A 143,729-nucleotide genomic window follows, 5' to 3' on the forward strand; every position below is an offset into this window, starting at 1 on the left:
ATTTATATACTCATCCCTGGTCATTTGTCCAATCTTCCACTTCTTGTAAGCCTCTTTTTTGTGTTTAAGATCAGCAAGGATTTCACTGTTAAGCCAAGCTGGTCTCCTGCCATATTTACTATTCTTTCTACACATTGGGATGGTTTGTCCCTGTAACCTCAATAAGGATTCTTTAAAATATTGCCAGCTCTCCTGGACTCCTTTCCCCCTCATGTTATTCTCCCAGGGGATCTTGCCCATCAGTTCCCTGAGGGAGTCAAAGTCTGCTTTTCTGAAGTCCAGGGTCCATATTCTGCTGCTTTCCTTTCTTCCTTCCTTCATCAGTGCACTGCAGTCAGGATCTAGAGAGGGCCCACCTCTAATGATGAGAAAGGAAGTTCAATGCTCTATGACAATTGGTCCTGGTCTATTATCAGTGACTAATGGTGGCGTTTGAGATGTGGAGAAGTGGAATACGATAACATTATTATTTCCTTTTGATCAAGAGAATTGGCTTTTAGCATTTCTTTGGTATTCACACACAAGTGAATAGCCCCATTGCTCTAATCTGAGCTGGTCTGTCAGCATCAGAGAGCTAGTAACCAGTCAGACACAATCACAGAAACAACCAACCAACCCAACTTCACTTGTAAATTAAGCCCAGTTGGTGTATAAGTCAGATAGACATATTAAACAGGGAGCCCCGCAATGCCACAATCTCTTTTCAGAGTTTAAAGTCATATTTTAAAACATGCGGGACAAATTCTGTTTCCAGTTGCCACAGTTGACTTCGATGGGGATGTACCAGTGAGCAGAAGGCAGTTCATTGTGTGAAAGTCCTGTCCTTGATTTCTGTACGTGTTCATACAGGACAAGTTATATTCAGTTTGGTCGAGCAAAATCAAACCACCGCAAGTGCCAAAACACAAGTCAAAGCCACCAGTTCATTGACATCATTCTAAGTCTGAACCCATTTGTCAATTAGATGTTTATATCATTTGTGAATTAAGTTGCATCATACAATGTGGCTGGTGCATAATTCTTAAAAAACAAAAAAACAAAACAAAATCAACACAGCACTCTTTATACTCAATTCAATAAGGCATAAAATAATTGATACAGTAGCTGTTCATTTTGAGATGTGTCACATGAGTCATCCACCAGAAGGACACAGAAGACTAATTGTATCACCTTACTACTAATGTTGATGGCCATTGATTGCAGCCTTTGAGGTCTGTCAGATACATTAAAAATATCAACAGGAAGCAAAACAACAAAAAGCAAAGAGATGCAGAGTTAATCAGAAAAAAGACCACACATCTTTGACTATTTTAGGTGCATTGACAGTCGTTAACATGAAGCTCTTCTCTGCCTACCCATAATATAGTGCATTTCCTGCTTAACCACACTGACTTGCATTCGTTAGCTCAGACAACACGCACATTTATGTAGTGCAGTTTGTTGTGTCTTATTTTTTAAAACATTTATTGAAGAGCTTTGGGGAAAATTGTGTCTGCACTTTTAGGGCCAGTCTGATCATGATAGAAATCTACAAGAAACTGGGTAAGTTAAAAGGAGACACTGACACCAAATTCACAATCTACTGCAGCCTTAATTTAAAAAAAACAAAACCAAAACAAATTAATTAACCAACCACCCTCCCCCAACCATCTGCCTGAAAATTCTGTTATTTGTACAGGTAACACCTATGATTACTATAACTGTTTGTTTACTTTGCTCTAGATTCTGCCTTCCTGATTCCCACTGAGTCGTACCTTATTCTTCAATGTACCACAGCTAAGTCAGTTTCCCTCATTTTGAGAACCACTTTCTCCACCCCACCACCCACTCCCACAACAGAAAAGAGGAAAACTTTTGTAAAAATAGGAAAAAATGACTGTAATTTGCAGGGGATTCCAGAACAGATGAAACATCTGAAACTACTTTACATTCATTGTTTGAACCTGATTGGATGTTCAAGTCCATGGTGTTTTGATTCTGTCTCTTGGGTAGAGCTGGGTGAAATTTTTCAGCTGAAAAATGCAGATTCGGAGCTACCAAAACATTGCAAAAGTTCAACTTTATGTTGCCAAGTTGTTCATTTCAGGAAAAAATATCTGAAAAAGAAACAGAAATGATTCCTTTTCATATTTTCAAAATGAAAAGTTTCAATTTTTCACTGTGAAGCAAATGTCATTTAAAAAGTTCCTTTAGTTTTATTTTAAAAATCCAAAAATGTCTAGTAAATTTTGAAAAAACAGTTTGATTTTGTTTACCCAAAACAATTTTCCCCCAGGGTTTCAATTTGCTGAAAATTTTCATTTTCAGTCAGACCCAAAGTGAGCTTAAAACAAAAAGCAAATCCACCCCCCACCACTGTTTGAAAATTGCCAAATGAACCAAAACATTCCATATTCGCTCAGCTCTCCTCTTGTGCAGCTCTCCTCTAGGGTAGAGTTTCTTTGTACCAAAGATTTATATTGGAAAAAGTGTTCAAATATGGATTAAAAAAAAGACATTTTTACCCAAAATGTTTTCTGTCCTACTGTCTTGTGTATACATTCCACAGTTTGGTGCTATGAAATAAAAGTCCATCTGTGGGATGATACAGTGGGCAATCTGCAGTGTTCAGGGTCCAAGAGCTGGTATAGAGCCCGTGTGAATTGCCTTGGGCTCCAGCCTGCCCCCACAGAACAACGTGCAGGATTGGGGCCATAGTAATGGATCTCAAGTGCACCATAACCCTGATTAAGAGAAGGGAAGGTTTTTAAGCCCTATTGGCAAAATCTTGTCTTCCTGCCAAGAGAGTAAATCCTGCAGGTCTACAAATGCAAAACAGCAGCAAAACTACTTCTGTGGTGAGATCATTCAGGGAAGCTTTACAAACCCCTGGTGCCCTGGGGCACGGCTCGTCAGCACTTCACCCCAGCAGTATGGAAATTCTGTGGGCTGTTCTTGGGCTGCAGAGTGGAGTGTCTAGAGCGTAGCTACTGGTGCTACCAAATACGTTCATTCACTGGCCACAAATTCCACTTTCGGGGGTTCCATGGGTCACAGGAGCAGCTGTGCCTGGGTGTCAGGAGAAAGACTCTGTCCATAAGATAGGGCACATGAAGTCCGTTTACTCAGGCTTTGCCTGCGTTATGTGATTTTCATAAAGGGAGAGGGAGGGGGAGGGAAGGAAGCATAGCACAGCATTCCTTCCCAAGTCATTGAATTAATCTTGGAGGTGTACATTACACATCTATTTTATACAGTGAAAACGTTATCTTCCTGGAAGCTGCCCTAAGAAGCACTGTGAAGCTGCACATCTGTAGGAAGTGCATTTTCCTTTCACATTTTATCACTATCCAAATACACACAGACAGCTATATTTTTCAGCACATCTTACACTGCATTTAAACCAAGGTTACTGAGATTTTTACAGTCACATTTTTCTATTTTTATAAATGTTTTCCTCCCCTCTCTTGTTGTGTGATGTTCATGGGATAGTAATTCAATACCTTTTTTTATATTTTAAAACCTCCAGCCTGGTCTCTTTCTAAGTTATTAGGATGTCTGATTCAGTATCATGCTGTATATTGCCGGATTGAACGCTATTGAACGTTCAGGGAAGACAAAATAATTTTCAAGCTGCTTTTAAAAAAGAAATGTAGATTACGGTCACAGCTGAGTTCCGATTTTATTCATATTGTCCTTCCACAACTTTGAAACTGACTTTGCTTCTGCGTCAAAAGATAAATTCAAATTCTCAATTCAGTTTCAAAAGTTAGCTGCAGAATAAAAATAATTTGAACCCCCTCCTCCTGAAAGACCACTCAAGCAAGGCACAAAACAAAAGTTTTCACAGCTGTAGTTTTGGTATGGGAGGGTACAGTCCGCATAAAAGAGGCTTAGTTGCATTTCAAGGAGATTAGTGCCCAAAGAGATAAAGCTTCATTACACAGCACTTTATTAAGAAAACTGGACACTAAAAAAAACAAAACATACTGTAGCTTTAAGGCTGTAGTGAGGTCTAAAAAACAAATGCAGCGCCTGCACCATAAGGAGTCAATGAGTAAAGAAATAGTCAAGACCTCCAATCAAATTTCAGCCCTTCCCAAATTCAGTTAAAAACAGTATTTTTTTAATAAGCAAGAAAATGCAATAAAGCAGAGCTGAAGACATAGGTGGGCAGGATGGTAAGAGAGTTCTCGTTAGAAGAGTTAACTATACTCTGACTTTACAACACAACTATTTTCGTCATGTTTACATTAGGTTTAATCAGCACAGATTTTCATCCATTATCCCATCATGTTTTCCTGTCCAACGTTTCCTTCAGACGATAACTACACCAGGCCCTCTTGTATTAAACTCAGCGGAGTCCGAACCTCTTGTAGCATCTCTCTTTAATGCATTGGAGCAGGGTTGTTTACAGGCCATAAAACTCAGCTACATCTAAATCTTAACAATTTAAACTGGTCGGGGAATACTGCTATCAACGTTTTTCCACTTTAAAGCAACACAGTTTAGACATTTAGTACAATCAATGCATGTCAATGTCATGCTTCATTTCCATGCTTCATTTTACCAACCCGTTAATCAGACTAATGAGGCTCAGTGCGAAGAAATCCTTTTGTTTCAAGCTAAACTGTCCATGAAACAAAATTTATAATGGTCTTCATTTGCTTATGCAATTTATTATTTACTGGTAATAGCAAAACTGCTGTAAACTTCATCTCCTAGACTTTAAAGAAAGAAGCTATATACATATTACAAGTCCTAGATTAAATTTGCAAGCACTGTGATAGTATGTTAATGCAGAAATGCCTTAACAATTCATTAGAGGGTATTTAAAATAAAGATAAATATTTGTAATCATATCTAAGTAAATAAAAAGTATGAATTTGTAGCATAAGATGACAGGATGAATGAAAATACTGGCAAGCAATCTATTGCCTATGATTTAATGAACAATTCTCCAGCCAGCCAGTAGGAAACCAATTTTTTAAAACATACACAGTTTTGCCAGTCTTGGCCTGAGTAGTTAATGTTCTGATTAATTAAACAATCTAAGATGTGGGTCTCACACACACATACACAATCAATCACTATAGGAGAAAGACACTAATAGCGGGGGTGGGAAATCACGTATTCCTAGCTATGAACTCATTACAAGACTATATTTCAAGTCTGTGACATAACAGGGCCTGATCCTTCAATCTCTCCACACATGGACCTTTCATTGGCTGTAATAAGAGTTTTGCAGGTGGCGTACTTGCAGCATCATAGGAATTGCCATACCGAACAGAGACCAGGGCTCCACCTAGTTTAGAACCTAGTCTCTGACAGGTTTCAGAGTAACAGCCGTGTTAGTCTGCTTTCGCAAAAAGAAAAGGAGGACTTGTGGCACCTTAGAGACTAACAAATTTAGTGGCCAATACCCCATGCTTCACAGGAAGATAGAAGAGCAGTGGGCAACCATGGAATAACCTGTTCATAGTGGATGTTTCTTCCTCACCCCTCAGTTTGTGGATGACTTATGCCTCAAAACGCAAGGGTGTTTTTTTTTTAAACTTCTATTCTACTTTTGTGCCTGTGCATGATCTCATTAGCCATGTAAATATCCAATTCCTCTCGAAACCTACTATATTCCTGGCTGCAGTAATAGATCTTGTGGAACTAAATTCCACAAGTTAACTATGCATTTGATCAAATATTTCCTTGTATCAGTTTTAAATATGTCAGCTTTCAATCTCATTGAATTGAATGTCCCAAAACTTCATTAATGCAGAGTTAAGATGCCTAGCAGTGCCTAGTTCCCTTCCAGAATGTGCAGCGTGGCTAAACCTAAATCCTTGAAAAACACGAAGTGAACAAATAGGGCACACACCACTCCTCAATGCACCCTTTGGAGCTGGCAACAGCCTGTAGGAATGGTTCAGTAAGGGGAATTGCAGAATAACTAGTAAAAGGGACTAAGGACTTGTCTATTCAGTGCATTAGTCAGCACCAGACAGATGTAAATTGTTGCGCACACTAATGCACTGCACACTAACTGGTTCACACTAAAAATTCCCTAGCCCCGTTTCTACATTAACATGCACTAGACCAGTCCTAAGAGAATGTGCCATTGTTTGTGTGGTGTTCCACAGATTTAACTCCAGTATTTATCTGCATGCATTCCTGCTCTGTCCACTGTGTTTGGTGTAGTCAAATGGAATGGTGGAGGTTTTCGTTGGAGCAGGATGGAAGAGATGTCACTGTCACACCAGGGGAGGACCCTGAAGGATCAAGCACGCCTCATTTCAGTGCTGAGTTTTGTAGCTGTGCCTGCAGAGGTGCACACAGGTGTTTTCTTACCATGGGGATTGCCAGCAGTCTGGTGACATACATGACTGTGGTCTCCAGAGCTTAGTGTGGGGTAAGTGAAGGCAATGTCTCAGGAGAAATTCCCTAGACAACGGTGGTAATATGGTGCTAGTCTGGGATGGCTGGTGTGGAACAGGCTCAGTTCTGAACCAATTCATTCCTCTTCAAACTCTCCTGCAGTGTACTGACCTCCCCTTTCCCCTTTTAAGCAGCTAAGTCAGTTTCCCTCATTTTGAGAGCCACTATCTTCTCCCCACCTCCCATGCCCACAACTAGAAGAATCAGCATCAAGGGGAATGGTGAACCTGGAGCCTGTCCCCCACTTCTGGAGACAGCATGGGGGCACGGAGGGAGTTCTGGGTTCTTTCATCTATTGGAGAGCAGCAGAGCCCACTCCCTTGGTCTGGTGGAGCAGCCTAGGGGCTGGTGGGGTATTTGTAGGGAAGAAGGAGGAGTGCACAGATGGCCCTGCGTCCCTTCTCCTACACTTATGACACTGGAAAGGAAGGTGTGCAGTTTTCCCCTCTTATGGTTCTGCTCTGTCAGTACTTCTGAGTTCACAGAGATCAAAGGTCCCTTTGAGAATCATCCCTTAGTCAGAGAGGGATCATAGAAAAGTTACATTTTGAAAACTTCGTTCTTTGTCAAAGCTCTATCAGTTACACTGGATTACCAAAAATCATATTGTTTGAACAATCCCTTACATTAATAATTGTCCTTGTATAGGGCCGTGCTGGCCCTTCAGTAGCTGCGCCAGAGCACATGCTAAAGGGGTTAAAGTTGACAAAGAGAAAGAGCCTGCACCATCCCAATCACCACACCGCTCCAATGCCTCCTTCCCTCCCCTCCCCTCATTGCTCCATCACTCCCTATTCCCTAGCGCCCAGCAAAAAAAGTTGTAAGAATATGGAATGTTGTGTGCAGCTCACATTAGGGGGTCTGTGTAACAGGAATTCTTTGACTTAATGACCAACAAACTAGCTTACCCTTGATCACACTCAGTCTCTTTAGTCTGGACAAGGACATTACTCTAACTGCTTCTTCTTAAAGTCTTTTATCTTCCCTCTATTTAATTAAAGTTAGTTTCTGTGACAATTCTTCTAAAGTTAAATCTGGGCCTGCATGTGGATTTTAGAGAACTTTAAACTAGAAATTTTAGTCTCAGGGGACTGCAGAGCCCTGCAGAATGCAGGTAGAGAACAAAGATCACACACTAGACATGTTCTCTAAAAGCTGCAAAGGGTAGGGTTCAAACTCTGCGTTGCTCAGGGTCAGTGACCATATCACGTCTCTTCGAGTCAACTAGTTGTGACAACAGATTGCTTAGAAACTCAACAGCTATTAACAGAGCCCTTGTCTTGTTGTACATTTTATTCTCTTTAGCTTGAATTGCTGATGTTCTGACCTTGAGTCCTAAACTTGAGTCCTAAACTTAATCCTGAATAACATCCCCGTGCTTCCCCAAAGGTATATTTTGGTGCTTTGTACTAGCTGAGGTAAGTTCTGAACCACTGAGATGAGTTTGGGTAGGATCAGAAATATAGGTGAGCCCCGATGTGCACAAAAAAGATAGAAGAACTAAGTGATTTTGCAAAATGTATTTTCCTCTGTTAGAGCCCTATAAAGTATGTAAGCAGTTCAAATTATTTCTCCCAACCAACATCATCATGCATTTTTCAAAAGCAAATATCATCTGCCATCACGTTGCCCAAATATCTCACTTCCTTAGGTCCCTATAACGTTCCTTCAAGCCTTCTCTAATCTTTACTAATCAGTTTGTGTTATCTGCAAATGTTATCTTACAGTTCACCCTCTCTTCCAAATCACTGGTGTATCTGTCCTAATATGGAACCCTGTGGTACCTCACTGTTAATCTTTTGCGATGCTGCAAATTAACCATTTGCTCTTACTTTGTTTTCTGTCTCTTATTCAGTTTCTAATCCATGACAATACTTTACCTCTCATTCCATGACTATTGACCTTCCTTAACAGCCGTTTGTGAGGGACTTCCTCAAAAGATTTTAGAAAATCTTAGGAAAATTTTAATTAACCAGTCCTCTATTCAGTATTTTACTGACACACTCAAAAAATTCTAATAGATTCACTTTTCCTTTACAAAAGCCTTAGTCAGGAAATACAACTTTTTGAAAGTAGCAAAAAACACCAAACCAAACACCAAACTATTACATTTTATCCAATGGGATCAAAGCACACAAATGAATTAAAGTTTGCTGTCTGATCATGTTAAAAATGCCACAGCTCAGTATAAACTTGAACTCAAAGAATTAAAGCATTTAAGACCATTTGTGGACATCTGGACTCACCTACAGTTTAAAAAACCCTCTGCCTTAAATTGCCAACTCTAAAAAAATGTCAGTTTTTGTTGTAAAGTATGCTGCAAAGCAGGACAATCTTTGGAGCATGATGATAAATAGAGGAAGGGCTTGTTAAAATCTCTCTGACCCTCTACATATATAAACTACAGTTCAGGAGAACTGTGGAAAAGGCTAGAGGCACAGGATCGTCTCTGAGAAAGTCACAAAGCACTGCCATGGTTACAGGGCTGGATTATGACATTCTGAGGCCCTAAATTATGTCAAGTGTAAGAGGCCCCATAACATAAAAAAATGAATTTATTATTTTCACAGAAAGGACATTGACTATATAAAACACGAAAGCTTTATATTTGCATATATACAAATGTGAAGCTGTAAAACTAGAATAATAATCTTCATTTTCAGCAGCCCTCTCTGTAATGATGACATCATGACAGAAATACATTTTAGACAAATTCTTTGAACTAATTGCATCTGTAATTAAAGTAGAAGTAAAAAATACAATATAATACAAAAATGCAGTAAATAATACAATTTACTAGAAGAGTTCTCAGGAAGTTTTTCTTTTCTGTTGGGACATCTAAATTGTGGAATTCCTTGTCTGAGTACACAATGGGACTCTTAGAGGATATCAGATGGCAACAGAGGATACAAGAGGCAAGAGAGGATATAGGATGCATATAACCCACAAGCTTAAATCTCAACTATTAGTTGTATTGATATGAATTACACCCAGATAATAAGCAAACCATCAGAAAATTGTATGCGTGTTGTATTTTTCCAATAAATTGATTGGCTTTGTTTTATAGAAGGTTATGCTGAATTACCTAATATTGGTACTAAAATTAGTAGCAGAAAGTTTTTATTGAAATCAGTAAAAAAATAATTTTATATTATAAATATTGAGATTTATAGATCTATACAACAACAACAAATTTTTTACAAATATATATATGCCAAAAACCTGTTATTTTACCAGGATATTTCTGTGAAAGCTAGTGCTATTTTGTCTATGTTCTCACACGAAAACAAGAGAGGATATATAATTTCTTAAGCGAGAGAGGGAGAGGACACCAGGCTGGATATTGGCCTTGTCGGTATATGGGAGAGGAAAAAAGAAACAAAGCAGAAAGAGAAGTGGGGGGACGGGGGAGGGATTGTATGTAGAGTGTGAGGAGACAGGAGGATTTGCATGCAGAGGATGCAATGATAATATTCTCTTTATCCCATCCTTTGCTTGTTTTGTCTATTTAGATTGTAAACTCTTTGGGATAGGGATTCGCTCTTATTTTGTGTTTGTAGAGTGACCAGCACCATGGAGCCCTGATCTCAGTAGGAGTCTGCAGGTGCTACCATAATAATAAATAATAGCATGAGGAAGAAGAGGAGCTTCACGTGTCGGTTGTTGATAAGGAGGAGTGGTAAGAATTATTGTGCCACAGATTAAATCAGACTATCTCAAATTCCTACAACTAGTCAAAACCATGTGCGTGTTTCTCTGTCTTCCATCTATAATGCTTTTGCTTTAGTGCCTTGCAGGTTTTAGTTAACAATGCATTGCATAGACAGTTCAGCAGAATCCTCTATGTGCTTTATTTATTTCAACTTTTTCATGCCTATTCCAATTAAACAGTGTTTTGTATAAAAGAATTCATAACTGATAACACACTTAATGGACCACACCTGGGCAAAGAAAAAAACAAAACCAACAGAAGTACCACAAGCCCACGCCATCAGCCTGGCTTCTTCCCTAAATGCCTGAGAAAACAGCTGTATGCCCATGGGGTACAATGACTCAGACTTAAGTAAACATTAAGGGCCAGATTCTGATCTCCTTACTCATGCTGAATAGCAACACCTTACTCCAGGAGTGGCTCCAATGAAGCGAGTTTAGATACAATAGCTTAAACCACATGGATGTATAAATGTTCTCTTGGGCATTTGGAGAGGTGGGCAAGATGATGGTGTGGGGATGAGGGGTTCTGTTGATAGGTTCCTTGTTAAGGGGGTTGGGTTTTTTGTTCTTTTTGCTTAAGCACAGTCCATAAAATTAGGTGCTGACCACTTGCAAATCTGGCCCTAAGTGTGTAATTGAGTTTTAATTCTGTGAATGAAATGCTGTTGAATTGTGGAAGTTAATGGGAAACCTGAGTAGCAAGGTGCTATACAAAAAGTGTCTGGCTCTACGTCGTTGGATTCAGAGTCATTCAGAGCTGCTGTTACTAAACCTTTCAGTTTAATTTTTAAACCTTATCCAGCTCCATACATTAGGTTTTGTGGGCCTCATACTTGGCACCAAAACCACCACTGTAGACACCAGCTGCAGGAGGGGTTTTATTTTCTTAAGATTAATTACAGATGAGTGGGTGGGGCCCATAATTTTTTTTTGGTCTAAAATTGAATTACTTGTGTGGCGGGGTCTTGTCTTGTAGGAGGTAAACTCCTGTTCTACTGCACAAGTATTCCTTACCCAAGGCTAAAATCCTCCAGCTCCTGGGAAGCCTGAAAGACAAGAGAAACAATGTAGTTCTGCTGCATTGGGAAGTCCAGTCATGGAGAGGTGATACAGGGACACTGGGCAACATCTGCGTGGCATACAGCTTTGATTTAGAATCATAGAATGTCAGGGTTGGAAGGGACCTCAGGAGGTCACCTAGTCCAACCCCCTGCTCAAAGCAGGACCAACACCAACTAAATCATCCCAGTCAAGGCTTTGTCAAGCTGGGCCTTAAAAACCTCAAAGGAAGGAAATTCCACCACCTCCCTAGGTAACGCATTCCAGTGTTTCACCACCCTCCTAGTGAAAAAGTTTTTACTAATATCCAACCTAAACCTCCCCCACTGCAACTTGAGACCATTACTCCTTGTCCTGTCATCTGCTACCACTGAGAACAGTCGAGATCCATCCTCTTTGGAACCTCCTTTCAGGTAGTTGAAAGCAGCTATCAAATCCCCCCTCATTCTTCTCTTCTGCAGACTAAATAATCCCAGTTCCCTCAGCCTCTCCTCATAAATCATGTGTGCCAGTCCCCTAATCATTTTTGTTGCCCTCCGCTGGACGCTTTCCTATTTTTCCACATCCTTCTTGTAGCGTTGGGCCCAAAACTGGACACAGTACTCCAGATTTCTGGCAACATCATCATGACAGTGGGGAAAGCCTCGGAGGCACAGGTATAAATCCAAAGTATTAACTTTGAAATATTGGGTGTTTCTAGAGGTTATGCTGAATTTAAACTTTGGATCTTCACTGCACGGTCAGCTGGGGATATTCAGAGTGGGCTCTGTAGATGGATCTACAGTTTTTGGCTGGTTGACACAAATGTATACAAATGTCTCAAACTCTGGTGAACCTTTCCTGCTGTCCCACCTGCAGTAGTTACACCCTGTTCTAGGCCAGTCACTGCATTTATAGCTCTAACGTTCTCTAGACACTATTGCTTCCCTAAACAGGATAATTTTTAAGGCAGCCTGTGAACACAGTTATACATCTCCCCCTGAACCACCTCAGTGGCAAGTAGGGGCAACAGATATTCAGTTCAGAAGTGGAGAAAATAGATTCCCTGTTTTTGAAGCATCACAGAGCCATTAAAAGGGACAAGTAAAATAAAAACAATATAAATCGGTGCTTCTGTCCCTGAATGTTTTGAAGCCACAGTTGTATATTTGTACTCTCAGACATGCAGTTTTTAGGCCTCAATCCTAACTGAGGCTGAGCCCTCTGGCTCCGATTCAGCAAAGCCTTTAGGCATGTGCTTAATCATGACAATATCTCTAGAGCTGCTCACCTATTCTGAATTAAGTACCTTCTTAAGTGCTTTCCTGGCTCAGGGCCAGAGTGCTCAGTACTTGTAGGATCGAGCCCCTAGCTTGTTGATAGAGAGAAGTCTAAATCTGTTTTCCCTGCATTAAAGTCTTGGCTTTGCTACAGCTCCTGTTTGGGTGTGTTCTGAAAGTGACCAGATGCCAGCTCCTGAGTCATCGGGTTCCATCTGAACTAACTGAATTGTTCTTGACAGAACATTTCACAACAGGTAATCACTTGAAGAGCTACAAGTTGAGATGTGATTTACTGGTTCAATAATTCCCCAAATTGAGTTTAGATCGTTAAACAGTTACTTAGTTGCCTATAGTGATGCGTAGGTGTACTCCTGACTGATTGAGGTAGCAATTTCACCTCAGAGCTTGGAAAACAATACAAACTAGTAGACTTAAGAAACCTGGCCATGCTCCATTTCACAGCTGCCAAGCAGGCCACTGGGATGCTGTGCTGGGATCTCTCAAAACTGGGTGATTGGGGAACAAAATGGCAGATGAAATTTATTGTTGATAAATGCAAAGGAATGCACATTGGAAAGCATAATCCCAACTCTACGTATAAAATGATGGGGTCTAAATTAGCTGTTACCACTCAAGAAAGATCTTGGAGTCAGTGTGGATAGTTCTCTGAAAACATCCATGCAATGTGCAGCGGCAGTCAAAAAAGCAAACAGAATGCTGGGAATAATTAAGACGGATAGATAATAGGTCAGAAAACATCATGTTGCTTCTATATAAATCCATGGTACGCCCACATCTTGACTTCTGTGTGCAGATGTGGTCGCCCCATCTCAAAAAATATATATTGGAATTGGAAAAGGTTTAGAAAAGGGAAACAAAAATGATTAGGGGTATGGAACGGCTTCCGTATGAGGACAGATTAATAAGACTGGGACTCTTCAGCTTGGAAAAGAGACAGCTAAGGGGAGATATGATTGAGGTCTATAAAATCATGACTGGTGTACAGAAAGTAGATAAGGAAGTGTTGTTTACTACTTCTCATAACACAAAAACTATGGGTAACCAAATGAAATTAATAGGCAGCAGGTTTAAAACAAATAAAAGGAAGTATTTCTTCACACAACGCACAGTCAACCTGTGGAACTCCTTGCCAGAGGATGTTGTGAAGGCCAAGACTATAACAGGGTTAAAAAAAGAACTAGATAAATTCATGGAGGATAGGTCCATCAATGGCTATTAGCCAGGATGGGCAGGGATGGTGTCCCTAGCCTCTGTTTGCCAGAAGCTGGGAATGAGCGACACGGGATGGATCACTTGATGATTAGCTGTTCTGTTCTTTCCCTCTGGGTCACCTGGCACTGGCCACTGTCAGAAGACAGGATACTGGGCTTGATGAACCCCTAGTCTGACCCAGTAGAGATGTTCTTATGACAGCCTTTTACATAGAAACAACAACAACTCCTCCACTTTTCTAGCACTGGTGAACAGACCCACAGCCTTTTTGTTTTAAACTTGTTTTAAACCAAGATTCATTCACAAGTTCTTCCCCTTGCCTCCCCCTCCCTGCGGTGCCATCGCATCCTGTTTGCTCTGCTCTTCCTTTAGTCTCCCTTCCTGCATTCAGATCCATGTGGGCAGATACCAGATACTGACTGTGAGACTGTGTAGGAGTAAGGGCCCACTGCACTGACCTGAATATAAGATTAAAGAGTATCCATTTTTAGCTGTATTATAAGGCACCTTGCATGTTTATGGCACTGTGAGAGCAGGAAATAATAATAAATACTTACCTTCCCCTAGGATTCTGGGCTAAGTGACCTATAACTGCTTTTCTAGAAAGAAAGATAAATAAATTAAACAAACCACAACAACTCCCCTCCTATTTTTAAAGCAATTTTCAAAATCCCACATTGCTCGAGAATCTCTTGGAGAGGGATTCTCACCTTGTGGAAGGAAACCATTTCAGTCATGCACAAACACGTGTTTATGTTTCATTTTTTGGGGGATGGGGGCAGCTGAGTAATTCAATGTTGGGAGATTTTGAAAAGGCACAAATGGAAAATAGGTGCCAGTCCCCACTGAAAGTTAAGAGGAGCAGGACACTTATCTCCTCCTGTATTCCTAGATTTACGCAAGGTAAGCTGGGCTAAAAGGTTAATTAAAGGCTCTCAGAAAGGGAAACCCTCCCCGTTAAACAAAACATTTCAAGCACTATATCCTTAGCTATGATGATTGACACAAGCTTGAGAATCTGGCCCAAGGTTTATTATATGACTAAAATATTTGTCCTCATCAAAAACCAAAACAAAAACCAAACAAAAAAACCCTAAGGCTACAAGAGCATAATGTAGTTATGTAGCATTTCCATCACTAAGGCTATAACTAGAGCCTGTTGAGAATTTTCTGTCAGCGTTATTTTTTGTTGACAAACGCAGTTTCTACAAAACTCAAAGTTCCCCATCAGAGAACATGAAGTACAACATTTTGTTTTGGAACAGCTCAATGCAAAGCAAGACATTCCGGTTTGTTGAACTAAACGGACCCATTTCATTTTGAACATACAGTTTAATGTTGAACTGTATCTGCCTAAGGTGCTGCGGTGTCCCTTGAGAGTGACAGTGCAGGTGCTTCATGTTCCCATTCTCTCCTATGGGCTGGGCTTCATCTTCCATGGTGCAAAGCAGTCTCCAGTTCGACCAAATTGCATTGTGCATCATGGGATTCATAGGACTGTGGTGTGTTAGCCCAGTCCATAGCTGTGAATGAAGACATGAGGGATCTGAACTACAACTCCCATGAGGCACTGCAGCACCTGTGGCAGATGTAGTTTAATGTCAGACTGACTTGCAACAGAACATCACAATTTGGCTCAGCAAATGGAAACAAAACCTTTCTGAACTGATTTTTTTTTAAAATACTTTTTGTTCCAGAAAAAAAGTTTCCATATTTTAACATTTCATCCCAATTTGGGACAAAAAACAAATCTCAAATATCAGAAATTCTCACAGGACAGAAATTCTGGTTTCTCTCAGCACTAGTTATAACTTTTCATAAATGCAAAATTGCCCCAGAGCAAAGAAAATTATTATTTATTAATAATACTGTGTTAGCACCTAGAGGCCTTGATCCGTGATCAAGCACCCATTGTGCTAGGCACTGTTTACACTTACATGATAATAACAACACAGTCCTTGTGTTTAATCTAAACAAAATAAATAGATACGTCTAGACCAACTTTAGCCTGATACCATAAATTTCTCTATTAAAACAAGCACAAAATAATAAATCTAAAATGTGATTTTTCTTGATTCTTCTCCTCTGATAAGAATCAAGTAATATGTCTGGATCATTTCAGACAGATATCAGTTGGAAATATTCATTTGCAGGACAAGAAACCAGCTGCAAATGGACTCTTCATCATCCTCCACCACTGCTGAAATAGACCAGCTCTGGGAGTCAGTTTGCTTGGGTGTCCATATGTTCTTCTAAGCATTTGCCTATGAAAAAGGAGATAACGCATGCAAATGCCTGTTTATATAGGAAAATTCATGTGCAAACAGGGACATACACACCAGAGGCACAGACTCGGAGTCTGGTTTGAAGGTAATTTAAATGAAAATGTGAAGACTTGGTATAGATGAGACCATGAACTCAATAACTATAGGTGCTGGAATTTGCAAAGCTCTTGTGGTGATCAGATGATTGTGGGGTTATGTCTGACACGTGATTTCTAAATGCATATGCACGGTGCTATGTGTGAAAAGTCAATTGTTTTGTATGTATTGTTGTGAACTGGCTTAAGGGGTGTTTTAATTACAGACATATGAGAGACTAAACTTTGTTCACTTTAAGTATCACATGGGTGGGAGGGGAGCCACACAACAGGAGTTAGTAATTTTCTTTTTCCTTGCACCACACAACTTCTGCACCCAATGCACACCCAGATACACACACCGCACACACAGAGAGCTCTGTTCCATGGAGGGTTTTCAAACATGGCAGGAAAAAAAGTCCCATCAACTCTTCCTATCTTCTGCCAATGCAGCCAAATTTTCAACAATGCCTTCTGAATTCATCCCTGCTGTTTTGGTGCACAGACGAGGGTAGTTAAAATACAGGGCTAGATGCCCTCTGAAAAATGTTCCCTGTGTGACATATTGCAATTTACAGGAAACTTTCAAAAGCTATACTGCCAAAGCAAGCTGCACCCCCCACTCCCTGAGTTGTCCCAGGCCGGGCCTATATTTACCCAAAATGATTCAAAGTAACTGGGCCTCAAGAAATCATGGCCCCAGGTGAGTTTCCTGTGTCCTGTCCTACATTTCCACTCCCTTCCCTTTACTCCAGTACCTGTTGTAAATACTCATCGCAGAAGGTCACGAGTGCTTCTCCCCTCCCACCCTGCTCCCGGTCCCAAAATTGTTAGCAAGCAGGTCCAGTCTGCTCATAATCTGAGCGTCAATGAGGAGGAGAAAACCCTTTCGGATAAATTCCCAAAATCCAGAGCAACACTATCTGGAAGCAGATCCAGCTGACGCTCCTAATGACCTTTGCTGCCAAGTGTGAATCCCTTTGGAGTTTCCCAGGAGGTATTTTTCTACCCACTTCAGTACCTTCTTAGCTTCTAAGGACAAGCTCCTGCTTTTCTTTGATGACTGATACAACAATATCATTCTGACAGTAACTTGCATTTTATTTTGACATGATTCACCGCTCAGCAAAAAACAGTGTCAAAGATCACTGGGTAATGCCATAAAACAGCTATCCTTGCCAACAGATTGATAGAAGCAACTTCTTGAACACCTGGCTTCAGCTATTGCTAAGAACACAATTATCCCCCTTTCATATAGGCAGAAAATGGTATCCTTTAAGATATTAATGCCCCAATTAAAAAAAGGATTTAAGCACATGCCTAGCTTTAACCATGTGTGGTTCTGTTAACATTGAGTACGTGCTTCAGTACGTTGCTGAATCAGGTCCTAATTGTCATTCCACCACTAGACGGAAGTAGGGGAAGAGGTGAAAGGTCTACCTTCCTTGAGAAGACAATGTGTGACTTCTTCTAAATGGTACCTGTTGACTGACTACTCTGTCACAGTATGACAATGAGAAACACTTCTGTTCCAAAGAAAAGAACTTTTAGTTTTGTTATGACTAAAGTATCTGGCTTCCATATGAGGACTGTATGTTTGAAATAATTAGTAAAAGCAATAAGCAGGCAGAGGAGATAGCCTTAAGGGACAGAACATTTTGAAATATTATGCTTATTATGAAGTGGTTACATGGGTTTTTTTATGAGTAGAAGTGTGGGTGTGACCATGATCTCAGTGTTTCTACTCTGTTATGTTTCTTTAATATTTATACCAAAAGGCACTGGCATTGTTTATGTAATGTAGATGTATATAATCGGAAAATAGCTCTAGAAGGACTCCTTCTTCTAGTCTGACAATTGCATAGCAGGAGCAGGAATTAACAATTACAGACTTGAAAAGTATAATGCCTTTGCAAGTTATAAAGACTTACTGTGAATAACAAACAAAGTGAAAGCAAGGATAAGATCAGTAATAATACATACATACAGAGCCTTTCATCCAAGGATCTCCAAGCACTTAATACACATTAAATAATGACCAAGTAAATATTACTTCCATTGTACAATTGGAGAAACTGAGGCATAAAGTGGTTAAGTGATTTCCTTCCAGGATCCCCCAGCAAGTTCATGTCAGAGTCAGGAATAAAACCTAGTTCTACCCTACCATTTTCTCCCTCGATCACAGAGTAAGACAATTGGCAGAAGGAAGGTCTAAATGATCAACTGTAATAGGTCTTTTCTATCTCCAGATTCCCTCATTGAGAAAAACCTTCTCAAGGAAGCTACAATAGAAGGTTAGAATTAAGTAGCAGATGAAACCTTGTGGTAGTTATTCAGACCAGCCAAAATCCTGAGTCACTGTCTAGGGAAGTTGGTTTCCTATCCACTGGGAATAGGTAGTTTGTCCAATGTCTCTGCTTCTGCTATTGCTTTATTTAATGTTGTATTGAGTGTAAGAAAATCTTGGACTCATTCTGCAATGTAAATTATTTTCCTCCCACATATTATTTGCTTCAGTCTGCATTATTTTCACATCTAGATACTGGTAGAATTTGCTGATCCCTTGGTTTCAGTCTGTAGCATTTCCTCAAGGATATTTTCAGTTAGAGCACCCATCTGGTTCAAATGTGCTCAGAAGACTTGTGCTATGGAGATAGCATGCTCTGACTGTTAGGCCTTCTCTAGGTTACAATCCTGAACCCTCCTAGAACCATGTAACAAAAAATCTGGGAAAAGTGACAAGATTTTTTGTGGCTTTAAGCAAAGAAAGACACAGAGCTAAATACTTTGCATCAGTTTTCACCAGAGGATTTTGGGGAGATTCCGACCTTGGATCTACTTTTTTCAAACGCACCTGCCAGGGATAAAGGCAGTGTTAGATTAAATTGAAAACCGAAGAGCATCTAGTCAGCACTAGGCCCAGATGATGCACACTCAACTGTTTTAAAGGAACATAAGAATGGAGTGGCTGAACTGCTAAGAAAAATATTCAGTTGCTCATCAGAATCAGCTTATATACTGGAGAACTAGAAGGTAGCAGGTTTTCATATATTCCAAGACCAGAGGGGACCACTGTGATCATCTAGTGTGACCTCCTGTATAACACCAGCCATAGAACTTCCAAAATAATTTCTAGAGCAGAACTTTTAGAAAAACATCGACTCTTGACTTAAGATTGTCAATGACAGAACAATGCTTTACCTCAGATGTGACTTGAGCCCACAACTCCTGGCTTAGGAGATCAATGACTTATCCATTAGGCCACTGGGTCTACTAGCTATAACTGTCTTTAAGAATGGTATTAGCAGTGATCCTAGGAATTTCAGACCAATAAACCTTATTCAATATTGAAAAGTTTGTTAAAACAGACTTATGAAGCTGCAAGAGGAATGTAATAAGGTAGGGACAAAGAGCATGGCTTTTATAAAGGAAAATCATCCTTTCATCTCTTAGAATTATTTGAGGCACAGAAAAACCACAAAGAGATTGAAAAAGACTGACACTGATCAGTTAGAGAGGAGACAATAACTTGTGTCATGGTAGAGGCATACAAAATAATGGATGATTGAGAGAAGATACATTGTTGCTCCTTCTTTACCTCTCAGAATACAAGACGATGTGGGGATTCAGTGAAATCAAAAAGCTACAAAAACGTAAAACAGATCAAAGGAAATACTTTTGCATTGTGTTAAAAAAAAGGAACATACAGAACTCGCTGCAATGTGATATCACTATCAATTGTACTTATATGGCCTCCATTACCATAGTATGGGAGTGCTTCACAATCATTAATATAGTTCTCCTCACTACACCCCGTTGAGTTAGGGAAGTACGATCATCCCCATTTTACAGATGGGAAACGGAGAGAGAGAGAGAGAGAGAGAGAGAGAGAGATGAAATTACTTGCCAAAACAACATAAGACTCCTGTGGTGGAACTGGGAATAGAACCCGAGTCTTTTAAGTCTCAGATTAGCACCCTAAGGAGAGGAACATTTTTCCCCACTGAGGCCAAGAGCTTAGTAAGATTCAAAATAGCATTAGACCTTTATATAGACTACAAGAACACTCTCATTTATATCAGGTATGATTTATATAATTAGAGATCTAGGCCCTGTTAACCCACCCATACAATGTTGTTGTTCTGGGGTCTCTAATGCTGCAGGATAAGGTTTACATTCTGAAGATTAAAAGAAAAATTTCATTTGTCAATGGCAGTTCTGTATCTCAGATGTACCATTATTGGACTGCTGGGTCAGGCTGGCCCCCTGCTTGGCAGTCTGGAATAGTAGGTGAAGATTTTGTTCTGCTGTCTTGGAAAACAGAGGTTTTAGCCCCAAGTAAGCCAGGGCATAATCCTAAATAAGACTTTTACAGCTTTCAGAGATGTCCTGAATGACAGACTAATGGCTTCAAAAAGATGCCATGCACTGACGTACTTCCAAGCTGCTTAATTTACAGAAGCAGGCTACATTTTAGCAAAGATTGGAGCCTGTGACATAAAACCAGCAAAAGCATAGAAATTCGGATTTAATGCTGACATCCCCTTAACCTCACACCACAGTTCCAGTTCCCAAATAGAGCTCCGCAAGGTTAGGGTCAGTCTGAGTGTCATTGCTTTGTGTCACAACCTCTCTGTTATCTAAATCATACACATAACACAATCTAAAGATTGAAGATTGTAAGCTTCTCTATCCAGCCATTGAAGTACAAGAAAAAAAAAAAGATACAGCAAAATTTCTAAGATAACAAATACCAGAAGGTTAAATTATCTGTGTGACCTATCTCTAACCTGAACACTTTGGTTAATAGGTTTCCTGTAGCCATCATGTGATTAGACAGCTCTTGCACCTGTTAACATATTTAGGCATATTTTTTGTTGTTAACGGCCACTGTTTCTTTCTAAATAAACCACTGCTTCATCTTAAATTGCTAAAGTCAACTTCCTCAAGCAACCACAAAATGAGAGGTTCTCGTGGGAAAAAAGCTTCAGCTTTCAATTTAAACCATCACAGTGAAATTTACAAGTTATTTCATTGGAGGGAAGAAAAGAAAATCAAACTGATAAAAAGTTCATAATAAAATTAGATACAACAACAAATAGTGGAAAATCAAATAATGTGGATGTAGTTACGCCACTATAAAAGTGCTTATTCCAGTCTAGTTTAAGATTCCAGTTTGTTGAAGAGAAAAGGCTATACTGATATAAAGCACCTTATGCCAGTACAACTGTATCTACACTAGGACTTTCACAAACAGAACTATGTCAGAAAAATAAATACATAAATCACACTCCTTACCAGCATAGTTATGGCTGTAAAACTTTTACATTTAGATAAGACCTTAGCCATGTTCCTCCCTTCTCTCACATACCTCGTAATAAAGCAAGAGTCTTCATTTAATTTTTTCTTCCAAATTATAATTCAGGGCCATATTCTAATACCCTTACTTATGTTGGGAAGTGAATTAGTCCATAAAAGACCCATTTGAATCTGATTCTCATTTATAGTAAGGTTGCTTTACATCTTCCTGACAGGGAAAAGAGATCTTGAAGTGAGAGTAAATGTACCTGCTTCTCACTTTTCACCACTCGGGCTGCCAAGGAGCCTTTTAACTGGCCTTAGTGTGGCTGAGAATCAAGTCCATTGCACAGAGATTACTCATATGGAGTAAGGCCTGGTCTACATAGAGTGTATGTCAATAACTTGTTGGTTAGAAGTCTGATATTTTACTGAAATAGTTATAACCCCTAGTGCGGATGCAATATAAAGGGGTCTTTTTCCAGATAGTTTATTCCTAGTCCTGCACAGGATTAGATATATTGGTGTAAAGTACCTTTGCATTGGTATGACAGAGTCCACACCAGGGGGTTGCACCAAAATAGTTAAAGCAGTACAAGTTCAGACAAGGCCTTGAGTATGATGCCATCAGAGTATCAGAATCTTGTCCCTAGTGAACTAGTCCTCTCTATGGCCATGATCCTACATGAGATCTATATTGGCAGAGCCCTGCCCCAGTTTCAGCTCAATGCAGGACCACACCATCCATTATATAAGGCTCCTCTATGCTAACTATGCACACACCAAAAAGTCACAAAGAGACCCACCACATGCACCATGCCCCTCCCATATCAATCACTTATTTTAAAAAGAAACAACTTCTGCAAAATCCAGAATGTGAGGCAAATAAACTTTCTTTCAAGTGTGGTGTTTGTCTAGGCTGTCAGACAAGTTTGGTAACTTGCAACAAAATTTGATAGCTGGGCAATAGAAAAAAGAATGAGAGAGAGAGAGAAATCACAGACCTTTTGCCTTAATTATTTAAATGGTTTATATTAGTAGTCAATGCATATGCGGTCTGATCTTGCATCTCAGAAGTCAATGGCAAAATTCCCATGGTCTTCAATAGGCACAGGATCAAGCCCTTGGTTTTTGCATGGATTTCATGGTAATCGTCACAAATACCATCTCTCTCCCCTTCATGTGAACTCATTCTTTTTGAAGCTTCAATTTCAGCATAATCATTATTGCCTACATAATACCTGAGCAGTAACCAGGATGTGGTTAGGTTGCCTGGAGTTGTCTTTTACTTATTTTTGAATTTACAGTACCTTAAGTATTCTACTAAAAATGTTTTATACTTACGATTTTGAACAATGACTTAACAAGGAATGGTACAATGAGCTGCTAGTTTGTACTGGTAACACTAGGGTATTCCTTGCATTAGACTATATCCCTTTTGACAAGATAGATTGCATCCCAGATTTGTGTATGATGTATTGGGTGGCCTCAAAATTAGTCAGCCAGAGAGCTTGTTTTTGCTGCTTACTCAGTTCTTCCCAACTATTTGTGTAGTGCAGCAAAATGCTCCTGAATGTTTTTTTAAATATTGCTTGCCTACAAAATGTTGGCAGAACCTCATGCCACTCAGCTTATCCAATACCTTACTAAAGTGTGCTGTATTTGCAAATGACATGTAAAAATATAATTAGGAAGGCCAAAAAAATAATTTGAAGAACAGCTAGCCAAAGACTCAAAAAGTAATAGCAAAACATTTTTTAAGTACATCAGAAGCAGGAAACCTGCTAAACAACCAGTGGGGCCACCGTACGATTGAGATGTTAAAAGAACACTCAAGGACGATAAGGCCATTGTGGAGAAACTAAATTAAATCTCTGCATCGGTCTTCACGGCTGAGGATGGGAGGGAGATTCCAAAACCTGAGCCATTCTTTTTAGGTGACAAATCTGAGGAACTGTCCCAGATTGAGGTGTCATTAGAAGAGGTTTTGGAACAAACTGATAAACTAAACAGTAATAAGTCACCAGGACCAGATGGTATTCACCCAAAAAGGTTCTGAAAGAATGCAAATATGAAATTGCAGAACTACTAACTGTAGTCTGTAACTTATCATTTAAATCAGCTTCTGTACCAAATGACTGGAGGATAGCTAATGTGATGCCAATTTTTAAAAAGGGCTCCAGAGGTGTTCCCGGAAATTACAGGCTGGTAAACCTGACTTCAGTACCGGGCAAACTGATTGAAACAATAGTAAAGAACAAAATTGTCAGACACTTAGATGAACATAATTTGCTAGGGAAAAGTCAACATGGTATTTGTAAAGGGAAATCATGCCTCACCAATCTACTAGAATTCTTTGAGGGGTCAACAAGCAGGTAGACAAGGGGAATGCAGTGGATATAGGGTACTTAGATTTTCAGAAAGCCTTTGACAAGGTCCCTCACCAAAGGCTCTTACGCAAAGTAAGCTGTCATGGGATAAGAGGGAAGGTCCTCTCATGAATTGGTAAGTGGTTAAAACGAGTAGGAATAAATGGTCAGTTTTCAGAATGGAGAGAGGTAAATAGTGGTGTACCCTAGGGGTCTGTACTGGGACCAGTCCTATTCAACATATTCATAAATGAGCTGTTACAGCTCAAGAGAGAGATTTTGGAGTCACTGTGGATAGTTCTCTGAAAACATCCACTCAATGTGCAGCAGCAGTCAAAAAAGCGAACAGAATGTTGGGAATCATTAAGAAAGGGAATGTTGGGAATCATTAAGAGCTCTATATAAATCCATAGTACACCCACATCTTGAATTCTGTGTGCATATGTGGTCGCCCCATCTCAAAAAAGATATATTGGAATTGGAAAAGTTTCAGAAAACAGGAACAAAAATGATTAGGGGTATGGAACGGCTTCCATATGAGGACAGATTAATAAGACTGGGACTTTTCAGATTGGAAAAGAGATGTCTAAGGGGGGATATGATAGAGGTTTATAAAATCATGACTGGTATGGAGAAAGTGAGTAAATAACACTTCCTTATTTCTTCTCATAACACAAGAACTAGGGGTCACCAAATGAAATTAATAGGCAGCAGGTTTAAAATAAACAAAAGGAAGTATTTCTTCACACAATGCACAGTCAACCTGTGGAACTCTTTGCCAGAGGATGTTGTGAAGGCCAAGACTATAACAGGGTTCAAAAAAGAACTACATAAATTCTTGGAGGATAGGTCTATCAATGGCTATTAGCCAGGATGGGCACGTGTGGTGTCCCTAGCCTCTGTTTGCCAGAAGCTGGGAATGAGCGACAGGGAATGGATCACTTGATGGTTACCTGTTCTGTTCATTCCCTTTGGGGCACCTGGCATTGGCCACTGTAGGAAGACAGGATACTGGGCTAGATGAACCTTTGGTTTGACCCGGTATGGCCGTTCTTATGTTCTTAAGGAGACTATATACAAAAAGATAATTATTACATGTCTCTGTGGATGTCATCCTGTACCTAGTACTACACTTTTTTTAAAATTACAATTCAGTTATCTTTCTAGAATCAGGTATATGTATATTATGATAACTATGTTGATATATCTCTGGAACTACATTCAAGACAACTTGGTTGGCGAAAGCAACTTGAAGATTCTGGCAAAATATTACTTTTATAGAGGACACATGTCTGATATTCATGGGCATCTGGTTAGCTCACCAGGTCCTTATAGATGAAAGGGTCTCATAAGTGACCAAGATGGACTCCCCACAGCCCCAGTCTCCTTCTTAATTTGTATATGGTAATGCATAGTGGCCCCAGTCAAGATTAGGGCCCCATTGAGCTAGACACCATACACACACCTAGCAAGAGAGAATCCTTGCTTGAACAGCTTACAGTCTACATGGACATGAAAGGAAACAGAGATACAGAGAGGTGTAGTGATGTTTCCCAGTTACACAGCAAGTCCATGACCAAGCCAGGAATACAATCCAAGTTTCCTGACTTCCACTCTGGTGCCCCACCCACCAAACTACACTGCCTCCCATCTCTATCACACATGGACATAGCTCCTGTCATCAATGTCTTTGTCACCTCAAAAATCAGACTGCTGCAACATGCCCTATGGGGGGTTTCATCTTTAATCCTGAATTTAATCAGGAACTGAAGCTAGAGCAGAAAGTTACTGCCTATGGAGATACCACATCATCACAATATACTAGTGCTCTGTGATCTGAATTGACTGTCCGTTAATTTCTGGATGGGCTTTAGGGTCTTGGTTTTGACCTCTGAACCCTCATATAACCTGCCTATTTAAGTGATCGCTTCTCTCCCTATGTGATACCACCACTGTTGCTGTTTGCAGACACACACAAGCTGCAATTGCTCTGCTGGCAGGGGATTCTCCATGAAGGGTCCTTTACTGTGGCAGCTATGAAAGAGGCTCTCATTGTTCCAGTTGTGTTATTAAGTGAAAGATACAGTACAAGAGACCATCCTAGCTCGGCAAGGACCTGTCTTTACAGACTACTTGCCCATACCCCCCCCCCCCCCCCCCCCCCGCAAATACTGGGAACATCTCTACTCCACCTCTGTTGGAAGGCCACCTCAGTTAAGCAGCCAGGTTTTGTCAGTCACTGAAGCAGTCACTTGACACATTTAATTGTAACAGAAATTTGAATCTTTTAAAGTCAGGCAAGCACTTCAGACATTTTTGGGGCCCAGGGCTTGCCCTTCTTCTTCCAGCAAGACTCACTGGAAATGTTAGGAGTTAAGGAGAACAGGACCCAGCCTTTATGGCCCTTTCCTGAAAGGTGCTGAACACCCACAGATGAAGCTCAGCAACTCACTGGACTGGAACTTTAGTCAGTTCCTCATTCATGGGTAGGGTTTCAATCGTCCACAGCCGCACATGTAGGCAGAGCTTCATTTCATACTAACGCAGAATAGATTTAGGGCCAATATTGTGGCAGGAAGCAGATCACTTCAGCTTTCTCATCACTGCTTCAGTACAAGGATTCTGACAAGGTTTTGAACTGTCACCCAAGGAAACCACACACGCAGCTTGCTTTCGAGCACCTGAGTTTTTGCTTAGCTCAGGTATGCTAAAACTAAGCACTGCTTTCCATCAGCAGATTGTGCTATCTGGAAGATTTAATTTATTCAGAGATTATCAGGTTACATAGAGCCTCCCCAGACTCCCAGCATGAAGCCAGGTTGTGTGGCCACTGTATAATCCCTTATCTGAACAGAACATATGCTTCTCTCTGTAGTCAGTCACTTCTGCTGGTTGCCATGGAGGATAGATGGGGGCATGCAGTGACCAGCCTCCTCCCCAGCCATTCTTCTTGCACTTTCCCGAGGACAGGACAAAGCTAGGACTCTAAGTGTAATGGGAGGCTTCTCATTCTCCCCCGGACTTTTTCCCACAGTTATGGGATGGTTGTTTATCTGCTTCCTTCAGGGAAAAACAAAAAGAAAATCCATTAATTTTCAAATTGTTTCTCTTAAATGTGCTAATGGTTTTTCATTGCCATAATCAAAAACTTTGTCCTTCAAACATGACCTTGCACCTAAACTAAGAAGTGAAGGGATTGCATGGTGTTTTTTAACTATATACATGAATTTTCCATAACTGCAAGAAGACAGACCAGAGTAGATCAAGGGCTAATAACGATATACCTGGACAGTTGGTTGCTCATAGTCACTTTGTACATGAAGACAAAAGGCCAGGTGCCATTAACCTCCAAGGCATATTATTAGACCACAACACACAACCTGTCATGTCTCATTGCTTCATTAACATACTACTAGAGAACCTCTGATAATGGCAGTGAGGCTCTTGCCTCAAAATTAGCAGGGACTAGAAGGTGTGATTTTCCCATATATAGAATGAGGAAAGGAAGATGCATCATTATATTGCCTAGGCATGTTGTGGGGGGAAGATTACTGTGTATTTTGGGCCTGATCTAAAGTCCATTGAAGTAAGTTGACAGACTTCCACTGACTTGTATAGGTTTTGGATCAGACTCCTTATGAGCTGGTAATTGAGTTTTTTCATAAAATTAATGAAAACACCATCCCCCCACTCAGTTATTAAATTAAATTAATTGTTTCCCAAGCCTCGGAGAAACCTGTAATGCACGTACCTAGATATTTGTATGGCTGATGAGGTCTGTCTTTGAATCTTTGTGAGTGGCATATAATTATATTTAATACAATTTATTTTGCATTAGAGGGACAAGCTTTGATCCAATATCTTTGTAACAGAGATTCAAAGCAAATAAGACTCCAGGTCTATTTCAAAACTTCTATGTTTGTATAAAGTTTAACATTCCATTGCTTACCTTGCTTATCTTCTCTGTTCAAAGTATTTATTTCCAAATGGATAGTTTTAGATTTTATTATGTTTACGTTCTTTTATGTCACATGTTTCTGTTGTTTAGTAGTTCTCAGTTGGGCTACACTTTGAGTTTGCGAGTGTGTGTTTATATATATAAAAGGGACTTTGTCTGGTCATTTAGTCCCAAAATCCTTGGGGAGAAGGGCAGACTTTTTGTTTTGTGTTTGAACAGTGCCTAGGTCAATGGGATCCTGGTCACTGACTACAGCTACCAGGTGCTACCAGCCAGAATACAAATAATAAAATTTAGTTTAAAATAAATAAATAAAAGGAGGCATTATAAAACTGAAGAGAAATGTTTTCATGATTGTCTGAAATGTCAGTGAAAATAGTTTGCCTTCATTTAAACATTCCCCGTTAGAGTTTGCAACCCAAACACTGGAGATTATGCTCCTACCCAAGAAAGTGAAACTGAGGAGTCAATTTTTAGTCCAAGCAAGAGGAGAGCAAAGCAAGAACTTTCCAAAGTAGATTTGATTTTTTTTGTTTTAAAAACCTTCTCCATTTTAAAAACAGAACTTTGCAACACAGGTGAGATGTTTTTCCCCCCTGCCAAGTGCCTCCTGAGACAGCTGGGGAAACTTGCCATCTCCTGGGAACATCATGGGAACCTACAATATACCAAGCCAGAGGGATCAGGGAGAGTGAGGACTGCATCATTTCACAAGCAATTCAATTCAATTATCCACTTTTCTTTTAAGTAAAAAAAAAATCATTCACAAATTAGGACTGTCTTAAAAGACCTTGGAAATTATGCCAATTGAGTAACATATCAAACTGGTCCTACATTCTGAGTTCCTCTGTAATGTAGTTATTTTAACTGGAACATTTTGAAACAGAACATACACCTTGTCCATCTATGTCCTGCTGGCTTCCCTGTGGTTTATCCCCTAATGCAAGTCCTCCCCAAGGTTGACCACACTGGAACAGAGCATGAATTTGTGGCCTTTCTGCAGAAAATATGCTCTGTTCTTCTAAATTGAAGTTCTGAATTAAAACAGCTGAAACTTCTAACCTTCCTTCTGCAGATTAATATATAGGTGTCTTATTGATCCGTAGGTAGTTTGAAACACCACCACCATGTGATTCAACTGCTAATTAGGACTGTTGATTAATCACAGTTAACTCACGTGATTAACTCAAAAAAATTAATCATGATTAATCACACTGTTAAACAATAAAATACCAATTGAAATTTATTAAATATTTTGGATGTTTTTCTACATTTTCATATATATTGTATTTTTTGTAATTGAAATCAAAGTGTATATTATTTTTGATCATTTTTACAGTACAAATATTTGTAAACAAAAGAAATAGTATTTTTCAATTCACCTCACACAAGTACTGTAGTGCAATCTCTTTGTCGTGAAAATGCAACTTAAAAATGTAAATTTTTTGTTTTGTTACATAACTGCACTCAAAAACAAAACAAAGTCCACTCAGTCCTACTTCTTGTTCAGCCAATCGCTAAGACAAACACGTTTGTTTAGATATACGGGAGCTAATGCTGCCATCTTCTTATTTACAATGTCACCAGAAAGTGAGAACAGGCATTTGCATGGCACTTTTGTAGCCAGAATTGCAAGGTATTTACATGCTAGATATGCTAAACATTCGGATGCCCCTTCGTGCTTCGGCCACCATTCCAGAGGACATAGTTCCATGCTGATGACTCTCGTTAAAAAAATAATGTGTGAATAAAATTTGTGACTGAACTCCTCAGGGGAGAACTGTATGTCCCTTGTTCTGTTTTACCCATATTCTGTTATATATTTCATGTTATAGCAGTCTCGGATGATGACCCAGCACATGTTCATTTTAAGAACACTTTCACTGCAGATTTGACAAAACGCAAAGAAGGTACCAATGTTAGATTTCTAAAGACAGCTATAGCACTCGACCCAAGGCTTGAAAATCTGAAGTGCCTTCCAAAATCTGAGAGGGACGAGGTGTGGAGCATGCTTTTAGAAGTCTTAAAAGAGCAACACTCTGATGCTTAAACTACAGAACCCAAACGACCAAAAAAGAAAATCAACCTTCTGCTGGTGGCATCTCACTCAGATAATGAAAATGAACATGCATTGGTCCGCACTGCTTTGGATCGTTATCAAGCAGAACCTGTCATCAGCATGGATGCATGTCCCCTGGAATAGAGGTTGAAGCATGAAGGGACATATACATCTTTAGAGCATCTGGCATGTAAATATCTTGCGATGCCAGCTACAACAGTGCCATGAGAACGCCTGTTCTCACTTTCAGGTGACATTGTAAACAAGAAGTGGCCAGCATTATCTCCTGCAAAATGTAAACAAACTTGTTTGTCTGAGTGCTTGGCTGAACAAAAAGTAGGACTGACTGGACTTGCAGGCTCTAAAATTTTACACTGGTTTATTTTTGAATGCTGCGTTTTTGTACATAATTCTACATTTGTAAATTCAACTTCCATCATAAAGAGATTGCACTACAGTACTTTCTTTTGTTTTTTTACAGTGCAAATACTTGTGATCAAAAAATATAAAGTGAGCACTGTACACTTCGATTTCAATTACAAGACAGAATACAATATATTTGAAAATGTAGAAAACATCCAAAAATATTTAAATGGTATTTGATTATTGTTTAACAGTGCAATTAATCACACAATTAATCGTGATTCATTTTTTTAATCGCTTGACAGCCCTTCTGCTAATACTGTTAGACATTGAACAAAAACCAAAAATCCAACTTTCAACTTTGAGTCAAAGACATGGATGCAGCAGGTCAGTATATAGCCTTATATATGATATGACCTCAGTTATAGAAGTGTCAAATCAAAGTCACTCGAAAAAAAAAGAAAGAAAAAAAAAATCAATGGAGTGACATCAGCATGAGATCCAAATTGTCTCTTAATTTTTCAGTGGAGTCCCCAGAAGTTACAAATCGTTACTTTCAAAGAGCAAACGCATAGAAATTCCAAGGACTAGAAGCCTTAAAAGAGACTAATTTATTAAGAAATTAATATTTTGTTTAAAAGAAAATGTGCAGCCCTGAAACAGAAATAGCAACATTAGCACTTCTGCTCTGCTATAAGCCATTTCCAAAAGCCTCATACCAATCTTAATTTTCCTTCACACTAAGGTCCTTTTCCACCATCCAGATAGCACAAAGGGGCCTTAAAGCAGGCATAAATTACATTTACAACTGCTGTAAATCCCCTTCAGTGTCAAGGGACCTCATAAGGTAAATGAGAAACAGGCCCAATGTATTTATTATATTTTCCCTTTTATTTATATTGTTAATATATTTAGGTTTCCTTTGTCAGCTTAGCTAAGCAAACACATTGCCCTGTCTTGGAAACAGACCCTCATTGCAAACTAGCAGACCTCTGCTCCAAAAGGTCTGTCCTGTATAAAGGTTTTAATAACAGCCAGTTCATGCCCTGGAGAGCTACATACAAGGAGGAGACCTACCACGCACAGATCTCCTCTCTCCCCCATAGAAGGCCAGCTGCCTCCTCAGCGCAGACCCTTACCCCATTCCCTGGGCACCACAGGGGACTGAGCTGGAGGTAAGCTAAGTGTGGGGACACAACACACTCTGTGTCCTCACTGTGCCCCTATGGATATTCTGGGCTTGATCCTGTGAGGGGCTCTTGGAAGTGCTGAGTGCCCTCACCTCCCACTGAACGCTTAACACTGCCAAGAATTGCTCAGTGTCTTGCAGGATTGAGCCCCGGGTAAGGAAGGTAACCGATATTGGTAAAGAAGGGGTGCCAAAGCTTCAGAGCCTGCACCAAAACAAAGGGATACCCCTTCACTCCTGTAGATCCTCTAAGGTCCATGGAGCTTGGGAAGTCAATGGCAGTTCTGCCAGTGTAAGGAGAGACGGATCAGGCCCTTGATAGCAGATCTGAAGAGCTGTGATAAAGAGAACATGCAGCTATACTATTCCAACCACAGTTCTGGAGGTGAAGTATTTAGGGAATACACTTAAATATCTTCTGTTTATACAGGTTTTGTATACAAAAATAGTAACTAAACCCAATTCCTTTCTGTGTGGGAATCTGCTCCAGTTTTCACTCAAAGGTCATTTTGAAGTCTATATGAATTTACAGTACTCTACAAATATTTGTCAAACACACAGGCTGCTGGTCTTCTTTGAAAGATAAAGATTATGAGAAAAGCCCCACAACTGTATGAACTTAAAAAACAAAGAATGCATGTCTGCTGGAGAACAAGTTTCCTGCTTGCTGAGACTGCCATCTCCTGGAGCACAGTCTGAGAGCTCTGATCACAAAAGATGCAGTTTCACCTTTCCTGTAAGTTTCCAGACTTGGTTTTATAGTTGCTTTGCAAATCAGCTGATACCTTAGAACTGTTCTATTCTGCTACTTCCAGTAGAGGGAAACAGACTGTTTGCAAGAACATCCCTCCCCAACTGATCTTCTCATCTTTATAGCAGTGCAGAGTTGGATTCCACAGTGAGAAGGAGAAAATAATGTGTTGCAATTTTCTGGGAATGAGGAGAGGGAGAAAAATTAAACCGCTTGTTTGCAATGCCTTGTAAGTCAGATCCCATCAGGTTAGCACAATATGGATCAGATTTTCAAAAGAGCTAACGTTTCCAGATTTCAAAAGAGCTCAATATATTGCGTGCTGAGCTCTTGAAAAATCTGCCCAGAAACGTCACCATGAGCGCTGCTGAACACTTTGAAAACATTGGACCTTGTGTAGCTGACTAAATTGGAGAGGAGCTCTTTTGAAAATCTGGCCCCTGTTGCTGGTGCCGAGCACTTGGAAATCTGACCTAATATTGATGTCCCTGTCCATCCATTTTTTCTTATTCCTTTTATTTCGTATCTCATTTAATTTCATATCTCATTCCTTTTATTTCAGCCCTGTGGTTGTTGCTATGTGTTTGTATTTTGAAGGATCCATGGGTTTCTTTGTATTTGTTTGGTTCAGTTGCCAAGAGCTTTGGCAGGGGTAAAGCATTATTTATTTTGTTATTTTCAAGATCTCTGTCTATTTGTACAGCCCTTATCACCAAAGTGTACCATCACTCCGCAAATGTTAATAATTTATCCCCACAACACCCATGTGGAGTAGGGGTGTATTATTTTTCCTTCTGCAAAATAGGGATAGAAACATTAAGTGATTTGACAGGAATTGAACCCAGGCACTTGAGTGCTAGTTTAGTGCTTTAATCACTTGGCCATCCTTTCCTTTCCAGAGAGAAGTGATTGTTTCTTCTCCCCTTGTCCCTGTGAGTTATCAGGTCTAGCCACCTCCCACATCCATCACTCTGGGATGATGGATTGGTCTTTCACACTCAGATTAACAGCAATGGAAATTAGTGGCAGTGCTGGCTACTTGGGCACCTCATCTCCTGATGCAGACTCCAGCACCACAACTCCAGCGACTAGTCTCATTCTGCCTTGGATGGCGAGGGCTATGCAACGGCACTCGTCATTTCTTATGCTCGTTGTAAAGATCTTTGCCTTCATTTTGACAGAGGATTTTCTTCCTGTTTGACCTGGTAAAAGAACAAAAGAAGTCTAAGGTACCCATCCTGTAAGTTACCTTTGCAGTCAGTTATAGGCAGCTCTGGCTGTTTCTGCTCTGCCACAGTCAATGAACAGCTTGGCCCCAGTCCATGAGAGAAGCCTCTTACATGACTGCCCAGAAAAATTACCTCAAGGTTCCCCTCTTCACATTGATCTAGGCTGCCATTTGTCAGCCAAACTGCCTTACAAGCCTGACAAACAAGTAGATTCTTCAGAGACTTCCTTAACTAGCCCCTAGGTGACTTTCAAGAACACTCTTCTGCACCCACAGAAAGTCATCTTCTTCCAGATGCTATTCCTATAGTCAAAATGCCTCCAGATGTCCTTCTCTGAAGTAAAAGGACAGCAAGAGAAAATACCAGTTCTCAGTCTCTCTCCTGGTGTTTGAGAATAGCAAAGATATACAAAGGCTTCCTGTTGATCTCTCTGCCTCTTGCTTTGTGTCCACTGACTGACAGGAAGTTATTGAACTTTACAAACCATGGGCCACTGATCAGTTGATGACGTGCATTGTCTGCACACAAGTGGAACCTCAAACTCCAACCTCCTCAGAATGTTAGGAGGATGAGCTTTGGATTCAAACTCAGCCCCAAACCTTTTCTTGAAGTTTTAGCGCTACCCTGGATCCAAATAAAAAGAAGCAATTGTTGCAGTTCCAATGTGACAAACATCAGGAGAAAAAATAATCTTGCTAGATTTCTTCCATCTTGGGTTGAAATCTGTGAGAGAATCTTATGTGAATTTTGTGCTCTTCAGTATTAATGTAAAACATTAACCCTAAATATCAACTTTCACCTAATCATGGCCTGAACACCAGGTTTCTTAGCCCATCTCTGCTACAGTAGCTATCAAATAGCATTTAGACAATTTGTTACATCAGGTCCCCTCCACACTTCAAGCAGAATATACATTTACCACATAACATGCAGTGTTACAAAATCTTGAGCTGGTAAGCAAAGAGGACAAAGGCTTGTCACTTCCAGCCCAAATTCAAAGTGTTCTGACACCTAGCAAGGCTGAGTGTTTGCCATCCAGGTAGAATTCAGAAGATAACCCTTTTCACCAGTCAATTGATACAGAAGCTCTGCATCTCCCTGGTCTTCTTTCCTTGTCTGGATGTTGTCCTTACAGCATTGTCAGGGCCAGCAGGGAGAACACAGGTTAGTGAGCTTCTTCACTGTATTTATTTGTTGCCCAGGAACAATTAATGTTTTCTTAAGTGTGGGCTCTTCCTAGGCATACTCTGCAGGAATCACAGGAGAAGGCTGACAATGGATACCAGCTGACTGAGCTGGGCAATGCCCTTTGGAACACTGGATGGTAAAGACTTCTTTAATTGTAATCTGTCCCACAGACTGCTACCACAGTAAAACCAAGCTGGGGTAATACAAGGCCCCAGTACCCTTTTAAGCAGAACAGAATCTGAAACAGCCCACAACATGATTCTGCACAGGGCAACATACAGCTGCATCATCTTCAGAGTCAATTGATCCAAAATTCTCACTGTGGCTTGGCAGGCTCAACCGGGACAACATATCCATGAAGCTTGGTCCTTAGTTTATTGTGGCCTTGGTGAGCCACTACATCTCTGTTCTGATTGCTGCACCACAGTGATATCATGGGCTGGGAAGTCTCATGATACCCCACTACGAGAGGCTGGAAAATAGAAACACTTGATCAAACTGCTGTTAAAGTAGATGAAAGGACTCCCCTAGATCTGGACTGGGTTCCAGATTTGGGGCAGGAGAGTAAGCAGACAGGCAGTAGAAAGAGAGAGTACAGTGGGCCAAGAAAGATCAAGCAGAACAGACACTTCATTTTAAATAGGGGAGTAACTCTTCTCCTCCTGCCACCTCTGATGCCCTGGTATTGTCATTGGCTCTCTTCCGCCTCTAGGTGCATTCCATACACACTATATAATCCCTCCTTAAAAGGTTAGCTGATCTAGTAATGTAGGTGTTTGAGAGGAGCCTTCAGTTCCAAATCCAGGATGTCCCATGGAATCAAGCACAGTGAGGATGCAGGAGAACTTTCTTTTATTCACTGGAATGGACTTTAAACAATAGAAATAAGGTGGAACAACTTCTCTAGGCTAGTAGAAATATTCAACTATCCTCCTCTCCAACAGACAATGGACTGTCCCCTGAAACTTCTCAAGATAAACTTCAAGCTTACTAGAGGCCAGACAAAAAAAAATGTTTCTTTAACCCTGTATGACTGGAGCCATTGGTTAAGCCAACCTCACAAATTTCTAAGCACCCTCATGCCTTGGGCAAGTTATTTATTTTGAGGGATAAGTAAAAACCTCCCATCCTCCTCCACGCCCACCATCACCCATTAGGGTAGGCATGCAAATTTTGTACTTTGGCTGGTAAGTTTCCATAACAATTTTGCAGCTTTGGTTTAAGCCATAGAAAAATTGTTGTCTGGACCCCATCCTGCTCTCTGCTTCTATAAGATAACATACCATCTGAAACCATCTTCTGAATGATCTGCCTTAGACCACGTACCATCTTATTTTTAGAGACCTTTGGTTAGAAAGCCATCCAGGAGACACCGTTCATTGTCTACTGACAAAGGGTGAGATTTTCAAAGGGTTAAAGGAAGTGAGATACCCATATCTCACTAAAATGTAATGAAATTTGGGTACCTACCTTCCTTCGGATCCTCTGGAAATCATAGTTGATAAACCTGTTTATATCAAAATAGAGCCTCTTTTGCCACTTCGGACTGACAGCTCAATTACGTGTAGAGGTCAAACACCACTCCTCGTTGATATTGCATTGGAAGCAGCACAGGGTTGAGGACTAAGGTGAGTGCTGCAGTAAACCCGCAAAATCAGATTACACCTTCTGATTTTGTATTTAATTGTGATAAAAGGACTCCTCACATTTTAAAAAAACATACCTAAAACCAAAGCCCTCAATTACGGAGTACAGATGTTAGCAAGAGAGAATGACTGTTGAAGATATATCTGAATCCAATGCAGTGATTCAGAAGCTCCAAAAGAGGGCACCCTGAGACAATTCAAATGTTAGTAATTCCCTCTGCCTTTGAATCATTCCCCCCTGTACATTTGTGTAAATCTTGGCACTGGACTAGCACCTTTCAGCGGAGTATCCCAGCATAGTTTATCGACACTAATGAATTAACCTTTACCATGTTTCTGATGTAGTGAGGTATTAGTCCCAATTTACACATGGTGAAACATGAGAATCGAGTTAATCAGACTAGGCCATGGGGCTCACATAAGCTTGGATCCAGTAGAGCACTTAAGCACATGTTTAAGTACCCAAATAGTCCCATTGAAGTCCATGGGACTACTCTTGGCCTTAAAGTTAAGCACTTGCCTATGTCCTTTGCAGAATAAGGGCCATTGGCAACTACTCAGGTTCTGTGAGACCAAAAGCCAGAGCACTGATAAAGAGAATCATTACTTTTGTTATATTTTTCAAGACTCTAAACAGGTTTCTTAAGATTAAGCCAGTTAGGCCTTAGCAACCCTGCTTTCTCATTTCCATCCAAACAGATACTCTTCCATATAAATCACAGAATACAAATTATTTAAGACAACAATACACACATACTCTCTGTAATTAGGGAAGAGAATTCAATATATTGGGATTTAAATGGAGGGGCATCCTCAGAGTGAGGCTAAGTCCATTGGTAGGCTCACTACTCATAAGAGTGAAGTTACTCACATGGGCAAGTGTTTGCAGCACCAGGCCCTAATATTTCTAGCAGCAAGGTCCTGATTGTCCACTTACAGAAAGTGAGAGATGTGCTACCAGGAAAATTCTGCTCTCAGTTATATGAGTGTAAATTAGGAGTAACTTCTGTAGCTTCAATTACACCAGTACAAACGAGCGCAGAATCTGATTCCACGTGAACCACAAGTCATAGCGGAATCCGATGACATTTAAGCTAGAAGGCGGGATCTAGAATCATTATTCTCCAACACAACTATATTTAATTGTTTTTATAAATCCAAATGGTTTAAAAACTCTCCTCCCCATCCCCCAAATGAAAATGATTACAGTACACTTGGAGCTTAGGAAAGTTCTTATGCTATGAACAACCACTGTCCACCATCCCCTCCCCCTCGTCCCCCCCAGACCTTGGGAAGTTCCTATACTGTGAACAAACACTGTTACGTAAACACACACGTGCTAAAGACATTAGTACTGGCACTTGAACTATTTATCAGGTGACCGAGAGAAAGCATCCAATCAGGACTAATAAGAGCAATAGTTTTAGTACTCCCTACTTAAGTAGAGAAATTGCACCTGATCATTCCCTTCTATTTGTCTGCAAGCACAGGCTGCCTGCAGAAATAGCAGCGAGTAAGAACAAGGAGGGCAGAAGATTTGTCATCTTTATTTTGTGACTCTCTAACCAACCTCCATACCTGTTGTGCACACAGAGAAATCAGCAGCACAGATGCTATTAACCATACTAAAATTAAAGACAATCAAGTGTCACACACATCCCACAAATAAAGGCAGGCAAACAGTTCCCCACATGCTATTGCTCCTCCAGATCACTTAACCTAAGGGGTATATGAGGTAAGGGTGCCTCTAAAAGTAGGTCACTCTTACCTGTTCTGTACAGAATACAGCACCTGAGAGCAAACAGAAGATTTACCTATAGTTAGGAGCCCTGGATAAAGGGCGATACACTCACTCAATCAATACTCTCAAGGCTACTAAATTAAGTGCTTTCCCTCTTTTTCCCCTTGTCCTCCCATGCACAGGGGATCAGACCACCTACCTCTGCAGCTTGTTGAAGCCTCCCAAGACAGAGTTAGTAGCAGGTGTCCCCTTCTTCTCCCTAATAGAGACAGGCAACAACCTCCCCTCAGCTGTAATTCTGTCCAGTTGCCTCTCCTCTATCTTCCCCTAAAAACTGCTGCTGCTGCTCCCTGGTAAGGGGTGGAGCTTTTTGTCAAATATGTGATGCTATAATCAAATGATGCAGACCTCTGAGATGTTCACTGGGTCAGAGGATCACACATGATCTGGCTGAGGTATAGCTATGTCTGACAGAAGCCTGAGGTCTTTTCAAACCCCTGGCATTGACTAGCAAAAAAATGAAACTACTTAAAGAGACACTGTCAGATTAAAATCATGTGTTGTTTTTTAAAATTCCTGTGTAATAAGTTTACATATTTAAAGTACAAGATTTTAAAATATTTGATTTCCTTTCTACTATTAATGCTGATTGCTTGCTTTTTGTATTTCACCCAGCTGGGACAAATAAAATGGAGAGGTATCACTTTTATTCTTAGCTAAACTTTCACTTTGAGGCTTACTTGTCCTGGCACTCCCTCAAAAAAAAAAAAAAAAGTACTGGAATTAAGATTACAAAATGGGAACATTTCAGCTGGGCTTTGCAAAACCTTGTATATACAATAGTTCATCTTAAGTTCAAAATGTAGCTTAGGGGGATCGGAGCTCAGGCAAACTTCTTGTTTAGAGAGCTGGCATTTGAGCTTCATGAAACAGCTCAGCTTTAATTAATAATTTTTAAAAAAAAAACCTTTCCAGACTATTTCCTTGCAAAGAGTGGCTTGAAAATGAAACCTTATGGAAATTGATTGCGAGGGCTGAAGGGATTAAGCAGCTGGGATTCATTTCTGCAGCAGAAATCTGGGAAAACGTAAGATCCCTCCCACACACACATGCAGTCACACACACATTTTAATTCATACGTAGGCACCTAATTTAGGTCATTTCTTGTGCTCTGCTTCACCATAGAACTTCTGCCTAGAGTAATAATTAAATAGTAAATAATAATAACAGCCTACCCTATTCCTCTTCTGCCTGGATTCCTGCTACAAATATAAAGAAATAGCACATATATCCTTACCCCTGAGCCTCAAAATTGGGATTTATATCAGGATCAAAACTTTTCTGGTGTTTCAGTTGAAGTTGAGTCTGAAATTTCAGCTCAGTGTAGAGGTAGGGGACAGCTGACAGATCCAAGTTTCCCAAAGTGAGGGGATTGTTCAGATCTTTAGGGTTTTGCTTCAGGCTGGTAACACCAGGTGCAATTCACTAATTAAAACAAAATCTGACACAAAACCATCTCCATTGTGATATCTTTTTTTATTTAGAATAATTTGCCCTTCCCACAAAAAGAGTTCTTTTAATTTTGTTTCCAATGTCTCATCCTCTTTATTTAGCTGGCTGTTAAGGACGAAATCCTCTTCTCAGACAGACCCAGCCCTTTTTCTCTCAGGTTCCTGCAGATCTCCGCTTACTAGCAGGCCAGTGATTTCTACTGCCTCTTGACTGTGGTGCTGCATACCTGGCTCTGAGGGAATTTGGGAATAAAGCGGTGAGAAAGTTGGTGTTGGCTGACAAACGTTTTTGTTGAGTTCAGTACTGTCAATGTCAAGCATTCAGAAATAATGAGACAGACCTCAAAATGGTGGGAATCATCATGCTTTTTTCTTTTTAATAATTAATTTTGTGCTCTTTTTATTGGCTGTCCAATTTGTGAGGCTTTAGGGTACAATGACATCATGTTTTCCAGCTTTTCTTTGCAGATGTAAGCAGGGTCTGAATGAATTCTCCCCTGACAGCTAGCTGGGAGGGGAAGAGACTTTAGGTGTGTTCATGTAAATACAGTTTGCTCCTGCTCTGCTTAGATATCCAGCAAATAGAATGGTGTGTTGCTCAAAGTAATCAACTTTGGCTGGTGTTGGGTTACAAATCACTTTAGTACTGAATGCAGGGGTAGTGAAATGCTGTTACCAATGTTGTCATTATTGTATGAATAAAGGGGAGCAGAACTGTGCTTAACCTGTCCCAGATAAGGGGGTCATTCTCAGCTGAAAGCCATGGGCTCTAATGCCAGACCCCTGTGAAAGTAAGAGGGGTGGGGGACAGGTGTCCTAGCCAGGAGGTGTGGATTTCCCCCCCTGTTCAAAGAAAGGGCTAAATAGGCTTTATTAGAAGCCTCTTTATTATTTTAAAGGCTCAATCAGAGCTGAAATCAGTTGTGGAGGGACTGTGTTTCTGCCCAGCCTGTAAGACCTGAAAATTGCTAAGAGAATGATGTGCAGAGGTCGCAGTAGAGAGGCAGGTGGCAGCAGAAGGTGACTGACAGTCGGCTGGCGAGCGAGTGGCTGGTGAGGCAGTGAGCAGAAGGAGTGGCTGGCGAGGCAGCGAGGAACCGCAGCTGGCGGTTATCCAAATTTCACTTACAATTTGCACTTATCCACTTATAATTTATACTTATCCAAATTTCAAACCAGATCACTTGAAATTTGGTCGGGGTTCACCAAAACGTTTGAAAATGTCATTGGAACTTCAAGTCAAGCCAGTCTGAATGTTGGTCTTCTTAGGAGACAATATTTCAGAAATCTTCTTGGGAGAACTGGCCTTGCACTTGATAAATGCTCGTAGTGTGGCACAGATCTGGGGTATGTGTGACTCTGGGCTAAGCTCACTCTGCCTCATTTTAATTGCCATACACAGCAGTCTACATAAGTATATTTAGCCCAGGCAAAGGCACTCAGAACAGCATCCTAACAGAGATGAAGTATTGGAGAAGCACAGTGATGTGTGCCCATATCATCTAACAGTCCTTTTCTTCCATAGACAGTGGTTTGGCTATTATGCACAAGACACTCAAATGCTTGGAGGACTGGTTCCCCCAGCCTGAGTATATTGAAAGTGCACAAAGCAAAGCATGTGAATGATACAGGAAGGCTTTAACGAAGTAGGTTACGGTAGCAGCAATGCAGAACAAAAGATGCCTCATAATGAAAGAGCTCAGTTCCCTCATGATGGATATGAAGATGAAGTAATATAGGAACAGTGCAAGCTGGTTGTGCACAGGCAAAAGCCCCGGAGCTCCTCATCAAACTGTAGGGGAAAACTGTTTGTGATATTGCATGTGTATGTTCTTGGTGCTCCCAGTCAGAGACTCCTCTGCCCAGCACGGCCCAGTCCTTTTTGCCTGTGCCACTTTATAGCGCCACCACTGTAACCCACCTTCAGGTGGGGCAGGGACTGTCCATTATATTTGTCTGGTGCCTAGCACAATCGGGCATGAGCTGATGGTGGCCTTTAGGTGCTACCGCGGTGTACAGGTGAAATAATAATAAATTCCAATCATTCGTGTTTTGTTATATTATTAATAATTTTCATTGTGGTAGTGCCTAGGAGCCACAGTCATGGACCAGGTCCCCATTGGGCTTGGCTGTGCACAAACACAGAACAAAGATCTAGTGCAGCTGTTGTTTGAACAGACAGAATCAGTTAGGCATTGCTAGTGTCTGATTGATGGTAGGACAGCCCACTGCTCATTGTGCTTGTTGGTACCCCTCAGATGTTCTTCTCCTGAAAGCTTCTCTTCTAGTAGAAGGCCTTATTACTGCTTCACCCAGATTTCCCCACACGTTGCTATTGCCTGGCGACGTTCTGACACAAAGGAGTAACAGGCAGCCTAGCTCCACTTACCTCTCTGAATGGGTCCTGCTGACACATCAGCTCCATCTTCTTATGCTGCCACTCTCTTTATTTTTCATTGGGGTAGGTCAGCCTAGTTAACTTGACCTTTAGCTGCATCTCTTCCCACTCAATATCATCTGGTCCCAGGGGACCCTTGTTTGGCTGCCCCGGATCTTCCCACTTACTGAAATCTCCCCCATTGATGTCTATTCCTGCTCCCAAAAGCCCATTTATGACAGTCGTCTGAAGCCTCAGATAACTTACAGAATAAAGCCTATGGAGGAAAGTTAATATCACTCTTGTCACACAAGATTTAGGCACAGAGAAAGAAAAAAACTTTGTGAAGTTGGTTTCTCAAACAATAGTTTCCATTTCACAAGGATCCCACTCTTCCATCCACAGAAAGTTCAAACCCAAACCAAACGAACTGTAGAAACAATTTCACTGATGTCATGATACCATAGTCACCATCTCCCTGTTGATACAGTAACTCAGCTCTGTTGCCAAGGTCCTTTGACTCTTGTGCTACCTGTCCTCCTAAGTACTACGTCTCTCGTGTTGCATGGAATGTATGTCTCACCTGTCAATGGGACACATCCCACTAAAATCCTCATTTTCCCCCTTTCAGCTCCATGGCACTTTTAGCCACCACCATCCCAGGTTATTGGAGACAGGTAATTACACTTATAAAGTGTTTACATTTGTGTTTGCACTAATAATTTTTAATCTCTTCACTTCTGGCTTAATAACACAGTTTAATTATCAACAGCCATTCAAATTCCTCTGTCAGTCCAACCTATTTTAAAAATATGTACAAACATCCAATCAACTCCTAAGCTATCACAGATATGCAGAAAGCTGTTAGGAAGTTCACATTGGAAACACGGTGGCATTACAGAACTACAGAGGGGAACCCCTATATATGGGTCTTCTAGTGGACTTGATTTGGTGTCTCCACACTGATGCTGATAGAAATATCTGTAATCTAAAGGGTTCTCAGGCTGATTGGATTTTACACAAGTGATATCCCAGCTGCTTGACTTTCTGCAAAATCTCAGTTAGAGTTGTAAACTAGAATTGCACTGGAGTAAATATGGCTCTCCCTGGCCAACATCAGAGATGGCACTTGTCAACCAGAACAGCTATCTTAGTCAGCAGCCTCCCCATGCTGCCAAGGATTCCAGATACAGTGTGGCTGAATTCAACTATGGCTAATTGCTGCATTACAGAGGAACCACAAAGTATGGCAGGTGGGTATCCTAAAGTCTCTTGTATGGAGTGAGCCAACTGTCATCTAACCTTGGAAAAGAGGAAATCTAGCTGCAATAAAACCTTTGGCCCTTATTTTATTTGGACTAGTTACCTGAACTCACATATGTTGGTTGTGTCAGACAGCCTCAGCTTACTTACCATGTCAAGCCTCCTCTCAGGAAGATCATGCCATGGATCATTCAATTTACTGCAGATCTCTGCACACATGCAAGCTAGAGGATCCTATTTGTGATCTGCCACTATTTTGAAAATATAGAGCTGTAGATTTGGCTGTGGGATGACTTTGGAGATCTGCACTCTTTCTGTGGTGGGTCAGTGTGTATCCAATAGCTAGACCTGGGTCTGAGATAGACTTATGTCCAGGGACATGGTTCAAGGGGCTTGCTCTAGTTGCCATGCATAGCACGGGTTCTGTATGGAAACAGAATGCCATTTGAATACACACTGAATATCATCCTGTCCAGGATCAAGCATATCAGAAGCACACTCAGGAATATGTTTGAATTACACCCATATCATCCCCTAAAACTTTGACTTGAACAGCTCTTTAGGTGTTGGGATTGAGGTATCCAAAAATGCTCATTAAGTTGTTTCCCCATCATGTACACAATGTAATATGCAGACCTCGCAGGAAAAACAGGGACACAAATGCTAGAATGATTTGAGTACATACAACAAAGCTTATGGAGACATGTGGCTGAATAATGCTCTAATTCTAACTTTGTGAGTTTGTGAATGAGATTGTACTAGCTCCTCACCGGACGTTTCATAGGGTAAACAACTTCTCACCTTTCCACACCCGGTGGTAGGACCCTTATGTCACATGACAAAGGTATTGTAAAAGGGACATAGCGAAATTCTGACTAGACTTAGCGCCAACAGAAAGGTCAGAAGTATTATCTCCTAAATCTTCCTTTATGGGTCCTGAGTCTATAGCGATCTCAGCAGTCACCAGAACTTGGCTGCAACAAATGTGAGTGCTTGTTAGTGAAAATGAGCCACCCATCCTCAAAAGAAATGGTGTGGAACTAAAGGGCGTGGCACATCCCAGCTAGGAACAAGTAAACCCTCTCACTGAGAAAACACCAAGAGTAAATAACCACGTGGGCCCCCTTCCACACAGCCGCACAGAAACAATGTTCATAGCCAAGCCGCTATCTTCCTCCAGGGAGGTGAGAATAAATGGACAAAGACACATTCCAAAGCGATTTCTATTACATGTATCTTTATTAGTATAGGTGAATGTGACAGAATTATGCTGAATATGTTAATGGAAGAACATGTAATTGAACAATGATATTCAGCTACAATATTCAAAAGGAGTAAGTTAAACTTGCACAAGTTAGAGCATTGTGTATATAATGATAGTGGAAATGCTAGGTGAAGCGCCGGTGGGATAATGGAGATGGGGAGCAGGAAAAGTGGGGAAAAAGTCAGGACAGATCAGCATCTGTTTCAGCTGTAGCAAATGTGCTGTTGCTTTAGCAACATTTTTTCTTATTTTTGTAATCCTGGAAAATCTTCTTGAAAATGAAATAGAGCACAACGGCAAAGCAAAACAAGTAGTGTTTTATAACAAAATAGAAAGCCAGCTCCCTCACTGTGTAAATGAGGTGTATAAAGATGAAGCAGTATAGAAACAAGGTGTACTGGTTCTGGGGCCGAAGTAGGTCATAGAGTCCTTGGCCAAACTGTGGAAAAAGGAAGAGAGATGCATGACATTGCAAGACTGCATTCTGCACACTACTTTGTACAGATCCTGTTGCTCAGCACACCCAGTCCTTTTGGTCTGTACTGGATGTAGCCCATGCTCTGTGTGAGCTCATAGTCACATATTAATTCATTTTTCAATAACCAAAAGCTCAATCATATGTACTTACACAACCCTTATATGGGAATGGTTAGGCCTTATGTTAATATAGGAATTGGCAGTTTCTTTCTTTGACTGAGCCTGAAAGAGGCCAATATACCCTGGGCCTGATTCTGATCTCATTTATACTGGTAATTCCATTAGTGTTACTGTTGCTTAACACCAGTGTAAGTGAGATCACATCCCTCCTGCTGTACTTGTTGCCAAACTATACACATAGAAGATGTTACCGGTAACTTTAAAATCTCTGGGTTTGTACAGCACCTTGCCAAGTGTGGTCCTCCATCCTAACTGAGGCTCCTAAGCTCTACTGCCATACAAATAATAGATAATAATGCAAACACTTCTATCTATCTTGTGCTAACAGCACAAAGCCTGCAAGAAACGCTAAAGATACATATACATCTTACCATAGACAACATAGGAATAGACAGCCTGATACTTCTCTTACTCACACCAGTAACCAACCGTTGAAAGTGAGAGGAGAAATAGCTCCAGAGACAGCAACAGTGATCAGTGAAACCCCCTCAACTGAGATTTGCAAGAGGCACATCTTCTAAACCTTTCTGCCTCTGTCAAAAAATTATCTCCTTTAGACTGGACATCTGGTAACAATGGACCAAATCCTACAAACCCTTGACTATGTGATTTCAACAGGGCTACTTCTGTGAGCAAGGGGTTGCAAAATCTGGCCCATCTTCCAAATTTTTATGGCCTTGGTGACCAGATCTCTACCTGCCTTCACAACTGTTTGCTCTGATATACTTGTGGCTTGGTCATCTAACTGTGCCTCAGGAAATCTCTCAGAAACTACTCTAGCAATAAGTCCTCTTTGACCTCTTCCATTATAGAGGCAGGTAAACCAAGGCAGGCCCTCAACGTTTTGCTGCCCAGGGAGGCAAACATTTTCAGTGCCCCCCTTCGTGGCTGAGTAACACAAACACTTAAACAAGGGCTGAGCCATGTAACATGCCCCTCATGTTGATTTGGTGCCCTCCAGAAACTGGCACCCCAGTCAGCTGTCCCTAAAGCTGGCCATGAGTTAATCAGTAGAACCATCCGTAAGATCCATTACTCTGGTGTATTCATCATTTTGAAAACATTCCTTCTATGTTTTTCTTAAGCCCATTGAACTTTACCCAATAAACTTAATTTGCAAGTTAAAATTACTTTAACAGCTCTTTTTAATTTTATCACAGACTTAGGGGATGGTTCTTATGGGAGTCAATATCTTGACTTCTCTGTGAGCAACAGTGTGAGCTGCAGGGATCACATTCTCAGGTCTAATGTAAAAGCAGAATGAAAATGTTCTTGAATACTCAAAGGAATGAGGCTTTATGGAAGTGTGGAAATAGTTTCCCTCCCTTTCATTCCCAGCGCTTTTTTCCCATCCCCACTTACTGATCTGGGTGTTGCCTGTTGACGTAGCTGCTCCATAGTCTTCTCATGTTGCCGTTGCTTTTCATTGTCTTCCTGTTTGTGTTTCAGCCTGGTTAGTGCAGAATCCCACCTCATCTTCTCCAGCTCGAGATCAGTGGCTGTGATGCGCCTGCCGCATGGCTGTTCCAACTCCTCCAAATTGCTGATCTCACCCATGCTGTTGAATCCTTCTGGCTGCAAAGCATCAGCTTCTCTCTTTGCCCTGTTCTCCAGATGGACTGCTTGCCTCTTACCATCCAAGCCCTCTGTCATATCATCTGGGAAGTATGATGATGTTGGGGTACCTCTGGAAGCATCCTGGTACAAATTGGGAGTAGGTATCAATTCATATTTAAGCTGATATAAGAGACCTAATCAGGCTTTGATGGGACAGATTTGGTCTCATGTACCTAAAACTTTGGGCAATTAAATATTCACATATTGACTATAATATAATATCCTATAATATCCACCAGTTTCCTTTGAAAAGGTATTTTATAGAGTTGGTTGGGAATTTTCTGTTGATTTTTTTTTTCCAACAGAAAATACAATTTCTGCAAAATCAAAATTTTTCTATAGGAAAATCTAAATGAACTATTTTGTTGAGGTCAGATTGACCCAAATCAGAACATCCTGATTCATTGAACCAAATCAAAATATCAGTTCAATATTAATCTGTGTCCATCCAAGCTGCTGCCTCATGAGAGAGGTGCCTCAGATCTCCCATGCTCCCACTCTCCTTCAGGGGCTGAGTTCCCTGGCTGGATGACATCTCCCATTATACACCATGATCTTACCTCTGGCTGAATTTTCACTTCCACTTACCATCTTCTCATGCTGCTGCTGCTTCTTGTTATCTTTATACTCAGCTATCTGCACAGTAAATTCAAACCCTGTCTGCATCTCCTTTAATGCTATACCAGCTTGGTCTGAATACTCCGACCCCTCCAGGTTGCTGAGCCGCTCCAAATCAGCTTGTGTCTCCTGGTCTTTAACATGCAGAGACTCTGTCTCAACATGGGAGACATCTGATGATGTCAAGGTATCTCTGGGGGTGTCCTGGCACAGATTGGGAAAAAGCATAGATGTACTTGTAAGCACGTAACACCTAAGAAGCCAAGGGACAGATTTTGAAAGATATTTAAGCACCTGCAAATGCAGATAGATGCCTAGTGGAAGACACATGGTGCCTAACTCCCATTGAAACCACTGAGAATTAGGCACCTAGACAATTCTGAAAATCCCACTAGGCACCTATCTGCATCTTTAAGCACCCAAATACCTTTAAAAATCTGACCCCAAACAGTATGCAGGGATGAGGTGGAAATATGACACCATCCTTTTCTACACCAACCAATAGATTTGGCTGGGGCCCGGAAGGAGGTATGCTGCATCATCATATGGCATAGCACAACACACTCCCTGGAGCTCTGGGAAGGATAGCTTCTCTTTTCTGGAGGTACAATCCATTGTGGAGACCCCACAGAATGAAGCAGCCCCCCACGGCCCCAAACACAGACCAGTGCTTGCAAGATGCAATCTGCCACTAGTCAGGGTCCAAAGCATCCTTTCAATTGACTTTTCTAAAATAAAAGTGCAATCTGTCTCTTATCCCAAGCTACACAGTATTTATTTAGACATTTTATAAAGGAGGCATGAGTCACAAAAGTCATCTTTATAAGAGAAGATTTAAACAGGAAACAAAACACATTCGCCAATGCTCCTGAGCTACGTGATTGCCTAAAGCTGATGAAGAAGGTAAGGAAAACTGAAGAATTACCATAGTTGATTCAGGCACAAAAGTGGTGGAGGAGACTAGACGAAACATTAGAGACATACACAGCAGCCTGTTTCACAAGTCCCCCATGCAGAAAATTCAACCCCAGCTGCTCCGACAGACCCACACCATTAAAACCCAAACCAAGTTACTTTTCCAAACTGCCACAGTGATGTCATGACATGCCACACCCTGCTGACATCATAATCATTCTGTTGCCACAACATATTACGTGCTCGCTGTTGCTAAGTGTCTGAACTGTCACAATACCTGTCCTCCCACATCCTCACGATTATCACTGATATAAATCTTTAGGTTTGGAGAGCAAGAAAAGGTCCATTGGTTAGGGCATCAGCCTGGGTCTTGGGAAACCCAGGTTCAATCTCTGCTCTGCTACAGACTTTCCTGTGTAACCTTGCACAAGTCACTTAGTCTCTCGATGCCTTTGTTTCCCATCTATAAAATAGGGATGATGGTACTTCACAGGCATGCTGTGAACATAAATACCTTAACAGAGTGGGAGGTGCTCAGCTACTATAGTGATGGGGGGCTTAGAAGTACTTCAGATAAAACACGATTTGTGTTCTGTGTGTACTGGGGCATGGGCAAAAGGAGTATGAGCCTCCAAATTTGGCCTATGTATTATTATTAGCATTTATAAGGCACCTGTCATCATGGTATTTGTCACGTATGTGTCAAGGAAATAAACAGTGGGCTTGATTCTTCATAGCCCAGTACCTTGTGTAGTCATTTATACCAAGGCAATGTGAGTGTGTCTCATGGGTACGTGATGTGTGGAGAGCAGGATCGTAGAAGCTATAGATGAGAAAGACATTAAATTATTGAGACCATCCCTGATATATCAATTATCCAGTGTAGTGTCAGTTTATGTCTGGATTTTCAAATCCCAGGCTGCTACACCCACCCTGATACATGAGTGGATAGAATCCCATTTTTAGCTTTGAATGAGAATTTTCAACACTGTTTTTAAGTGCTTTTTCTGAAGATCTTATTACTTTGGCAGGTGCACCAGCACTAGGTATTTGTATACTCCGAAGCTGTGCAAGTGGAGAAATAGGGAGCCCCAGAAGGTTTATGGAAGTAGCGTGTGCCTTCTGAGACAGTAGTGCAGGAGCCCTGGAGCAATTTTTACAGCGGGGGTGCTCATGATGAAAACCATGAAAACCATGTATTAGGTGTTTGTTATTACTACTTCAAGCCAGGGGGTGCAGTAGCACCCCTAGTTCCAGCACCACCGCAATGGTGGAACAGAGATGTGTGGCACCCATTGTGCTTTTTCCAGTTAAGTTTCTTGCATCCCTGATGGCTACTGGAGAAATAGCAGTGCCATACATTTACTCCAATTCTCAAGATGTCCTCCTGAAAGGATCTTCATATAAATCTTATGGAAGAGCCATAAAAGGACTTGACATCCCTGCTCAGGGACCAAGTGCTGTGGTGCATTAGGGAGAAATCCATTTAATATTGTATGTATGTTTTTGCTGAATGATTGCATTGGCAGATAGGAGGCATGGGATGCTGTTTGCTCAGCAGGCATTACAGTGATACACATGTAATAAACCTCTCATCTGCTACTTGCCAAACTGCAACCTCCCTCCCTCAAACTTTTGTGGCCAGAGCAAGTAAGGTGCTGAGCAGCCTCAACTCCCAATGTTTTCAGAGGGACCTGGATGGTGGTCAGCACCTCACAGGGCCTTGTCCTTGGTTTATTTTTTCTATATTGGCTTCCAAATTCAAACCAGAGAGGAAGGTAAAGCCACTTCCTTCCACCCCCAAAAGTGGAGGCTGCTATTTCCTTCATCTAGTCATCTCTTTTGCTTTGCTTTTCTCCTTGCCTGCTGTCAGTTGGCCTGCAGAACTGAGGTTAGCAGTTAGCAGGCAGCTACACTCTGTGATGCTGTCATTGCTCTGAAATTACTGACACAGATTCCAAGATGATGCTTTCTTTCACTTCCTTCTTTGCTATATGACAGGTTTCAGAGTAGCAGCCGTGTTAGTCGGTATTCGCAAAAAGAAAAGGAGTACTTGTGGCACCTTAGAGACTAAACAATTTATTTGAGCATAAGCTTTCGTGAGCTACAGCTCACTTCATCGGATGCATAAAGTGGAAAGTACAGTGAGGAGATTTTATATATACACAGACCATGAAAAAATATACATTGTAAGGAGAGTGATCACTTAAGATGAGCTATTACCAGCAGGAGAGTGGGGTGGGGGGAGAGAAAACCTTTTGAAGTGATAATCAAGGTGGGCCATTTTCAGCACATTTCCAGGAGTTAACAAGAACGTCTGAGGAACAGTGGGGGGGGGAGGGGCGGAGGAATAAACAAGGGGAAATAGTTTCACTTAGTATAATGATTCAACCACTCCCAGTCTCTATTCAAGCCTAAGTTAATTGTATCCAGTTTGCAAATTAATTCCAATTCAGCAGTCTCTCGTTGGAGTCTGTTTTCGAAGTTTTTTTGTTGAAGGATACTCACTTTGAGATCAGAAATCGAGTGACCAGGACCGAATGGCTAGGCAGCAGTTCTGCGGAAAAGGACCTAGGGGTGACAGTGGATGAGAAGCTGGATATGAGTCAACAGTGTGCCCTTGTTGCCAAGAAGGCCAATGGCATTTTGGGATGTATAAGTAGGGGCATAGCCAGCAGATCGAGGGACGTGATCGTTCCCCTCTATTCAACATTGGTGAGGCCTCATCTGGAGTACTGTGTCCAGTTTTGCGCCCCACACTACAAGAAGGATGTGGAGAAATTGGAGAGAGTCCAGCAAAGGGCAACAAAAATGATTAGGGGTCTGGAACACATGAGTTATGAGGAGAGGCTGAGGGAACTGGGATTGTTTAGTCTGCAGAAGAGAAGAATGGGGGGGGATTTGATAGCTGCTTTCAACTACCTGAGAGGTGGTTCCAAAGAGGATGGTTCTAGACTATTCTCAGTGGTAGAAGATGACAGGACAAGGAGTAATGGTCTCAAGTTGCAGTGGGGGAGGTTTAGGTTGGATATTAGGAAAAACTTTTTCGCTAGGAGGGTGGTGAAACACTGGAATGCGTTACCTAGGGAGGTGGTAGAATCTCCTTCCTTAGAAGTTTTTAAGGTCAGGCTTGACAAAGCCCTGGCTGGGATGATTTAATTGGGGATTGGTCCTGCTTTGAGCAGGGGCTTGGACTAGATGACCTCCTGAGATCCCTTCCAACCCTGATATTCTATGATTCTATGATTCTATGACCATAGAGATTGAAGTGTTCTCCGACTGGTTTATGAATGTTATAATTCTTGACATCTGATTTGTGTCCATTTATTCTTTTACGTAGAGACTGTCCAGTTTGCCCAACGTACATGGCAGAGGGGCATTGCTGGCACATGATGGCATATATCACATTGGTAGATGTGCAGGTGAACGAGCCTCTGATAGTGTGGCTGATGTGATTAGACCCTATGATGGTGTCCTCTGAATAGATATGTGGGCACAGTTGGCAACGGGCTTTGTTGCAAGGATAGGTTCCTGAGTTAGTGGTTCTGTTGTGTGGTGTATGGTTGCTGGTGAGTATTTGCTTCAGGTTGGGGGGCTGTCTGTAGGCAAGGACTGGCCTGTCTCCCAAGATTTGTGAGAGTGATGGGTTGTCCTTCAGGATAGGTTGTAGATCCTTGATAATGCGTTGGAGAGGTTTAACTTAGGCTTGAATAGAGACTGGGAGTGGTTGAGTCATTATACTAAGTGAAACTATTTCCCCTTGTTTATTCCTCCACCCCTCCCCCCCCCCCCATGTTCCTCAGACGTTCTTGTTAACTCCTGGAAATGTGCTAGAAATGGCCCACCTTGATTATCACTTCACAAGGTTTTCTCTCCCCCCACCCCACTCTCCTGCTGGTAATAGCTCATCTTAAGTGATCACTCTCCTTACAATGTATATTTTTTCATGGTCTGTGTATATATAAAATCTCCTCACTGTACTTTCCACTTTATGCATCCGATGAAGTGAGCTGTAGCTCACGAAAGCTTATGCTCAAATAAATTGTTTAGTCTCTAAGGTGCCACAAGTACTCCTTTTCTTTGCTATAGTTTTTCTCCACAGCAGCAAGTGCAAGCCATGGCATATAATATTCAGGAGAACTGCTTACACTGCTGTTTGGGGGTTTTGTGGTTTCGCGTTTGATTACAAAGAATGTCTTTTAATAGATGCTGAAACACAGTTTAGAGTTGAACATGTTTTCTCTAGGCAGCCTTGTGCATCTTGCACTGGGGTCCATGTTGAAGGCCAAATTTAGAGAGGACGTTGGTAATGAAGGAGTGTGAGCATGTGCTAAGGGTTCCAAGAGGTGTGATTTGGTGTAAGTTAACTGGAATAAGGGGTAATCATGGATGCTGAGCCAGAGCAGGGGGAAAATTAGGGCCCCATTTTGACTTTTAGGTATGACCCCCTCTGGAGAAGTGCACAGCTGCGCCACCCAGCAGGAGTATGTCCAGAGCCCTGCCCCTTGGGAAGGGGTACCATGTGTGGATTCCCTATGTGGTCATCCAACTCTGCCAGCAGGCTACAGATTGGAGGCAGGGTAATGGCTCTGCACCCTCCTTTCCTCTTTGGGATGGCTTTTGACACAGGAAGCGCAAGCAGGAAGTGGCCCCTGTGCTGAGTAGAGCACAATTACAGCCCACTCAAGTGCAGGGGTTGCCAAAGGAAGGCTCTTTCCCACATGCTGACTATGTTGCTTAATGTCCCAGCTGCTGCTTTACGCACCCACACGTGTGCTTAGCACAGTCCAGCTCTCTCACTCTGTTTAGACATGAGTAATATCCTGTTGTTTCTTGGCAACCCTATTTTATCTATCTCCCAGTATTTCTCAGGGAGTGTATGCTGTACCCTCTGAGAGCATGTAGCAGTGAGCATGGTCCCCAGGTGTGCCTGGGAGCTCCTGAGGCATTGTGCATGGAATACTTCCCCTTTATTAAAAAGAAAAGGAGGAATTGTGGCACCTTAAAGACCAACAAATTTATTTGAGCATAAGCTTTCGTGAGCTACAGCTCACTTCATCAGATGCATTCAGTGGAAAATACAGTGGGGCGATTTATATACATAGAGAACATGAAACAATGGGTGTTACCATACGCACTGTAACCAGAGTGATCAGGTAAGTGAGCTATTACCAGCAGGAAAGTGGGGGGTGAGGGGGGAACCTTTTGTAGTGATAATCAAGGTGGGCCATTTCCAGCAGTTGACAAGAATGTCTGAGGAACAGTGGGGGGTGGGGGGTGGGGAGAAACATGGGGAAATAGTTTTACTTTGTGTAATGACCCATCCACTCCCAGTCTCTATTCAAGCCTAAGTTAATTGTATCCAGTTTGCAAATTAATTCCAATTCAGCAGTCTCTCGTTGGAGTCTGTTTTTGAAGTTTTTTTGTTGAAGTATTGCCACTGTTAGGTCTGTAATCGAGTGACAGAGAGATTGAAGTGTTCTCCGACTGGTTTTTGAATGTTACAATTCTTGACATCTGATTTGTGTCCATTTATTCTTTTATGTAGAGACTGTCCAGTTTGCCCAATGTACATGGCAGAGGGGCATTGCTGGCACATGATGGCATATATCACATTGGTAGATGTGCAGGTGAACGAGCCTCTGATAGTGTGGCTGATGTGATTAGGCCCTATGATGGTGTCCCCTCAATAGATATGTGGGCACAGTTGGCAACGGGCTTTGTTGCAAGGATAGGTTCCTGGGTTAGTGGTTCTGTTGTGTGGTGTGTGGTTGCTGGTGAGTATTTGCTTCAGGTTGGGGGGCTGTCTGTAGGCAAGGACTGGCCTGTCTCCCAGGATCTGTGAGAGTGTTGGGTCGTCCTTCAGGATAGGTTGTAGATCCTTGATAATGCGTTGGAGAGGTTTTAGTTGGGGGCTGAATGTGATGGCTAGTGGCGTTCTGTTATTTTCTTTGTTGGGCCTGTCCTGTAGTAGGCGACTTCTGGGTACTCTTCTGGCTCTGTCAATCTGTTTCTTCACTTCAGCCGGTGGGTATTGTAGTTGTAAGAGTGTTTGATAGAGATCTTGTAGGTGTTTGTCTCTGTCTGAGGGGTTGGAGCAAATGCGGTTGTATCGTAGAGCTTGGCTGTAGACAATGGATCGTGTGGTGTGGTCTGGATGAAAGCTGGAGGCATATAGGTAGGAATAGCGGTCAGTAGGTTTCTGGTATAGGGTGGTGTTTATGTGACCATCGCTTATACCCCTTTATTGTTCAGATTAATGGCGTTCCGGCACTCTGCCTCCTGCACACAGGTGGCATGATTGACTTGTGCATTTACTATCAACATTTCACAGAACAATAGACATGTCCCCCATCAAAATGTTCTGTCCTGCTCTAATGCTTTCTGTCCATACAACATGACAAGGCTGAGAGATAAGCAGACAAGCCAGGGCAGGGCCTTTAGCAACAGAGAATATTGGCGATCAGAGTAGCTGGGAGAATGTGCAGACAGGAATGTGGAATCTCATGACATCGTTGTCTGGTTTAGGGTTTGAATTGTGCAGCTGGTGTTTGAGTTTTCTCCGGGAGCGAGTGGGAGGTTTGTGAATCCAGTGCTGTGTAGCTTCATTTCTCTCTCTGGCCTTGTGCCTAAGTCTTCTAGGTAAATGTTACAGTTAATCTTCACTTTTCTTTAGCTGCCGGATGTTAAATTGTAAATTACCTCAGGGCAGTGGTTCCCAAACTGGGGTTTGCGAACCCCTTGGGGTTCGCAGAATGTTACAAGGGGTTCGCCAGAAAAATGTCACTAATGGCGGCCAGAGGACCCCGGGCCTTGGAGGCAGCAGGTGGGATTCAGTTGCAGGGCTGGCAGCCAGAGCCCCAGGGAGAGCGGGGCAGGGCAGTTGGGCCTGGCAGCCTGAGCCCTGCCCCCATCAGTGGTGGGGCCGGCAGCCCAAACCCCAGCACTCCGCATGGGGCCGGCAGCCCGAGCCCCAGGGAGAGCGGAGCCGGGCAGTTGGGGCTGGCAGCCCCAGTCCTGCCCCCGTCAGCGGGGTAGCTGGCTGCCCGAACCCCAGCGCTCTGCATGGGGCTGGCAGCCCAAGCCCCAGGGAGAGTGGGGCCAGGTAGTTGCGGCTGGCAGCCCGAGGCTCGGCAGTCAGCGGGACCTGCAGCCTGAGCTCAGTGGAGCTCAGTTGACCGGGACGGTCAACGGGGTCCAACAGCAGGAGCCCCACAGAGTGTGGAGGAAATTTAAACTTAAATCCCTGGAAATATTCATTTTTAGGAGGGGGTTCATGAGATTTCACAATTTAGTGAAAGGGGTTTGCAGGCTGTTAAAGTTTGGGAACCACTGCGTCAGGGGAACTAGGGTGAGTTTGTATTTTCCATCTAAATACTGTTAAAAAAAATGAAACCTGTGTAATAATTTGTAAATAAATATGGCCATTTGTTGAAGTTAATGGAGATTTCCCATTGACTTCCATAGAGGCCAGGATTTCACCCACTTGAGAAAGGGGGTCTTTTGAAGGATGGTTGAAAAACATGGGAGGGGTTTGTTAGTATTTGCGCTGTGCTGTTTCTGATTCTTAACAGTAGTTATGTGATTGAATGTCTAAGTGGTAGGTGCAGGTTTTTTTGTATATTTCAAGTATTTTATTGTTATATAGACTTGTGTTTTAATTTTTGTGCAAACACCCAGAGTAATTTTTGACAATAGATCTAAACAAATTAATAAAATAGCAAAGATAGTGGCAAACTGGAAAGGGCTCAGAGAAGAACGTTAAAAATGGCAGTATTGAGGGGCTGACTTATAGAGAAAGATCTAAATATTTATAGTTTGGCTAAGCAGTGTGTAAGAGGGGAGTGAACACATTTAAAGTGGAATGGGGCCTGTTTTGACTTCAAGGAGGATATGTTTTTATATTGGGGTTCCAGGTTTCATAGAATTGGGCTCTGAGCACAGAATGACACTGTGTGTGGACAACCGGCTACTAATGATGCTGGCCCCTATAACAAATAACATACCATGTTTCAGAGTAACAGCCGTGTTAGTCTGTATTCGCAAAAAGAAAAGGAGGACTTGTGGCACCTTAGAGACTAACCAATTTATTTGAGCATAAGCTTTCGTGAGCTACAGCTCACTTCATCGGATGCAGTGAGCTGTAGCTCACGAAAGCTTATGCTCAAATAAATTGGTTAGTCTCTAAGGTGCCACAAGTACTCCTTAACATACCATGTGTTCAGTTAAATCAGGAGTTTAACAGGTTTCGATTCAAAGTTTATTATTCCAGGCCTGAGGCACTAGCTCTTGATTTAGACTTAAAGCCACAGCTGGCATTCAAAGCAAGTTTCACTATGAAAGACCTTGTCTGAGAGTTGGGGGTGTCCTTTGGGAGGATTGTCACAGGGGTAGTTCTTCTTGCAGCTGGACCCTAAGGGACCACTTTCCAACTGCCCTCAGACATTGAGGAAAAGGACACATCACCCCACTGTTGGGATATGTAGTCATGTCCTTTTCAGAGAAGTGAAAGTCCGCAGATGGGAAGGAGATTTCCCTTGATGTTGGTCAATGACAGAGCCTGATGTTCGGGATAGTTGTTATGCCCTGGCTCAAGGATATTGTAACTCCAGTTATATGTCTTTATAGATAACGTAAGGGCAACCTTAATAGCAAAACCTGTAAGAATGTAAGAGCAACCTTGCAAAAGCTCACATGGTCTGGAATACTCGAGATATCAGTCTTTCCAAATGCGTCTATTGTTAAAATTAGCGTTTGCCATATCCCCACGCAGGGAGCCCATCTCATATGTTGGGAAAGGGAGGACAAGAAGCTTCAGCTTCTTAAAGACTGTCTCTTGGGTAAAGGGGAAGATAGGCGATGGTCCTGAAGAGAGAGGCATCATTCAAGAACCACACACTCTTCTATCAAGCAGACCTATATACAGGGCTGTGTCTTCATAGGCCTGGCAATGACGATTGTTTGGATACCTGGTCTTATTTCCCTACCCATTCTGGGACTAGGGATGGAGTGACAACTGTAAAGAGCGTGTGTGTAATAATCACCACAATATAGAACTCCTTACACTATGATCACACAATTCCAAATTTTAGTCTAGTTACCCCCTCCTTAGTTGTTAGAATTGTTATTTCTTACTTGTTGAACACTAGAGCTGGTCAAACATTTTCTGAGAAAACTACAACAAAAATGGTCTTGTTTGAAATATTCTACGTTCCAATAAAAAAGGAAAATATTTTACCTAAACCAAAAAAATTCAGTTTTCAATTTTTTAAAAAAAATAATGTCTTTTGTGATTTAAAACAAATTACATTTTTCATTTCTGTAGAATGTTTTTTATGGAACACACTTTCTCTTTTTTGACCAGGTTTTCATATCCAGATGTATTTGGCCCTATGTAGATGAAAACAGTTACTTTCCCAAGGATATTACAATCTAGATAGAGATCTGATTATTCATTTTGGATTTAAAGGACCAACCTGGCCCTGGCACAGCTCCATCCTAGTGAATGGAGTTTCACCCACTTATGCTAGGGCTGAATTTGATCCAAAATGTGCTGAAAGCACAGCAAAATACAATGGAAGTATAGCAATGCTTCTTAGTCTGATGAGTTAAAGTTGACAGGTATATGGAAGAAGGCGGTTTTAAGGAAGGACTTGTAAAAGATTTGGCATACCAAGAGGGAAGTCATGGAAGTGTTCATGATGATCAGTGTGGGAGAAGGGTACGGAGTGAGAAAGTAAGGGGGAGGCCTGGACTGAGTAAAGGAAGAGAGTTGGGGTATAGGAGAAAATGAAAATGGCCCCTAAAAAAGACACCAGGTTAATATCCGCAGGTCCAGGCTCTGTGGTGGAGCTCTGGGGACTGGGAACTATTGAGGATACTGAGGAAAGCTACAAATTGAAGACTTAGAGAAAAGCGAAAAGCCACATATAGATGAACTAAACTGAGACAGTCTTGGTACCACAGGCAGCCTCCTGAGATGAGGGAGGCTCTGTCTTCATCTTGTATGTATTGCCTGAGAGGATACCAGTACCATTCAGGAGTGGAGCTGCACCTTGCACATATATCAAGTCACTTTATACCCCAAAACAGCAAAGACAATGGAGGTGGGGGGGGCAGGAATGGGAGGATCTGCAAGGAGGAGGATGCTATATCACTCTGAAATAATCTTCTTGTGGCCATCATTCCTATACAAAGGTGAACAGGGGTCTAGTATTGGTGGATGCACAGCATGGGTAAGCAAAACCTGGCTTACTAACAACTGGGTTAGCAAGCGCTTGCTGGGGTCATGAATGGCCATGGAAATGCTTGGGCTGGATCCTCAACAGTCTAAGGTGACACAACGAGAATCTCTCTATTAGGTCACAGGGCACAGTATATACCTTCTATGCACAGTCACAAACGTTTGTGACACTAACTGGGAGGTGGGCAAATGTCAAAAATTCCATTTTACACACACATCAAATACTGATTTGTTGGTCTGCAGGGAGGTTCTGCAGCTGAACTGGGACAGCCCATGGGAGATCCTACCCCACTACCAAACAACCTTCTCTGGGAACCACGAGTGGGAGGAGAGGTCCCAGTTCAGGCAAGTGCACACATGGCTTTAGAAACTATGTCTGATTATAGACTCTCTCTGTTTTTTTGTCACATCCAGGGCCAGCCCTAGGTGTTTTGCCCTGGCAGAAAATGTTTTCGCCAGCACTCCTGCCATACTCCCCCCACCCCCAAGCCAAACAGCCAAGCGAAAAAAACCCAAACTAACAAAAACGGTGGATTGGCAAAATTGTGCCTCCCCAGATTCTGATTTGGGACCCCCTGGAAGTTGGTGCCCTGCTTGACTGCCCTGATTGCCTGCCGCTGAGGCCAGCCCAGGCCACATGGTGTGTATCAGTGTAGACAACAGTACAACAGCTGCGGTATACATGCAGTGCCTTTAGCTGTAAGGTTGGGACGTTCACAAACTCTGCCTCCTGCCCACCATTCATCAGGTGAACTAAGTATGCTCACTTCACACACATCCCCAACCCAGGGGCATCAGTCTGGGATCTATCCGTAAAAGGCTTTGTCGACACAATGAGCTAGGGGTGTGATGTCCCTGCTCGGGAGAGCTAGCATGACCACATGTGCAATCATTGAGCTAGCACGCTATTTATACTTACTGGAGATTCATGTTTTCCAGCTATACTTTGCCATCCTGTGGGCTAGAATTTTTTTTTTTTAAAATGAGGCAGAGATTCTCACTTGATCATGATCACACAACACCAGGAGCTGGGGCTTTAAGAAAAAAGACCACCCCGCCCACCCCCCAAATATCATAAGACTAAAACAGTGAGAGTTGCCAACACTGTATACAAGCATGAGGCCATCAAGCATAAGCTCACAGTGGTGGCAAAATATGGCAGATGAAAAACTGTAAAGACAGAACCTGATCATGCATCTCTCTTCCTGTTTCCATAGTTTGACCAAGGACTCCACAACCAACTCCAGCCCCAGAACCAGTAACCCTTGTTTCTATACTGCTTCATCTTTAAGCATGTTGTTTACACAGGGAGGGAGCCAATTTTCTATTTTGTTATAAATCACTACTTGTTTTGCTTTGCCATTGTGCTCTGTTTCATTTTCAAGAAAATTTTCTTGGCTTACAAAAATAAGAAATAATGTTCCTAAAGCAACAGCACATTCACTACAGCTAATACAGATGCGGATGTATCCACACTTTCACAGCTCCTCATCTTTGTTATCCCACCCTTGCTACACCTAGCATTTTTACCTAGCAATGATCTAACTTGTGCAAGCTTAACTTACTCCCTCTTTTGAATATTGCAGCTGAATATCATTGTTCAATTTCATGTTCTCCCATTAACATATTCAGCAGAATTCTGGCACTTTCACTTACACTTATAAAGTGACATGTACTAAATCACTTTTGAATGTGTCTTTGTCCATTTATTCTCACTTCCTTGGCAGAACTATGTGGTCATTTACTCTTGGTGTTTGCTCAGTGAGTGGATTGACTTGTTCCTATCTGGGGTGTGCCACTCTTTCCCAAGAAAGAGGACCTGAAGAAGAGTTCTGTGTGAGCTTGAAAGCTTACCTGTTTTTTTGGACCAACTTCTGTTGGTAAAAGATTTTTACCTCATCCATTTTGTCTAACATCCTGGGACCAACACTGACTGAGGGTGACATAATTTGGTCCTTACTGTTCAGAGATTGGTCTTAATGCAACCCCTAAGTAACGACTGAATAAACAACCTGGTCCAAGCTCTGCACTTAAAGGCAAATCCAGGCTCCATGGCCTGGCCCAAGTAGCTAAGCTTGCTACTGGGAAAGAGTACAAGGGGAGGAATTCATGTACGAACTTTTGCCTTTGCTAGAATATAGGGAAATCGCATTTCCAGCTCATTCAGTTCAATTCATTCCAAGTCCTTCCTCAGGGCTCCTGAGCAGCAGAATTACTTCATAAATCATTTGTAAAATGAGTCCCATTTATAGATGCCCTGGATTTTTTTCTATCCCTCAGCATTTAATTTTTTTTTAAAGGCTTGCGTTGGTTTAGCTGTGGTATAATCTCAGTAATACACATTCACTTTTTATCTAGGTTAATAGTGTTTCTTTGGGGTTGTTAGAAAGGCTATAAAATGGTATTTTCCCCAAAGTGAACAGTTAAAAAAAGTCCAACCTTTAAAATATTGCCAGATCTGACTCAACTATTTAGGTCATTTACATATTTGAATTCACAGAGTCAAAATTCACCTCTGGTGCGTAAGACCACTACAGACAATGCAGCAACACCAGCAATTAAGCTGACTCAGCTGTGTTCCTGATATGAAACTAGCTTTTAAGAATGTTCATACAACCGTGAAGAGAATATTTTGGCATTTGGAGGAGGAGAAGGTGGTGGTTCTGTAGGTTTTGATAAAAAGTTTATCACACACTTAAATGCAACATGAAAGAAAGCAATGAGGTGCTTGAAATTTGCGCATTCGAGAGCCTTTGGACTGGAGATCTCTGTAGGACTTTGAAGACTTTTTGGAAAAATATCCACACAATATATGTAATTGACCTGGGGGTAAGGCATGGGTCTGTAGAGCTGGGTTCAATTCCCAGCTACAGACTTCCTGTGTCACTTTGGACAAGTCACTCAGAGTGGCACTACAAGTTAAGCATATGCGTGTGTATCTGTGCTTTAAGCCAATCATAAAAAAAACAATACTTTTTTTTTAATTGGAAATGGAGATGTTTTGTTTAGGTAAAAAATAGTCACTTCATCTCTATGTACATCAGTTCCACATCTGTAAAATGGGGATACTACTTCCTTTCTACCACCCTTAGGCTGCCTTTTCTATTTAGGCTGCAAGCTCCTCAGAGTAGGTGGTGATCTCTCTCACTACATGTATATTACTTCTGTAATGAAAATATAGATTTTGGTTGAAAATAAGGTGCTGAAGTGGTCCAAGACACACTGTGTAGATGATCCACATTGCCTTCACACTGATTTTTTCCCTCTTTTTGGTATATATTTTCCACTGTATTAACACAGTATTTAAAATGTCCACTCCATGCTGTGATTTTATCTCCTGTTGCCTAGAAAACTTCATGTATGGGCCAAGTTCTAGACAAGAGCCAGAGCATAACAGCCTAAAGGGTAACAGTATAAAAAAAATACAGGGCAAGGGGTTATTTAAGGGACAATAGTTTATGTAATATACAATACCTTTGTACTACAGTGCACAACCCATTGTGTGTATAGTCCTTGCACACATCCATCCTTCTGTTACCAGAAGAGACTGGTGGAATTGATTTAAGGACCCCACCTCCCTAAAAGGATAGATTCCCCTGTAGGGTCTATCACCTATTAGTCACAGTCAAATGAAACTTAGTCATTTTAAACGCTGAAAACATGCAGGAGGGTTTATTAAGAGGGTACATAACAAAATAGAGAGAGAAGTACAATAAAGCATAAAACAGCTTGGTGGTTTTATAAGTACAGCTGGCTTGAAGCCCAGACCCAACCCCTAACCAATATGGACACAACACAAATAAAATGTCAACGTTATTCACTCTCTAGGAGTGACAGCTCAGGTGTAGAGGGCTCACAATGCTCTCGTCTGTCTTGCTTCTCAAGTAACTCAGGTCAAGACCTTGAGGACAGCTACTGGAATCAGGAACTTGAGATGGAACAGGAGATCTTTCTCGACAACAGACAACCAGGTAAGCACAGGTGTTTTGATGATGTTCCTCTTCCTCCATCACACAACCAAGCACAGACACAGGCTGAACCGAACAAGGGCTGCCTCCTGAGTGGATAGCCCTTGACAGAACGTGTAGCCCCCTTAAATAGACTCTGTCACTAGGCAGAATAACTGGGAGTCAGATGACCCCTTCCTGCTTTTACTATGGCGAGGTAGATTAGGCTTAAACTTTAACCAATCAGAAAAACAGACACCTAAAAAGGAGCACCAACCTTGGTAACAAGCAGGTGGACTAAGATGGAGAGTGAAAGATAAATCAACAATCAAAAAATAAACAAACCCGAAAAATGGCTAAAAGCCCCAACAATTCCCCTCCTTGATGGTAGGAATCACTTCAGTGTTCTTTACTGTCACACTTAACCTTTGCCACATATGTAAACTTAACCCAGGTCATAGTTACACTGCCTTAAAAAAATCAAATTAATCTATAGTTAGTGTAACTAGTCTCTCTTACTTTTCTTTTAACCCAGAAAGTTAAAGATTCTAAATATATATTAATTACAGCTTGAATTATTATAATTACGAGATGTAACAACATTTCCCATGCAATGCTATAGTTTGTGTTGTTACTAAACAGATTTTTCCCACCAATGGGAAGAGACAGTTTCCTCCCAGGTTCTTTTTAAGATTCTTTGTATCTGTTGGGAGGAATGGTGGACCGTTCCCACTACCTCCTTTCCTTCCCTTTGTAACTGTTTTAGATGCTGTTCTAAATGTGGGTGATGCACCATTTGTTTTAAGAGCAGATATATTTACACCCAAATGAACTGGTTCAATATGTTTGTATAACAAATAATGGGTTTTAATAGTTTGTACACTTATCTCATGCCACTAAGCTGCGGGGAGAGCTAGATACGCTGGAGGGAGGGACAGGATCCAGAGTGACCTAGACAAATTGGAGGATTGGGCCAAAAGAAATCTGATGAGGTTCAACAAGGACAAGTGCAGAGTCCTGCACTTAGGACGGAAGAATCCCATGCACTGCTACAGGCTGGCGACCGACTGGCTAAGCGGCAGTTCTGCAGAAAAGGACCTGGGGATTACAGTGGACAAGAAGCTGGATATGAGCCCTTGTTACTAAGAAGGCTAGCAGTATATTGGGCTGCATTAGTAGGAGCATTACCAGCAGCTCGAGGGAAGTGGTTATTCCCCTCTATTCAGCACTGGTGAGGCCACATCGAGAGAATTGCATCCAATTCTGGACCTCCCCACTTCAGAAAGGAGTGGACAAACTGGAGAGAGAGTCCAGCAGAGGGCAACGAAAATGATTAGGGGGATGGGACACATGACTTATGAGGAGAGGCTGAGGGAACTGGGCTTATTTCTTCAGCAGAGGAGAAGGGTGAGGGGGGATTTGATAGCAGCCTTCAACTACCTGGTGCTGGGCTGTTTTCAGTGGTGGCAGATGATAGAACAAGAAGCAATCGTCTCAAGTTGCAGTGGGGGTGATCTAGGTTTGATATTAGGAAACACTTTCACTAGGAGGGTGGTGAAGCCCTGGAATGGGTTACCTAGGGAGGTGGTGGAATCTCCATCCTTAGAGGTTTTTAAGGCTCGGCTTGCCAAAGCCCTGGCTGGGATGATTTAGCTGGTGTTGGTCCTGCTTTGAGCAGGGGGTTGGACTAGATGACCTTCTGAGGTCTCTTCCAACCCTAATCTTCCATGATTTTGTGTAAAATTAACATCACAGCCACATAAAACACTGAACACAAACATAAATTGACATATGGATTATGAGGTATGGTGTAATAATTAACAACAAAACTTTTATATGAACTGCGTAGACATATACACTTTACATTTACTAACACTAAGGCATATTGATTTACATCATTGATTTAGACTGGTTGTCAAGGCTGATTCCCCACTCCGACACTTTGAGTGCAGACGGTGGGGGCCCACAAGGATTCTAAAAATTAATACTGGCCACTCCAGGTTTGTATTAAACTCCCAAGGTTACAGCTTCTCTCTGACCTTGGATGGGTAGATGCTGCCACCACCCAAATGCAAAACCCCTTAGCACCCAGAAAGGCGCACTTGGTAATTTCTTTCTCAGCTCTTCCCCAGAGAGGGAGGTGAAAGGGCTTGAGGGTATCCCACAGGAAGGGAACAAAGGAAATTAGCTGTTGCCCCAGCTAATTAAACAACATATGCACAAACCTCTTAGGACACCAAAAATCCAATTCTGTTCTTAAAAAAAGATAAATTTTATTAAAAACAAAAAGAAAGAAAATACATCTGGAACTTAGGCTTTTGCTAGATTTAAAAAAAAAACCCACTTACAAAAATTAAACATGAAGAATAACCTTCTTGAGGTCCAGCTTAAATGTTACAAGCAAAACAAAAAGCATTGGGGATTAGCACAGAGGAGTCCACAAGCCAATAAGAAATAAACAGAAATAAACCTAACCGCGTCTTTCTAAGCATTCCTAATCTACTTACATATCTGGGTTGTTAAATAAGTAGCTCTAGATATGATCTGATTTTTCATATCTGGCCTTCAGCTTCTCACAGCACAACTGCTCCCTGTTCTCCTCTTTCCCAGAAAACAACAGCACCACCAAAAGGGAAAGCTTTTCTCCCCCAATTTTAAAACGTTCTAGCCTTCGCATTGACTCTTTTGGTCAGGTGCCCACTCCCTTCCTTTTACCTGGACTTTTTAACTCTACAGGTAAGGCAGGCAGAGAACAGCTACTAAGAGGAATTTTATAGCCAATTGGCTGGCTGGGTGTCCATAAAAGGGAGCTACCTACACCCTTCATTTATCACACTGGTAGTGGCACTTACCCTCATTATGATGTAAACAAAATATAAGAATCTTCAATTACCCCTGAATTACAAGCATAACCTATTCCTGTCTCTTCCATGCATGATTGTAAATTTACACTACTATACAAGCCATTTTGCTCGTATACTCACTTACTGAGCTCCTTAGGAACTGAATTATTGAGGTTTAGACCCATAGATACCAATGGATAAACCCATATTTCCTTCAGTTATAGTCAAGCCATAGGAGGTAATGGTTTCCATTTTGTGGCTGTAGGAAAAATGTACTAACTTCCACCAGGATTGATGGTGCTGTTCAAAAGCATTTGTTGCATTTTTCCATAGAACATTTCTGAGCTCGACAGGAATTATTCAATTAAGTCCATCCCTGATTATATTTTTAGCTACACCCATGCTAGGGCCTGCATGCATGCAAGTGCCATAGAAATTTTAGCCTGTATTGTTCCTAGTGCACTGTAATACCAAGATGGTCCTGTTCTTACACTAACAGCATGTGGGCAATACATCAGCAATTTTATATTCAGTTATACTTAGTTGGTTAAGAGATGTTGTACATGGGCTGAGTAAGGAAGCCATATCCTTTCCTATTGCACCTATTTTATTGGCCAGGACCTGCTCGTCAATTGAGTTTAAGACTCCCAACCCAATCCCTACTCCTCCTAAAATAGTTGCTACTGTATCTCGCTTGTGGATCTTCGGGGTGGATGGTCCAGGTATCACACCTCTTATCCACTCATCCCACCCTGACACTAATGGGATCACATATGGTAAACATTCAAATTGAACTCTATGCAAATTTAACTGGAGCAGCATAACCTTTTTGAATGAATGCATGAAATTTACTAATGGAAGTTTCTTAAAATCCTGCTTTATCACTACCGGCACAACGTTGTTAACGTGTGGTTCAGGCACCACTAGCCCTTTTACAGTTTCTCTTGTTCTGAACAAACTAGTGAAATACCACATACCCGCATCATTTGGTTTTACAGAGATATAGATGTTTCCATAACACTCAACATGAAAACTCACATTATTAGCCTTTTTACAGGACTTATTTACATTGGGATGTGTCTTAACAGAAGAGCTGGTACAATTTTGGCATTTCATAGCTACTGCATACTGGGAGGAGGGTGTATGCACATAAACATCCAACTGATTGATCATGTACTGCAAACCCATTTAAATTTTTACGTTGATTTTACCAATTTGCATTCGTGAAGGGAGGCTGGACTGTATAAAGGAACATTTATGTGGCTCCCAAACCTCTACTGCATCAGAGCAGACAACTAGAAAATTGCCACATACATTTTCCTGCAATTTTTTAAACAAAGGAGATTTGTTCCTCCTTAAGCTCATCCACAGAGGTAACCCTCTGAGCTGAATTGGTTGTTGTAAAGGCCATGAGCGTTTTGTTGCTTTTCAGCTCTTACCAAACCAAACAACCGTAATCATTTTCATTATATGCATACACAGAGATGATTCCTCTTAATAGCAAATTTGGTAGATCAAAATCAATGCCATGTACTAATTCATCCCATTTATAGTTTTGAGACTCATTGTCTTTACAATAATAGTGCTCATTTCCATTAACAATCACTGACTATGCCATGCAAATAAATGTGCTATGATACAATATAGAAATCATTTTTGTTGCAGGAAATCAAGCAACAATTGAGAAAGATAAAAGTAATTAATGTGTATTACATATATATACACACATACACACAGACACACACATTGTGACAAAAGTTCCTCCTCTGCCTTGGTGGGTCCTGCGCTTATTGGCGGATTTTCTCACCTCAGAGGTTCACGACAACCCTCAGTTTAGCCACTTTCGTGGCTCAAATCTGCCGTTCACTCAGTTAGCCTCATCACTGGCCAGCATGGGGAAAGGAAGAACAACAATCCCCGCAGTCTCTGCTGATCCACCTAGTGGATCGGGGAACAGGCCAGAGACCTTCCCCTCTGGTGGAACCCACAGTCCAGTCCAACTCCTCTGTATCAAGTAGGGAGTTGGGGGGGATGGAGGGAATCCAGGCCCGCCCTCTACTCTGGGTTCCAGCCCAGGGCCCTGTGGATTGCAGCTGTGTACAGTGGCTCCTGTAACTGCTGCGTGACGGCTACAACTCCCTGGGCTACTTTCCCATGGCCTCCTCCCAACACCTTCTTTATTCTCACCACAGGACCTTCCTCCTGATGTCTGATAATGCTTGTACTTCTCAGTCTTCCAGTAGTATGCCTTCTCACTCTCAGCTTCTTGCACTTCTTGCTTCCAGCTCCTCGCATGCACACACAAACTGAAGTGAACTCCTTTTTAAACCCAGGTGCCCTGATTAGCCTGCCTGTCTTAATTGATTCTAGCAGCTTCTTGATTGGCTGCAGGTGTTCTAATCAGCCTGTCTGCCTTAATTGTTTCCAGGAAGTTCCTGATTGTTTTGGAACATTCCCTGTTACCTTACCCAGGGAAAAGGGACCTACTTAACCTGGGGCTAATATATCTGCCTTCTATCATTCTCCTGTAGCCATCTGGCCTGACCCTGTCACAATAATTATACATACACACACCCCATCAGAATTTTTCCATCCCTTCAGTTGGGTGGAATGAAACCATTTTAGTGTTTTTCTCTTTTTTCCATTAACCTTCACCTGGTAGGTGGTTGGACTTGCTTTGTTAATGACAACAACAGGCCCTGCCCATTTGGGGCTCAGCGAGTGATTTTGGTCAGAAAAGAATGAGTATAACACTTTATCACCCACTGTGATGAAGCAAGGTGGTTCCCTGGTTATGTTGTATGTGAGTCTTACTGTTTTGCATGAATACTGTATGTACCACAGTTTCCCTGTGTATTGCACCAATGCCTAGGTGGTGGGAATAAGGGTGTGTGACTTTTGCTGAGACCCTTGGGGACAGGTGAGGTGGCTCCACCTGCCTGCATGTAAGCGATGGCTAAGGTCCTTCGCAACCTGAGACCCAGGAGGGGGATGCGACCAGATGACATTGTGCCTGGGAAGGGAGACAAAGACCAGGAGGAGGTGCAACGTGTGTGTTGGAGATCGGGTCACTGGAAGCTGGGCAGTCTGCTGTGGGAGATTTGAGAGGGAGTCCAGAGCGTCTGGCCCGGGATTCCCCAAGATGGACTTGGCTGAAAGTCACCGATTTCTGCGCTAACAAGACCTGTCCTATGCTATGTTCCTGTCGACTACTAAACTTTTCCGTTTTACAACGCTGGCTGAGAGTCATGGCTGACTGTGGAGTTGGAGTGCAGGGCCCTCTGGCTTCCCCAGGAGTGCCGCCTGGGCAGACGGCCTGCAGGAAGCGCACTGTGTGGAAGGGGATGCTGAATGCTCCAAGATCAGACTCAGGAAGGCTGAAGCTGTGTAAGCTTCTTGCCCTGGCAACAGTATGCTCAGAGAGAGGAGGCATACTACCCCAGTCATACAGATCAGTTCCAGAGCATCGGCGCGGTGACTCCGTGACACCCACATTCCATTCATTTTAGTGTGTCCTGCAGCCTTCTATCCATCTGCCTAGCGTTCATTTTTAGTTGTACAGCAATCTGCAAAAACAAGTAGCTAATAGTGTGCAACAACTTTGTTATATACTGGTCCATTTTAATTCTGGCCTAATATGAGTCAGGTGGAATGCCTCCCAGCCACCATTTGTCTGGTGTTTTCATGGGTCTTCCCATAAGCACTTCATGTGGTATACATCCGTGGGATGCAACAGTTGACCGAATTCCCATCAAAATGAAAGGCAATTGCTTACCCCAGTTATTCCATTGCTTTTTATGATCTTTTTCAACACAGTCTTTGGGTCCTGCTAGTCTTCTCGATCAGGCTCAAGCTTTGCAGGTGGCCCGCTATATGGAACTTTTGCTCAATTTGTAAAGCCTGGCACAATTTTTTAAATGGAGTCCTTGGTCCGAATTGATAACTTCAGGAATACCAAATCTGGAGAATGCTTGCTCCAAGAGTATCTTCTCAGTGGTAATAGTGAATCCAACATAACAACAACACTACTTTGATCCACTTAGAAAATGAACCAATTACTACCAAACAATATTGGTTTCCATATCCCAAACAAGGCAAGGGTCCTATAAAATCTATTTGAAAATGATACCATGGTCCTCCTGTTGGCTGGTGTAGTAGAAGTCCTTTGACAATTTTTCTGTCAGGATTGTTCTCAGCGGGGGCAATGCAATTCTATATATATTTTTTCCACATTGTCTGTTAACAGTTGGTTGGTGGCCAAATGTAAGAGCTTACTGACAGTCTTTTCAGCCCCAAAATGCCCTTTTTGGTGAGCTAGAGCAATTAATACTTTTCCCAATCATGATGGTATCATTAACACAGGGATAACATTGTCAGTGTTGTTCTTAGTAGCCATTACAAGTCCACTGTTGTGTTTGTAGAGTTTTGGTAACCTCTATACTAAGATCTTCCCAACAGCTCAGTGATCTTTGTCCTGTTTCCGTAACTCAACTATGTCTAAATTTATTTTCAGCAGCTGATGATTGCATCTTGCACACAATGTCGGCAGACTTGGTCCACAAGATTTCAGATCCTAAAAGCGCAGATTTTTTAGTGAGGAGATCTACTTTGTTGTTCAGGCCAGATATCTCCGCCTAGTTCTTCCCATGTGCTTTGACCCTGAATAGCTAAATCTTTTCAGCTCTTGATTCAGCCAGTTTCCAAGTAAGTAAGAGGTATTTTGTGTGTATTGTAGGCTTGTTATCTGCAGAAGTCATTTGTCTATCCATCCAGCCATCCATATCAGCATCCAAGCTACAAGGGCTCGGATGACCCAGAGTCAGAACAAATTAAAAAGGTCACAACTTGGATCTGCTTCATCCAATGTAGCTACTATAGCAACTACTTCAGCAGCTTGCACAGAACATTGAACCACTGTTCCTTGTAGTATTTTACCAGCATATCCAGCTCAGGGTTTATCCTCATGATAGTGGCTGTAGTAGGAAGAAAGCCTGAGATGTAAGCCCTTGTATCATAGGCCTGGTATGAGGCAGGACCTGCTCACAGAATTTGGCAAGATCAGAGGTGATATTGCAGAAATACACATTCCTAAGAAGTGCTAAGCACAGAGTACTCATGCAAACACAAGTGGTATCAGAAAACACCAATACCAAGGATAGTACAAAAACATTCCCCAAGGATAACAGAAACTCACTGACCCCTCCTAAAAGATAAGGTCAGGATGACAGTACGTAACTTGTTTATATCAGGGTATAAAGAGTATTTCAGAGAGAGAGAGAGTATCTTTGGACCACCTAGGGGGCAGTGGAAAGTCCCACTACTGACTGAGCTGCATCCATTGTCACGGGCATACATGTCTTAGTATCCTCATAGAGTCGGCCAGGTGCTATTACCATGCTTCGTCGACAGTAGACCTGTCCTGATGCCTTTGTACCTTAACAAAGGTCATTGGGTGGTTTGCTCAAGGTCCGCTGTGCCAGCTGTCTGTGCAGAGCTGGGACAGCACACAGGGAGCGCGCACGTACACACACACCCAAACATCTGACTACAGTGGCAACTCCCATCAACCACCCAAATGTCTCTGCCAGAGTCTTTAGCTTGCTCATGGGATGTTTCTAGTTCAGAAGGTGATTTTGGATTACTGGTGTTTTCAGATAGTAGTGGGCATTCATGATCTTCTCCACTAGTGAGTAGAATGTACGGAACCATTGAGAGAGTGAGTCTTTTCCACTTCAATATCCCTATTAAGTAGACTCAATATGCAGCCAGATAGAGGGCTTGATACCCCACCCTCATTAATTTTACTGGACAGTACATAGCGTATTGGGGTATGAACAGTCTTTCAGATAATGGGGGAGATGCCTATAAGATACTCCCAATGTTTCATTGCCCAGGTGAGGGCCAACACTTCTCGTTCACACGGTGAGTATTGCTTTTCTATTTCACTTAAATGTTTTTGATCCAAATGTGACAGGTTTGAGTCCCACAACACTATTTTGCATTAAGATTGCACTTAATCTCTCTTGTTGTTGCTAGCTGGAGCAGAAAGGGTTTGCCTGACTGTGCATACACAAGGGCTGGTGCCGGAATAAGAGCTTGTTTGAGTCGACGGAATGTGTCTCTTTCCTTTTCTCCCCAAGTCCATTCTTTACCCTTTTTGAACAAATTATAGGGTGGTTGAGCTAACTGAGTATCCCTTCATAAAATCTCTTGAGAACCCTGTAAGTCCAACAAATGAACACAATGATGTTATATCTTTTGAGGCTGGCAGCTTGTATATTAATTCAATCCTGCTGGCATCAGGCCTGTGTCCATGAATGCCCAACTCCATCCCAAGGTAACTCACCCTTTGTTTGAGCATTTGCGCCTTTGTGGGACTGATGACGACTTCCATCACCCCTACTTTTTTCAGAACGACTTCCAATACGTCTAAGTTCTCTTCCTTTGTTATTGTTGCAATGAGGATGTCATCCACATAACTTATAATTCTTTCCTTCTTTTCCAGATGTTCCCACATTCTGGATACATATTTGTGGCAAAGTGATGGCACATTGTGGTACCCTTGGGATACTCACCTGAAAGGGACTTATTTCCACAGGTGAATGCAAACTTGTACCCTATGCTATGATGAAGAGGAATGGAGAAGAATGCATTGCTCAAGTCTAGTACAGTAAACAACTCAGCACCTGCAGCAATGGCCACCATTATTTCCTGAAATTTGGCTACAACTGGAGCTAACCTAGGTGTAACTCGATTTACCTCCCGCTAGTCGATCTCCAGGTGAATTTGTCCGCTTTTAGGACAGGCGATATGGGAGTTACAGACACTATCCATTTCTACAAGTACCCCTTGTTCTAAAATGGTAGGTTTAATCCTCTCCTCAGCCTCCCGAGAATATTTATACTGTTTTTGCGGCTTGGGGTCTGGACCCATCACCATTACTTCAGCTTGGATCTTTCTGCATTGATGCTTATTACTGGTGAATGCTTGCAGATACTGTCTTGTTATCTCTAACCGTTAGCTCCCATTCAGGTGTTTCTTGCTTTACTGGAGTCTGCAACTCTGTGGGCTGCCGGAGTGAGGAGACCTCCTTCCTGTCTTTGAATTTGTGTTAGCATTTGATTAGGCAGGTTGACCACAAAGTTTAACTTTTTCAGGATGTCCATTCCCAGAATGCTGTGTCCATCTAGCGTCTGTATGCCAAATGATGCTCTTGTTGTTAGTTTGCCCATGGTACACAACACTGATTTTATAAAGGGCACAGTGCTTTCTTTTCCACTGTATCCCTCCCATACCTTTACTCCTTGTATATTAAAGTCCTTGGGTTTTGGAGCTGCTTTTGAGCAAATTAATGACAAGGTGGCACTGGTGTCAATTAACATGACGTGATTGATGTATCCATGCTCTCCCTTTATGGTGGCATCTACTACAGGCATCCCCCAAACATCATTACTGACGAGTGCCACAAAAGAGGGAGGTGGGAGAGTCTGGTCCTGTCGTACTGGATGCCAGATGCATTGGTAGCAGATGTTGGTGAAGCACTGCTGTTACAGCCTCTTTCATACTTAGCTAACCTTTTGAATAGCTCCTCTGTAGGCAGGCAGTTTATTTACTCTCTTTTCTTGTATTTAAGTAATTTTCTCCACAACACTGACTGAAATCCTTTCATATCAGCAACTTCTCTGCTGTGACAGTTGTTAGATGATTCTTGATTATAAAGGAAGACATATCTGTTGCAGAATTCCTGCTTTCTGTATGAGGTTTCTTGCCTTTTTGCTCATTGGACTTGTTTTTGGGGTGCTTTTGAGGTGCTTTACAGCTGCAATTTTCTTCTTTGGCCAATGACTAAGGAAAGCCTCTCTCTGTAATTCAAATGCTTCAGAATTTTATTTTCCAGTTCTTTAATTGTTGTGGTTCTAGGATTTATGGGATATAAGGTAACCTTTATTGTTGGTAAGAGACCCTGAATAAACACCTCCTTAAATTCAGGCATATCACATGTTGCTACACCATTCACAATAGGAGATAAACCTGACAGCCAATACAATAACCACTTTCTTCCCAAAAACCTTTCTGGCCTTTCACCAGATTTTTGCCTCTCAGAATAAAATTTTCCCAGAATGTTCTCATGTAGGAAGTACAATTCATATACAGCATCATATCTCTCAGCTATCTCCCTTATGCTAGCCAATTACTCTCCGGGTAACGCTCCAAACTCTTCCCTGCACATACACTCATGTAGCAGAGCCCTAGTGTCATCTCTGCTAATAGCAGCCATGCTGCTGATCTTGCCAAGCCAAGCCAAGCCAATGAAGTATCCTTATTTAATGGGCCCAGAGTTTTGCCCCTTGCTCTGGGTTGGTCCGACCCATAAGGTTTTGTCTCAAACCTTGTTTCCACAGGTCGGTTTGGGCCATAATTTACTACAGTAGTTATGGTGGCCATTGGGGGGCAGGTGGTGTTCTACCCTTCCCCCTTCATTCCCTCATAGCTTGTTAACTCTTCTTGAATCTGAGGGGCAGAAGGTTGCATTCTTGTTTCTTTAACCTCTCACAAATCAAAGTCATTTTCTGATCCCTCTTGATTAGGGCAGCTTTCAGATCCATAACCTTTTAAAGGGTCAGTACTCAAGGCATTGAGCATACCCTGGGCTCTTTTTAGCTTAGCAACTCAATTTTGTTCTAATATGTGGTATGATCTCCAACGTTGTGTTTACTATTCTGAACCACTTTGACCAGCTCTCATATAGCAGCTCGGGATTCCTCCATTTTAGTAGCTAAAACAAAGTTCTTCTTGTCCTTTTTCGCCAAGCATGCATTAAGCTCTTTAACCTGCTGCTCTAGCTGGTTGATTTGTAAACAGTGGTTTAACCCTTGAGCTGACAAAGTATTGCTTTGTAATGTTAATTTATCAACATCAGCTTCCTTTTTAGCTGTGTTCTTTCAACTGGGAGATTACCTTGCTTTTAGATTTTATGTGTTCGTGCCATTCTCTAGACACCATGACTAGCCCATATATATGAGAGCTCTTTTCTTTGTTTTCTTATTGGGGATAGGCTTAACTATTACAAAATTCTCCCAAGTTCAAAACAATTTTTCAAATGCATCCTCCCCATTAAAAAAAATTTTCGGCCCATGGATTTTTCCCTTTACAAAAAGAATTTACACAATGTTCCAATTAATTTGTATTGCACTCCTCACTCCATCCGCTGGGACTGAAGCTTTAGACACATTTCACAAATCAAGTAGTGTGTCTGGCTCACATAGCAACACTACTTCCCCCAGCACTTTACTGGTGACTACCAAGAGTTGGGACAAGCAATGCTCAGCAACAGTGCCGGCCTGCCCCAGAGTTATTAAACTCCCTTTATCTCAAACAGCACTCCCACCGGACTCTCTCAAGGCCAGAGTCTGCTGTACTCACTGGGCCTATGTCATGCTCAGTGGGCCTAATGGCTGGCCTGCTATCAGTCCTCAGTTAGCACACCACAAAGAGCTCCCACAGAGCACTCACTGGTGCCTGACTTCAGCAGCTGGGTCTCAAAATAAGAAAAGCTGCTGGCCAAATACCAATGCTGCCCTCCCTCAAGGCTTGTGGCCGTCCAATAAACCTTAAATGAGCAGATTATAAAAACTTAAAAAGCAACTGTGACCATCAGGGTCCTGCTGTGATCACCAGAACTGTTACCAGAAGAGACTGCTGGAATTGATTTAAGGACCCCACTGCCCTAAAAGGATTGATCCCTCTGTAGGGTCTATCACCTATTAGTCACAGGTCAAATGAAACTTAGTCATTTTAAACGCTGAAAACATGCAGGAGGGTTTATTAAGAGGGTACATAACAAAATATAGAGAGAAGTACAATAAAGCATAAAACAGCTTGGTGGTTTTACAAGTACAGCTGTCTTGAAGCCCAGACCCAACCCCTAACCAACAGGGACACAAATAAAATGTCAACGTTACTCCGTCTCTAAGAGTGACAGGAACTCAGGTGTAGATGGCTCACAATGCTCTCATCTGCCTTGCTTCTCAGGTAACTCAGGTCAAGACCTTGAGGACAGCTACTGGAATCAGGAACTCGAGATGGAACAGGATATCTTCCTCGATGACGGACAACCAGGTAAGCACAGGTGTTTTGAGGATGTTCCTTTTTCTCCGTTGCACAACCGAGCACAGACATGAGTTGAACTGAACATGGGCTGCCTCCTGAGCAGACAGCCCTTGACAGAGTGTGTAGTCCCCTTATATAGACTCTGTCACAAAGCAGAATAACTGGGAGTCAGATGACCCCTTCCTGACTTTACTGTTGCTAGGTAGATTAGGCTTAAACTTTAACCAATCAGAAAAATAGGCACCTAAAAAGGGTGCCAACCTTGGTAACAAGAAGGTGGACAAAGATGGAGGGTGAAAGATAAACCACCACCACCAAAATGTCTAAAAGCCCCAACACTTGTTCCTTATTTTGTTTTCATTTCTCCAAATTTATGATGATGTAACTCCATTGACTTCAATTATCCTAGCAGGAATGGAGTGGCATCAGTGGTAGAGTAAAGGCAGGTGTTACTGACAGCAGAATTTGGCTTCTCGCTGAGCGAGCACAGGTTTGATTACTAGAGCTACCTCTCAACATAGGAGCAATATTGCTCCATCCAATCCCACATCTTGGTCTACCCCACTGAAACTTCTCTGTGGGAATGTCCAGCTGTTAACTTCAACTGAATAAGGCCCAAACTGAGCTTTTGATCTTTCTCTGTTCCCACACCTCTGTTCTCCCCCCTCATCACCATGTATATCACCACCATCCTCCCAGTCACTCAGGCCTGTAATTTCAGCATCATCTTTGACCTGGTCCCTTTCTAGACCCATACCCCTTTGTAGTGTTTAAGTCTTGTCACAACTTCTTACAGAACAATCCAGAGATCCAGCATTTTCTGTCTGTCCGGACTACCAAAGTTTCTGTTCCAAGCCCTTATGTTGTATCTTGAGTACTGTCATCTTCCTCTCTCTAGCTTACCTTGTCCTCCCCTGAAGTCCATTCAAAACATTTCTGCCAGCATTATCTTCCTAGCTCCTTGTCTGCTCATGGCCCCCCACCTCCACTTTGCATCCCTCCATTGGCTTCCCACCACAAGCTTCTTTTCTGTGCCTTTATGGCCCTTCACCATTTAGCACCAATCAGATCTATCTTATCGCATTGGTAGAGTGAAGGCAGGTGTCATCACTCAATTCCTGCTAGTCTGCTTTTCCTACAAGCCCTTCTCAGCACTACCTCTCCTCAATGCCACTCCTTAGTTGGAGGGAAACACTCCATCAAAATCCATAGTGTCACCATACTATCTTCCTTCAAATCCCTACTTAAAACTTTTTACTCCCATGAACCCTACAAATCACTGCCAGCTGATCATGACTAGGCACGTGGTGAGCCAGACTGCTGCCTACTATGCATGCTGCCGCTGTGTGAAGGAACACAGTCTCATTCACTGAAGCAGCAGGAAGGCGGCTACAGAAGGAAAAGAACTGATCTAGTGGTTAAGGTTCTAGACTTGAATCAGGAGAACTGGATTTATCCCTGGCTCTGCTGCAGATTTCCCATGTGTTGTTGGACACCTAGCAACAGAGCATTTATGATGTTGTAGCAACAGCTGGATTATGAGACAGCATAGTGTGGAACCTGTGACATCAGCATGACAGTTTGCTGAAATCTGGGTTTGAACTTTGTGCTTCTATCTGGATCGAACTGGGGCAGCTGGTGTTGAGTTTTCTGTATGGGACAGTGAAAGACTTGTAAAACTGTGGCTACTGCCTGTGAATCCAGAGTTGTCCAGCCTCATTTCTGTCTCCCCTAGCTTTGTACCCAAGACCTCTATGGTAAGAGTAATAGTTTTCTTCAGTTTCTTATTTTCTTCACCTTCTGTCATAAGCTTTAAAATGTAAGCCAGGGGAAGAGTTCCACATTTTGTCTACATCCATTTTATTCAAAGCTCTTGCATGTGCTTCTTGTATACATTACATAAATAAATATTGTGGCTTTCCATAAGCCTAGAGGGCAGACCTGTCAGTGGCATGATCTCTACATAACTCCTGGGTCTGCTGAAAGCCAGCCAACCAATTCTACTGCTGTTATTTAGCCTATTACTAATCCCAAGACAGGGAGGCCTCTCATCTTCATTGGCTCATTTTGCCATCTCATTTATGAACTGACAGAAATTAATTCAGAGTAGTAAAATATTTCTCTCCTGGCCAGATACATCCAAGTCGGTAGCACAGTCTCATGACTCCATGGTTCTAAGGGGAAGCTAATTTCATATCTGGTTGAACACCATCCACTAGACTCGAATCAGAGATAGATTTGTCCCCTATGTTTTTCTTCATTGACTTTTCAACTGACCCAGAGTTGAAGTGTTCTTTATGCTTATATGTCAAAGGCCATGGGTTTTAGTCCAGGGCTTTGATCTGGTTATGGGGACTGGGTTAGGTCTCATCTACTCATATTTGGGGTGGGGAGAGGGGAAGTTTACTCTCCTGATGACTGCATCCAAAGTTGGGGGGAAAGAGGGGCAAAAAGTGGAAGACAGTATATAGAACTATGAAAAGTCAGGGGGACAAAAAGTTTTGGGGGGAGCAAGTGCCCCTCTCACCCCATAGCAAGTGATACCGCTGCTTTTCACCACAATATAAGTGGAGCCTCTGACTTTCTAGTAGTTCAGACAGGGCTTTGAATATTCAAGTGTAGTAGCTTTCTAGATATAGTTGGGCTGCCAGCCTGCATTTGGCCCAGCTTAGCTAGTCGAAAAACATTTTTTACCAGAAGATTGTTTAAAAATAGTTTGTATCAGTTAAATAGGAGTGGGTGATTTTCCCTGATCTATGGACTAGGACACCCCTGAAAATACCCCAGATGTCCCTGACGACGTGACAGAACCACCAGACATTAGGGACCAGGACCTGGAGACTAATTCACAGGCAGAACTAGATTCTCTGCAACCAGAACATGTTACCAATGATGGTGAGATCAACAGCTGGGTGGAGATGGAGCAGCCAAACTTCATGCTGGCCCGAGTGGCTGAGACTGAGCTGGAGAAGATGCGGCTGGATATGGAGCTGACTATGCTGAAGTGTCAATATGAGGAGAAGGAAAAGCAGCGGCAGCACAAAGAGAAGATGGAGCAGATGCGCCTGCAGGCATCATCTGGACATGTGAGTACAGGTGAAAGCGTAAATAGGGGGAGGCATGACCCAGATGTGTGCTCTCCACATGGTCCCAGTTTAAAATATTTCCAAATCTCCACAAAGATTCATTTCTTTGAGAAGACTTCCATTCAGTCAGAATCAAACCCAAGAATGAACTCATAGCAGGATCTTACATATTAACTCCAGAGACTTTAAAAAAAAACAGATTGGAGAAAAGTTATTTTGCCATTACTTGTAACTGGTTTGCCTGCTAAATAGAGAGGGGTAAGAGTGGTTTCCCTGTCAGCCATATAAATGCATTGCTGCCTCAGTTTCCCCCACTGGTTGAATAGTTTAGCCCTCCAATTTCTCCCCTTCAACAGGGATGATAGATCAAAAAAAAAAACCAAACACAGAAGGGAAGTCCAGCAGACTCCTCCTCTAAGATCTGGCTTTCTCCTGAAGGACCAGGCACTTTTCCTCCCCTCACCCTCTGCCAAAAGCTCAGACCCTGGGATTTGGACTCGGACTCTACTTGAAGGGGCCAGCATACTCTATGGCAAGGGGATACAACTTCTACAGTGGAGCTGGTCAAAGAGGTCTTGTGACCTAAATTCCCTGTAAGGTGCAGGGCCATGCCTATTTAGTGCTGCACAAGTGCTCAGGGAACCCACCTGGGGACCTGCCATGGCCATGTGCTATGCCCATCAAAAATAATGAGAAACACAGTAGGATCTAAAAAGAACAGGCTAGATAACAGTTCATTTGTAGGGAAACCCAAGTAGCTCTGAACTTAAGACTCATTGCATCCAAACTAACAGCAACAAATGGGGAAGTGTGGTGTCTAAAACTGCCAAACCAATAGGAAAAATGGAGCAAGTGTTGCTATTACAGCCCTGATGGACAACCATTCAGTAGGTAAACTGCTCCTCTTCCTTTCAGTAGCACACATTGAGCAAGTACTGGTGAATGGAAAGGTATAGCTTAAGGTTTAAGTGGAAGATAACTTTGTGCTGTACAAGATTCACCAGTTGAATTCACTCCACATGAAGGCATCAGGGTAAGAGTGTGGTAGAGGAGTAACCTGTACCTGTGTTATTGGGAATTACTTTGATATCATTTACCCTATTAGCATGTGCAGTCTCAGTCAGTTCAGGAATCTCTCAGTGGCAAGGACTGAATGGAAAAAGCTTGGTCTAATTCAGCCCTCAAGTAAATAAAAAGCTCCTGAGATGCAGCTGCTTACATCAAAGCTGAATTTGGCCATATGTCCTCCATATAAAAAAACATCAGAGAGAAGTAATTGTTGGAATTCCTGTGTTAGCACATGAAGCAGCTGCCACATGTTTAATGGACTTTAATTCTATCTTGACTGAAGAAAAAGGTGATTAAGTATAGAGGTACCTGGAACTTGGAGCATTGTGCTTACCAGAAGTTGTAGAAGGCTGTTCTGGGAGACTAGGCTCACATATCAAAAGTGTCCCCCTGCAGGAGAGGGAAACACTTCATGCTTGAGTGAGTCTGTGCACAAATTGCTAGCAGTTATTTTCTTTTAACTGCTTATCCAGCCATTAAAAGAAAAATCCATAGGATAACAGAATTTTTTTTCCACCCTGCTGTTGATAAAGAATCAGAGCATTACAGAACCTGTCTGAGATGCCCAAAGCAGAGAGATAGCAGGAGACACAAGTACAACTGTGGAGCCCAGCCCTACACTAGAACAATCTTTACAGAGTCATAGCTAAAGTATTTTGGGAGTCATGAGTATATGACAATTAGCACAAGCCAAGCGGTTCCACAGCTCATCAGTCTAATTCATCTGGCTGTTCAAACAGAATCGTGCTGATCTCAATCTGAGAGTTTGTCCATGGATCACATTAGTGACAGTTTATGGTCACAAAGGCAAGGGATGTGCTGAGCAGTAGTCTTTTCACAGGACATGTATAGAACATGGCCCTGCAATATCACACATTTTTGCCCCTTTGTCCACAGCCTGCTGAAGGATGCCTGGACCTCCTCATGCCCCAGAACCAATTTGCTTTGTTCCTGTATTGCTTCATCTTCATACATGTTATCTACACAGCAAGGGACCTGTTGCTCTTCTTTGCTAAGAAGCATCACCTATTCATCATTGTGGTTACCTTGTTATATTTAATTAAAAAGCTCTGGGATTATTTGTGTTGCTCTTAGTTCTTCCTCTGCAAGGTCTACATTGTTGAAGCCTGATTGATATATACAGTGTTCTGATAGTAAGGCGATAGGCATCATATAAGGATAAGTGAAGTATTACATGAAGCCAGATTTTTCAAAAGTAGACACTGATTTTTGAATTACTTCAGTGTTTGTCTTGACTTCCCCATGCCCGAAAAGTCACTGTTGTTAATGATATTGTCCATCAATTGTGCAGAATTGTCCTTCTAATCCAGCATAGTTAGAAATTAGACATGCTAATGATTTATTAGGTCATTAGATTGCCCTTGTCGGAGCTAACTCAGCATTGTTTCATACAGTATATTCTCCAATACTTTGTCCAGTTGCATTTTAAATATTCCAGGCAAAAGAGACCTGCATTTCCTGTGGGAAGTTATTCCACAGTATCACACCTCTCACCACTGAGGAGTTTCTTCTGACTTTTCCATTTCACAGTTTCATGCCTTTATTTCCAATTACACTGCAGGGCTCAAAGTAAACCACCACCAAAGGGGAAAGCAGTCACTAGGCTGAGAAAGGGGTGTCAGGAGCACTCAGGGGAGATGGGAGAAGTGACATGAGTTCCCATTTCAAGCCCTGATACCTTGTTGGGAATCAGTGCAAGGTAGTGTGAATCTAGTCTTCCTTTGCTTTTGCCAAAATTGAAACAAAAAGTGAAGTCGAAACAAACTTTGAGTCACCAAAAATTTTGGAAAATTTCAAATGTCAGTTCAGCACGAAACAATTTTTCCATTTTTCAGAATTGCCTGTGAACGAAAACATTTTTTCTTCACCCAGTTCTAGTGAAGAAAATTGTCAGTCATCCACACCAGGCCAGGTCTGCCCCTACCCTCTTTCTGTTCCCTTTAAGGAACCTAGTGCCAGCAGCAGTGCTATCATGGAACAATGCTAACACTACCAATCCAGATTGTGCCTGACGCCTGTCAGTAGGACAAGGCTCCTTGGAGTGTTTAATTTGTAATGAAAGAGGTGCCAACGCTCAAGCAATTTTTTTTTTACTTTTATAAAAGATGCAGTAAGTCCAGAGGTGCCATGGCTGTGAACTGCCAAGCCTAGAGGTGCTGGGGCTCAAACCTGGCAAGCCCTGGCACAAATTAAGCACTGGCTTCTTGTGCCTTTGATTAGGGCCTGGCTCATTCTATCCTTTCGGAGAGAGTCATAAAAATCAAATAATTTTGATGATTTGTACAACATGTATTTTTCTCCTTCTTTGGGACACAAACTAAGACTGGGTACAATGATTTTTCCCCAACATGCACATGTGATGGCTACCATCAAGGGCCACACCTCACCAGGGACTGCCAGAGTGGAAAGTATGAATCTCTACAGCCTGATCTTAAAAGCCAGGCTCTTAGATTGAGAATTACTGCACAACCACATCCTCTATGGGTCAAGCACAGAGGGAGATTCATGTAGTCAAACACACTGATCAGTAGCTTACAATATATACTTTCTTTGGGCAGAGCTCATCCCCCATGTCTGAGGCCCACTGCCATTTGAATCTCAACACGTCCCTATTTATGTAACGCTGCTATTTTGGCCGGCGCAGGGTATCAAATAAGGAACCTGCAGCATTAAACACAGGAGTTGCTATAGGTTGTGCTAAAGAGCCTACCTTTAGAGGTAGGGGTTATAGCAGAGTCATATCCTTGGATAGGGAATCAAGGGGGACACCACACATTCTCCAGGGTGTTACACACACTCATAAATGTGATTGGACTTGCCCTGTCTTGCTCTCCTGCCTGTCCCATATAGAGACTCCCAGTCTAAAAGCAGGGCACAGTATCTCTCCAACTTCTTCATATCAATGACTCAGCATGATGCTATTGTGCCCTCTGCCAGCCACCATAACCTCCCAGCCTCAAACCTTCCCTTTAGCACACACAGTACAGTTACATGAAAGTGTACTATTACAACAGCATTGAGGAGACCAGGAGAGAATAAACTTGCTTTGATGTTTTGTGTGCAAAGACTTGGATACATCCCCTGCCTCCCATTACATTTATTAGCACCAAATCGTCTGTTGAGAGTCCACTGCTCTAATCACTCTAGTCCTTTTGCTGTCTGATTCTAGCCTCATGTGTTTGTCATCCCTTCAGTTTTAGTGTTATCTTCAGCTTTGATCACATATGATTCTACACAAAATGCACACCTGACAAAGACAGCCCTACCTGCGTCTGGGAGCTCTGCTTGAAGCCTGGCTGATGCTTCATCTTTGTGATTGAAGCAGCTCCATGGTTCATCTGGAAATGCCCCACAGACCATTACTAATCCACAGACCACAGTGTGAGAACCAGTCTCATAGCAATCACCCTCACTATCTTACTCACTTGAAGCCTAGCTTAGCACCTTGGCTTTCACTCTGGTGCAGACAGGAGATTGAGAACTGTAGCCCCAGAGAACTACTATAAGTATTAAATCACTTACCCTCTTGAATGCTTAAAGATAGGCATATGACCCATGATTCAGTGGAAGGGAAAGGAATCTGTGGGGTCCTACAGGAGGAGTCAGTAATATATCTGAAAACAGATAACCTCAAACATAACAGTCCTTGTGGTTTCCATTTACCTCAGTGCAGGTAAAGGGCCTATGCACATACACAGGCTGTCATCAGTGCTAGCCACTGGGAAGTTACAAGTGCTTCAAAAAACACAGGGTCCATTCGCCACAGGGAACCTCCTCCTGGCTGCTCTGGGGATTAGCTCTTTCCAGGTCCAAGGCCCCCCCATCTGCTGCTTGCTGCACACCCTGCACACATTGTTCCCTCTCCCTTACTCTGTAACTCATGGTTGCTTCCTCTTTGTGACTTGGCCCTCTGGCATGTTCCCCCCTTTCAGGGTATCAAAGTCTTTCCTTACCAGCAGTCTTAGCCAATCATAGAAGAATTATAGAAGATTAGGGTTGGAAGAGACCTCAGGAGGTCATCTAGTCCAACCCTCTGCTCAAAGCAGGACCAACCCCAACTAAATCATCTCAGCCAAGGCTTTGTCAAGTTGGGCCTTAAAAACCACTAAGGATGGCAATTCCACCACCTTCCTAGGTAACCCATTCCATTGCTTCACCACCCACCTAGTGAAATAGTTTTTCCTAATATCCAACCTAGACTACCCCCACTGCAACTTGAGACCATTGCTTCTTGTTTTGTCATCTGCCACCGAGAACAGCCTACCTGCATCCTCTTTAGAACCCCTCCCACTCTTCAGATAGGGGAAGGCTGCTATCAAATCCCCCCTCACCCTTCTCCTCTGCTGAATAAATAAGCCCACTTCCCACAGCCTCTCTTCGTAAGTCAAGTGCCCCATCCCCCTAATCGTTTTCATTGCCCTCTGCTGGACTTGCTCCAATTTGTCCACAATATTCCCCTTCACTACCCCTGTGATGCCACTTCCCTGGCAGTAGCTGCCAAGGGAACCCAGGACCACCCTCCACTCTGGGTTCCAACTCAAGGACTCTCTAACCAGCAACCAACCTCTGTTCTATTCTGGACCTTACTACCTTTTCCCTGAGGCTTTCCTTACCTTCTGGTTCTCCCCTCCTCTGGGTCTACCAGCCACAGAATGCCACCCTCCTTCCACAGAGTAACTCTGCATACCTCTGTAGTACCAAACACACCTCCTTACTCCCAAGGAGGGACTACAGACTACTTCCCTGCAGCCCCTCTCTGCTATCTGGCTTTATAGAAGCCCCACTTGTTCCTGCACAGGTGAGCTTCCCCTAATTAGGGCTTTCCTCTCAGACTTAATTCTCCCAGCTTACAACCTAATAGGTTAATTGGCCCATCTGGCCTCCATTAACTCCTACAGGGAGAGTGTGGGGTGAACATCCCATCACACTTGCATGCATACACACATATGCATCTTACAGTTATATAGTCCTTTAGAGCCCAAAAGATCCTTAAACCCTTTGCAACTTCTATGCACATAGCTCTGGTGAAATGCAGCCATGTCTGGACTGACAGGTAACCAACCAGCACAGAGCATCTGCACAAGAGTGGGTACTCCAAATATTTCTTATCTTGTAAGATCACTGGGCCATCTTTTCCTTGTGTTTGTACAGTGCCTAGCACAAAAGATCCCAGACTGAGGTCTCAAGACTTAACCACAATACAAACAGTGAAAAGGCAAATTTGAGCTGAGGGCAAACCCCTTCTTTTACCAAATAAATGCTAAGGACCTTGAATTAGCTGGGAAAGCAGATGGGACCTTGGTTGTAACGGAATCCCCCAGGCAGTGACCTCTATGGAATTCAGTTTCTCTCTCTCAGAAGGATAAAGAATTGGAATGACCTTGCTGGGATTTGAACCAGTGGATTTGTGTAAGCGTATAAAATTTGTGTAAATTTGTGTAAATGTGTTAAATGTTTGAAAGCAAAAGGAAGCTAGAACTGAAGATGTAATTACCTAAATAAAATAGCAGATCAATCAATCCAATTGCATCTAATAAACCTGCCCAGAGTAGCTTGTCACCATGATGCCAGAGGGCATGAGTGCATTGCCCCATTTCCTACATTGATGAGAAAAGTAATTCAGTTCCATAATTCCTCCCAATTTGCCAGACAAAGACAAGCTGTTAGTCTATCTAGCCATCCACACACATTTCTGACATATACATTACTACACTATGTAGTTACTATGGATTAGAATATCAGATATGGCCAAGATACACTTGGGGCATACACTTAAAATGCCGCAGCGGCACAGCTGCACTGGTACAGTTGCACTGCTATAGTGCTTCAGTGAAGACGCTACTACACTGACGTGAGAGCTTCTCCTGTTGGCGTAGTTAGTCCACCTCCCCAAGAGGTGGTAACTATGTTGATGGGAGAAGCGCTCCCATCCACACAGCACTGTTTACACCTGGGTTTAGGTTGCTATAACTGCGTTGCTCAGTGGAATGGATTTTGCACACCCCTGAGTGATGTAGTTATACTGATGCAAGTTTGTAGGCCTGGTCTTGGTGCAGCTGGAGTGGATTGTGGGGAGAGGTGGTTCTATGCCATCTTTGCATTCTCCAAATAATGGAACCAGCAAGGGGCCGGTTTGGTCCCTGGCCTAATTTAGGGCAGGCTCAGAGCTCTTCTAAGTTATATACAGCTGTTCAGACCCAAGTGGCTGTTCTAGCAGCCAGTGACTATGTAGATGAAGGGATGTCCCAGACACATTTCCTTTCTCCCAGGAACACCCTCTACACAGATGTGGGTGTGTCTCCTTGCCACCTGGGGTTCCCTTTTCACCAGGGGGACCTTCTGAGAGCTAGTAATGGCAACAGTGTGATGCGAGAGTAATGCAAAGCTGCTGGAGCAGATCCAAGAATCAGGCTCTACACACATAATTAAAGATTACCCTCAGGGCAGAGAACCTTCTCTGTAATGCTCTCTTGTTAATTCACTTTCACAAGCAAGATCTCTCAAAACTGCTGTTACACAATGGAGCAAGGATGGAGGTTACAAGTGAGATAAATGGGGGTGGGTGGGTGTGCTCATGGTGGCTAGCAGAGAGAGTAGAAGGGAGCAACAACAATGAAAGAGAGCAGAGACAGAAAGGGAACAGCGCCCAAAGAGTTAAACACGTTGAGGAAGGCAGCCACAATGAAGCAGTGAAAAGCAGAAGCATGGCATTTTGCTACAGAAGACTTAAGCAGAGGGAGAACTGTGTGAATAAAACATTTTTTGGTTCTCTGGCACGTCCGAAAAATCAGAAAAAACAACAACATCTTTTTGGGTCAATCTAGAACTGAATTTTTAAAGCATTTTTATCAAATCAAAAAGTAAAAAAAAAAAAAATCATTTTGAGTCAAACAGAATTTTGGGTTTTATTTATAGACTATTTTTGATCTTTTAAAACATTGAATTAAGGGAAATTTCTAAACAGTCATTTGAACCGAAAAATTGACATGTTTCATTTTGAAAATGTCAAAACAAAACATTACAACTTTTTTGAAATTTCTTCCTGCTCCCTCCCTGAACCAGTTCAGCAAAACTGAAACCAATTCATGAAAGGTTTTGATGTCACCAAATCTGCATTTTTTAACCAAAATATAATTTTGGCCAAAAAAAATTCACCCAGCATTAAGCAGAGAACATCTCACAATGGTGGAAGCAGCTTCCATTAGAAGGACTTTATGGGGGAGCAATGTATATTGGATACTTGCACAGCAAAAATGGAGGGAAAAATAGGAATTGATTTTTGCCAGCATTTTCATCATTTTGTGTCTGGTGATTTTCCATCTGCAAAGACATTACCTGAAGATGTATGACATGGGGTCTGTCCATGAAAAAAATGCACAAATGCCAAAGGCTACATATATTTGCTGAAAATCCACTTGTGTTAGAAAATGGCCTCATTTTGCTTGAAACACCACTTGTTTTAAGGAAAATTTTGTCCTTTCTGGCTCAAGGATGGGTCCATCGCCCCTGAAAACAGCCTGTTTTCAAGTGCAATTTAAAAAAAAAAATCACCAAAAATATGTAAAAAGCAAAACCAGGGTAATTTTGATGTGAATTCCAGTTTCACAATGAAATGTGTGATGAAAATTTTGCACAGTTCTGCTGTATACAAGAGTTCAGCAGCTGGAAGAGGGAGAAGCAGCTACCATGAAACGGAGCAGACTAGAGAAAGTATAAAAAGTGCATCAAACAGAAGGGTAGGATTGGGGCAGCAGGCACAATGAAAGGAGGTCACTAATGGGGGTGTTTGCAGAGAAGATGCTGGGGAAAGAGAAGCTCCCACAATGAAACACAGAGGGCCTGATTCTTTTCTCACTCTCACCAGTAACTCCACTGATTTCACTGGAGCTGCTGAGTCCTGATTTACAACACCAGTGATAGAGGAGAATCAGGGAGTGAGTGAGACTGAGGAAGCAGGAACGCAATGGCACTGAAAAACAGAGCCAGAGCAACACAAGTTGGCTATGGAGGAGTTAAACAGAGGCAGGAGTCAGAGTTGCAGCCGTGTTAGTCTGTATCCGCAAAAAGAACAGGAGTACTTGTGGCACCTTAGAGACTAACAAATTTATTTGAGCATAAGCTTTTGTGGGCTATAATCCAATTCATCGGATGCATAGAATGGAACATATAGTGAGAAGATATATATATATACACACATACAGAGAACATGAAAAGGTGGAGTAAGAGGCTAATTAATTAAGATGAGCTATTATCAGCAGAAGAAAAAAAAACTTTTGTAGTGATAATCAAGATGGCGGGAGTGTTTGTGTAGAAGGGTAGCCCTTATGCAACAGGTGGAATAAGGCCTCTTGTTTCTTTGCCACTGAGCTGAGCAGGGCTCTCTGTACAATGAGAGCCTCTGGGAGCCCTTGGAGACGTGACACGTGCCACAAGCGCTCTGAAGTCTGCCCCTGTACGTGCAGCCTCAGCCTTCCGCTTCCTGAGCCCCGCTCGCTCCTCCAAGTCCTACGTGAGCGGAGGCAGCCACAGCTGCGCCACCACAGATAAATTATTAACCGGTTTAATGGGCCCTGACCACTAGGCTCTCGGTTTTTTTCCTTTTCCTTCTGCTTTTGCTGTGTGTTGGACTCAGCTTCATTATTTTTTCATTTCTTTAAAGCATTTCCTCCTCCTGCACATAAATAAGAGATTGTTTCTCCTTGCTCCTCCAGCTGCACGCAGACAGCAGCTTCACATCCCCTACCCCCGCCTTGCACAGGCCGCCTGCTGCTGCTGCTGCTGCTGCTATGGGACAGAAGCTCTCTAAAGCTGCAGGGGAAGCATGTCTCCCTCCCTGAGTGCAGCAGGAAGTCGGGGGAGACCAGTTCTGCCTTCAGTTCAATGGGAATGCAGCTCAGGGCAGAACATGGCACAGGGTTATTTTGATACCAAAAGCAGTGCACTACTTCAATAATTATTATGCTATCTATAAATAAATAGCATTTCTAAGGTGCGCAGCCTCCAACCACCTTACACACTACATCAACATTAATGCATCCCCAAAACTCAAGAAAGGTGGGCAAGTAATATTAGCCCATTTAGAGCTGGGGAAACTGAGGCACCGACTGATTAAGTGACTTACCCCGAGGATCAGGCCTACTGCGTGGAGTTAGATATGTCAACATCAGTGGTTCTCAACCAAGGGTACGTGTACCCCCGGGGGTACACAGAGGTCTTCCAGAGGGTACATCAAGTCATCTAGATATTTACAACAGGCTACGTAAAAAGCACTAGCGAAGTCAGTACAAACTAAAATTTTATACGACTCGTTTATACTGCTCTATATACTGTACACTGAGCTATAAGTATAATATTTCTATTCCAATTGATTTTATAATTATATCATAAAAATGAGAAAGTAAGCAAAGTTTCACTAACAGCATGCTATGACACTTTTGTATTTTTATGGCTGATTTTGTATGCAAGTAGTTTTTAAAAGAGGTATAACTTGGGGTTGGGGTACACAAGAGAAATCAGACTCCTGAAAGGGGTACAGTAGTCTGTAAAGGTTGAGAACCACTGCTCTAAACTACAGCTGCCACCACAGCCCAGCAAGAGCACTGCAGCTGTGCTGCTGTAACACTGTAGTGTAGATCCTTCCTACAGCAATGGAAGGGGTGTTTCCATCAGTGTAGTTAATCCACCTCTCCCAAAGGCAGGAGCTAGGTTGATGGAAGAATTCTTCTGTCGACCTAGCCAGGTCTACACCAGGGGTTAGGTCAATATAATTATGTCTAACAGGGCACAAAAATTTTTACAGCCTTGAGCAACGTAGCTGGTTGATCTAATTTTTTAAGTGTAGACCGGGTCTTAGTTATACTAAGGCTCTTTAGGCTAAACCGGCAGCATGAAGAGACCTTAGATTAGGAAGGAATGGCCTCCTGAGAATAACCCCTGTACATGCCGCCTCCTCAGATGGTACAGAAATGGGATAAGGGCTGTACACTGGCCCTACTCCCTGCACCTGGCTTAAAGGATGGCTCAGGGGCATGTCAGAAATGTTTTGGGGGTGTGGTCAGAGTGCACTGGCATTACAGATATTCTTTGGGCCCACAGAGTGATAGTCCTATTAATTAGAGTAACCCTGAGGCTGCTCTAAGTTTCACTGGAGATGACCTAAAATAATGGGAGCGCTCCCTCCTCCATATGCCTTGCTTTAAGCAAAAGAATGGAGTAACTAGGCCTAGTGAGTAGGTGGCAGAGTGGGAAGAGAACCCAAGAAGCCTAAGTTCTGGTCTCGCTTTCTAATCTTTAATGAGCTGAAGTCTGTATTTGAACATAACAAATGACAAAGATTAAAAATCCAACTACCATACATCAGCTGTCTTTCATTGGCCAACCTTTTTCTGACCTCCTGACAACATCCCAACCACAAGCCTGTAAATATAGGCAATTTAGTGGGAAAGCCGCTTTCCTCAGCTTAACAATGACAAGTAAAGCCAGCATAATGCTACCTTGGGCTTTTAGGTGTCTGTCAGGGAAAAGTGAGACAAGGTAGGTGAAGTAACATCTTTTATTGGATCAGTTTCTGTTGGTGGCCTTTCTAATATCCTGGGACCGACACGGCTACAACAATATTATCAAGGAAAAGAAAGATTTGGCCTATCTGGCTGGGTATGTGCCTAATGCATCTCAGCTTTCCAAACAGTTTGGCCAATGTACATGGCAGAGGGGTATTGCTGGCACGTGATGGCATATATCACATTGGTAGATGTGCAGGTGAACAAGCCTCTGATAGTGTGGCTGATGTGATTAGGCCCTATGATGGTGAATAGATATATGGCAGGGGGGGAGGGATAGCTCAGTGGTTTGAGCATTGGCCTGCTAAACCCAGGGTTGTCAGTTCAATCCTTGAGGGGGCCATTTGGGATCTGGGGCAAAAATTGGGGATTGGCCCTGCTTTGAGCAGGGGGTTGGACTAGATGACCTCCCGAGGTCCCTTCCAACCCTGATATTCTATGTGCCAGCAATGCCCCTCTGCCATGTACATTGGCCAAACTGGACAGTCTCTATGTAAAAGAATCAATGGACACAAATCAGACGTCAAGAATTATAACATTCACATGTTCTTGTCAACTGCTGGAAATGGCCCACCTTGTTTACCACTACAAAAGGTCCCCTCCCCACTCTCCTGCTGATAATACCTCACCTTACCTGGTCACTCTCATTACAGTGTGTATAGTAACACCCATTGTTTCATGTTCTCTGTGTATATAAATCTCCCCACTGTATTTTCCACTGAATGCATCCGATGAAGTGAGCTGTAACTCACGAAAGCTTATGCTCAAATAAATTTGTTAGTCTCTAAGATGCCACAAGTCCTCCTTTTCTTTTTTGCGGATACAGACTAACACGCCTGCTACTCTGAAACCTGTCATTTATGGACCTGTGTAAAGTGCTTTGAAGACTTTGCATGAAAGTCAGTGTATCCCTACGGATTAACTGGCAAAGCTTGCAAAGCTTTATATGTAACTTGATAGCAATTCTCTGCATCTGTAATGCAGTAAATTTTGAATGCCACATTCAATTAATTCCAAATTTTCAGGGAATGTTCGAGGTACCAATAAGCAGAAACCTGTTGATTTTTCTGAAAACCAGAAAGGGGAAATGGGGGACCCACAGACAGTGGCGCTAGAACAAGGGGGTGGGTGTCAGCGGGCCATGGTCATCCCACTTATTAAAAGTGCATCGGCCTGGCCAGTCCACATTTTGCCATGGCAGACCCCCACCCCTTTCCCCTCGAAGTCCGCCCCCCCCCCCGGCCAGGCTAGCAGCTGGTGGCGCCTGGCCGGGCGTCCAGGCGGTTGTGGGAGCCGCGCGGGCCCTCCACCTGTCTGTGGTGCGGGGGGGCCCGAGAATAGCCCCTAGCCCGTGTCCCTGCCCCCGGGTGCCCGGCCCAGGGCAGCTGGAGGTGTAGGGTCCACGCCGGCTCCCCGAGCCAGAGACTGAGTCGGAGCCGGCCCCGCGCCAGTGAACGGGGCACCCCAGCTCCGTGGCAGGGAGTTGTCCCGGCTGCCACGTGTCCCCAGCTCCCTTGTCCCGAGGCTCTTGGGAGACGTTTCCCTGCAGGCTCCGCTCCTTCCTGCCAAGCTGTGCTGGCAGAAAGCGGGCTGGCTGCAGGGGAGCCTGAGGCCACCCGGGCTGGGGGCCCTGGGGGGAGGGAGGTTACCGGTTTGGGGAGGCACCCGGGAGCCAGTCCCCACAGCTGCCCGCCTGGGTCTTACCCCAACCCGGCTCCAGCTGAGGGCGGGGCCTGGGAGCCGCAGCCCCGCCGCGGTACGACCCGCAGGGGCAGCTGTGCGGAACCCCGGCGCGGACCCGCCACCTGCTCTCGGGCCCCCGCACCACAGGCAGGTGGAGGGTCCGCCACTGCTGCCCGCGCGCCTCTCGCCATGGCTGGGCCACGGCTCCAAGGCACCGCTCCGCTCCCCAGCCGAAGCCAGGTCGGGGTAAGAGGCCTGGGTCCCTCTACCTGCTGTGGTGCGGGTCCGGGGGGCAGGGACGCGGACAGGGGGCTACTTTCAGCCCACCCCTGCCCTGCACAGGCTCTCCGGCCCCGCTCCAGCTTCCCCTCCTCCAGGGGAAGAGGAGGGGCGGGGCCTCGGAGGGGCAGGAGGAGGGCCTCGGGGGTGGGGGCTCCCTGCCCCCCCACTTTTGGGAAGGCTCTGCCGCCGCTGCACACAGAGCCCCTTGCATCTGATCAGGAGAGCCAGCGGTTTCTTTTGAATTGTCTACAGATCAAAGAACCAATTGTTAGCAACCATTAACACCTTCCCTTTTAACAACTCCTCCCCATATCAGCTCTGCTGATCCTCGCCATGAGTTTAAAATCCTAACACCAAGAAAGAAAACGAAGAATGGAGGGGGGATGGGGGGCATACGCAGAGCCCCTGGCATTGTGGGGAGAAAGGGGGACCCTAGGATCAGGGCACACAGATTCCCTGGCATGAAGGTGTTGATGGGGGTTGCAGCAAGTCCCTTAAAGAGAAGGGGGTGGGTCGGTGGCACATAGGGAGTTTGTAGGGGAGAATGGAGGGATGCCATGGGGCCCCTGGTGTGTACAGTGAGCTCAGCTAACATAAGCACAGTGCGACCCCCAAGTTGTTCAGACTGTTATAGCTCTTGGGAACCAGCTAGTTGGGGATTCTAGTTTTCTTTTACATTTCACTAACTTCTTTTCTCCTGCAGCACAAGCGTCAAAGCAGCCAGCAGGAAACGTTGTGACCATCAGAGGACACATCTCTGAAGAAGATGCTGTAGACTGACCAGCTACCTCCCTCTGGTGAATGAGAAACTGTGAAGAACTGCATCGTTTCCACAGAAAAAGCAGAATCAACACTGGGCCAATATGATCCAGTGTAGATTTAGCAGGGTGAAGAAAACAATCGGGAAGGGAGCTTTTTTACATCTCTCTTGCAGTAGATAGTTTCCTGGCTTGATGGGTGTGTGAGGGCCTGTGTTGGAGCAAACCAGAGCACAGTTTATATGAATATTTAATTAATTCCTTGTTGCAGCGGGTTTGAAATTCATCCGGCTGTCCCAGTTTAACAATGGCAACTTCAATTTCATCTTCATCCTGCAAGACTAGCATTGTGACTAGCACAATTGACGTCTACTCCTGTGGGAATAGTGAGTGCTAGCAGGGAACCAGCAGAGGGAGCGCAAGACACTGCTACTATGTTTCTGAGCAGCCTTTAGACTCCTGGGTATTGCTGGGCCAGCAGTATGTCAGGTTTTCGAATACTAGTATGCAGAGGATTGGAATTGAGCTCCGTGCTTTGCTCCTTGGTTAGCACAAGCTGGGAGAGAGGAGCAAACATCATTCTAAGGACCCTTTGACCTATAAAGTGAGCAGTTTCTGTGGACTTTCGCAAGAGCAGTGTCCAGCTTTCAGTCTGTGGTTGTGGAGATGAGAGCAGTTTAAAGCTTTAGGAAGAGTATCTCAGAGGCTTACACACATCTGGGGAAAAGTAGTGCATCTCAGTTTTTTAATTCTTTCCAGGCCTGGGATTTTCAAGGGGGCCTAAGTGAATTAGGTGTCCAATGCCCATTGAAAACTCAGTTTGAGTTTGCATAACTCCCTTATGCACTTTGGAAAATCCTAGCCTAGGTATTTAGTGACTGTACAAATAACAACAACAACAATTTACTTTTGCAGGTGCATTTTGCACCTGCAAATAACTGTGCCCACAAATTTTACACCCACAGATGCTCCCATTTAGAAATAGACATACTTCACGACATTCACAAATCAGGGATTGAGATGTCTAAGTAGGAGCATTTGGCTCCACGTTTAATTGCAGGTGCCAAATTATGATTCTTGTCATGGTTATTTTTAGTAAAAGTCATGGACAGGTCACCAGCAATAAACAAAAATTTACGAAAGCTATGACCTGTCTGTGACTTTTGCTGCTGCGGCTCCTTGGTTTCCCCCACCACTGTGGTGGCTGGGAGCTGTTGGGTTCCCCCTCCTCCCACAGCGGCTGGGAGCTGCAGGGTGACCATATTTCCCAAAGAGAAAATGGGACACCCCCAGCCACTCACCTGAGGTGCCCCCCCTTCTCTCTCCCCCTGCATGAGGCTGTCACCTGTCACTGGAACCCTGAGGAGGGCCCCCTCAGGAGTCTGTCACCTGTCGCTGGAACCCTGCCAGGGCCCCACTGTGAGCTCCAGAATCCTGAAGCCCTGGGGCTGAAGCAGAGAATGTCACCGACATCTCTGGAAGTCATGGATTCAGTGACTTCCATAAATGTAGCCTTAATTATCATAAGTTCAAAAAGAGAAGCCATTGATTAAAAGTCTTGGGTAACATTTTCCAAAGTGTCGAAGGCCCTGTCTAAACTATCGGTGCTACATTGGCATGGCTACGGCACTCTAGCTAGTGTGCTGTAGTGTAGAAGCTTCCTACAGTGATCAAAGGGGTTTTTCCATCACTGTAAGAACTCCATCTCTCAAAGTGATGGTGTTTGAAGTTGATGGAAGCATTCCTCTGTCAACCTGGCTGCATCTACACTGGGCATAGGTGGCGGGTTATAGGGGGCCGTGGTGCCCATGCTCCACCAATATTCAGGAACGTGAGCCTGGCTTGTATTTCCAGAGCCATCCCATCCATAGGACAGACCGGAGCAACCATCTCGGGCCCCGCACTTTGGGGGGCCCCGCTCTTCAGGGGGGATGCAGGGTCCAGGGCTGCCTGGGGGCTTAGTGGGAGGCCTGGCACTGGCAGCAGCGAGCGACCTGGCCCTAGCCCGCCCCGCTCTGCTCTGCCTCTTCCTGCCCCTGCTCTGCCCATGCCCCCACTCCACCCTTTCCCTCAAGCCCCCGCCCCACTTCTTTCCGGCTTCCATCCCCTCTCCTGAGCAACGCTGGGAGCTGGCGGGGCGAAGCAGTGTGGGCTGAGGTGCTTGCTTGCCCTGGACCCTGCATCCCCCTGAAGCGCGGGGCCCGGGGCGGTTGCCCCAGTCCATCCTATGGATGGCAGGGCTATGCTTGGATCCGTTCTGGGCATCACCAAAAATTATACAAACCTGGCGCCCATGACACTGGGGGTTAGGTCAGCATAGCTATGATGCTCAGGGATGTGAATTTTTCACACCCTTGAGCACTGTAGCTATGGCAACCTGACTTTTAAGTGTAGACAAGGCCTAAATGACTTAGGAGCCCAAATCCCAGTGGAAGTCAATGAGACTCAAATTCTTGAGTGCTGAGCCCTTTTGCAAACAGATCTTAGGAGTCTAAGTCACTTACGTGCTTCTGAACGTTTTACCTCTGCTCCTTAGAGTCCAGAAGATTGTACTCAGCCTTCAAGAATGTTAAGATAGGTTATACTGTGGGCCTTAAAATATTATGGTAACCTTTTAAATTTCTTTGCTACTGTTGGAGAGGCAAATAAAGAGTTGTCATAAATATAAAGGGAAGGGTAAACACCTTTAAATCCCTCCTGGCCAGAGGGAAAAACCCTTTCACCTGTAAAGGGTTAAGAAGCTAAGATAACCTCGCTGGCACCTGACCAAAATGACCAATGAGGAGACAAGTTACTTTCAAAGTTTGAGGGGGGAAACAAAGGGTCTCTCTCTCTGTCTGTGTGATGCTTTTGCTGGGACCAGAGCAGGAATACAGGTCAGAACTCCTGTAAAGAGTTAGTAAGCAATCTAGTTAGATATGTGTTAGATTCTGTTTTGTTTGAACTGATAAAATAAGTTGTGCTGAATGGAATGTATATTCCTGTTTTTGTGTCTTTTTGTAACTTAAGATTTTGCCTAGAGGGATTCTCTATGTTTGGAATCTGATTACCCTGTAAGGTATTTACCATCCTGATCTTACAGAGGTGATTCTTTTACTTTTTCTTTAATTAAAATTCTTCTTTTAAGAACCTCATTGCTTTTTCATTGTTCTTAAGATCCAAGGGTTTGGGTCTGTGTTCACCTATGCAAATTGGTGAAGATTTTTATCAAGCCTTCCCCAGGAAAGGGGGTGTAGGGCTTGGGGGGATATTTTGGGGGGGAGACGTTTCTAAGTGGGCACTTCCCCTGTTTTTTGTGTAACACTTTGGTGGTGGCAGTGTTTAACCTAAGCTGGTAAGAGTAAGCTTAGGGGGTCTTTCATGCAGGTCCCCACATCTGTACCCTAGAGTTCAGAGTACCTTGACAAGGGTCCTTTCACCAGAGGAGTTCAAAGCACAGTACAGATATTTATTAATTAAGCCTCACAACACCTTCTCAGTTTGGAGATTTGATGAAGTAATGTTTTGTTATTGTAACTCTTTAGATTTTCTATCTGTGTTTATATATTGATAGATTCGTAGAGCACTATAGGTATGAGAGAAACCAAAATAAATACAATCTTTCATATGGGGAAACAAAGGCACACAGGTTGAAACTTGAACAAGTTTGCATAGTGAGGGCTGGTCTGCACTAGAAAATTAGATTGACCTAGCAACATCATTCAGGAAAAATCCACACCCACAGAGCAAAGTAGTTAAACTGACCTAAGTCCATGTGTAGACACTGCTAGGGTGACAGAACGATTGTTCTGTTGACCTAGCTGTGGCCACTTGGGGAGGTGGATTACCTATGCTGATGGGAGAACCCCACCCTTGGTGTAGGTAGTATCTACAGTGAAGCACTGCAGAGGTGATGCTGTAGTGTTTCAAGTGTAGGCAAGCCCTAAATCTGTGACATTGCTGGGATTAAAACTCTTGACTCTCAGCCCCACGTTCTAATCACCGGACAGTTGTGTCTGTACTACTCGGCCCATTCATACCAATATATTTCGTTCCCTCTCTAAGGATTGTAGCAATAACATCAAATTCAGCCTTCTTATAAACTGGTTGATTGACCCATAGTATCTGCTTGAAGAAATAGGGGAAGAATTTCAAAAGAGTTCCAGCACCCAACAGCCCCTATTTAAGCATTGAATAAGTGCTGGATTTTCAGAAGACCTAAACTCCCAGATAGGCACCTAAACGATAGATTTTCAAATGGGCTCATCATCCAGCTTCTCCCATGGAGCGTACTGGGAGGTGCTGAGGAATCTTGGCCCATAGTGCTTTACAATCATTGTCAGTAACCTACAGGGGGGGATTTTTGTTTTTGTGTTTTTTAGAATCCCAATCAGATGGATCAGTGCAGTTAGTTCTTACTGTATTCAGATGACTTCAGCCATCATCAGGCATACCCCATGTACTGGCAGGCCCCCTCACAAATCCATTGTAGACCAGCCCTTTGGGTGTTTTTGAGCATACAGCATGCTAACCACCACTAGCTGTTTGTTTGAGAGAAAAAGATCAGTAATCTATGTTTTCCTTCTCTTACTGTTAGAAAGCAGATTCCGTAATACTACTACATAGATACCTTGGGCAAACCCAGTGCCTGCTGCTGCATCATGTAGCTACGCAGTCAGAAGATCAGAATTAATCTGCACTTTGAGTTGGCAAGCCTGTGTGATTTTACTGATGCAAGGAGATCAGTGGCCAAAGAGTTGCTGCAGAACTCAGGCTGCTCAGACAGTAGTGACAACTAGTTGACTAAAAGAAAAACCTAAGGGGACGTTGTATGTCATTATTTATTAGATTAATGAGAGACTTTCATGGGTGACTACAGTTTGGCTAACAATCTCTTCTGCATGGATATCACAGCAGTTGTTAAATGCAATGCCTCAGAAGAAAAACAATTAAAGACTTTTAGTATCAATATATATAAGATTTTTATAAGAACTGATCGTGGAAGCCAAGGACCTGAGCCTGCTCTCACTGAAGGAGGGATGAGGCCATAAGTAACAACAAATATCATTTTCATACCTAAATAGACTTATTAAGATGCCACTAAGGTTACCATAACCCAGCCTATGCTCTTCAGTATAAGTTTAGGAGGGTATTACTATCCCAGTGTGGAGATGTAATGAAGCAAACTTGGTTATAAATGATTTGGAATTTGATGATTCTTCTAATCTTATATAAAATATGTCTGGCCACCACACTATCACATTCCCATGGCACCAAAACAGGGGGTTAAGAAAAAAGCTGAATATATCACACAGAACTATATATGGTTACAGTCTCACATCAGCACGCATCTGTAGCAAGGAAGGAGTGTGTAGAGTGGAGACAGCACAGACTAGGAGTCAGGACACCTGGGCTCAGTTCTTGGTTCTTCCACTGACCTTGCACAAATCACTTAGCTCACAATTTTCAAACAAGAGTGCCTCAAATTAGGCATCAAGAACATGATTTTCAGAGGCGCTGAGCACCCCAGCTCACTTTGAACACCTCTTACTTTTGAGCATCAATATGAACTTAAGTACACAGCTTTAGGAACCATAAGTTTTCAAGTGGTGGCTTTAACTCTGTGCCTCAGTTTACCCATCTTTAAGATGAACATAAAGCCACACACCCTTACATCAAGGTGTTGTGAAGCTGAATTCCTTAACATTTGCAAACTATTGTGAGCTTTTTGGATTAATGGAGCTATATATGTGCAAAGTATCACGCATTTTGTTCCTGAAATATAGCCTTTTAAAGCTATGCCTATGCTAAGTCTGTTCATTTGGTTAAAAGATGGCTATAAAATTGTATTAGAGAAAAACGTAAAGTGCTAATCTGCCACATTGCTATAGCACCATTATTCCCAAAGGGTCCCCAATGCTTTACAAACTCAGCTACAAAATACTTGCAAGGATCACTTCACCCACCACCTTCTGGGGTGCTAAGCAGAATCTTCTACAAGGTTATGGGGTGAACTTCCCTACTCCTGCAAAAAGCAACATGGTATCTTTAAAGTGTGGGACCTTGGCTTTCCGTGTGATATATAGATGTATCGCAAGCATAAATAATATAGATGTATATATGTGATGCTTGGGGATAACAAAAGGAGCCTTCTTCCCTCCCTCCCATTCTTCTGAGGCTCTCTACAGGAGGGCCAGGCCCAACAGCAGTCCCTATATTTAGAAGAGTATAGGGCACGGTTTCCCCCGAGTACCACCTGAGAGTACCGATCATCCCAAAGCTGAGGAACAGACCTGGGATAGCACAGCAGGCATACTTGCCCAGGGCACTGAGGAGGGATTGTGCCCCTTGAAGTATATTCCCAGCCAGAGTCCCCTAAGGGTGGTATCACACTGTCATATAGTGCATATAGTCACAGGGTCAGCTTCACCACTGGCATAAGAGACCTCTTATACCAGCAAAGAATTTGGCCCTGGGTGTATAAAGCAATGCTGTCATGGTGCAGGTGCATTTAGTGGGACTTGCTGGAGTTGTCCAGCTGCACATCCTAGTAGGAGAGAGCATATATTAGAATGAAGATCAGCCCTCACATTTTGAAAAAGTAATGTTTTAGGGGCAACTCTTTCCCATGATGACATTGTCACCGGTACCCTATCTGGATGGCACAGACACAGGCTTTCCCAGGGGAAGCACATGCTTTCTTGTGTAATTTAGAACGTCCAGGGGCTAATCTCTGGCCCAGCTGCTGCTGTCCTGCTTCACTGCTCTTGCACCAGGCTGACATGACTCAGCATCTCCTATCAATCAAGGAGAGCAAGCACTAATACTGTTGAAGGCCCAAGATGTGACATTTCGCATCCCCACCTCCCTGCAGATGATAGCATCCAGCCAAGCTGCTTCAAACTAGCAGGGCCGTGGTGAGGCTGGGTAGCAGCAGTCAATACAGTGAAAAACAGCCATGTGTCTAATGGTTAGTACAGGGGACTGGGAGTCAGGTTCTGTGCTTGGCTTTGCCACTGACTCATTATGTAATGCTGTCCAACTCACTTAGTCTCTGTGTCTCAGTTTACCCCTCTATAAAATGGATAAGCCCTGATCCAAAGTCCATCCATCCCAATGGAAAATCTTGTATTAACTTCAGTGGGCTTTGGATCAGGCCCATTTATTAGAGCTGATTGACATTTTTTCATCAAAACTTTTTTTTTTATGAAAAATGGTTTTTAACCAAAAAATGTTATGCAAAATTTGCATTTTAGTTACGGTTGTCCAGCTTTTCAATAGAAAATACTGAAATCTTTTTTTTTTTTATAAAATGTTTTGCATTGCTACAATTTTCTAGTTTTACAAGGTTTTTATTGAACAATTTTATGGGGAATTACAAAAAATAAAAATGAAATCTTAGCATTTTTGACCAGCTCCTCAAGGTGTGTTCTGAATCTTACTTTAGGTGATTGCTTGTAAAAGGCTTTGAAATCTATTCTGGCAGCATAAAAGGGCCTACAGCAGAGGGACACAACTCCCAGGGAATGCCCCGTGCTCAGAGGGCCTGCCTGGCCAGTGTAGAACTACTAAGGGCTCCACACTGTCTCTGTTCCTAGGTCCTAGCATATGGGGAGGATCAGAGGCCTGGCTGGTGTGCACTACATTATGGTTATGCTCTGCTTCTTTGGAAAGCAGAGCACAAATTCTATGAGCCCTGAGGATAATGTACACTTATAAAGTTTGTGGACAATACCAAGCTGGGAGGGGTTGCAAGTGCTTTGGAGGATAGGATTAAAATTCAAAATGATCTGAACAAACTGGAGAAATGGTCCGCAGTAAATAGGATGAAATTCAATAAAGACAAATGCAAAGTACTCCACTTAGGAAGAAACAATCAGTTGCACATATACAAAATGGAAAATGACTGCCTAGGAAGGAGTACTGAAGAAAGGGAGGTGGGGGTAATAGAGGATAACAAGCTAAATATGAGATAACAGTGTAATACTGTTGCAAAAAAAGCAATCATTCTGGGCCATATTAGCAGGAGTGTTGTAAGCAGGACACAAGAAGTAATTCTTCTGCTCTGTATCAGCTAGATACAAGTCAATGCTTAGCCCACTTCAGCACAGGAACCTTGGTTTCCCACCGGTGAGATGAATGTCCTCCCCTAGGACTATTGGCTATGCTGGGTTATAGCTTCTCTTTTTGCAAAAAAATTTAAAATGTCTAGTTTTGTCCTGATGTGGAAAGAAACCTCTTTAGTTTTTCCATGAAATAAAATTCTTGTTTTCCAGCCAGCTCTAGTTATAGCCATTGTATCCTCTCTGCTCTGTGTTAGCACTTTGAAAGTATGTGTTCAGTTCTCTCTCTGGTAATAACTGTTTGCCCACGAGGGTTTAAACTGTAACACTGCATCAGAAAATTTTGAGGTGCTGGCCATTTCAACAGGGTCTGACTTAAGCAAAAATCAGGTGATAATGAGCATAACATGCACAAGAGTCATGGGGCCCAAGCCTGCAGTCCTGACTCTCACACAACTCCCACTGAAGCCTATGGCAGCTTTGCGTGACTGAGGACTGGACTCTCCACTTAGATGCTCATAATACTACACTATTTCTTACCATCACTGCTGTACAGACCAACTCGATGCAAAGTATATTTTATAAAATTTTCACAAACTCTTTAAAAAATTTAAATAATTTCTTCTGAAAATTTTCAAGGAAAATATTGACTGATTTCCACCCAGCTCTGGTGAGGATGACTCCAGGTGTTGGAGGCATCCATTCAGTGCTAAGAGTAATTGTAACAGTGCTAGGAGGTATAACCTTTGATGTATATATTCCAATGAGTAGTTTTAAAGATAAGGAATAAAGCCAAACTCAGTTCCTTAAGGTTCAAGGCTCCATGGTGGTTACAGATCATTTAATTTAGTGGAGGACACTGAATGACACAATGAGTGATAAAATTAACTATTTTATTTTAAATAAAGTCTTTAAACAAACAGGCATTACAAGGTAGCCACACACTGCATTGATACTCACATTCTAAGATGAAATGATGCATTCAGGGGTGATCAGTCCGTGGATAGGAAGAATTGGTATAATCCTTTCTCTAATGGTATCTTGACAGTGGACGGGTGCGGCTAATCTAAAATTAGCACGCTACCCTTTTTATAATCAATTATAATAATGCCCATTAATTAATTAACATGAAATCCACCTTTAAGATATCTATAATTCTGCTACCATAATACAATATCTTCTATTTTCTCACTGGCTATGTAACATTAAGCAGCATCTTAATTAACATCTGTGTAAATGCCATGCCAAAAACTATCAATATACATAGCATTTTCCAAAACATTAACATTTTATTTAAAACACTTGTAAAAACAGTTAGGACCAAACCAAGTTTATACCATGACCTGGGGTTACGGACAAACTTACCTTTAACTTTCCTCTGAATTTTCTCACTTCACTTTATTCATATTTTACCAGGCCTCGCTTGACTATTGTCAAGCCTGTTTTAGGAAATAGATTTTGGGGCCTACTTAACATTTCTATAGAACATAAGCAAGCATCATCTCTATCAGCTACCAGGGACAGGTCATGGGCTCCCCTCTATACCAGTGGTTCGCAAAGCCAGTCTGCCGCTTGTTCAGGGAAAGCCCCTGGTGCACCGGACTGGTTTGTTTATCTGCCGCATCTGCAGGTTCGGCCGATCGCGACTCCCACTGGCCGCGGTTCGTGGCTCCAGGCCAATGGGGGCTGCGGGAAGCGGCGCGGGCCAAGGGATGTGCTGGCCACCGCTTCCCACAGCCTCCATTGCCCTGGAGCGGCGAACCGTGGCCAGTGGGAGTTGCGATCGGCCGAACCTGCGGACGCGGCAGTAAACAAACCAGTCCGGCACGCCAGGGGCTTTCCCTGAACAAGCAGCGGACCAGCTTTGAGAACCACTGCTCTATACAACATGGAGAGTGGCTGCATGATACCTCCCCTCCCTTGCTAGGCAGGCCCTTCTCCTTCAGCTCTGCTCTTTGGGCTGGGGGAAGGACAGAGATGAGATCTGTTCATTATGCAAGGCCTGCAAGAAAGGAGTCAATCAAGAATTATTAAAAGTGCCTGACTGAGCAGTACACAGCCCTTTGCTGAATAGCCATAAAATCTTATTGCTATCACCGCTATCTTTCCCCACCTACCCACGGCCATCAGTCCTGTCTCACTGTTCTGTCACCCCCTTGTTCCCTTGACTGTAAACTCTTTGGGCAAAGGACCTTATGCATTGTATCTGTCCCGAGAGGTGCATCACAATTTTGGATACTGTATAATACTAACAATGACAGCAAACAGTGGAGGAGAAAGGAGAAAAGCTGGCCTATTTGGCATGTTCCTCTTACAGGTATAAAGGCAGCGGAACTTACTGTGAGTATAGTACTGAGAGATTCTGCTGCTTGAGACAGCTTTTGCCCCACTCTCCCCAATATCTTTTCTACATTACTGAGTGGCACTGCATGTGGAAGGATGTGGGCTTATTAGGAGGTAGGGAGGTTGGGTCGAACAGAAAGCCAGTGATGCATGGCTTTGTCAGTTCCAGCCTCCATGATTTTGGAAGGCCAACCATCTTTCTGGCTCTCTGTAGCCCCAGCGATAGCAGCCAAAGAACCAGGAAAGTGTTCTCCTCCTCTGCACTCTAAGGCATAAATGAGTGGATCAGGCCCCCAGCCAGCCAACATTGGTCTACATAGGATGGGAAGACAAAGGCTAAGGCTCTCTTTCTCCACTGCAAAGTCATTCAGAATAGTAAGTGTTTTGCACTGCCTTTGCAAAGGTTTAAATGACAGCACAAGGTGCAAGCTGTGGAGAATCATGTCATAGAAATATTTGTAAGTTAAAATGTGTCCAGGACATAAAGGGTAAGTAACTTATCAGCTAAGTTACTGCCGCTTAAGACTTGGTTAGGTGCATTATCATCACGAGGTCCATTTGTTTGTGTGAACCAGAACTGAAATAAAAGTGCAGACACTGTGACACAGTGAACTTTTCCCTTGTTTTATGCTCACACTTAGCAACTGTATTGTGGTTACAACTCTAGGATTAACATGTATCCTTTTCAATGGGAAATCCTGGCTATGTGCTTTTGTACAGAAGAGGGGAAATTCAAGTTTTTAAATGAAGTCAGAAGCCACAGTTAATAACTTGTGTAGTCAAAGTGACACTGGGTGTCAATGAAATGTTGAGGTATCACACTGGTATGAACACTTCCCAGAAATGTTCTCTGTATTTAGAAAGGAGAATACTGCACAGATCACAGCAAGTGCAACTACTGCAGGTGGTGGGTTTTTAAAGGCAACCCCGTCAGCATTCAAAGAACACAGGGGATATTGGCTTTTCTCTATTTATGTGTGCTTAAGTAGGTACAGGCTCAATAGGTTACCCAGATCTTCTGGCATTTGGAACTGTAAGATGTGTGTCATCTTAAATCTACATCACAAGATCTTAGCAAAAAGACTCATTTGACTATAGAACCCACACTGGATTAAGGGAAATACATACTTTTCTCCTCTCTCCTTAGAGAGAGAGTGAAAAAAACCAGTCCTGTTTTTCTTGCGTACGGCTGGTGTAGAGCAGCAACTACAATTTCACCTGAAGCTGATCGAGCCAAATGGCTACATCAGTAGTCGCACAATTTATTGCAATGATGCCTCCTTCATATTTATAAATTGGGCAGCCGGTAGTGAAATGTTCGATGGTCATGGGGAACCACACTCGCACACTAGGGAGTCCTTGATTTTCCATTTGTGCATTAGATGTCTGCATCTACCTTGGTTGGTTAGAATTTGGTTCAGAATTGACCAAGATGACCATGGAAGGTCAAACCCAGGAACCTTCTGCGTGGGAGCAGGGCTTATTTTTAAAGTCTTGTTTAGCCCAATCTGCTTTCCAAGCCTCCTTCTGATCATAGCCTGATTGCAAGAGGCTAAATGAGTGTTCCCAGAAAGGCTAGCAGGACTTAAGACGTTGAGGGGGGGTATTGTCAAGGTCTTGGTGAATAGGAAGACATCTGTTTTCCTGCATTTGCTGAGCTTCGGGGAATGTTGCAACAGTTCGGCATATCGGCAGGGGAGCACTGTTAGACGGGACAGGTAACCATGGTGTTGGAGTTGACTTAAGGGTTCCCGTGATGCACTGTATCACTGTATTTAGCTGGGTATCTACAAGTTGTGTGTGGCTGCATCTGCTCCATACTGGTGCACAATATTCAGCTACTGAATATATGAGTGTTATTGCAGATGTTCGCAATGCTGATGCACCCCAGGTTGTACCTGCTAGTTTCTGGATTATATTGGCTCTCGTTTTTATCTTTGCAGCTACCTTCTCGAGATGATCATGGAAGGAGAGGGTGGTTGAGTTTCACTCCGAGATATTTTGGAGTGTAATCGTGGTGCACATTTTTACAACAGAAAGCTACTTTCAGTGTGTTTTTGGCACTCTTATTATTAAGATGAAATGTGCTAACTATTGTTTTTCAGGGTTTGGTTTGAGCCTCCATTTCCAGAAATATTGTTCCATATTTTGGAGGTCCTCAGTTAATGCTTTCTCAATGTCATGGAGGTTTGATGCTTGGATTGTCATGGCAAGATCATTTGCATATCCAAACTTTCGTGATTTAGTTGGAGGCATGTCACTTATGTAAATATTAAAAAGGGTGCGCAAGTACAGAAACTTGTGGTAGCCCATTGTTTATGATACGGGGTGAGCTGGTCTTATTACCCAGATACACCCGTAGTCGACTGTTACTCATCATGGTCCACAGCAGGCGAAGTGTGTGGTAACAAGGTATAGTTTTAGCAAGTTTCAGCATCTTAATCCATACAGTATCTTATGCAGATGACAGGTCAACAAATACTGCGCCAGTCTTTAGGTTTTTTTGATAGCCAGCCTCAATTTGAGTTGTGAGTGCCAGAACCTGGTCTCACCAACTATGTTCTGGCCAGAAGCCTGCCTGTTTGACAGGGATAATTGGCTCAGTAAAAGCGCATTCAAGAAGTTTATAGGTCAAGTTTATAGTAGAGAAATTGACCTATAGCTTTCTGCTTCATCAGGGGGCTTTCCAGGCTTTGGAATGGCAATTACCATTGCCTCACGCCATATTTCAGGGATCCGTACTGTCCTTAATGTAGCTGAGTACACTGTTGCTAGCCAGTCCTGTATCAACGGCCCACTCAAGACTTATGCACCCTTTAAGTTCTATTTTGATGGTGTAAATGCGGGGCAGGTTTAGTGCTGGCTGTCTGCACAGAGGTGAATTTCATGCAGTGTGGGCAGTCCATGGTAATTATTTTGATCTGTCAAGACACAGTGGAATTTAAAGTGCTTCTAGTAAAAAGTTGTGAAGGCAGTTTTAGACAAGAAACAGTAGACTGATTAAATGACATTTTCTTGGGAGAAAATCCTGGATCCAATCATTATATTTACATCTTTTGTAAACCATGGTACTGTGTTTTATAAAAGATATCTACATTATTTCAATAGTCTCCAACCCCACCCCCAACACTTAGCCATTTGTAAATCTTGCTTCTAATCTAACCCTTTTAATCAAGTTCTCTATATCTTAAATTAAACCAGTTAGATAATACATTTTATTCCTGACCGTATATCCTGAAGTATCAATTTCATATAATCCTCCAGAATGCATCCCAAATCCACAGGATAATTTTGTGTGTTGGATCCATACTCTAGCATATGGACAGTAAACCCAGTTCCTTCCTCTGACATGTAGGTCCACTTACTGTTGACTTCAGTGCAATTCTCAACTCCCATTGATGCCCATTGATTTCCTTCCTCATAAAATACAGGTTCAACTCTGAAGAAAGCCAATGGAAATTGTACCTGCTAATATTAGGTATTATACAAACACATAGCAAGACAGAATCACTGCCTGACAGAGATTAGTTTATATTAATACATTTTAAGGCCAGGAAGGACCAAAATGATCATTTATTCTGACCTTCCACATAACATAGGCCATACAACCTCCCCCAGTAATTTCTGCATCAAGCCCATACCTGCTGTGTGAGCTATCGCATCTCTTTTAGAAAGGTATCCAGTCTTGGCTTAAAGACTGTGAGTGATGGAGAATCCAGCACATCCCTTGGCAAATTGTTCCAATGGTTAATTACCCTCACTCTTAAAAATTTGCATTTATGGTCCTCCATTCAGCAAAGCATTCAGGCACGTACTTAAATCCCACTGACTCCAGCGGAGACACACCAGTTATGTGCTGGTGTAACACAGTGAAGAATCAGGTCCTGGGTGTCCTGCCCTCTACAGTTCCCACTTAAACAACTTCTTTAGAGATGCTGTTACAAGATGGTGACACCTGGCATGCTTAAACCTAGAGAAACATGGGCTGAGTTGTGCTTCTTTGCTTTAGGGAGCAGCTTGTTTTGTCTCTGTGTTTTGTTCTTTTGTGTTAGGGTTCTGGATTCTAAGAAATAAAGTAGTGTTACGCGGGAACCTTTCAGCAAGAGTATTTTATGTTTTTATATATTTTCTCTGTGTATGCTCTGAACATAACTATGGTAGTATGTAATACAGAGAGAAGTAGGCAGTTATTCAACACCAGAAACTAATCCACTATATTTATTAACAGTACAATCTTGTACAAAAGATGTATTTCCCCCCCTAAGGAGTTAATTCTCATTTAAAAATAGCTATAATGGAAGAATTCACCAAGAATCTTAGAAGTACGGTTACTTTGCAATAAAAACGATTAATTGGGTTTCTTTCAAAGATAGCAAAATGATACAAGAGGCATCTAACCCTATAACTTGTTTGTCTAATCATTAAAACACATCTTACACATTTTAAATATAGTAATGCTATTCAGCCTCTGAAAGACTGTATTACAGGAGTGGGTGGGTGAGGTTCTGTGGCCTACAATGTGCAGGAAGTCACATCATGCTGGTCCCTTCTGACCTTAAAGTCTATGAGTCTGTGAGCTAATTCATATGGGGACAGATAGTACATAGGGCCCAGTCCGTGATTTCCTGCTGTACCCAGAACTCCCAGTGGGAATTTGGGAGAACAAGGAATGAGGGACTGGACCCCCTACTGCACCAGGCAGAACTTGCTTACTCAGTAACCCTATAAAGTGTATGGCTGTCTAGGGCTTTACTGTGACTGTTAGCCATGGCATTGCAATATGGTGGTGCAGAGCCACAAAAACCCAGTGGGAGCACGTAAGACACTGTGCCACTTGGGATGACCCAGTGAACAGAGGGAGTGCACCCACTGGCATGAACCATAACGGGTGCAGAGTACATTCCCTTGCATGGTTGCCCTGGAGATTGCCTAACCCCTGCTTCCTTTGGGGTGATTAGTGACCTCAGGGAGTGTCCTGTGTATTCATGGGAGTGTGAGGACTGAGAGTGTGACAGCCCCTGCATGAGAAACACCGGGGCGGGGGGAGGACTTCTTGACCCATCATCCTGCCTTGGGTAGCTGCACAGACACCAGTCACAATCTGGCCCTTAATTGGGGTAAGAGAGAAGATTCAATGCAGTGCAGTGAATCTAAATGGAGGACAAACACTACTCTTAGGGCTTGACTACACACAGGTGTTGCACTGATTTAACTAAAGGGGTGATGTTTAGTTAAACTGGTGCAACTGTATGTAGGGACACTACACTAGTCTGGGGCAAACTAAACCGATGTAAAGCAGGTTTAAACTGACTGTAAGAGTGTCCATGCACAAAGTTAATAAAATCAGTGCAACGTCATCCCTTTGGATAAACCGGTGCAACTCCTGTGCTCAGAGCAGGGCCTAGTGGGCCTGAGCCACCACTGTCCTGCTGCTTGCGTAGTCATTCACGCCAGTGTGAAGCAAGTATTGCTCACTGCCACAGTATGCAGCAGGGATTTGTTTGAAAACTAAAATTTCCAGCTGTGGCTGGCCTTTGTGTATTGTAGTGTTCTGGCTTGTGTGTATTGTAGTGTCTAATGTTTTAATGGCTTCCCCATACACTGATTATTTTTAAAGTAATCCAGAAAATGAAGATGGCATATTCCCCTAAGCTTCTGATTATCTAATTGACATATTTCTGTTTCCACTAGGGTGTGTTATCTGAACAGATTCCTCTGTATAAACAAATGTCTCATTAAATGATATAGGGCCAAACCCTGGTCCAGCCCATAGTCACTGCACAAGGTCTCAGCAGCTCCATGGTGCTGCCAAGATATGAACCCATGGATCCCAAGGTTGTAGAAGTTCTTCCAAAGTGTTTGTGTGACCACTATCCTCCTCCTAAGTGCAGTCCATGAGCTTGTGGCTATCTATGGCAGTCAGGGTACTGAGGAATGGTATTAGAGGAGACCAGGCTGCCCTAATGTCCAAGGTGGAAATGGGCTCCTCACCAACTCAGTAGGTGACATGGCCCACGGAGAGCCATCAGCTGGGGAGAGACAGACATCCCCTCCCTGCCACAGAGCACCCAATAGAACATAGTGTGTCACTGAGTCCATCCCCCTGAAAATACCACAGGGATCCAGGTCCAGACCCTCTCTTCTACTCCTACAGGATCTCCAGTCTGTGGCACACATGGGAGGGAGGAATGTGGGGCTTCATAAAGGGGGAATGGGCACGGAGCTCATTAGCACAACCATCCAGTTTCCTGAGCAGCTCCACGTGGGCTGGCTCCAGAGCAAGTACAGATGCCCTCCTCCCCCATTCTCAGGATCAGGTAGCCCAGCCCTCCCCACCACCCCCCACTCAGATTATGAGGCAACCAGAGACTACTGTGCCCCTTACTAACACATGACTGGAGCCCAGAATTTGTCCGACGTGTAGGCCTGCCTTGACATGAGTAATTGGACATGGGTCAGGCCTCATTTCTTGGGAGACAGGAGGTAGATGGATCAGCAGAATGTTAGTACTAGCTAAGATAAGGGGGAACAGCCAGGGAACCATTCACAAAGTCTAAGACAAGCATGGAACAAAAGATGTGGTAAAGAGTAAACTGTGCATGGAGAGTGTGTAGACAGAGCATGCTGTACAGGGATTGGTTCCTACAAGCCAGTTCCAAAATGTGTGATGTGCTGCAATGTAATGTGTAAATGCATATAAAGGAAGAGGTTTGCTGTATAACTTTGAATGCATGGTATGCCCTAGACCCACTCCAAGGCTTGAGTCTGATCAACTCAGCATTGTTTTGCTGTATGCTGAATAAAGGAATCTGAGTGATGAGGCTGGAATTGGAATGAGTTCTTGGAAAACCAAGTGGAAGAGGTCTCAGGGGAACCCCAACACAATGATGCTGTCACTTGGATCCTCTCATCTGGAGCAGGTAATGTACACACCCCTTAGTGTGAGCGTCGCAACCTAGTATTAAGGGAAAGTGCATTGGAAGGGGTTAAGAGTTTAAATATGAGGAAGAACCACACTGGAGAAGTGGGTTAAATCTAAGGGCCAACCCTATACTGCCCACAGAAGTATTAGGGGGAGACTGGGACCAGGTGAAAAAGGAATTCCAGAGAGTGGTATTAGATGTAAAAAAAGAGAATCCTTGGCAGAACACAGCAAATGTCCAGTGAATCCAATAAATAAATAAATTATTGGTAGAGCATAGCAAAGGTCTGTAAATTTTCAAAAAATAGAGCCCATTGGTGGCCATGACAAAAATAGTATCTAGTTTTGTTTTGTTTTTATGCTAAGGCAAAGAAAACCCAGATTAAAGCAGCAGTTTTACACAAATTATTTGTGGTGGCTAAAACTTTACCAGCAAAATGTGCCATCTTGAGGAATAAATGCAAAAAGCATAAAAAGCACATTAAAATTATAATTAAGGAAACAGACTAAATGGAAAAGATCCCTGAATGGTCAAGGAGAAAACAAAGTCTGCTTCCTATCCACGGTAAAAAGCAGCCCTTGTTCAAGGACTGCATTTAGTAAGCACGGCTTTGCAGGCAAAATATACTCAGTTAAAAAATAACTGCGAAAAACATAAAAAACAAGCTTAAAGATGCCAAAAAAGACAGCTGAGAAATGTTATTCTGAGAAATAAAATAGAATAGTTACAGTCCCAAAACTTGGTAGCAAGTAAAATCATAAAAGTATCTTAACCAATGAAAAACCAAAGTAATTTTAAAAAAAAGTATGGGTAGTTTAAAAGGAGCTTTGGCAACTGTAGAGCTCAGAGGGGACTAAATAGTCCAGGGAAGGGGAAGTAATACCCTGTTAAAGAGGGTATTTAAGCCCTGGTCTACACTAGGACTTTAGGTCGAATTTAGCAGCGTTAAATCGATGTAAACCTGCACCCGTCCACATGATGAAGCCCTTTTTTTCGACTTAAAGGGCTCTTAAAATCGATTTCCTTACTCCACCCCTGACAAGTGGATTAGCGCTTAAATCGCCCTGGCCGGGTCGAATTTGGGGTACTGTGGACACAATTCGATGGTATTGGCCTCCGGGAGCTATCCCAGAGTGCTCCATTGTGACCGCTCTGGACAGCGCTCTCAACTCAGATGCACTGGCCAGGTAGACAGGAAAAGAACCATGAACTTCTGAATCTCATTTCCGGAGACTGCGTGAACTGTGTGGGATAGCTACCCACAGTGCAACACTCCGGAAGTCGACGCTTGCCTCGGTACTGTGGAAGCACTCCGCTGAGTTAATGCACTTAATGCACTTAGAGCATTTTCTGTGGGGATACACACACTTGAATATATAAAAACGATTTCTAAAAAACCGACTTCTATAAATTCGACCTAATTTCGTAGTGTAGACATACCCTAAGTGTTAAAAGGGTGTTAAAAATAGAATGTTAGGTTTAATAATACAGCCCACTTATGGCAGTATAACTTGGTGCATTCATGCCTGGTGAAATCCTTAGCAATCAAACAAATCGTGCAAAGGGGAGGTCAGGTTGTGACAACTATTACCCCTCTGCTTCCCCCCCCCCCAAGATGCCTTTACAGCCATTCTGAAGGAAATGGGCCTTTCCCAGTAAATGGGTTTGTAAATAATTAATTGTGCAGGCTGCTGCAGGTACAAAAACAATCTAATGTAAATTATTTGACTACAGACAATTTATTTAAAACCACTAAAGGAAATGGGGATTTCTATATGGCTTAACTGGTTCCATATATACTAATAATGATGTGACCTGGAGTCTCTCTCTCTCTCACCAATAGAAGTTGGTCCAATAAAAGATATGACCTCACCCCTCTTGTCTCTCTAAAATTGGTATGTTGCTCTAAAACCATGCTGACACAGAGCTGCTGTGGGAACATAACCAAGTATTTCAACAAAAAAATAGCAGCAAAAGTACTGTATCCATTCAATGAGCAAAACCAAGGACTCATTAATAAAGCTTTCTTAACTGTATGTAATATACATAATGTTGTAATTACTTTTTTAAAAGTATGGCATTAAGTCAATGTTTTCTAATAATATTATATGTAATGTGTAGAAAATACGTGCTGTAAAAAGTAAATGCATTCTTAAGTAAAATGGAGAAAGGAAATGTGTCGTCTTTTATCACCGCAAAAAAAGTTAAACATTTGGTACAAGACAGGTGATACCTGCTGGTGCAAAGTAAAAAAATTAACAAGGGTCCAATACCATGAAGTTAAATATAAAACCGCTGCAACCCATACAATGAGGAAGAAGTTTGTTTTCCCTCCTCAAATACTGTTGCAAAACAATGAAATGTCTGGAAAGCCCCAGACTTGTATGGCTGTTTGCAGCTGGGGAATATTTACATGTACAGGTGTAATGTCTTATAAACAGAGTTGCTGGCATGTGGGCTCGCTCTGGGGGAACGGTCTCCAAATTGCACAGTAAGGTTGAGATACTGGGATGTTGGTAAAGTAAAAGCTGCCTATGGTGTGATAACAAGTATTGCATAGTGGCTGAAGTGGACAACTTTTGATATGGACCCAGGGAATGTTATTTTAATTGGCCTATGTTGTGTTTAACACCTAAACTTCCTGTGGTAATTCCTTTAAAAAATTATATTTTGTGCACCTGATTTATAATGTACTTAAAATAAAAGCAAAGTGAAAATTACAAAAGAGTGCTTTAAAGGCAGAGAAAATTTATAATGTGGAATTACACCCTGGTAAACTATGCCATAAGAGATGAGCTTGCACTACCTGGCTCGCACTTTAAGCCTAGTTTTAACGCTGCTTCAAATAATTACAGCTACTGTGGTCTTCAAACTGTGTTGCTGGATAGTGAATTTAAAAAACAAAGCACAGGAAAGCGGAAAATAATGCAAATGAAAGGAAATGCAAATATATAAAACAAAACTAAAGCACACCCTAAAGCAAGAGCAGTGGGATGTAAGCCTGGCTTGACATGAGTAATTGGACATAGGTGATGCCTCTTTTCTTGGGAGACAGGATTAGGGAGGTAAATGGATCAGCAGGCTGGAAACAAAATGTCTATACTTGCTAAAATAAGGGGAACACCCAGGGAACCATTTACAATGGACAAGGTAACAATGGCTGAGATAAGCCTGAAATGTAAGATGAGGTAAAGAGTAAATTGTGCATGGACAGTGCATGCTGTACAGTGGTTGGTTCCTACAAAGTAACCAGCCAATCCCAAAACATGTAATGAAATGTATATAAAAGGAAGAGGTTTACTGTGTAATTTTAGGTGTGTCGTATGCCCTATACCCACCCACTGCGCTTTAGTCTGATCAACTCAGAGTAGCTTTGCTATATGCCAGATAAAGGAACCTAAGTGATGTGACTGGAATAGAACTGAGTTCTTGGAAAAACGAGTGGAAGAAGTTTCAGAGGAATCCTAACACTAAGTGGCAAAGAGTCCTGTGGCACCTTATAGACTAACAGACGTATTGGAGCATAAGCTTTCATGGGTGAATACCCACTTCGTCGGATGCATGACTAAGTGATTAGTATTGTCCACTGCATCCTGACATCTAGGGGAAATATTTCCTGCTCTGTAGGAATGAGCTTATTTACACAGGTTTATGAAATGAGGGATGAATCTAATACTGTCTGTGATGTTGCACTCCACATGCTTTTATGAAAATATGCTAATGAGTGTGAATATAATGTAATTGGAATATGCTTCACGCAAAAGATCTCTTGTAAGGTATCATTACAAAGCTTATAATCTACTGAGTTCACCCTATTTGTATGAATGTATCATTCTTGTATCTGAAGCTAGAAATATGAAGTATTACTCTGAACTCCTTTTGTAACTATTCAGCGTGTGGGCCATTAATAGTGGCTTGGAATCTTGATGGCTCCCATCAACTAGGACACGTGGTGGTAAATGGCTCTGTTTACTTGCAAGCCTCAACTGCATACATGCAGGCCAGTCCTGGAGGAATGGAGGGGGGCTCACAGGACATGTGACCATGTCACCTGGTACTGGAATCCATCTTAAACCTGGTGCTTTTCATTTTAGAAGGAGGGTGGGAACCCAGAGCGAGACAAAGGATTCCCGCCTTTTGCCAAAGCTATAAAAGGGAGTGGAACAGAACAAAGGTTTTCATGAGAAATCCCCTAGTTGCCACCTGAGCTGGAGCTAACGAGAACTGTACCAGGGGAAAGGATTGGGCCCAGACTAGGAAGGAGTCCAGTCTGTGAAAGAAGCTTATTGGAACATCTCTGAAGGTGAGATTTTATCTGTAATCAGTTTCTTAATGTATTAGGCTTAGACTTGCTTGGTAACTTACTTTGTTCTGTCTGTTATTACTTGGAACCACTTTAATCCTACTTTTTATACTTAATAAAATCACATTTGCTTATTAATTAACCCAGAGTAAGTAATTAATACCTGGGGGAGCAAACAGCTGTGTATATCTCTCTATCAGTGTTATAGAGGGTGGGCAATTTATGAGTTTACCCTGTGTAAGCTTTATAGAGAGTAAAAGGGATTCATTTGGGGTTTGGATCACATTGGGAGCTGTCTGGGTGCTGGAGACAGGAGTACTTCTTAAGCTGTTTTCAGTTAAGTCTGCAGCTTTGAGGTGCGAGGTTCAGACCCTCGGTCTGTGTTGGAGCAGACTGGCATGTCTGGCTCAACAAGGCAGGGTTCTGGAGGACCACACTGGCAGAGAAAATGGGCTCAGAGGTAGTCTCAGCATCTTAGGTGACAGTCCCAAGGGGGTCTCTGTGACTGAACCCATCACACTATCTGCTTTAGTCACTCTGTAAAGCAGGGAGTTTGCAGCTGCTCGCTGAAGTTATAGCAATTCTCATATTTGCTGTGTTTATGTTTTGTAAGAGTTACTATTCGGTGCTAAATTTAAAAGGGAAATCAGGGACTCCTACTAGTGAATTAGGCATTGAGATATTCACTGTAACTCCTGCTTTGATTAGGTGGATTGTGAGAAGCAGAGCAGGGTTTAGCAGCTTTACCTCCTTCCCAGTTCAAGTCTGAAAAGTAAAACTGTAAAACCCTAGACAATTTGCTAACAATCCTGTCACTTCATCCATTCTCAATAACATCTAGCCAGCTCTGACAACACATTACACATATAACAGGCTCCTGTCCATCTCCTCAGCACCCCAGGGTTTTTGTGGTGTCTAGGCCTTGTGCTGGCTCTCCGTGCCAGAGTGAATTTCACCCACAATTGACTGAATACAGTGGAGTAAAATTTGGCTCAGAGTACTTGACATTTTTAGGAAGTATCATCAAAAAATAGCTTTTTTTAATAGTCTTTAGTAATGGTAGTAGCCAGTAATAAAAAAAGCATGAGGTAAACATCACAGACCAGATTTTCAAAGGCATTTAGGTGCCCAGAGCCCAGGCTCCAGCCCAGGCTCAAATGTCTACACTGAAATTTTACCACCCTGCAGCCTGAGCCCCCTAAGTCAGCAGACACAGGCCAGCCATAGGTGTTTAATCACAGTTTAGACATACCCTTGAGTTTCTCACTGCCACTTTAGGCACCTACGTTTAAAATTTAAATCCTCAAACCCCTCACTTCAGCTGCTGCCTAACCCTGTAAACATCTACATTTCTGCTGACGGACAATTACACACAGCCATCTAAGTCCTGACATCATCAAGCAGCTTGGCATCTAACTCATTGGTGGGATTCACAGAATAAGTATTCCCCTGCCTGTTTCACCTCTGGGGCCTGAGCTGGTATGTGCATTCAGCGGCTGCCATAGAGCACATCTGCTGGATTGGGCCCCAAACAAAACAAAAGAGGAGGAGATGCTGGTGCAACTACTTCCTTTTTCCCCAATAGCCCTAACCACTGGGCTACTGCATAAAAGGGGGACATTACCACCGCCGCCTCCTCCTCCTCCTCCTCCTCAGTTTTCTTTGGAAAAGGGCTGACTTGGTTTAGATCCCTAACTCCAGGAGAGGGTTTACAGCTGTGAATCACAAGTGGAAGGAGATGCTTCCCTCTGGCCCAGACTTAGATGCCTAACTCCCTTTGGGGGGTGGGATTTAAGGAGCTCCCCACTCAGCTTGCTGGCTTCTGTGAATCCCTTTTTTGACGCCTAACTCTCCCCATTATATAGGGAGCCTGGATGCTTAAGTTAGGTGCTGCAATGTGCAGTCTACATCCCCCTAGTGAATCCCACCTCTAAAAACCTTTGAAAATCTACAGCTAAATTCTCCTAACAAACAAGCATCAATATGTGTACATATAATAAAACCACTTCTCTAGGATTTTTTCATCCAACAATCTCAAAGTGCTGAACTAATATTAGCTAAGCCTTACAGCACTCCTTTGATGTTTGCAGTGTTGTTGCAGCCATGTTGATCCCAGGATGTGAGAGAGACAAGTCTGAAGAAGAGCTTGAAAACTTTCACCAACAGAAGTTGGTCCAATAAAAGATATTACCACACCCACCTTGTCTCTCTCAACATGCTTTTGGGGCAGGGAAGTGTTAGGATATAGATATTCAGGCCTGACTGTAAAGGCCTGTACTTTAAGAATTTAGGTGTATTCTTATCACTTGGCTAGTTAGAGGTATAAAAGAAAGAATCAAAATCACTGTCTGCCAGTGTAAGGTCCTTCTCTTACTGTGACAGTCTGAGGCCCTGTTCTTAGGCTAAGGCCTTTGGCTAAGCGACAGAGGCAGCCATAAGCTGGGAAGCGACCGGTCACATCCTCACATTCCAAAGTAGTCACATTGAAAGAAGGTGCTATTGGGCTGTTAGGAATACAATCCTGTCCTGATAGTGCCTATCACATCCAGAGAAAGGGAAGTGCCTAGAAGATGTAAAAGGAAATTGAGGTTGATAGTTTTCTGTCTGGTAAGAACTCACTTATCAATAGACACAGCTGGGAAACTCTTATGTCTTTATAGATGTAGTTGTGAAATCCTCACTTCTGTATTGTTTTGTCATTATAGTTCCCACTTTGCTATTGTTTATTGGCATGGTCTCTGTCTGGTTCTGTAATTGTTTCTGTCTGCTGTATAATTAATTTTGCTGGGTGTAATCTAATTATTGTGGTGGGATATAATTGGTTAGCTAATCATGTTACAATATGTTAGGATTGGTTAGTTAAATTTCAGTAGAATGATTGGTTAAGGTATAGCTAAGAATATTACTATATAAATTAGGGGCACACAGGAAGTAAGTTGGGATTCGAAAATAAGGAAAAAGGAACTTGTATTTAAGCTTGCTGGAAGTTCACCCCAATAAACATCGAATTGTTTGCACCTTCGGACTTCGGGTATTGTTGCTCTCTGTTCATGTGAGAAGGACCAGGGAAGTGGGAGAGTGAAGGAATAAGCTCTCTAACAGGAAGTACTATTGCAGGTACAGAAGAAAAGATGGGTAGAGAGAAGCACACAGAGAGTAAGTGATTTACCCAAGGACACATGGCAACCCCTGGCAGAACTAGGAATGGAACTATTAGGTCTGTGTCAACCTTCCTCTCCAACCACTAGGTGAGATCATCTCCCATTTTATAAGGAACAACACAGCTCATAATCAGCCTAACTTCCCAAATATTCAAACTATGAAAATTTGACAGTTCGCGCTGAACGGGAGTAGTTTTGGGCGGGCCTAGCAGTGCAGTGCTAATTAGAAAATCCATTATCATGAATCAGGCTCAGCAAGAGACCGGTGCTTGTGGATTTCACTTCTTGGTGAAATGCAAGAAGCTCCATGTTCAGAATGCTGATGTGAGTACACGACAACCAGGAAATGATTGCACACCTTGTTCTTGAAGTCTCAGGGCTCAGTGAAATGCTTTTATTTAACTCTTACATGGACAATAACATGAACGAAAATGGATTCACCATCTGACTCAGACAGAACCCCAACTTCTGTCTGTCTCCATATCTCACTAGCCTACTTCCTCCTAGATACTCAAATGTTTACTTGCCAAATAGGTGAAAGTGAGCAGAGCTAAAACTACTGAGGTGATGTGCAATTTTCCGTAGATAGGTGTGCAGACTACTTCCATTCTGCCAGAGAAAACATTCATGACTGAAAGCAATGACAATTTTGGATAGCAGTAGGGTGACCGGACAGCAAACGGGAAAAATTGGGATGGGGGTGGGGAGTAATAGACCCTTATATAAGACAAAGCCCCAAATATTGGGACTGTTCCTATAAAATCAGGACATCTGGTCACCTTAGATAGCAGACAGCTGCGTTAGTGGAAGCAGAAAAGTTTCTTGTCACTCTTTCTAGTGCCAAAATATCTTTGGGCAGTTGGATTGGCAGGAGAACCCTCAGCAGGATCAGACTTTAACAGCATGTGGCACTGATTGTGTGCTGGGGAGCAGATGGGACAATACCTAAGAACAGAGGGGCAGCTCATTTTTGGAACTTAGAAAAGAATGTCTTCGATATACAGGCCCCTTTTCATCTCTAAATAGAACTGAAAATCAACACACAGGATTGGGGAATCATTGGCTTGTCACTGAGGTGGACAATCCAGGAGCTTCCCATTTTATAAGGTCGATACCTGTGGTGGTTGTGAAAACGCTGGTGCCTGGAGAAAGTTTCCGTATCCACCATAGACCAGGGCAGGGGTTCTAAACCTTGTTCTTTCTGAGGCCCACCCCAACATTCTATAAAAACTTCACAGCCCACGTGCGCCACAACAAATGGTTTTCTGCATATAAAAGCCAGGGCTGGCGTTAGGGGGTAGCAAGTAGGGCAATTGCCTGGGGCCCCATGTCATAGGGGCCCTCATGAAGCTACATTACTCAGGCTTCAGCCCCGGGTGGCGGGGCTCAGGGCACCAGCCTTCAGCCCCATGCAATGGAGCTTTGGCTTTCTGCCCCGGGCCCTAGCGAGTATAACGCTGGCCCTGTTTGGCAGACCCCCTGAAACCTGCTCATGGTCCCCCAGGGGCCCCGGACCCCTGGTTGAGAACCCCTGGGCTAGGGTCAAGGGACAGGCCACTGCTTTTGGATCAGAGGGCTTAGGGGATGGAGGTCTGTTATTGTGTCAAAGGTTTACAAAGCTGGAAGAGAGGTATTGTAAACTTAAGTTATTATAATGTTGTGTGAGCAGGAATGCCCTGAGGAGGCATGCTCCACCCCCAAGCACCTGGGCCAGTGAATGCACCAAGGACTGTGCACTGAGATATGTGCCTAAGTTCACCCACTGGCCTGGGACAGGAGGGTTTGGCAACAGAGATGGGCCAAGAACAAAGGCTTCACTTCAGGAGAATCTAGCACAGGGGTCAGCAACCTTTGGCACGCAGCTCACCAGGGTAATCTGCTGGTGGTCCGTGAGACATTTTGTTTACATTGACCATCTCCAGGCCCGGCCTCCTGCAGCTCCCAGTGGCCGCAGTTTGCTGTTTCCAGCCAATGGGAGCTGCAGGAAGTGGCAGCCCAGCCCGCACCACTTCCCGCAGCTCCCATTGGCCAAGAACAGCGAACCGCAGCCACTGGGAGCTGCGGTGGGCCGTGCCTGTGGACATTCAACGTAAACAAAATGTCTCATGGCCCACCAGTGGATTACCCTGATGGGCTGTGTGCCGAAGGTTGCCAACCCCTGATCTAGTGAGATTTGAGAGCTGTGAAGGTGCCCACCGGGTTGTCTCTGGGGAAGTAAGCTTAGGGTTTCCTCAGCTTGGGGTGGGGTGGAGGAGAGTTTCTGAAGCTTGAAGGTGAGGGAGGGGGAAGAAGGCAGCAGGCTGGACACCATGTGTGAGTCCAGGGCAGAGGGTTGACAACTAAGGGGTTACAGACTTGTTACTGGGGAATCAGCTCAGAATGCAACTGCCACAGCTCAGAAGGGGGATCCTCGACCTGTTACCATAGGGAACTGAGTTTCCACAGCAGAAAGAGGTGTGCCACGTGGGGAGGGGAGTGGGACTGGGAGGATCTGCAGCTTGGAGGGTGGTGCGGGGAATGCCTGAATATTGTGCAATCCATGTGGTTGCTCCTTGCCTCCATTCTACCACTTGGCCTCATGGATTCCTACTGGTACCCCCAGAGCCTCTTTTACTGTACAGGGCAAGAAACAGCCCAAGTTATACACACTCAGCTTATGATGTTTTCTCGCACAGGCCTGGGGACGGAAGAATCTGGAGGAGCCCAGCTGGTTCCTCACTCATCCCTACCAGCTCCACAGAACCTGAACCCTATGGAGGGGCTCCCTCTCATCCTGCGAAAGGAGAATTGTGGCTGTCATAAATAGAAAGGAAAGGGTAACCACCTTTCTGTATACAGTGCTATAAAATCCTTCCTGGCCAGAGGCAAAACCCTTTCACCTATAAAGGGTTAAGAAGCTAAGATAACCTCGCTGGCACCTGATCCAAAATGACCAATGAGGGGACAAGATACTTTCAAATCTGGAGGGGGGACGACAAAAGGTTTTTTCTGTCTGTGTGTTGCTTTTGCCCGGGAACAGATCAGGAATGCAGCCTTACAACTCCTGTTAAGTTAGTAAGTAATCTAGCTACAAATGTGTTAGATTTCCTTTTGTTTAGTGGCTCGTAAAATAAGCTGTGCTGGATGGAATGTATATTCCTGTTTTTGTGTCGTTTTGTAACTTAAGGTTTTGCCTAGAGGGATTCTCTATGTTTTGAATCTGATTTCCCTGTAAGGTATTTACCATCCTGATTTTACAGAGGTGATTCTTTTACCTTTTCTTTAACTAAAATTCTTCTTTTAAGAACCTGATTGATTTTTCATTGTTCTTAAGGTCCAAGGGTTTGGGTCTGTGTTCACCTATACCAATTGGTGAGGATTCTTATCAAGCCTTCCCCAGGAAAAGGGGTACAGGGCTTGGGGGGATATTTTGGGGAAAGACATCTCCAAGTGGTCTCTTTCCCTGTTTTTTGTTTAAAATGCTTGGTGGTGGCAGCATATGGTTCAAGGAGAAGGCAAAGTTTGTACCTTGGGAAAGTTTTTAACCTAAGCTGGTAAGAATGCAGGTCCCCACATCTGTACCATAGAGTTCAGAGTGGGGAAGGAACCTTGACAGTGGCATAGAATGGGAATTCCTACAGTCCATGAGGGCAGGCTCCCTGCCATGAGCCCATAAAGAGGGGAGCATGGGGCCCTTAGCTAGTGTCATATCCTCACTAAGGGCTATATTAATAATACATAATGCTTACATAGCCCTTTTGATCCCTAGATCTTAAAATGCACTCAAAAAGAAGGTAAGGCTCAAACAGACACACCGTGACTTGACCAAAGTAGCACCACAGGTCAGTGACAGAGTCAAACCCCAGGCACTCCTGACTCCCAGGCCTTTGCCTGCTCCCCTAGAGCTCACTACCTCCCTTGACAATGTTCAGACACCAGTGGTGATGACTGCAATCGCTGCGACCATGCCAAGCCTGAACTTTTCCAACAGAGCCTTTCTGGAGCTCTCTGCACAAACCACAAATTACCTGAAACCCTGTTTAAAAGCAAAGAGCCCCAAATTTGTTTTATTGTGCTGACAACTTAAGCAAGGGTGGGTGGGATTTTGTTGCTCCCAAACAACACCACTGCAACTTTTGGATTAATAAGCATGATAAATGTCAATATAAGGGGAAAACTGTTGAGAAAGTTATATTAAACAGGAAATAGGGGTCAGAACTGAATAATCATACAGAAAAAAATCTCTAATCTTAGCTGCCTAATGTGGAACAGTGCTGGAAAGTTTCATGTCTGCCTTCGTTTTCTAAGAACGGCCATAAATTGGAAGTGTGGAAATACTGTAGACTGGAGACTTGTTAGTGGAAAACTCAAGTGAGAAATATAATAAAGTAATCTTTGCACTTAGACCGCTCTTTCCATCTGTAGATCTCAGAGAGCATCACTATCACACCAGACATGGGGAAACAGGTTAAGAGGCTTGCTCAAGGTCACCCAGTGAGCCAGCAGCAAAACTGGAACTTTAACCCAGCCAGTCCCATATTTTGGCCATTAGGCCACAGCTGCTCCTACTGTGAAAACCAGTACAATAGGAAAGTGTTCTCCAGATTGTACCCTTAGGCTTGCACATGGAGGGTCCCCTCCCACATTGAAATGAGGCTCAGCTGCCTACAGAGCACCATCTCTCCTTTTCTTCCCCAGAACCTTGCACAGGGCCTGGCTTTTCCACCCAGTCCAAGGCCTGTGCAGGGGAGTGGCCAAGGGGATGCACATTATCTCCATTCTACTCCCATGGACAATCCCCAGAGAGAAAAATCCAGCCTCAGGCAGCATTATCCTTCTGTGAAGCTCCTGGTATCCTCCCATGACTCTGGAGCCACTGTAGAAAGGCAGAGGCTCTGATACCATGGTGCCAATGGAGCAATCCTAACAGAGAGCCAAGAGGGGCTGCTGGGGCCAGTGCCAGTGCAGAGGCACAGGGTCTCCATGTGGATGGCTCTGCCCTTCCACAGATCTACCAAGGCTGGGATCAGCCCTACTGTCTGATGGAACAACACATGGAGAACTTGGTGAGAAGATTGTTGTAAGATTCTCTCCCCCTGATATCTCTCCCACCAGCTTTTCCTTGGGAGGGGTGACCTAGGCCATGGGAGTTAGGACTTGAACATTTTCATAACATTAGTCAGTGACTGAAGTATGTTTCCCAAGTGAAAAAGAGTTTTGTTTAACTGGCACTGTCTAGAAGCTGCTGCACGGGCTGACCTTTCCATACAAAGTACATCTGTCTTCCAAATTAACACTTCTCCTTTAAGAACTTATTGTGTTGTTTAAATGCCTTCTACTTATTTAGTTCCCAGCTCTGCCCTCATGGGGGGTGGGAGGGGAAGGGGAGAGAGGGAACTATGAGGTCATGTTTTAGTCACATGTCTGCTGCAGCATCTGTCAACTGTGATACAATTACTAAGACATAACTGTGCATTTATGACATTCAAACCTGCTAAGCAAAGCCTCTCCTCCTTTGGTGTATTAGCCAGTTCTATACTTAGGGATCATCTTAAAAGTTGTCTAAGCTAACCAAGGATATGAACCATAATGCATCAGTTTATTTGAGAAGTTACTTATTATATTAAGTACGTCATTGTAAACTGAAAATCACACTCTGACCCTTGTGCTAGTTAAATCTGTTCCTGTGAAATGCTTCAGGACAGTCTCTGATCTTTAGTAGCATGGTCTGTGGTGCTCCAAGCACTAAGATCTACCTACAGACTCTAGCCCTGGGTGAGTTCCCATTAAACACTCAAATGCTTCTAGTAAGTGAAGGATTTTTCTTTACTGAAACTGGCAGAAAGGAAAGAGTGCAAATAGTGTAGTGGGTTAACTCTGAGAGGTTACAATAGAAGTTCATACCATATGCATGGTAGAGTGATATAAAGGTTTCATTGGCTTGAGTTTGGAATGACCCTGTTACTCACTAGTAGCAAATCCACAAGTGAACTGTGCAGCTCATTGCAGTCGTGTGCCAACACCCCCTTTCTAACAGTATGTTATCATATATTCTCATTCTGCCACAGAGCCTACAGAAAATGGCAAATGTAGTGTGTTAGGCAGATGGATAGATAGATGCAACATGTCTAAATTTTGGAGTGTAACTTTCACATTAGCTTGTGTATATGTAAAATCTCAGCCACCATGTTGCAGTAACCCATCTTCTATCCTATGAGTTATAAACTAATAGATATACATTGAGTGAATCTGACTCTTCTCTCCCCTCCCATTGGTACATGATCCCTTCTGTCTCTTGACTGGGGCGCCTCCCATCCACCTTAACCTTCCTCTGTCCATCCTTTTCCCTCATAGAACACTTTATAAGGGTATGTCTATACTGCAATTCAAAACCCACAGCTGGCCCATGTCAGCTGACTCTGGCTCACTGGGCTCAAGCTAAGGGGCTGTTTAATTGCAGTGTAGGTGTTCAGGCTTGTTCTGGAGCCTGGGCTCTAGGACACTGCAAGGAGGGAGGATCCCAGCGTTTGGGCTGCAGCCCACATCCATACGTCTACACTGCAATTAAACAGCTCCTTAGCCTGAGCCCCATGACTCCAAGTCAGCTGGCATGGGTCAGCCACAGGTGTCTAACTGCAGTGTAGACATACCCCAAGGGGCTTGGCCCCATCCTGAACAGGCCCATAAATTCACACTGCTGGCCTGCCTCTTAACATATAGTCTCTCAGAGCCGTTGGCCAATTCCTCCCTGTCTCTGGCCTACTCTCAATCTGTGCTGCCCCTCCTCTGCTGTCCAGGGGCGGGACAGTCAGGGATAGGAAGTAGGGGAGGTAGAATATAGATGGATGACAAGCTGTGGAGAGGTCTGGAGGTTTCCAAGCTGCAGGAAGTTGGGTTGGGGCAGAATGGTCTCTACCCTAGACCTGCTTAACCTTTGGCCCTGAGGACTGCTTGCAAAATCTCAGGACTTTTGTTGTGGCAGCAGCTGTCAGTGCTGCATGTACCATGTCTATATGCAGCAGCCACAACTGCAGAAGTGGCATCAAATAGATTAGAGGAGAAAGATGGTGGGTCTGGTCAAGACAGGCTGCAAAGAAGAGAACTCTTGAATTCTTGAGCCCCATTCTGGTTAGAATTCTCCAAAGTTGGGGGATGGATTATTTCCCCATGTTAAAACATTAAAAGTACAATTGTTAGAAGTCTGTTTTCTTTTCAAATGGGAGAGAGAAAAAGGGTCTAGAGAACATGTGGGGAAGGGAGGCACCTAAGAATAAAATCTTGGGATTTTCAGGTTCCCATTGTATTTTTTTATTGCCTTCACATTTAGAAATTAAAAGCTCCCATGCACAGGCTTGGGTTTATTGGCTGCAGTGGGAGCAGAGTCCAGCAGGCAGTCACATATGGCAGTCTCAAGACTAGTCACATGGCTGCACCACCTCAAAGAGAGGCTGCAGAGCCCCAGGGCTCCTGTAACTACTGATAAGGGAAGGGCAGACAACGGAATCAATCCACCTCAAAGTTCTGAGTGCCTCCTTCTCCCCTGTGCCTCAGGGAGAGGGAATGGAGTTGCAAGTACTTTCCTATCCCTTGTAGCTTCAAGGAGAGGGGGGAGTAAAGGCCAATCCCACCCAATGGTTCCTACTAGTTCACTAGATGGGAGGGAACGGAATGGTTAGTCTGGTAGGGTGGCCAGTCAAGAGTATAGTGGAAGGGCAGGAGTGGCAGGCTGAATTCAGTTCAGGATGGGAATCACAAACATGGGGGAACGGGTACCCCCTGAGCAATGCCAGCACACCATACACAAATGTGTAGGGCCAGCTCTGACTGGCTAAGATAGTTCTCAGAAAAGAACTGCTCCCATTGGACAGACACACATAGCACAAAAATCACCCTTATGCCTGGCAGGCTGAACTATAGTGTTCTTCTAATCCTAGAGGAAGGCCCGGTGTTGCTGCCCATATCATCTCACTAGAGCTGGTCACAATTTTTCAACTGAAACTTCTTTTTCTGATAGAATTTTTTTTTTTTTTTTTTTACAAAGTGAAAATTGTTGACAGGAAAACATCTGCTTTTCTTAAAAAAAATAATTTTTCAACTGAGAAAACCCCCAAACTGCCCCTATTTGTTTTGTTTTCAACTAGAAATTTTTGATTTGGGGGAGTTTTCAGTGAAAAGTTTTGGTTTTTTTTACAAAAAGTCAAAATTTTCCATGGGAAAAGACCTGTTACTAAGCAGCTGTATATACTGGCTCTGTGGAATCTGTGGGGCTGTTTCTTTGGCACCTGTTAAAGGGGTTAAAAAAATCACATATAAATGGGGGGAAGAGTCTTTGTAACTGTACAGGTGACTAACCTGAATTCCTATTCCTGGGAGAGAATGGAACAGCATTTTGTGTGCACTCGGAATACTACACACAAAAGGAAATGACAGTGAAACAATACTAAGGGTCCTAAATTCACTGCTCTGTGCCTACATATTTCATATATGGCATGTACAATGCTACATAGGGGATATAATCACCCCACAGGATCTAGGCAACATGAGTGCACTCCACATTTCCTTCTCCTTTGGGGAGGCATGTGTGATTCAGACAGCATGGTGAGGGGACTTATTGCATTATCCTTAACATCTTAATCTGTGAAATGTTATGTCCTCTCGTTGCTCTTCTCTTCCCTTTTGCCTCCAAGTTCCATTGTTTTCTGCATCCCTCTAAACATCTTGTCCTTAATTAGGTAGCAATTTCTTCAGGCCAGGGAAAGTCTTTCACTATGGGCATATGTACATTGCAACCAGGGGGTGTTCCTGTAGCTCATGCAGACATACCTGAGCTAGCTTTTATCTAGCTGCCTTGGATACTGGGCTGCTCAAGGATTCACCCTGGAGTCCAGGCACGCTTGAACAGTCTGTGCTCAAGCCCATGCTGCCGCAGCTTCACTGCTGTCAGTATCGGAGCTAGCTAGGTTAAAGCTAGCTTGAGTATGTCTACAAATATCACAATCACACCACATGGTTGCACTGTAAGACATACTATATATATGTGTTTGTGCAGCACCTATGGGCCCCAACCACAGTCAAGGTCTCTGGGTACTACCATTATAACATTAATTATTATATTTGTTTGCAATAGTTCATGCTTTGTATCAGATAAGTGAGTTGTGCTATGCAGGGATTTGCAGATGTCAAAAATTCTCTGAGATCTCCCTTAACAGAAAAAGCATTAGAAATAAAAAGAGCATAGTAACAAATTGGCACTGTGGCAAATCCTCTTCTGACAGTTTCATTCACACTCTCTCACCAAGTGCAAATTAATCTAGAATGGGAAATTCCGGGGATTTAAAGAGATGTATGTAATTTAGAACTAAACAATGGGGCTCTGGGTTAAAAGAAGAATCCTATTCACAACAGGTGAAATTCATCCCTTTGTGATGGATCGCTCTCTCTCTCTCTCATGTAACTTTAAGCTAATGTTTCCCAATCTCTTGGGTCTAGTAATTCTGCCAGCCCCGAACATTCAAAATCATGAATCAGGCTCTAAAACAGCATGAGACTTAAAATTATACATTTTGGGTTCTTTTTGTCTTCTGATTTTTTAGCCTTTGGGTTCATAATTTCAATCTTTTCTCCCCAACCACGGGGGCTAGAAACTGTCATTAAAAAAAGGAAGCTGAGATTCTTATGAAATCATATGACTCCAGGATCTGGGGCTTTAAGAAAACAACTACCATGAGACTCATGATAGAACAAGAAAGCTTGGCAATACTGAACTAGCTGAGGGAAGGTGAGGGGCAGAAGGTTGGTTTTGTGTGGGTGTGGAAGGCTGAGGGACCTAAAGTTACCCACACAGACAGGAAGCATGATCCACTGGATAGGGGACTAGACAGAGACTCAGGAAACTTGAGTGCTATTCCCTGCTCTTGTGTGTCCTTGGCGAAATCATTTCACCTCTCTCCGTGCCTCTGTTTTGTCCCTGTCCTGACTGCCTCCTACTCCGTTTATATAGTTTCTGGTACAATGGTGTCTCAGTTACAGATGGGGCCTCTAGGCCCTACTGTAAAAAAAACAAACATCCTCCCTCTGCTGCTACCCCTGCCCCCACAAACATGCTGTTTCCTAAACACCTTCTGTTCCCTCCCCTTTTCCAGGGTGGGCCCTAACCTAGCCTGGCTGTGGGAGTAGATCACATGTACTCACCTACATTCTCAGCCAACCAAAGCTTCTCTTCTGCATTCATGTGGCCCGCAGCTTAGCCTCAACTGACACCACTGGAAGCACTCATCTCTAGCAGCATGAAACCATCTGATGTGTGGGTAAAATGGAGAGAGGGCGAGAAGCAAATATTTTGTTAAATGCCGTATACAAACATTCCAGAAGGAAATGCAACAGCAGGCTGAAGTGAGAGAACAAAGGAGAGATGGTGGCAACTATAGCAGGACACGATGTGAGGGGACACAGGAGGGAGAGGGGGGCATCAATCAAGGGAGGGCTCCAAAATTGGAATCACAGACTTATATCATTCAGAGGGGAGAAGAATGCACTCTCATGGAGTCTTTGCACTGGTCCCACATAGACTAATAGAGGGTGGGGGTGGGCCAGGGCAGAGGTCACTCTATACCCAATGGCCCCATTATCCTACACAGTGGGGCAGATAAACTTCAGCAGACATTCTACCCTATATGCAGGAGTAATGTCCGCAGAGGAGGAGCTGGGCTACAACTCTGTATCATGTACGGGTCCCAAGATGGAGGGTGGATTTCACCTGCTCAACCCTCCTGCACTGCACCTGTGTAAAATCAGGTTACTCTGGCTTTCTGTTGGGGAATCAACTTTCACCCCAATGTGGATGGATCAATGATAGAGCTGAGCAAACAACTCACAACACATACCTCAGTCAAGGAGTTCTATGAGTTGTCCACAAGCAGTTTACAATTTTAACTCATTTAGTTGTTCTTCAAAATAATTCACCCCATACCTTCAGCAAATAACCATTGTTTAGGAGATTGTATGCAAGCATGTATGTAGGCATTGCTGGAATTCACTATTTGAAATCCAAATCCAAATTTTTGCTGGGGCATATGGTCACTGGATAAATTCTGTTCCTTGAGAAATTGAACATCATTATCCAAATCAGGGTTTAGTGTAAATATTTGGGATTATCATTAGTAGGGCCTAGACGCCCCAGACATGGATCAAGACCCCATTGGATTAGGTGCTGAACAAATACAGAACAAAAAGATTGTCCTTCATCAAAATGTGTTATTGTTTTTTTAAATGAAGATGTCATTCAAAGTGTTCATGGGTGCATTCTGCCACCAGCAGCCAGAGGCTGAACATTGTGCAGTTAGTAATGCTCGTGTCATGGTACCAATGTGGAGGAGGCAGCTGACATGGGCAACCCTCCTCTACTGCACTGGTTTCCTCATCTAGCTCTACAACTGTTCCTTTCACTCAGAGAACATCTTTTCATCCTACAGCCTGTGAGGATTAGAATCCTAAAACAGGAGCCAGTCAGGGAGGCACAAGGCAGGGGTTTGGGTAGCTGACACAAATGAGGCTGAGAGCATATCTGTTGCTCTACTTATGGTGGGTCACCCTGCAGGAGTGCACAGAGTACCCAACGTATTACTGATTCAATTGGTTACACCGGAAATAAAATAATAATAAAAACCCCTGCAAATCTCAGCATTAACATAACCCAGCTACGTGTAAATACATAAAACTAGCCTCAGCCTAGCCAAACTACATGGATAGAAGAACAACTCTAGTGATAGAAGAACGGTAAAAGGACCTAAGTCTGGATGCCTTTGCAAGCTATCCAAAACTCTGGAGGATGGTCAGGCCATATGGTCCTTAAATTCCTACCTGGTGTTGTCTTCTTCTAGGGAAAGACTGGTAGCCTACTACCTCTCTCTGGCATCTTTGCTGAATGGACTGTTCTCCCTTCCAGTGTATGCGTGGGGCTAGTCCCTCAATTCTTCTATGAATCTTCTGGGGGTACAGGAGATCATTAAGTGATTATGGCCCACACCCAGTGAGCAGCAACCTATTTTTCCCCTCACTGTGTCAACACACAAAATATAGCGCCTTCCTCTGAGAAAGTGAGTAAAAAAAAAATGGTTTCTGCTCACCTTCCTGACTACAGGCTGGGAAATCATGTAACCAGAATCAATACTATGTGACTTATGTGACCAATAAAAAACCAACAAGTTTGAAATTCAAAAAGTAACAAGCATTTATCCCCAAATTTTTGCACTCCATTTTAGTAAAAACAAATTTTATATGACTTTTTTTTCAAAAATTTAAATGTTTATCAAATGACATTCAGTTTCATTTAAGGTTTTGTGAACTCAGAAAAGGGGCATAATTTGATGGAGGAAAAACACTTTTCTGACAAATATTTTGCCCAGTTCTAATCACCTAACATTTACCCAGGGATTTTTGTATAACTTGTTCCGTGTTGCTATGTGATGTGTCTCTTCCTAAAGATGCAGTAGAAGACATCTACCATCATGACAAACGGAACTATTCATGTGTAAGTTAGCCACATATATCAGTGCTTGCCAGATTGTGGCCCTAGTATCTGTTAACATCAAGCATGAATATTATTTCTTTTCACCTACATCTATTTGTTTGTGTTCACATAGATCCCCACTGTTTGATTCTATGTTATTCAGGTTCTTATTACCACCTTATTATCATAGTATCTGAGCACCTACCAATGGTGTATTATACAACATGGCTAACATCTGCCCTATGTGGTTTGTTCTCTCTCTCATCCTCTCCCCCAAAGGAGAGTGGAGTGTTTTGTTTTAGTAGGGTTTGGAGCTTTTTTAATATGTACACGCTGCTCTGTGTTTATATTAGCGAAGGCAAGGTTGAATAAGTGAGCTGTGCCCTGGTTGTGAGAAGTATTGAGGTTGTGTATGCCTGAACACCTTTTGTGCCCCTACAGTGCTCTACAGAAATAAGGCCATAGTCTTTTTCTAAACCAATGTGTTTCTTCTGGATCCCTCTTAAAGGGCCAAATTCAGGCTTGCTATAATCAGGTGAAATTCCACTGACTTACATCAGGGCTGATTTTTGTCCAATGGTCTGTTACCATAAAGCAAGCATAGTAATAGTGTTTAGTGATTCCTACAGTAGCACTTTTATTTCCTTGAGCTCCTTGCTGTTACTGCTCTATGAGGAGCTATAGATTGCCACTTTCTGGTGATGTTTCAAGGGACACCAGCGGAAATGGATTTGGAAGCAGTATGCTTTCAGGCACCCAAATGCATTTGAAACAACTGAATTCTTGAATACTCAACTATTGGGGTATTTCATCATTAATACAGAATTGTCATGATATTGACAGTTGACTCAACAATAACTCTTTCTGTATGTTGTAGCTTTAAGAATTTCATTTTAAAATTAATTAATTGCTTCAGAGGCTTTTCTATGAATTCACCCCCATAGTATCTCATTGCACCCAAACGTTAAGGTAGCTTGTCCTTCCCTGAGAAGTTCAAGTATATTATCCCCATTCTACAGATGACGAACTGAGGAATTAAAGGTATATCTGCACTGCGACTAAACACCCATGGCTGGCCCGTGTCAGTGACTCGAGCTCACAGAGCTCAGGCTAAGGGACTGTTTAATTGTGGTGTAGACATTTGGGCTTGGGTGTGTGATCCCGTGAGGAGAGAGGCTCCTGAAGCTCAGGCTTCGGCCCCAGTCCCAACATCTACACAACAATTAAGCAGCCCCACAGCCCCAGCATGAGTCAGCTGACACAGGCCAGCCACAAGTGTTTAATTTCAATGTAGACATACCATAAGCGATAAGCTTGTATGTGGGCTTGTGACAGAGATAGGAATAGAACTTTAGGTCCCGCAACCAATGCCTTAGCTATAAGACCATGCTCCCTCTATATGCATTTGGGGCCAGATTTTAAAAAAAGCTCAGTTCCCATTTAAGTACAAAATAAGTGGCTAGTTTTTCAGAAGAACCCATCTGAGTTCTTTTTGACAATCTTCCCAAAATGGGACTGCTGGGTGCTGAGTATTTTGGAAAATCTCGTACCTTGTTACGTTCCTAAATGGGAGCTGGGCTCTGTTGAAAATCTAGCCCTTGGTTTGAGGCCTCACACAGTTACTTATGTGTTTCAAAACAGTGGATTGCCTGTGTCTATATCTATTTGTTTCATGAATTTAAATGATGCCTGTTTATGCCTGGCACTGAGCTTCCTGACAGCCATTAAAAATATAATCCATAACGATAAAGATAATAGCAAAACAGCAGCAAATTCCACCCAACATTAAACAGCCAGTCAGCAAGAAAACAGAACAAAATACCATCTCCTCACCCACCAGATTCTCAAAAGAAATCTCAGGACTCCAACAACCTCAGCACTCCTCAGTCTCCTGCCCAGAATCATGAGCTCTGCAGGGCCAATACACGCAGGCTATTTTGAACCATGAGGAGCAAGAGCAGACTGAATTCCAAAGGCCTGGGGCCCTCACAGACAACACCCTTCTGGCAGCTTCCTCTCTTAGGATACGTCTACACTGTAGAAAACCCCTGTGGCAGTGAGTCTCAAAGCCTGCATCTGCAGACTCCAGCTCACGCTATGATGCTAAAAATAGGCACGTAGACATTTCCATTTGGGGTAGAGCTGAGGCTCTGAAACCCAGCGAGGAGGGTGGATCTCAGAGCCCAATCTCCAGCCTGAGTGAGAACATCTACATGACTATTTTTAGCACAGTAGTGCCAGCCCTGTGAACCTGAGTCTGTAAACCTGAGCTCTGAGCCATACTGCCGCAGGTTATTTATTTTGCAGTGTATCCAGAAACCCATATTCCAGGAGAGCTTCAGCCCTAGTCAGTGATGAGCTGCCAAAATCTTAACAACGGGTTCCCTCCTCACCCCACGAGGGGGTCGTTGCCCACCCCCGCCCCCCAGGACTCCTGCCCCATCCAACCCCCCCGCGTTCCTTGACGCCGCACCCCAGGACCCCTGCCCCATCCACCCCCCACCCCTGTCCCCTGACTGCCCCCAGAACCGGGCAGGAGGGTCTCGTGGGCCACCGTAGTGGGTGCCTACCCCACCCCTAAGAGCCAGAGGCTCCTGACGGAGGGTGAGGTGGGGAATCCCGGAGGTGCTTACCTGGGGTGGCTCCCAGGAAGCATCCGGCAGGTCCCTCTGGCTCCTAGGGGCAGGGGAGCATAGCTAGGGGGAAACAGGGGGAGCGGCCACTCCCCCACTGATCACATCAAAAGTGGCGCCTTAGGCGCCGACTCCCTGGGTGCTCCGGGGCTGGAGCACCCAAGGGGAAAATTTGGTGGGTGCAGAGCACCCACCAGCAGCTCCCCACCCCACGCTCGGCCCCAGCTCACCTTCGTAACTCCTCCACCTCTGCCTCCTCCCCTGAATGCGCCGCCCCGCTCTGCTTCTCCGCCCCCCACCCCGCTGCCCGGGAATCAGCTGTTCGCACGGGAAGCAGGGGTGGGCTGAGAAGCAGGCAGTGGCTTCCCGCTCAGGACCAGGGAGGCAGAGGTGAGCCGGGGCAGGTAGCAGTTCCCCTGCTGCGGCGTGGGCGGCCCTCCTTGCACCCCCTCACCCCAGCTCACCTCCGCCTCCCTAAGCCTGAGTGCCTGCTTCTCAGCCCGCCCCGGCTTCCCGCGCAAACAGCTGATTCGCGGGAAGCCGGGGGGGCGGAGAAGCAGAACCAGGCGGCGCATTCAGGGGAGGAGCTGGAGGCAGAGCGGAGGTGAGCTGGGGCCGGGGGTGGGGTGGGGAGCTGCTGGTGGGTGCTCTGCACCCACCAAATTTTCCCCTTGGGTACTCCAGGGCTGGAGCACCCATGGAGTCGCCACTTTTGGCCGGTTAAATTTAGAAGGTGCGACTTTTGGCCGGCCACTTTTGGCCGGTTAAATTTAGAAGCCCTCTTGGCCACTTTTGGCCGGTTAAATTTAGAAGCCCTTTTAGAACCAGTTGTCCCTCGCGGAACAACCGGTTCTAAAAGGGCTTCTAAATTTAACAACCAGTTCTAGCGAACCGGTGCGAACCGGCTCCAGCTCACCACTGGCTCTAGTGCCTTTCCTGATCACAGCAGAGGCAGTATGGCATAGACAGTAGGGAACCCCCAGGTGGACAGATTCCAGGCCATTTTGGACTTTTACGGTTAAAACCAATACTTTTAAGTCCACCCAGAAGCCAAAAGGCAGCGAGTGAAGACCATGGAACACTGATGTCCTATGCTTATGGCAAAATACTCCCCTCAACACATGAGCTGCTTGTTGATAAATTATATAGCCAATTGCTTGACCACATTTGGTTCGTCATGAAGTGTACTCAACACACCAAATAACCAATGTCAGTCAGGTTTATTAATATGGTACAGGGAAAAGGTTCTATATCAGGGGTCGGCAAACCTTTCAGAAGTGGTGTGCCGAGTCTTCATTTATTCCCTCTAATTCAAGGTTTCCCGTGCCAGTAATACATTTTAACATTTTTAGAAGGTCTCTTTCTATAAGTCTGTAATGTATAACTAAACTATTGTTGTCTGTAAAGTAAATAAGGTTTTTAAAATGTTTAAGAAGCTTCATTTAAAATTAAATTAAAATGCAGATCTTATCAGTTTAGTGTGATCCTTGCCCTGGCTTTTCCTTGCTGAGTTTTCCAATGTCTGGCATGTATTTGGATACTTTAAGCTGCACACAGGCTTCTGAGTGATCAGTTGTTAACTGGCTCCGAGAGGGACAGAGGACAGATTTCATATGTGAAAATACCTGTTCACACAGGTATGTGGATCCAAAGCCTGAAAGCATTGCAAACGCAATTTTCTTCAAACAGTTAAATTTCACTGGCAGGGACGTCCAGCGGGTCAGAATAGAGGCCCCATGATCTCTCTCAGTAGCTTCAAGTGCACTCCGCAGATCTCCAAACTTTGATGCCCACAATTCTGAGCTTTTTAACTGAATGAGCTGCATTTCGAAATCTTCAACACCCATCCACTGAAATACAGAACTGTGGCTCACGAAAGCTCATGCTCAAATAAATTGGTTAGTCTCTAAGGTGCCACAAGTACTCCTTTTCTTTTTGCGAATACAGACTAACACGGCTGTTACTCTGAGACAAATCCAAGTCGCTTTCGTTGAACTTTTCAGGTTTAATTAGAAAAAAAGCATTGGGCCAAATTGCTGGAAATCTTGAAATCTGTCAGAAAATTCTGATTCCAGTTCTTGCATGTACGTTCTAATCTCAACATCAAACGCAGTGTGCTGTTCCACGTGGTGTGCTAGTGATGTAAGCAGCAGATCAGGACTTAAAAATATCCCAGCACCGTGGCACTGGAACAATTTTTAAGGTGGGGGTGCTGAGCTGTGCCCCCCTTGACCCTGTCTGCACCCCTCACTGCCCCAGGTTGGGGCCAGTGGGCCACAGCTGGGGGCGGCTGAAGAGCCCCGGGCCGGTGGCCGGGACTCCAGGCCAGCAGCGGAGCCCCCGGGACTGGTGGCTGGGACCCGGGGCTGGCAGCGGGCTGAGCGGGGCTGGCGGATGGAACCCCAGCTGGCAGGGGCCAGTGGCCGGTACCCCAGGCCAGCAGCAGAGCCCTCGAGACCGATGGCCAGGACCCGGGCAGCGTGAGTGCCACTGAAAATCAGCTCACGTGCCGCCTTTGGCACGAATGACATAGGTTGCCTACCCCTGCTCTATACAATACCAATGATGTTACATTCACCTTATGCAGAAGGTGTGCTCCCCAAAGTTACACCTTTAAAGCTATCCATTTATACCCTTGTTTACCAGTAAAAGGTACCATATACGTCATTTAAAACTAATTGCAATGTACCCCTTATCCGTGTTCTGAATCCACTATGCATTCCAGGTCATGATGCACCCATATCTTTGTTCCGGGAACATGAATTCCAGGTACTATGGGGCATGAAGACACCTCCTAGGCCTGTACCAGGATAAATAGATTTATGAGGGTAACTCATAAGGAAACAATTATATGTTCTGATACTGACAGTTTTCCTATCTACTTAAGACAAAACTTACTTCAGCTAATACAAGGGGCTATGGGATGCTTTAGCATAAGTAAACAGGATTATAACAGAAGTACAGAGAGAAGCTGGGTGAGGTAGTATTTTTTACTGCACCAACTTCTGTTGCTGAGAGAGACAAGCTATTGAGCTACACACAACTCTTCTTCAGGTTTAGAAAAGGTACTAAGAGTGTCACAGCTTAATATAAGATTGAACAGATAGTTTCACATAAGTAGTTATGCTTATAGTTTATGCTAAACTATCTGTTTGATCTTGTATTTAGCTGTGAAACTCTCAAAGTCTGGGGGTGTCCAGTTCTGGGCTTTTGATTTGGGCTCATCTGTAACACAGAAAAGACAGAAAATAATCAGGGGTTCTTCACATAAAGATGTTTAGGATTTTTATTTTATTTTATTTTGTGGGGGGCAGGGTATCTTTATCAGAATTTGTTAATAACAATGAACACTGAATCACATCCAAGGGAAACAATCTGCATTGGTATGTACGAATAAAGCCGCTGTCTAAGATAAAGATCACTCAGACCATACATCCACCCTTTATATTACAAATGGACTTTATGGCTTGTAAAAGGTTGTTTTTTAATTAAATGGCTGGGTGACTCATTCCTCCAAGAGTCACCGCTGAGATGATCCATGGCATGCAGGAGCAGCTGAGACAAGAAACAGCTGGGAACTGGGCCTCCTTTGGCAGACTAAAGCACAGAGATGTAGGAAACAGGAGGCCTACAATCTTGGAGCCTAATCCTACAGATGCTGAATGCCCTCAACTTCCAGCAAAGCCAGTGGCATTTGAGGGTGCTCATCATGATACAGGAGGTGCTTAGCACCTTGCAAGATCAGTCCCTTAATAAGATTAGCTGCATTCAAAAATGCATGTGAATGGAAAGGAGTGAAGAGTTCTCCAGGTAAATATTGTTCCATGATTGTAACAAGAAATCCTCCTTTTCCTGTCTAGTCTCACTTCTGGAGTCAAGACCCTAGTACATTCCCCCCCATATACCAAGATGCATAATAGCCAGGTTGGACTACAGACCTTTGTGCACTGGAGAGAGATATATTTTCCTCAGTTAGACTATAGCAATGAAATGGATGCTACTCAGAGTCAGACCTGTATATTGAGGGGACAATATACTGAAACCCAACGGCATTTCATAAAGTACCATACAGTTTTGCTCTCTCAGTAGAGACACTCACACGAGGATGGGGTGAATATCAGTATCCCAGTTTATTCCCAGGATAGAGCTCTGTGGGCAGGAGCTGACTTCATGCTGTGAAAAGAGACTGCTTGATGGCTCTGAATAATCCCGTGCAAAGAAGAATTTTGGGGACAAAGTAGTCTGGGGAAGGGAACACCAGATCCATGATGACATGAACTCTACAGATCTAATTCTATGGGGCTCTGCCTGTCAGATGGGAACAACAGCTGCAGAAAGCCTGATCTGCACTTGTGGGGTCTGCCTACAAGATGGAGAGACAAATTCCATCCCACACAGACCTTCTGAGTTCCCCACACAAAGACCGATTACTCCAGCTTTGTGTGAACAGGAGTGATTGTCCTCTGTAGCTCTTATTAATAGTAACAGCTGTACTTATCTGCAGGAAGGAAATCTACTCCCACTACATATCTCACTTGCACTGACCAAGTACCAATGTCATTTGTCATTGCTACGGACTATTTATGGCATCTCTGATACAAAGAAATACATCTTTTCACCGTCCTGCTACCTGTTCCCTTATATGACACACACTTACAGCCCTGTGCTCCAAGGGGCCAAGTGCCTCCAGCAAGCTGTTGACTGCCTTTAATACCCCCCAAGACAAGAGAGGATGGATGGACTGATGGTTAGTCACTAGCCTCCTAGTCCAGAGTGTGTTGGGTGTTCTGTTCCAAGCTCTGCCCCAGATATCCTCTGTGAGCTTTGGTAAGTCACTCAGGTGCTCTCTGTGCCTCTGGGCCCTCTCTATAAAAATGCAGATACCTCAGCATCTGTTGTGAGGATAATTATGTTAAAGATTGTGAGGTGCTCTGACACTATGGTAATAGGGGATATATAAGTACCTTGGATAGAGGATAGTAAGTGCCTCAGAGTAGGTGGTTGACACTTTTCCTGACTGGTTCTCTTCTCTGTGCCTAGGTACTGGTGCCTATAAATACCATAGTGAGACAGACATTTTTCCAGTAAGATGTGCTGTGAACTGTAAGCAATTGCACCAACCAGTTGGCCTGAGGAGGAAAATTGCTATTGATGCTGGGATTTTCCAAGGGAGTTGGGCACTCAAATCCCACCAAATTTCAACGTGACTCAGGTGCCTTTGGCTCCTTGGAAATTCCCAGCCTAATTGTTTAGGAAAATGTTAACTTATTTTGGCCCCAATTCAGAAAAGCACTTAAACACGTGCTTAACTTCAAGCATGTGCTTAAGTCCCATTAAGTGCTTTCTTGAATCAAGGCCAATGTGATATGGCCGTGAAAAAAGCTAATGCGGTCTTGGGATGCATCAGGAGAGGTATTTCCAGTAGGGATAAGGAGGTTTTAGTACCGATATACAAGGCACTGGTGAGACCTCACCTGGAATACTGTGTGCAGTTCTGGTCTCCCATGTTTAAGAAGGATGAATTCAAACTGGAACAGGTACAGAGAAGGGCTACTAGGATGATCCGAGGAATGGAAAACTTGTCTTATGAAAGGAGACTCAAGGAGCTTGGCTTGTTTAGCCTAACTAAAAGAAGGTTGAGGGGAGATACGATTGCTCTCTATAAATATATCAGAGGGATAAATACTGGAGAGGGAGAGGAATTATTTAAGCTCAGTACCAATGTGGACACAAGAACAAATGGATATAAACTGGCCACCAGGAAATTTAGATTAGAAATTAGACGAAGGTTTCTAACCATCAGAGGAGTGAGGTTTTGGAATAGCCTTCCAAGGGAAGCAGTGGGGGCAAAAGATCTATCTGGCTTTAAGATTAAACTCGATAAGTTTATGGAGGAGATGGTATGATGGGATAACATGGTTTTGGTAATTAAATATACATGGTAAATAGGTCCAATGGCCTGTGATGGGATATTAGATGGGGTGGGATCCGAGTTACCCAGGAAAGAATTTTCTGTAGTATCTGGCTGATGAATCTTGCCTATATGCTCAGGGTTTAGCTGATCGCCATATTTGGGGTCAGGAAGGAATTTTCTTCCAGGGCAGATTGGAAGAGGCCCTGGAGGCTTTTCGCCTTCCTCTGTAGCATGGGGCACGGGTCACTTGCTGGAGGATTCTCTGCTCCTTGAAGTCTTTAAACTACAATTTGAGGACTTCAATAGCACAGATATAGGTGTGAGGTTTTTTGCAGGAGTGGGTGGGTGAAATTCTGCGGCCTGCGTTGCGCAGGAGGTCAGACTAGATGATCATAATGGTCCCTTCTGACCTAAATATCTAAAATATCTATGAATCTATGTCTCTGCTCCTTCTTTTTCTCATCCTCCTTCCCCTCCCCCACTTCCTTCACTTCAGTTTTTCTTTCCTTAACTTATATCTCTTCCTCCATCTTTCAGTGTCTGGCATTCTCTTTCATTCTCTTTTCCTCCATCTTCCTCATTTGCCTTCCCTTTCATGTCTCCATGTTGCATTTTCCCTCTTTCCTTGTTTCTCCTCTTCCATCTTTCTTTCATATTCCCGTCCCCAACAAACTCTTCTCCTCCCTAACCATCTCTTCTTCCCTCACTCCCAATACCCTCCTCTTGCCTGCTAAGAATGAATGGGTGAAAGGAATGCAATAGATGCAAACTATTTGGAATTTACTGAGATGTTTGATACAGTGTCAGGCCATCTCAACATTAATTCAAGCTGGCTTGGTTATAAACCCTGTCACATGGATTGACAACCAGTCGTTGGACCATAGACAAAGGGTAATGCTAAATGATAATGTACAGAACTGAAGTGGAGAGTGTCCAGTAGAGTAGCATCAGAGTTCAGTGTTAGGGCCTGTTTACTTTAACCTTTTCATTAATGATCTAGAAGTGGGGATAAAGAGCATGCTAATGAACCTCATAGAAGATGCTCAGCTGGGAGGTGTTGTGAATGCCATTGAAGGCTGAAGAGGAAAAGGATCCAGAGAAGTTTCGCGTATGGGCAGAAAATAACAAAATGAAATTTGATCTGGAGAAATGCATTGGAGGAAAAATAATCCAAAGTATAGTTATTCAAAGGGAGAGAGAGGAACTTGGAAAGCAGCAATGTTGAAAAGACTGTGGATGATAGAAGACAACATGAGTGGGGCATGTAGCGACTATACATACATATGTGTTCCTATCACTGTTAGCTCTGTCCTCAGTTTCTTCATTTTTTGTTGTGCCTGCTTGTTGCATTCTCTCTTAAATTAGACTGTAAACTCTCCAGGGCAGGGACTATCTTCTACTCTGTGTTTGAACAGCAACCAGTGAAATTGAGCTCTAATCCTGATTAGGGCTTCTAGGCTGTACTGTAATACCATATAAAAATACTCCTTAATAATGGACCTTGCAGTACATTATTGCTGCAGAAAAGTCCATATACTTTTGGGCTGCATACTCAGAAGCATCACATCACAGAACTGGAAGGTAATAAGCACTCTGCATTCTGGTGTCATCACACCTGGAGCAGTGCATTCAATTCTCGGCATGTCACTACTAGAAGCATTTTGACAAATCAAGGGAATCCAGCAATTAAAATGATCCACGGGCTAAAGGGACCGGCTTATGAGAAATGTTAAAGGGGCTAACTGTGCCTCCTGTAGTTTGGCTAAGCCATGAGTAAGGTGCGGACCTGAAAACCAGAGCTGGGTGGAGGATGGAAATTCCATTTCATTAAGGATTTAAACGTTTGTCTTCATTCTGATTAGGAACAAAACATGTAAATTTCCAAAATTCTCCACAAAAGAAAGTTCTGGGTGGTGGAAATCATTTTGGGTCGATTGAAATGTTTCATCTTTGCAAAATCAAGATGTTTCATTTTGATTTCTTGTTTCTAGTTTTATATTATTTTATAAATGATTCACAATGAAATGTCATTTCAAAATGAAAAATTGAAACATTTCATTCCAGAAATGTCAAAACAGGGCATTTCAACATTGTCAGTACTTTTTCTCTCAGTTTTTCACCGAAATTAAAATTTGGCAAAATTGACACCAAGCATTTTGACTTCAGTAGAACTGCATTCTCTAACTGAAAATGGTTCCATCGAAGATTTTCCAACCAGCTCTACAATTCTGAAATCTCATAGGGTTGGATCCAAAGCCCATTAAAGTCAATAGAAAGACTCCCACTGACTTTAGATCAGGACCATCAATCAGCATCAAGGAGAGAAAGGAAATTATTTAGGGTGGTAAATAGGGTATGACTAGAAGTAATGGGATAGAATTAATAAAGAGAAAATTTAAGATAGATATCAGGAAGCTTTCCTCACAGTGAACCCTGCTGGTTGTGAAATAGTCACCCATGAAGCGTGAAAGCCCCATTGCTTGGAACCTTCAAAGTAGAGTGGAAAGAGAACTAGAAACAACACAGTCAAGACCAAGCATGCTCTGGCAGTGTGATGGCTTCCACAGATGACCTAATATGTTTCAACATCTCTGAACCTGATTTTATGTATCACAGGTGTTTAAACAGAAACTGTTACCATGGTGTGTCCTGATACCGACGTATGCTATGAAATCATAGTTGGCGCAGCAAACACACAGTCCAAACCATATAAACTGTGAGAAAACTTGTACCAAAGATCTTCTAAATAGTGGAAAACATATTTGGGATGGAGTAGATTTTAATATCCAGAAAAATCACTTCTGCAGCTATTTTATGGTCTGAACATCTCTGCACATTAGCAGTACATCAATATTTTCTTTATATTTAGCAATAAATTAAAATCATTTTCTGAATTACGTAATCTTGGTCAGACTAGCAGGATTGTAATTGTCTGATTCATAATTTGTAATTTGAAAATACAAACAGCTTTTGCACCATTTATGACAATAGGAAATCCTTCTGATTGAATTCTAGACCTGTGTTTGGTCCAGAGTTTATAATGACGGTACTGCCTTCTAGCATTTGCACTAGGCAAGGAGAACTTTGTTTCACAGAATCATAGAATATCAGGGTTGGAAGGGACCTCAGGAGGTCATCTAGTCCAACCCCCTGCTCAAAGCAGGACCAATCCCCAATTTTTGCCCCAGATCCCTAAATGGCCCCCTCAAGGATTGAACTCACAACCCTGGGTTTAGCAGGCCAATGCTCAAACCACTGAGTTTGAATGTGGGAGGTTCATTTGACTGTGAGGAAAACTATAATATGCTCTAAACATTCTACATGGACAATAATGCTTTTTTGGTTGGTTGGTTGATTGATTCATAAATGATGTAACTCCTTTTGCAAGGGTAAGTGTGCTTTAGAGAATAACAAACTATGGTCCGAATCCTGCAAACACATGCATGTGCTTAACTTTAAGTATGTTAGTAGTCCAAATGACTGTAATGGGAATTACTCCTGTGAATAAAATTAAGCACACACACAAGCTTTTGCAGGATCAAGATTGGTATACACATATAAGGCAGGTTTCAGAGTAACAGCCGTGTTAGTCTGTATTTGCAAAAAGAAAAGGAGTACTTGCGGCACCTTAGAGACTAACCAATTTATTTGAGCACAAGCTTTCGTGAGCTACAGCTCACTTCATCAGATGCATACTGTGGAAAGTACAGAAGATCTTTTTATACACACAAACCATGAAAAAATGGGTGTTTACCACTACAAAAGGTTTTCTCTCCCCCCACCCCACTCTCCTGCTGGTAATAGCTTATCTAAAGTGATCACTCTCCTTACAATGTGTATGATAATCAAGGTGGGCCATTTCCAGCACAAATCCAGGGTTTAACAAGAACGTCTGGGAGGAGGGGTGGTAGGAAAAAACAAAAGGAAATAGGTTACCTTGCATAATGACTTAGCCACTCCCAGTCTCTATTCAAGCCTAAGTTAATTGTATCCAATTTGCAAATGAATCCCAACTTGGTGGAGTCTGTTTTCGAAGTTTTTTTGTTGTAATATCGCAACTTTCATGTCTGTAATCGCGTGACCAGAGAGATTGAAGTGTTCTCCGATTGGTTTATGAATGTTATAATTCTTGACATCTGATTTGTGTCCATTTATTCTTTTACGTAGAGACTGTCCAGTTTGACCAATGTACATGGCAGAGGGGCATTGCTGGCACATTGGTCAAACTGGACAGTCTCTACGTAAAAGAATAAATGGACACAAATCAGATGTCAAGAATTATAACATTCATAAACCAATCGGAGAACACTTCAATCTCTCTGGTCACGCGATTACAGACATGAAAGTTGCGATATTACAACAGAAAAACTTCAAATCCAGACTCCAGCGAGAGACTGTTGAATTGGAATTCATTTGCAAATTGGATACAATTAACTTAGGCTTGAATAGAGACTGGGAGTGGCTAAGTCATTATGCAAGGTAACCTATTTCCCTTTGTTTTTTCCTACCCCCCCCCCCCAGACGTTCTTGTTAAAGCCTGGATTTGTGCTGGAAATGGCCCACCTTGATTATCATACACATTGTAAGGAGAGTGATCACTTTAGATAAGCTATTACCAACAGGAGAGTGGGTTTGTAGGGGGGGTGGGGAGAAAACCTGGATTTGTGCTGGAAATGGCCCAACTTGATTATCATACACATTGTAAGGAGAGTGATCACTTTAGATAAGCTATTACCAGCAGGAGAGTGGGGTGGGGGGAGAGAAAACCTTTTGTAGCGGTAAACACCCATTTTTTCATGGTTTGTGTGTATAAAAAGATCTTCTGTACTTTCCACAGTATGCATCCGATGAAGTGAGCTGTAGCTCATGAAAGCTTATGCTCAAATAAATTGGTTAGTCTCTAAGGTGCCACAAGTACTCCTTTTCTTTTTACATATAAGGCAGTACCTGAGCCTGCATTCCTCAAATATTCAAAACTCCCATTAGGATCACTTCATCCACTCTTAAAAGGCAACCACCTTTGTGATGGGACACAGCTGCCATTATCTGTTGGTGCCAGAACCACTACACAAGATTTTAGGGACAGGAAGAAGAGGAAGAATGTGTTATCCACCAAAAGGAGCAAGGTGATTTAGACAGATGGAAAATAATTATCCACACTGGGATGTGCTTAGGACACTGGGAGGGGAGATCAATAATAATAATAATGTATACATTATATTTAGAGATATGCAAGCATGATATTTTAGGTGAGTGAAAGATTGAATTGATTTTA

The 143,729-nt window shown here is 43.0% G+C and overlaps 2 protein-coding genes and 1 long non-coding RNA gene across 9 annotated transcripts; 1 reads left to right on the forward strand and 2 right to left on the reverse strand.

Moving 5' to 3' along the window:
• Nucleotides 1–1,857: 1,857 nt before the first annotated feature.
• On the reverse strand, nucleotides 1,858–39,090 carry LOC122465212. Its single transcript, XR_006289882.1, has 5 exons — nucleotides 38,026–39,090; nucleotides 31,365–33,224; nucleotides 14,234–14,275; nucleotides 11,137–11,168; nucleotides 1,858–2,096 (listed from the first exon to the last, which is right to left on the reverse strand). It is a non-coding gene; the product is annotated as an uncharacterized LOC122465212 (long non-coding RNA).
• Nucleotides 39,091–44,199: 5,109 nt separating this feature from the next.
• Nucleotides 44,200–91,995, reverse strand: LOC114020170. 5 transcript variants are annotated; one of them, XM_043543792.1, is made up of 4 exons: nucleotides 83,980–86,252; nucleotides 47,104–47,337; nucleotides 46,261–46,596; nucleotides 44,200–44,680 (listed from the first exon to the last, which is right to left on the reverse strand). In XM_043543792.1, the coding sequence occupies exons 1-4, from the start codon at nucleotides 84,049–84,051 to the stop codon at nucleotides 44,471–44,473; spliced, it is 852 nt and encodes a 283-aa protein (XP_043399727.1). In that variant the 5' UTR covers nucleotides 84,052–86,252; the 3' UTR covers nucleotides 44,200–44,470. The 5 variants fall into 5 exon arrangements, 1 of the variants encoding a protein (XP_043399727.1); XR_006289885.1 differs by lacking the exons at nucleotides 44,200–44,680; nucleotides 46,261–46,596; nucleotides 47,104–47,337 and adding exons at nucleotides 75,191–75,333; nucleotides 79,680–79,735; nucleotides 82,633–82,704 and having other exon boundaries at nucleotides 83,980–86,238; XR_006289886.1 differs by lacking the exons at nucleotides 44,200–44,680; nucleotides 46,261–46,596; nucleotides 47,104–47,337; nucleotides 83,980–86,252 and adding exons at nucleotides 75,191–75,333; nucleotides 79,680–79,735; nucleotides 91,878–91,995.
• On the forward strand, nucleotides 53,142–82,247 carry TMEM247 (transmembrane protein 247). 3 transcript variants are annotated; one of them, XM_037895853.2, is made up of 6 exons: nucleotides 53,142–53,204; nucleotides 58,535–62,262; nucleotides 71,680–71,943; nucleotides 75,114–75,200; nucleotides 77,957–78,277; nucleotides 80,243–82,247. In XM_037895853.2, the coding sequence occupies exons 3-6, from the start codon at nucleotides 71,941–71,943 to the stop codon at nucleotides 80,438–80,440; spliced, it is 609 nt and encodes a 202-aa protein (XP_037751781.1). In that variant the 5' UTR covers nucleotides 53,142–53,204; nucleotides 58,535–62,262; nucleotides 71,680–71,940; the 3' UTR covers nucleotides 80,441–82,247. The 3 variants fall into 3 exon arrangements, with proteins under 3 accessions (XP_037751781.1, XP_037751783.1, XP_027681026.2); XM_037895855.2 differs by lacking the exons at nucleotides 53,142–53,204; nucleotides 58,535–62,262; nucleotides 71,680–71,943 and adding an exon at nucleotides 71,632–71,679; XM_027825225.3 differs by lacking the exons at nucleotides 53,142–53,204; nucleotides 58,535–62,262; nucleotides 71,680–71,943 and having other exon boundaries at nucleotides 75,078–75,200.
• Nucleotides 91,996–143,729: the final 51,734 nt, after the last annotated feature.

This window comes from Chelonia mydas, chromosome 3 (assembly GCF_015237465.2).
Source record: "Chelonia mydas isolate rCheMyd1 chromosome 3, rCheMyd1.pri.v2, whole genome shotgun sequence".
In the NCBI taxonomy this organism is placed as follows: Eukaryota; Metazoa; Chordata; order Testudines; family Cheloniidae; genus Chelonia; species Chelonia mydas.

Bases quoted from the DNA above. Each gene is read 5' to 3' on its own strand.
- TMEM247 (XM_027825225.3), top strand. From the start codon at position 75,078: ATGGCTCACAATGCTCTCATCTGCCTTGCTTCTCAGGTAACTCAGGTC. The intron at 75,201-77,956 runs GTAAGCACAGGT...TCTATGGACTAG, and splicing joins CCTCGATGACGGACAACCAG to GACACCCCTGAAAATACCCC. The intron at 78,278-80,242 runs GTGAGTACAGGT...CTTTGTCCACAG, and splicing joins TGCAGGCATCATCTGGACAT to CCTGCTGAAGGATGCCTGGA.
- LOC114020170 (XM_043543792.1), bottom strand. From the start codon at position 84,051: ATGCAGAGTTACTCTGTGGAAGGAGGGTGGCATTCTGTGGCTGGTAGA. The intron at 47,338-83,979 runs GTAAGGAAAGCC...AATCTGTGCCAG, and splicing joins GAGGAGGGGAGAACCAGAAG to GACACCCCCAGAGATACCTT. The intron at 46,597-47,103 runs GTAAGTGGAAGT...AATTTGTACCAG, and splicing joins AGCAGCAGCATGAGAAGATG to GATGCTTCCAGAGGTACCCC.